This window comes from Clarias gariepinus, chromosome 24, assembly GCF_024256425.1.
Source record: "Clarias gariepinus isolate MV-2021 ecotype Netherlands chromosome 24, CGAR_prim_01v2, whole genome shotgun sequence".
Lineage (NCBI taxonomy): Eukaryota > Metazoa > Chordata > Actinopteri > Siluriformes > Clariidae > Clarias > Clarias gariepinus.
In genome coordinates, this window is record NC_071123.1 from 9158316 (window position 1) to 9302494 (window position 144179).

Below are 144179 nucleotides of genomic sequence, written 5' to 3' on the forward strand. Positions count from 1 at the left end.
GTGCCGCAGGAAGAAGAGCTGCTGTCTTGCCGCTTTAGTGATCACACCAATGTGGTGTGACCAACTCAGATCCTCGCTGATATTGATGCCCAGGAATCTGACTCTCTTCACCTCTGCTCCCTCGATGTGGATGGGGGTGTGGCTTCCACCCTGCAGTCTCCTGTAGCCCACGATGAGCTCCTTAGTCTTGCTGACATTAAGCAGCAGGTTGTACCATGATGTCAGGGCTCTCACTTCTGCCCTGTATGCCGACTCAGCTCCATCAGAAGTGCAGCCGATGATGGTGGTGTCGTCTGCAAATTTGATGATGGTGTTGGAGCTATGTGTTGCTGTGCAGTCGTGGGTGAACAGGGTGTACAGTAGGGGGCTGAGCACACATCCCTGAGGGACACCGGTGCTGAGTGTCCGTGAGGATGAAGTATTGTTGCCAATCCGAACCACCCGAGGTCTGTCTGTCAGGAAGTCTAGGATGCAGCTGCACAGGGAGGAACTGATGCTCAGGTCGCGGAGTTTCATGACCAGTCTGGGTGGTATGATGGTGTTGAAAGCGGAGCTGTAATCAATGACTCTGACACCCATGACTCTGTCACCAGTTCACTGATTGTCCTTTCTTGCACTGCTTGGGAGGTACAAACCATTGTTTACCAGGAACACCCCAGAAGACCTGTCGTTTTGGGGATGCTTAAATCCAGCTTTTTAGCCCTCATAACATTGTTTTGTAATACAATGTATGCATCAATTGGTCCCATTTTTGGTTAAGTCAGGCTTTGCCATTAGTACATTAATAATGCGTTGTTAACTTTACTTTTACAGCTTTATAAGCAACTCACCTACACATAGAACAAGGAGGTAGTTGAGAACAACAGCATGAAGTTGTAACTAAATGGATGTTTTACTATTTTATTTAAAACTTGCCTATAGTTTTCTTAATGGTTTTCTAGTTCAGACTGACTGACAACCCAGTCTTTTTGAAAATCTTAAGTTCCTTTGGAATTTTCACTATTCTAGACATGTCTTAGCTGACTGTAGTTTCAGTAGACATTAGAAGGCATGAACTCAGTCTAAAGAAAAGTTTTTAGGTAAGTTTAGCTAACAATAACTCTACCTACTGTAGATTGACCTAAGTCATTAGGTGTTTGTTGTAATTGTCCTTGCTAATGCAAGGTTAGACTAACATTAATTCAACTAGCTAAGCAATTGAATTTCTAGCTAATAGTAGGTATTGCAAATAAAAATGATTCAATGTTTTAAGGCAAATACATTTTTATACAGTTTTATATAACTATTAAAAGGTTTAGCTATACATTCAGTAATTTCTCACTAAATTGTACATCCCTAAAAATTCATTTTTAATTCTACTGATAATAAGTGTCATAATACACTTGACTTCATACAACACCCATGTACACCAGTATACCTGTATCTAATAAGTCAATCTACAGTAGGTACAGTTACAGCTTCAGTTAACTTTTACTTCGAATCAAAGTGAGAAAAATAAATCTTTTTAGTGACTTTGATCACGGCATGTTCGTTGTTGTCAGACAGGCTGGTTTGAATTTTTAGAAACGCTTCTTTTGGAATGTAGCCTCAGAGTCTTGTTCTTGGCTCACAGAAGTGGAACTTCTGCTGTAGCAGATCCTCTACCTTAAGGTTTGATCAGCTCTGACCATCTTTCTTTGATCTATCTTCACAAGAAGGCATTTCTGCCACTCACTAAATGTTTCTTGTTTTTCACACTATTTCCCTGCAATGAACCTTGATGCTGTTGTTATGTGGCACTATTTCAAATCCCCCCATCTATTCCACAAAGCAAGAATGCAGTTTGTCTGTTGCTGGGAACAGGTTGAACTAGCCCAATTAATTAGCTGGAACACATAACAGACAATAAGCCGGCACATCGGCTTAGTGGTTAGACCTCCAGGGTCCGGGTTTGATTTCCACCTCTGTTCTCCCTGTGACTGTTGGGTTTCATCTGGATACTCTGGTTTCCTCCCACAGTCCAAAGACATGCCGATTAGGCTAATTGGCATTCCCAAATTGGTCATAGTGTGTGAATCTGTGAATGTCTGTTCCCTGTGATGAATTGGCACCCTATCCAGGGTGTACCCCACCACATGCCCTTAGTGTTCTGGGATAGGCTCCACGCCCCCAATGAACCTGTATACAGGATTAAGCGGTAAAAAATAGAATGTGCAAAATTTGGGCTAAAGAAATATCTCAGGCCCTGTGACCCTACATAAGTTAGGCAATATGGAAAATGAATAAAAAAGACAAAATACATCACAGTGCAGCACAAAAACATAGCATTACTTTATTGCTAGCAGTTACATGAAATAAACCAGACTCAAATAACATTGTTACGCGCAACGAGAGAGCGCCAGCGAACATAGCGGAAATGTTGGCCTGAGGCTTTCTGAGTTTTTTTTTTTTTGAGAGCACAAACAGGATATGCTTCCTCACCAGAGACATTATCAGGAGAGGATAAAGACCATGGCTACATAATGCCTCTACCTCACTTGACATTTTTTTTTTTATCCAACTTAATTGGGCCTCCAAGGAGGCATAACATGAGACCGGACATAGTGAGTGGCGCTTTCACTTGCCCCAGTGGCAGCTAATGAATTTACTAAGTTACAACCTAAGCTTATTGGCTTTTGACCAATAACACACACAACATGCAAATTATTAAAATGATTATGCGAGTTGGATTAGAAACAGACAGCGGCTGCCTTGATGCCTCACTGCCTATGCTGACAGTGTGCTCGGAAGCTGATAATGTACCTGTAACATGTAACCAATGACATTGTATCTGAATAAAAATGGATCAATATGGAGTTCGTCCCCCTTTTGCAGCTAGAACGGCTTCCACTCTTCTTGTAAGGCTGTCCACAAGATTTTAAAGTGTTTTTTTTTTTTTTGGAATTCATGTCCATTCATTCTGTAGAGCATTTATGAGGTCAGGCACTGATGCTGGTCGAGAAGGCCTGCCTCGTGACTTCAGTTTCAGTTTATCCCGAAGGTGCTCAATGGGGTTGAGGTCAGGGTTTTGTGTTAGGGCCAGTCAAGTTCTTACACACCAAACTCATCAAACCATGTCTTTATCCATTTGTGCACTGGGGCTCAGTCATACTGGAATAGAAAATGGCTTTTCCCAACTGTTGCAAGTTGGAAGCATAGCATTGTTCAAGATGTCTTAGTTTGCTGAAGTATTATGATTATCCTTCACTGGGGATAAGGGACCTGAATTCAATAATTAACAGGGTGGGCCAAATACTTTTCTCTATATAGTGTATATTAACTGCATCTCACCACACATCTGGGTTAGGTATAAATATTATAAGTAGTTTTATTCTGAATAGCACAGCTTTTTAAAGGCATAGTGTTATACAGTAGGAAAATAATCAGTAGAATGGTGTGATGCAGCTTGACATAAAGTATAGCCACTGCTACAACCCTTAAGTTGATTATATTTCATTAACACCATGCCCCGAAGTGATTTATTCCCCTGATACTACAGCAAATTTGCCAATGATTAAAATTTTTTAAAAAAATCTTAATTAAAAAAATAGCACGTAATATATTTTTAATGAATTTATTTTTTATTACGGAAGATCCCTGAGAAAATGAGGCGCTTTACTGTTATTACTGACATTGTAATAGCTACAATCCTGATCTTCTCCAATAAACTCTCTTTATTTCTCTCTTTCATGAAGACAAAAACACAGCTCATTAAATTACAGAGAGACCGCAAACAGCAAGGCTGTCCATCCTGGAAACATTTTACATCAACACTTACTGAACACTGTGGTATACAGTACATCTAACCGTTCAGAGGGTGTAAAGTCAGACATGCCTTTATTAAATATACACACTGTAAGTGTGCAAGTAAGAATCAGAACAACAAAGCCAATCTAATTTATCTGAAAGGGCACCAAACTGCCCTTATACTACTGAATCTCACATTACCAAATCAGATTATTCACTCCATTACAGTCTCTAGGAGGCCAAAGGTCCGTGCAAGCTTCCGATATCACAGCTGTTAAGTGCTTGATCGTTTGGGATTGACTTTTAATCCATTCATCCACTGATGTTTGTCAAGAGCTGCCGTCTGTGGTGTGACATTAGCATAAGCATATGTGCTCACGAACACACACCCACCCACCTTGTTTTTCTTTTCCTTCACTCTATATCCTGGAAGGTTTTCTGTTTTGCAAGACGGCAAGACAAAAGATGAAGGACATATTCCAGGTGTCTGCGTTGTGACTGTGGTGACGCAGAAGCCTCCTATCCCCACACTGACTCAAGGACATGCAGCCAACATGGTCTGTAATCTGCGGACTGTCACTGGAAATGATGCACGCCGGTACAAACACGTGTCAGGCTCCTAAATTTACGTCAACATGTTCATCTCCATCAGACAGTAATGTGGTAGAGTTGGGAGACTCAGGAGTGGGTCATTGTAATACATAATACAACACATCACAGTGATGTACACCATGTGCTTTGGATAAATAGAGTAGTCATGCTTCATGTCTGATTTACTTGTACACAAGAGATCTGCATTGCAGAGAATGAGTGCAGGCAGAATGTCATTAGCATACTGGAAATGATGACACGTGGTGTCGATCTGTCCAGCTTTAATGCATTTCCTGGTATTACAGTACTGTGCAAAAGTCTTGAGGTTTATATTAAATTACATTAAATGATGTAGATTGAAAGAAATCAAATAAATGGGAACAAATGTTTTACTGCGACAGGCTGCAAAGATCCAACTAAAAAACTGGTCGTTTATGTACTGTGACAACCACAGCAGCAACCTCATTTTGCCTCTCGTCTGATCCAACCACTAAGCATTCAGCATCACCATTATACTAATCACCGGCCTGTTTATCTGTCATCATCTGCACCTATTTCTCACTGGTTCATGGCTAAAGTTAGATGTGTTTTATGATTGAATGGTTCATAGATCACTGTGTGGCTTAACAAACAAAAAACATTTCTCTAAAACTGATCTGGTCTTGTACAAGGACAAGCGAGGAGAAGATAAAGACCTATAATAATAGGCCGATAATGCCTCTAACCTCTGTTTCAGTTCATCACAAAGGTGCTCTATGGAGTTGCTCAGGGCTCTGTGTTAGGGCCAATCAAGTTCTTACACACCTAACTCATTACTGAGGCACAGTTATATTGGAATAGAAAAGGTTCTTACCCAAACAAAACATAGCAATGTCCAAGATGTCTTGGTATACTGAAGTATTAAGATTGCCCTTCACTGGGGATAAGGGACCTGAAGATGAGAGCCATTAAAGTCCTTGAAGAAGGATTCCATATAATGTAGACCAAGAAGGTGTAGCTACTGTAGATCTTTGGAAGCAAGATATGAAGAAATAAGACTTTTGAACAGTTCTGCCAGGGATATGAAAATAGACAAGGTCAGATGATGTATAAGGGTTTTTCGAGCAATAACAAACGACTAATGTAATTAATGTGCAACAGTAAGATCATGAAAAAGAAATGACTGATTCTATATTATTGATGGGCGAATACACAGAATGGATAAATCAACAACTCTTTAAATCGAGTACAGAGTTATGAAGAAAAGGCTTCTGGGTACTGACACTGACTGTGTCGCACATTGCACCTTTGATTGGATCTCATGAGAACAATCAGTCAGCTTTACATTTCCTACTTTCCCTGTAGTCATGCGTTGGGAGGAAAAGCACAGCCAGACGAAATAACGATCCCTCAATGGCACTAACGAGAATCTACCTTCTGCTGTCCTCCCCATGGGAGCGTATCCCAGCAGGCTCTGCAGAAACCTCCTGGGTGGAGGGTGCATGTGTATTTGTGTGTGTGTTAGAGAGAAAGGAAGAGAGAGAGAAAAGGAGAAATGATGATACTGCTGACTCGGCATGACACTATAAAACATTCACATTCAGCACTCAAAGCTCTGTGTTTTGTTGGTATTGTGCTAATATCTAATACTGACTTCTTCATAGTACTTTAGCATAGCAACATTAGAAGCGTGATAGTAGGAGGTTTTGTTATGTCCTATGTTCAGGTGAAAGATTTGGGTTGGAAGAATATTCCAAATCCAATCAGATTCTAATTTAGAATTTCAGCTAAGCCCCAATTAGTCCCAATATTACTATCTAAGGAAGCCTTAAGAGGCTAGATAACTATATTCCACCACCTCTCTGTTATTTGTGTGTGGGGGTAACAGGTGCATGGAGCCAATCTCAGGGAACTTAGGGCACATGGCAGGGTACACCCTTGATGGGTGAGCTGCACACTCACACATCAAATCATTTGCCAAAGGCAGTTTGGAAACACCATAATTCTATACTAGTCATCATTGGACTGTGGGAAGAAACTAGAACATCTCACAAGAACTCCTTTAATGGCCCAAACTTGTGGAAATGGCTTGGACCGAGGTCAGGACTCCACTGGGGTTGTGGCAATAACTCCCAGCTGAATTTCAGTAATGTTCAAGTGGTGCAGTGGGCAGTATGAGGTCGTGCCTTTGCTGATCATGCTGACGTTCCACTTACTCAATGTTCACAGGAGCGACTCCAGTGGGATCTGAGCCACCTCAGCTATGATCGTCATTCACAGACGTATGGCCTTCCTTAAAACGTTTACATCATTCAAATATATTACTGTGGCTAAGTGTCTCATTACCGTACTGTGCTCTTGTGTAAATGTCACTTGGCTTCATGCCATCACAAGTCCCATATTGACTCAAACAACTCTCATAAAAAAAGGCTTTCCAAGACAATGCTTGTTTGTGATTACATGTACCTCCTGTCTGTCTGTTTATAGACATGCCACATCCTCCACTCACTCCACCCACACCCCAGGTCTGTTTGACAAGGCAAACATGGTAGAGTCTTCCAACAGCACCCTTAATGACAAGAGACATAGTAAAACTAGAATACATCTTAGTAACACTTGTCCAAGATAAGTTAGCAATGTTCCAGGACATGTATATATCAAAACAGTAATAATAAAAGATGGCCATTCGAGAAACTCATTGGAGTTATTTTATTTTATTTAAATAAACAGGACATCAAATGTACTATTGCTTTCTTGAGGAACCAAATAACTATGCAAAAACACATGCACAGCTAAAGCGATACCATCAGTCAAGCTCAGCTGGTCATTTCATTTACATTTACACCAATTGGCAGATGGCCTTGTCCAGAGTGACTTACAGAAGCGCTCCATCAATAAATATATATTTATACCGGTTCACTTGGTTACTGACCATCAGTACCATCAGTCTAAAGCATGTACAGAAATTACTGGTACAATTGGTTGATATAGCCACCCCTAAAAGAAAGGTTTTTAAGGGAACATCTGATACCTCTTTTTCCTCCAAGGCAGTTCCAGAGCTAGTTCAGAGCCCAATTTCGACCAGTTCTTTGTTTTCAGACAGAACAAAGAATGTCAGGGCTGGGACAAGATTATCACAACCAACTACAAGTTTGTGACTGCTATCTTTAAAGGAGGGACTCACACGCAATGGGCAGCTCAAATGCTTTCTAGTAATGATAAAGCCAGGAGAACTACTCTCCTGTTGTTGTACTTGCTGCTAGCGTTTTTGCTTGCACTAGAATTCCCACTATCATTGCCGCTAGCACTAGCATTCTCACTATTATTCCTGGTAGCTTTGCCGTCAACATTGCTGGGAAAGTACAGACGTACACAGACATATACAGTGACGTAATAATATGCTTTCTAACCCGTGAAAAAACAAAGCCAGTTCTAAGAAGGTTCGCTTTTGAACTGGTTCTAAACCAGCACTAGCACTAGACATGAACTAGCACCTGGTTCCCTTCGGTGGAAAATGTCTTGATAATTAACAGCTGCTAGCTTGTGAAAAGTGGTTCTGCTTGGAAGCAGATTGATCTGACCAGTGGATCCAGAGTCTATCCAAGGAACACAAGGTCTAAGGGAGGAATAGACCTGGGATCAGACAAAAGTCCATCGCATAACACCATCCACAAGGACATTATCAATTACATAGCTTCAGTAATTTTACATGGGACACTTTCTTACTCAGACTCAAGTCATTATATTGATGACATCGTATGACACAGTGAATAACCTGTACAGGATTACTTTGGGTAACAGCACCTTTTAGTGGGATTCCAGTCTTCCCTTTTCCACCCTGTGATCAAAACCTGGTCGTGTCATTATGAAGCCTGACTTGAGAAAAGCTGAAATAGGCCACAACACTGTGAACACAAGGCTACTTTTAAAATCAGAGACGGTGATGAGTCACCCTTCCACATGACTATTATTATGGGGTTTAAATTTATTATTATTATATATTTTTTTTACAGCTTATCCATTAGAGTAATGCAGAAAGTATGGATCGTTGCTATGAGATAAGAATTGCTCCCTCAACTATCAAACTGTAACTAATTAATTGGCACTGAGCACCGGCACACAGATCCTGCAAAAAGAGAGAAAGGAAATTGATGTTTTTCAATCCAGCAAAGGCTCTATATTAAGTAATAGTGATTCAGTGCATGCCCACTTCCAGCTCTGCATGACTCAGTTGAAGTTTGATGGGCACTGCATCATACTTCTGAGTTGTGTTCCACCAGAAGTTAGCAACTTTTCAACTTTCAAACAAATCCAATCAAAAGATGTGCATAATAAGTGAAACTTGGGTTTTTTCTCTCTTGGACGAGATCAACTGGCGGCTTGTCCATAGGGAAGGTGAACCAAAGCCCCATCGAATAAATATACTGTAACATACAATTGAATATAGTCATTGTCCCGTACAAATACTTATATTTTAAATTCCGATAAATAATGATGACCCCTTTTGAGTGACCATTTTTTTTTAATTGTCAGGAATTTTGTGATCACTTGAACTTTCTAAATGTTATGAATGCTCTGTCCAGTTTGGCTCCATGTTGCTTTACTACACATAGGTGGTTACCATTTCCAAACAATTTGGAGTTCAACAGTAAGAAAGATTATTCACAAGTGGAATGCATTCAAGACGGTTCTCAGGAGTGGACGTCGCAGAACATCCACCCTAAGATCAGACCATGCAATGCTCAGACATTCTCAGACCCTAGAGTTAAATGTTAAAGTGCATGACGGCACATTTAGAAAAAGACTCGACTGAAGTATGATTGGTTTGGAAGGGTTTCCAGGAGAAAGGCTCTTCTGTCCAAAAAGAACATAAAAGCATGACTGAGGTTTGCAAAACAGCAGTTGTGGCAAAAACCATACAGCATTACAGCAGAAATAGCTCTGTCAAGCATGGTGGTGGAGGGGTGATTCGGGCTTGCAGTCATTGAATTGACCATGAAATCCTTGGTATACCAGATTGTTCTAGAGGCAATGATGGCCTTTTTCACTTGCATAAACGCCTCTTTGGTTGAGAATTGAGAATACCAGTGGACAGCTACCAAATGCAACACTCAGAACCACCTCCAGGCTTGATTAGTCATGGAGCACCGAAGAAACTGCTAGCTCATTGACTAATCAAGCAGATAAGAGCCTTGGAGGTGGTTCTGAGTCTTGCATTTGGTAGCTGTCCACACGCAGCTGCTTGTCAGCCATTTGTGTTAGTATTAATGAGTTCACTTAAATGTGTGTGAGTGTATAAAAATGGCTGTTATTCTTGAACACCTTGTTGATGTAAGAGGTCAGAGTAGAATGATCAGATGGGGATCGTCTGTAGGAAGGCTACAGGAACTCAACTCAGCTTTTGCAACCCGTGCTGTGCAGAAAAGGATCGCAATACAAGGATTGTACCCCGCCTCGTGCTGGGGTCTTCTGGTATACTGTAGGCTCCAGGCCCCATGCGATCCTGACCACAGGACATAACGAAATAGACGATGAGTGAGTGAATGAGTTATGTTTCGTGTTTTCACACACATTATAAGATTGCACCATTTTCTGAGGTCGCTCTCTCCAAATTGGTAACAACACTGCGTCGAAAGATGAATATAAGAAAAATAACAGAAAAGATGATGCTTGAAATACCAAAAAGCATGGCATTCGTTTGCTTTCCTGGCAGTTATTTACAGTGGAATAATCAAGGCATTTTTCTAATCTAACAAGGGTGTAGAGAAGGTTCCTAAATCATATAAAAGACTTGCTACCATTTTACATCACCACCTACTCACAAATGTCTGTGAAGATTCTCAGTCCTCCAGGTCATGGTTCATTGGCAAAGGTGCTGTTCGGTGGCAAGTTGACTTGCCCACATACACACAGATTAGTATTTAGTCTTTGACTCTCACCATCCCAGCACAAACTGGGAGCGATCAGAACTCTACACCATCAGGATAAGAGCGTGTCTGCGAGGGGTGGAGGAAAGGAAAAGAAACGCATACACTTCAAGGGATCTCCCAAAAGCCAACTGGGCATTTATTAAATATACATAATACACATTATATACTATAGTGGTGAATCAGACATCACCAAGGTGGGCTCTATAGGACCACCAGAGGAGGTACTATGGTAGAACTATGGTTGTATCTATACTGGGTAACATCTTGTAATCTTGAGTACTTCCACTGCGGACTGAGAAAAAACCCACAAAAAGAACATTATTGTCAATGCTGAAGTATCTGAGAAACTCAACAAGCATATAATGAGGCAACACTGAGACAGAAGCTTGTCCACTGCTAAGACAAAACCCCCAGACACAAGCGAAGATGTGTGCAAATGACTAGTGAAACCAAACCACTTCACAAACACGTGGAGAGCCAGCGCCACAGGACAAGACCCTCAGCATCTGAATTTTTCTAAAGGGTCACTCTATCAAGACTGCATTGATACATTCTAGAGAAAGAAGACCGGTGGTTCAAATTGGAACTAAATTATATCTCTAAACAGATGGGGTGTCGGGCCACAACTTATTACTCAGTTACAATCCTTTCATCGCTCCCAAATCAGCTTCCAGCTCACTTTTTTAATCTATGACAGAGAAAGCTGTTCAGTAAAATAACTGAAATGGTTTTGAATTCTAATCTCTCTCTATAATATTAATATTTTATACATAAATATGTTAAACATTAAACTAAAACAGCACCACCCTGCCATCTGGTGGTAACTAATAGTTATAGCAAAATCCATAACATCTTTAAAACTTTTATTATCAATAATAATAATAATCAGTAAAAAAATTCAACATCACAAAACAGACATCTCAAATAAATAACAAGATAAATAATCTTTATTATTTCCATGTTGTTGCTTTTTTCATATATATATATATAAAATTATGTATGCACAATCAATATAACCAATGCAATGCAGAAATTCTGTGCTCAGTAGTGGGTACAAGGCTCCAGATGCTGCTGAATAAAATCTACACACATAAATCAGGGTTGAAATGTTAAAGCTTGACAACTGATCAGTTAACACGTAAATAGACATCTGGCCTATATGATGTCTTTATGTCTTTACTACAGCAGGAAATAATAATAATAATAATAATAATAATAATAATAATAATAATCATCATCATCATTATCATTTTTAAAAAGCTGAGAACTGTCACTATTAACAGCAGGAAATCCGCCGAATTCATAATTAGTCAACGTCGACTGACGAATAAAATATTAATAAATTAGATGCTGTTGTGTCGCTCTGACAAACACGTGCACAGATGCACGATGACACTCCTGGGCCTCTGGAGCCGCTGTACCCACCACACCCAAGACCTTCAGAATGTACACACGTTAAAAACTTCATTACCCAGCATTCAACATTGGCTTGTGTAAACTGGAATCTAAACTCAAATCAGCCCCTGCTCATGCCTCCCTGTGTATACATCTTTACTCGAGTGGTTCTTTATAGTAATCCTGCATCAAGGTGCGTTGCTTGATCTTACATTAGATTTTAAATTAGACATTTTAGTTCAAATACAAATCAGTTTTTTGTCTGTTTTTCAGAGGTGAAGTGAACAGGGGCTGAACAGATCTGGGGGGAGGGGGAACTATTCTCAGCAAACAAATAAACAAAAAAAATCCTCAAATATTACTATCATGATTCTTAGCTTTATTTTACAACATTTCAAGCACAAATTAAGTAAATAAAAGCTCTCCATCAACCTTTAAAAGCAAAGAATTAATAAGCATAAACTAACAAAACAGATCCCCTGATGCCATGTCCTTGGAAAAAAAAATTATTCCTTTCTTTATTCTGCTGGTAAATAGGTTAAGTATTTTTTTTTCTTTTTTGAAAAAAAACTAAACAAAACAAAAAAAAAACCTTAAATATTACATACTGTATAGGTTATTAATTACAGTAACAAGGTTCCATGCAATCTTTTTTTTTAATCTTCTCCTGTACAAATTGTTAAGAGATCAGTAGTAATTAGCGAGGCTGTACAAGCCCACAGTTTCTGTTGCTTGGACTGCCAGTGGTTTGTGTGGCCACAGTGAGGGGACAAGGCCTTATTGTCGTCACATCAGTATGTTGGGCTTCGACGTCTACAGTCCGTTAATTCCGAATCGATCGGGTGTAAAACACAAACCGACCTCTCTGTAGACGACGCCCGATGTTTCTATTAAAGTTCTGCCGCGGCAGCTCCAAACGGTGTGATCGTCCATGTATTGTACATAGAGCTAAAAAGACTGCATTTATTTATTTATTTTATTTATAAAATGGCCGCCGACACACTGTAGGCTATACGTTTCACATAAGCACATCTGTCACGATGAGAAGTGCATTAAGACTTGGACAGATATTACATTACATCTCCCAATATCTAGATTATCAAGGTCAACATAGTGGCACATAGGCAATGGAAGTAGCTGCTCTGCTAAATCCCTGCACTTGCAAACACACACACACACACACACACAAACACATACAAACATACGCACACTGGCCTATAATCAACAGATAGTGAGAGCATTACACCTTGCAACGGCAAAAATAAACCACCTGGGTTCTTTCAGTCAAAGCCATAGGTATTAATATTATTATTTGTTAATAAAAAAAAAAAAAAAAACATATCTAGTTAGGAGTCGCATTGGAAGAGGTGGCGAGTCTGTTAACAATAAAACTCCAGAGGTTTTTAGACGATGGAATGAATTGTCTGAAAAAAACTTGAGGTTAAAATGGGAACGAAAAGAACAAGAGTAGAAGAAAAGCATTTTCTTAAACAAAAAAACCCAAAAACAAATAAAGCAGTTTCGCATTCGTAAGGAAGTGAACATACATTCATAAGACCTTGCTCTGTAATATCTAAATGTGTTTCTTTCTGTGTGTGTGTGTGTGTGTGTGTACTGTATATTAATAGCAAAGAGGCACTCTCTCCTCCTGTGTGTGTGTGTGTGTGTGTGTGTATCCTCATCCTAGCATAAAAAGACTTCAGGTATGTTTATACATGCCAAGGCTTCCTGCAGATTACATTTCACACACACTATTTTCTGAAATCACTTTAAAGCTCTTCGTCCACTTTCGCTCGCTTGCTAACAGGAGTAAACAATCATTTTTTTATTGTTTGGAAAAGGGTTTGCTAGCAGCTCCTGGTGACTAGTGTTCCTGTGAAATTCATAGAAAATGTGAAACGAGAGAAGGAGTCTGTTGAAAAGCTTGCTTGCTTCAGAGGCAGATGACTTAAAGAGCTGTGCGAATCAGCCAAACAAGTCCTCGGCAGGTTTCTCATTAAAATGCAGACGAGACGATACGATACGTCGATCGGGACATTTCAGGGGAAGTAAACAAGCGGGTGTGTGTAAACAGCAACAACGCGGGCCAACGGATTCTCTGGAGTCTCTAAACAAAAAAAGTTTCAGAACGGTTTTGAGGCTATTGAGTTATATAAGGCGGATTTCCACCGAAGGAACTTTATCAAATGCTAAGATATGGATGCTTTCAGAGTTCCAGGAACTGATACTGTTCCTGGAAGGCAGATTTGTTTCCATCAGATCCATGAAACTTTTTAACTTTTTCTTGACCTTAAGTGGAGGGGGGGTTTGCCATGCAGAACGCTGCTCACTGGTCAAATACAATCTTCACAGAATGAGAATGTGCGATTATGATACTTTGAAAGCTACATGAAATAATGTCAAATATCAAATAAAATAAGGACAGTGCAGCTGTCAATCATCTCAGAGGCAATCAATATAAAAAAATATTTTGACCTCGGTGGAAATGCGCCTTAAAACAAACAACATGCATGGTGTGAGACTTGTCAATTAAACTGGCCTTGTACCTGTCCCTGCACGCGCACACACTCACATACACACACGGCTCACACAAACGGACACATGGAGCTCTCCAGATGTCGCTTTTCTTCTAGCACCTCTTCCAGACGGAACGGACTCTCCGTTGAACGTGATCCGAAATCCTTTACGCTCTCAGTTCTAGCTCCAGTTATTGCACTAAAATCTACTGCATGGAAGCCAAGAAGCCGGTTCTTAATAAATGTTCACGCAACATTGTGGTATATGGAGGCCATGCTTGTGCTATTACATGACAAAAAGCACACACACATACACACACACTCACTCTCTCACTCACTCTCTCACTCATACACACTCGCACTCAGATTCAGCTGGGATAGTTTCTAGTGGTGACTGGGCCTGCAGGTTGGATAAAGCGGGGGAAAGAGGAGTGTGTGTGAGTGCTGCCTGATGTCTCCTAAAAAGGGAAATGGGGAGAAAACTGACTGAGTGTATGTGCGTATGTCTGAGTGTTTGTGCTAGAGGAGGAGGAGCCGTCCTAGAACTTCAGCTGCCGACTCTTCCTGTACCTCGCCTCCTCTTCACCTAGAGAACAAACACAGCAGAAGAGAAATAATGCGTGAAAATATAATGACACACAAACAGCGGGAGAGTGTAAAAGAGAGAGAGAGAGAGAACAACATTAGAAATAACTAAGAAATAAGATTAATAGTCCTATGTTTGGTTATTAGATTGGTATTTCACACAAAAAAAAAATCACTCCTCAAGACGTCATTTTTTGCAAAGTAAGAGAAATTCATGAAGGAACTGCATAATTACATGTTTGATGTGGTTAAAGCAAGCAAGCTGTCCAATCAGCATGTCAGCCACTTTTCAGAGATAAGACTTATGAACTAGACCGGCGTAAAAAACTAAACATGACTAAACATGATTAATACATTTCTTTGAGGAAAGCACAAATGAATAAAAATACAGACACATACAGAATTATTTTTTTTCAAAATTATTATTATTATTATTATTTTTTTTAATACAAATGTTCATGAACTGGCCACTTTATTTCAACTGCAGCTAATCATACTGTAGCAAAGCATTTTTTTAATTATTATTTTTTTTAATTTAAATTTATGTCTGTGAAACACCGTTTGAAGGTCAGACTGGTCTGAGGTGACAGGAAGTCAGGAAGTAAATCAAATAACAACTCCTTTTCAACCACGGTAAGCAGTCATGGCTCAGCCACAATTGTTAAAAGCTGGTACAATTTCTCCTGTCCAATTTTCCATAATCCTGTCCCCACTAAAGCCTCAAAATGCTGCTCTTGACTGACATGCTTTTCTAAGATGCTTTTCTTCTAATCAAAGTGGTAGTAGTAGCTTTAGCAAACTTTTTTTTTAACTGTAGGATTCCAATTTGATTTCAGTTTTGAGTCCAGTCCATTCTCCATGATTCTCCTTGATGAACCCATCGCGTGGCACAAACACTTTAAAATAGGTCGACGCTGCCATTTAAAAAAAAAAGTTTAGCCTGTATACTCGTTGCTTAGGATTAATGATTTTGTAGAAACTGAAATTAGTTTGCTTGTGTTGGGCGTGCTTAAGCTCGTCCTTCTTTCTTCTGGTTAAATCTAAATCTTGCTAATGCTAAATCCTGTTCTATTTGGCTTCCTTAAAAAGAATTCGAATGATCATCTCTAGCTATGGATTTTTTTAGCGGCAAAAGAGATGGCAGAGATGGTCCAAAACTGGGAGCTCCTTGAGCATGCTCCGGTTTGCTTTTGCACAAACTAAGCCCTGCTAGTGAGTTTATACCACTTCCAAGTGTGCATGATTCTACAGTATCTACAGGAATCCTGGTGTTACTGCATGATTTAATTCAAGGGAACTCTTGTTTGTACCTTCTAAATGGTGCCGGGATAGGTACTTGAGCGCCTCGTCCAAGAGGATGACAGGGAAGGAGATCTTGATGACGACGAACCACTGGGAGCAGCAGAGAGGTGTGACCTGAAATATCAGCTAAGAGAGAAGAGAAGGAAAAAAAGAGGTAAATGATGTTAATTGTACAGCGGACTAAATTAGAACAAGACTAAATGGAAATAAAGAGTTATGACGGAATGAGGGAGTATCTGTGCAGTGCACTTACTGGTAGCGGCTCCACATACAATATGAGGAAATGGAGAGACAGGGAGAGCAGGATGGCTCCCAAAAGCCAGATATTAACCCATGGCGGCATCCTTATAAGAGACTGGTTTTCTGAGAGACTAAAAAAAGGACATACATGTTAACTAGTCTGGTTTTTCACGATAAAACAACGGTAAAAAAAGTAAGTAAATAACAGTTGCGATTCTTCTTTAGACTGTTAAACTGTTTCCTCAGTGTTCCCCACCTGTTCAGTGCGTTAAACATCTCTATGGTGACGAGCACAGAGAGGGCCATGGTGGTGGGATAGCGGGATTCAAACACTTCACAGTCGATACCCTCAAACATAGGATTATCCTCAGTGCACTGCATGAAGTGGCGCTGCACAGGAACACATGCCACAGGAGCAGTTAATTAAAAACAAATCAGAACAAAACACAGGATTAAACTAAATTAGTTCATGATGATAACTGTGATATCACAATTCATGGGTCACAGCTGCAGGAACTGTTCTCTAGACCTACTAGACTTAAGTATACAATACTATGTATATCTATAAACTTTTAACTAAACTGATTTAGGTATTAGAGCAGTCCAAAGTATGCAGCTTGCAGTATTTTTCCCTTTTTCCCCTTTTAAATGAACTTACCAGCTGCTGAAAAGACACCTGTGGACCCTGTTCATCATACAGGTACCACCAGGTGGCAGCACCAACTGTTCCCAGTCCCACATATCCTGGAAAAACATAAACAAAAATTAATATTTGATAAAAACATGGGTGTCTTTTATTGACTAATATGATCGACTTGTCTTATTAAAATAAACTATAAACAGGTATTTGCAAAACATTGCCACACTTGGAATTGGAATTGTTACGGCACCACACCACCATTGTGTGGATCTTTTTTTCTTCTTTTTTTACCACAATAGCAGTTTATTTTGTTTAATTTCATACATACTGTACAACATGGGCAGATGTTTATATTTCAGAACTAAAACAATTAAGTGTCCAAGAAGTATTATTGATATTTGTTGTGTAACAAAAGGCTACAAATTAATATGATTTGGAGATGTTATGTCATAGCAGTTAATTATTTGGCCTACTAACATCTATTTATGTTTAAATTCTACAAGGTTAATCACTGATTGTCTTTCAACATACCTATTGCTATACATTTTAATGTTTCCTAGAATAAACATGAATGATAAACATAAACTCAAAAAATGTGCAGGGTAGAGGGTCCTCATGGGCTGGAAACATGTAACTCCAGCATGTCTTTATGCATGATTGGTTATACACTACAATCTAACTCACCTGATTTCTCTGTCTCAGTGATATTTATAGCCACACCTCATTAAAATATAAACTCCGAGCTCTTAATACCAGCTACAGTACTTAATCATGTACAACATACAGTACAACATGAGAGTATTCATTGTTGAGAACAATGCACACTACAGCACATCTCACCTCCGATGGCGAGGTATCTGAAAAAGAGCCAGCCGGAGATTAGAGGTTCTTTGGGGTTGCGAGGAGGCTTCACCATGATGTCCAGGTCAGGAGGGTTAAAGCCCAGCGCAGTGGCAGGTAGACCGTCTGTTACCAGATTTACCCAAAGCAGCTGCACAGGGATCAGGGCCTCCGGAAGACCCAGAATGGCGGTCAGGAAGATGCTAAAAAAGAGAACAGAGAGAAAGTGAAAAACAAAGTAATGTAGTGTGCACACAAATATTACAATGTATGAATACGTGTATGCAGTTGGTCACATATACAAAACAAACAGGCTGTATCTAAAATGTACACACAATGAGCACTAGATTTATTGTATTTACTGTATAAGTAAGTTCAGCATTCTGACTTCAGTGTTTGTGAAATGCCATTTGTGGGTCAGCACCGCGTTGTGTTTTTTTTTTTTGTGATGTGAATGAAAACTTAACACAAATTACATATTGCAAAAAAAATCCTGAATATAATAAAAAAACAAGTAGCAATAATGTCAACTTGATTATAAATCAATAAATAAAACAAAAAAATGTTGATGTGATTTAAGAAATATATTAAAAGCACATCTCAGAGAAACTGGTTTGTTTATGTGGAATAAAGGCTCTAATCTCTTTCTTTTTGTTTTTTGGATTTTCTACCGGATTTTCTCCCTAATTTAGTTGTGTCTAATTCCTCCCTGTCACTAGGGGGCTCCCTCATTAAGGCTACTACTACCACTCAGTCGGTGGGGTCGAAGACTATCATGTGTTTCCTCTGAACCACGTGACTCCAGCCGAGGGCATATTTTTCGAACTGCTCGATCATGCACCGTTGGGGGCGGCGTAACACACTCGGAGGACAGCGCTATCTGCTCTTTCCGCTTACGTGGACTCACAGATGCCCCTGATTAGCTGTAAAGCCGTGATTAATGGCTACTACTAAGTCATCCCTTCCCTCTGAAAGAGCTTGGCCAAAACCTCCGACTGCGAGAAGTTACAGCATCACCTGGGAATCGAACTCACTATCCCCGGATGATAGGACGAGTACTTTACCACTGCGCCACTCAGAGGCTGGCTCTAATCGCTCTAATAAACAACCACAATGTAAAAGATTTCTTTACACCAAAAAAATGTCTCTGGCTTCAAGACCCATGCATTTATGGCTCAGTCTGATAAATTAACTGATTAAAGAAAGACTTGTTAGATCTGGGTGGTGTAATGTAGTCAGTGTGGATTGACTCACCAGACGACCTCTCCCACGTTTGAGGAGATGAGGTAGCGGATGAACTGTTTCATGTTGTTGTAGATGGCTCGGCCCTCCTCCACGGCGGCGACAATGGTGGAGAAGTTGTCATCGGACAGCACCATTTCAGAGGCGGACTTGGCCACAGCCGTGCCCGAGCCCATGGCGATGCCAATTTCGGCCTTCTTCAGAGCAGGGGCGTCGTTCACTCCATCACCGGTCTGTGAGAGATGGAACGAGTCAGGAAGTGGAGGTTAATTATAGTTTGATAGCTGTTTAGTTCTAACATCTTCGTTATGCATTTATGGCTAAACCCTGATTAGACAGAGGAAAGAACTGCGGACATGGATGGTAAAATTATAATGCATTTATTGTAACTGATTATGCCTTAACCTACAACAACCCTTCAGGTAGTTAGGCTTGTTTTTCTGATCCATTTCTCCATGGCAAGTTAGCTGTCCACTACATGAATAGGATGCTCATGTTCTCTGTCCTTATCTATGTTATAACTAGAGGCCCTGCTGGGAACAGAAAACAGTGTGGAATTCGGAGATAAATAAGCCTCTATGACTTTGTCTTTGAATCAATCTTGGGTTAATTACAGGAAATTCAGAGCTTGCATTTTCTCAGAGAAGTGTATAATGCCGAGCCTGAGAATGGGGCTATGCAAAAAAAAACAAACAAACATAATTTTACACTGCTGTAAGATATGTTTCAAATAACCTTTCGCTTCATAATAACCCTCTATTACTATGAAGCATCTGCAACTATTTTACGTTTATATATAAAACACCAAGTATCAAAAGATTCTAAGGATCAGGAACTACAGGTGGGGCTGGAGGAATTAGTGGACATTGCAAATTGGCCAAATTTCCTTTTTCAAATTAGAGTCATTTACTGGGCTTTAACTAAAGTGCCACCAAAGAGGTGATGTTGTGCTCGTCTTTGCAACTAGGCATAAAGCCATGTTTTTCGATACAGCTCTTTAACACAATGTATAATATTGTGTAATATGGCTGAGTGATAATAATAATAATTATTATTATAACAAATTGATTGACGTGACTATCATCAAAATTGTATACTTCCATTTTTGTTCTACATTTCTAAAAATAAACAATGTGCTATTTCTGTTTTATTATTTATTACAGTTTTTTTTTATAATGCAACATTGCTAAATTATATTCAAGAATTAAAATTATATTTTCTTTGTTTTTAATCAAGAATGTTAATGCTCTCATTTAAAAAATAAGTCTGTAAAAGATTTTTAAACTTATTCTTGAAGCAATATTTTAAAAAATATTTTCATACTAGTATTTTCCTGGTATAAAAATATGATCTCTGTCAGGTCATACTGTACTGCATGTTCCTGGCCAGTTGACTGACTATGTAATAATCCTAACAGCCCTGAATACAGCACACTGGCACAGGTCAAGTCGGATTCTCTCTCTTCCTCACCATGGCTGTGATCTCATCAAAGGACTGCAGATAAGCCACGATCTTGGATTTGTGTGCGGGTTCGACACGAGCGAAGCAGCGTGCACGTTTCACCGCCTCTCGCTGCGACTCGGGGGAGAGGTCGTCGAACTCGCGACCCGTGTATGCCTTGCCCTCCACGTCCTCATCCTCAGAGAAGATTCCGATGCGTCTGCAGATGGCCACGGCAGTGCCCTTGTTGTCTCCTGTGATCATAATGACACGGATGCCGGCCACACCGCACAGCTTCACTGAGCCGATCACCTCTTTCCTTGGTGGGTCCAACATGCCCACGCACCCGACGAAGGTTAGGTCTGACTACAAAATCACACATCATTATGATTTTTTTTTTTTTTTAAACTGCAATCTTTAAAAAATCTTTAAAAATAAGTTTCAAAACAATGAGGTTAAAACATTTGAATTTCATAAAACATTTCCTACACAAAAAAAATGAAAGGCTGCGTAACATTGTGCACACACACCCATTAACAAACACACTTTCCCTTTTCCTGACCTCATACTCTGAGAACCTGGCAGAGTTCTCCAGGTCCATCTGCTCCTTCCGAAGGGGTGTGTCCCGTGTGGCCAGTGCCAGACAGCGCAGAGTGTCCTTGCCCGTGCCCCACTCTCTGATAGTCCCTAACAGCTCTTCCTTCACAGCCATGCTCAGCTCCACCTTTCCGGTGCCCACTCGTACATGACTACACCGCTCAATCACACTCTCCGGGGCTCCCTAGCAGACAGAGAAGAAATGATGAGGGAGGGAGGGAGGGAGGAGGGGGGGGATGTCATAACAAGTGCACATCTCCATGAAAAAGACAGAATGAAATGCATTATATCTAACCTAAATTTAGTTATAAAGTATATTAGCTCAGGACTATGCATCATATGAAATGTTTTGTAAAATATTTTGAAAATCTAGAATTTAGAAACTAACAAAATGCTTAATAAGAATAAATAGATACATGCTGTGCACTGGATCCTGTTTTCTAACAGGATATATAAAAACATGGCTACTATAGATTTTGCTGTAATGATCAACAACTGCTTCACAAAAAGTGAAAGTGGAAAACATTCTGAGGCCCAGATTATTATTGTATTCATTTTAATTTCTCCACTGTCTCTGTTTATTACCACTGTTATTATTACTGTTTATCAAAATACTGAAAAAAGAATATGTTTGAGTCCTCACATGATATTGCAACATTATACTTATACCAGAGGTTAAAGTTAATAGAATTCCTAAGGACTAAGAGGTAAATAAATAAACAAATAAATAAATAAACAAGAATGACAATTTCTATTGATTTATAATATTCCTTGCTAATATGTTTCTTTCTTTGGTAGGACCATTAAAACGAGCTAAACATTAACATATGTAATTCTTATTGTATATAATTTTAATATTAACCTTTTTATAGACATTTTTATCCTTGTGTAAAAATCATGTCTTTCTTCATGCTTTTATTCCTCTATAAACCCCCCCCATCACCCAGCTCTTCTGTATCATGTGACGTGTGAATCTAATTCTTTTTGTTTTTTGAAGGGCTGCTGCTCATGCTGCATCACAGTGCAGTGTATGACACTGAGGAAAAAGCATGCATGACCTCAAAAGATACCCATGACTGGTTGTTGTTGCTGTAACTGACAGGTGAGAGAGAGATTAGACCATCTGTAGCATTGCCGGGATTCAAAATTGCACCATATTGCACCACCCACTCTGGACCCCCATGACCTATTCTTATCCATGTAATCAGGAGATGCTGAATGCAGTAAACAACCATGACAGAATTGTGTATATATTTATTATTTGTGTCTTGGTAGTGAGGCAGACCAGCTGGTTTTGGAAATGAAAAGGTTCCATACCTTAACAAACATCTTGCTCTGGGAGCCGACCTTGAGGGGCGTGCAGTACACGGACATGGACTTCCTGTCCCGGGAGAACTCCAGAGTGAACTCCTTCTTCATCAGCTTCCTGATTACCTGAGAAAGTCAAAAGAACAGTCAGCTGCGTGTGTCTCTCTGTTTGTGTGTTTAAAGCCGCTGTCATTTTCAGCTGTACTCTCGGGTGGGGTGTGAACATGCTTGCTTGTTGATGCCTGCCAAGACCAGACGCTGAGTTATTTTTTTTTTTGCATACGCACAGCTACAAAAAAAGAATAATAATTAAAATAATAATAAAATAATAATAATAATAAAAATCTATACACTGGTTATTTGAGATCATGTTATGTTTTTAGACTTAATTCACCCATGTTTGAAATTATTCACTTTGTTTACAATATCACTTTCCACCACTAGGGGGCAAGCCGACCTAACATGTTGTGCTGACACATTTCATATGAGAGCAGATGACCTCGTGCCAAAAGGCCAAGGAACTGCAAAGCTGCTTGACCCTTCACTATTTTAGAATACATAATCCTGCCTTTGACGTCAGAAAGGTTCACATATTCTTTTTAAAAGCATCCATCCATCCATCTCATGCTCTCAGAGCACTAAGAAAGCACTTTATAAGAACAACACAGGATGAAGGGAAAGCCATTCTCCCCTGTCTGTGTGTGTCTGTAAGCTGGCAGGCCGAGTAGGGAGTTTAGCGAACCTCTTCATAAACTAGCCGGCTTGTCTAAATATTATGCTTTTCCTCAGCGAGCCGGTGACACTGCAGGCTTTTTTTCTTGACGTTTCTTGTTTCTTTTTAAGACAGGGGATTAACTTGGCCTTCATTTGGAGGGGACAGTGGAAAAAACAACAGCTTTAATGGTCAGTCACTCCTTCTCAGGAATGTGCTCCCTTGTTCACCCAAGAGAGAACAGAGTCGAAGTTTGTGTGTTTAATGAAAGGGATGGATTTGAGGCTGATAAGGACCAATGTTCTAACAGGGTCTTTAAGCATGCTTTTAGACAGCTGGAATAAAACCCAGGTGCGTTTTCTTTAACGATGTAGTATCAATTTCGCTCTGATGCGACAAACAAGGCTAAAAGGTGCGAAAATGCCTTAAGTCTGTTTGAATCGGACCATTGTTCGCTTTCCTTCATGGTATGGTGCGCTTGTGCAGGTGAGAGGACTGCAATAACACTTACAGTACAGACTAAAACTGAGAAAGCATTAAACATTAAAACAACAAATTTCTGTACAAACAGGTTGTTTCTGGATCGTGGCATCATTTTTCCATAGATTAGAGGTCACAAATTGAGCCAAAGGAGGGTGCTATAGAGCTGCAAAAATGCAATGAATGACATTTGGATTGAAATAAACAAAACCATAAAATATTAGAAAAACTTTAAAATACAAGAGAAAATTCTGACTCGTTTCCTATCAGTATAATCTACAGATATGGAAGATCCCCCCCCAAAAAAAAAGTATACATGGGAATTTTTTTTTCTTTCAAAAACAGCCTCGGTTGTCTTGAAAATCTAGTTTTATGACAGCACCAAGGGCCAGATACTTACTTGAAAACTGTAATTTAATTAAAGAAATGATCTTTTCTACAACTAAACATTTCTGACTCTTACCCCATTACAGATTCCAGCCCTTTCCACTTTGCTGACACTGGACAAGTCGGTCTTGAAGACGTTCATCTTTTCGACCAGGGTGGTGAGCGCAGTTTCTGTTGCCTCTCCCACCTTCTCATAGACTCCTTTGCTCTGTAAAAGATTCAGAACGGACACAGTTTAGGTGTGTTTGCGCAAAGACGTACATGCCTTGACATACACACACTAGCCACCAGGGATGCCAGCGAGTAAGTAAGCCAAACCAAATTTCCACAGAAAGCAGGATGTGGGAGCTCGTCCTCTAGATGAGAAAGCAGACGTGCTCAGATATCCTAGATGGAAACGAAACTCGAGGATGGGAAAATCGAGCTGAGAGAACTGGAAGATGATGTAATCTTTTTTAGGGTTCTGAGTGGTTGAGGATTTAGAGCTGTTTCTGAATCGGATTTGTGAAATGGAACTGGTTGTGATGAAATTGCGCTCTAACACTGAAATGGTAAGTGGAAATGGGAGCAGGGTGCGTTTCGGCTGCCAGCACAGTGACAATTATCTCAAACAGGCTTCAAACCGAGGACAAGATGTTCCACTGATTTGTAGGGAGATGTAGGCCTTATTACAACTTATAAATCTCTTGTCTCAGTTTATAGACTACTGTGTTCCAGGTTAGAGACCACCTAGTTACACACAGTTACTTCTAGTTTATAGTTTTATCCAGTTTCATATTTGCTGTATACTTTTTATATGTTTCTTCTGAAACAAAAACGACTTAACTTGTTGGCAGCGAAGGCATCCCTGTTGATGATCGAGCGAGATTATAAAGAGCTGACTACATGATGCTGAATGTCTTCTAGATCTCCCTGGCCGCTCCTTAACTGCACTGTCGGTAGCTCTTAAATACAAAACACACACTATTGCATAACATGGTCATGTTGATGCCATGGTGACAACAGCGAGGTGAGAAGCCAAACAGGCAAAACGAGTGTACGGAGCGGTGCTCAAGGGCCAGTGGATGCAGCGAGTGGGTGTTTACGAGTGGGTAGAAGTTCATAGATATTAGCACCTTCACTACGTGGGAAGGAGTCACTTTGCTTTGTAATGCATGATGCAGGAGCTCTCGCTTTATTCATCATAAGCAACAGGGCAGAGTTTTTTTGTTTTTTTTTTGCTCGAGGTGTTTATATTAAAAGAGATGGATCTGTTGGTTATGACTGTCAGGAACACAAACATAAACAAACACACACTGCTGACCTCATTGTAGTCCAGAGAGGAGTCATTACACATGGAGCAGATTGTGGCCAGTTCAATGAGGCCATCATAATCGCCGCACTTTACAGGTTTATCACCTTTCAGCCTGTGAGACACGGAGACAGAAATACAGAGTTATAAGATCAAGCAAAAGTACTTATCTGTGAACTAGATTTGAGAAAAAGAAAAGTATGAACGGGACAAGGCTTGGGTGATATAATAACTTAAGTTATAGAAACAATATCATGCTGCGTTTTGAGTAGGAGCTTCTCAATCAAATGGCAAGACAGCTGCATATTTTTTTCCCCTCAATAAAGCTACTAGACATCGAACTCTCAGATGCCCCGCCTCCTTTCTCCACGTGGCTTCCAAAACGCACAATAAAAAAAAAATGTAATGAATACTAATATCTAAACACAAAATACTAACATTAAATCAGCAGCATCCAGTTAGTTTTTCAACTAATCATGTAAAAGTAGGTGGATAGCCCTCCTAAAATTGCATAAGCAAAGGGATTAAGCGGTGCTTTTTTCCTGCGCTGGTTACTGCTGCTACTTAGAAAGAAAATGTCACAACATCGGACAACTGATTTGTAAAAGAATTATGTCCTTTTTCTTTGCTAAGTTATTATAATAACTCACTAACCAACTAACATTTATCGATTGCCGCAGCCAAGCCAAGCAGTTCCCGACGATGCAGGTTTGTAATATTGTCACACATTTCCCTACTCTGTCTCTTCCTTTACACAGTCAGTTTGGACAATTCATGCCTTTATCATGATTTTGTAAATGCATACAAGCTAGGAAAAATTAATAACACACAATCCTGAATAGAATCTTATTAGCATAACTGGGTCATGTTATTATGAGCAAGTGTTCTGTGCCTGTCTGTGTGTGTGTGTGTGTGTGTGTGTATGTGTGTGCGCGCGCGTTTATTTACGTATACATACACTTGTCCGTCTGGAGCATAGGTCGATCCTGTGATGCTGAATTCATGGAGAGAACATCTGGAACTGTCTGCTTTATCCAACACAAACATCTGATATGAGAGAGAGAGAGAGAGAGAGAGAGAGAGAAATAAATAATTTATGCTTGATTTTGATACATACTGAAATAATAATTCGCTTTTAAAAGTTGTTAAACCATTCTAAATAAACACCTGTCTCATGTTTTATTAATTATTCTTAATATTAATGACATTATTACAATTTATTTTCGCAGACAGGAATTATTCGAATATAAAACTCATTAAACAAATGTTTAGGCATATTTATCTCTATTTGAACACCCAAACCGATTCCCATTTTATTTCCATTCAAAAGGAACAAGGAAGTAAAAAATTACAATGAAAAAAAAAAGAGAGAGAGGACAACGAGTTTCTACACCCAGGCTCCACCCACTTAGAGCAGGGGTTTCCCACACACACACACACAGAGTTACTTGTTTGGGCAGATTGTATGTAAACACTGATGAAAGGAAAAGGCGTGGAAATGAGTAGAGAAGTGTGGCAAGTTTTCCGACACAGTTTTCTTCAACTTAGTATTAATTCTTGTCTGTGTTTTTCCCAAAATCTATTTTAGCTTCCATTAAAGACAAAGTAGCTTGTTAAATACAAATTTAACAGATTTTAATAAAAAAAAAAAAATCAATAATTCTATAAAGCACAGTAAACAATTTTTATTATAATTAATTAAACAAAATCCTTGGGCAAAATGTGTGCAGCTCTATAAAGAAATTAGCCACTTAGTTTTACTGAGCATCCTGCAAAACCACAAACACTTCTCCTGAGGACTCTGACTGTTATACCTGCTTCTTTTTTGCATGCAAAACCCATGCAAATCTTCCATTTTGTTTTGCTTTTTTTTTTTTTTGGCTGAAAAGTGGTTGCTTGTAAGTATAAATACTTATAAAGTATATATAAAGCTTATAAATTGGTGCTGCTTTCTCTTTTGACATACACATATTTTTTAGTAACTTTTAATTTTGTGTTGGAATGCTGATGTTTAAAAATCAGAAATGTATAAATCTGTAACGAAGTTTGTACTAAAATCATATGGCGCTTACTTGATGGGAATCGAACTCTCGCCCCCTAGTGGTGTGAGGCCACGGTGCTAATTAAGTTACTTATTTACTAATAAAAATGTCTAATTCGAATTGGAGGTGGAGAATTCTTTCACTGGCTATAACCTTCAGTCACATAAATGCGTATGCATGAGTAACAGCATGAAAGAAAATGACTATATTATTTTCAATAGATGAAATATGCTGTAATTAGGCACCCAAACGCACACACATACTGTACACACTCTACAATTAAGTTGAGCTTATCCACCTCTACTCTATAAATGATAGCGTTGCTGAGACGACTACTGCACTTACTTGAAAAATGTAATGATGTGACAGTATTTATGAGTGATTTGGGAGGGAATATATAGCAGAACTTCAATTTTTTTATACATTGTGCTTGTGTTTATCTACATGAAGCCCATCAGCAGCCCCACTATCCCTGTCAGACGAGCGCTCACAATCTGGCTAACGTTGCTGCTGCTGCTTGGTGGCCTTCATCACTGCAAGCTGACTCAGCATTTTATGTTTGCTGATAGATCTTTCTGTGCATGTGTGTGTATGTGTGTGTGGGGGTATACAGTATGTGTGGGGCGCCAGTTATAACACAACATATAATATTCATACATTACTTTTAAAATTAGATGCTGTTGTCTAAAAGCAAACATCAGTGTTGAATCATGGTGATGCTACAGTACAGTGCTCGTGTTTGGGTAAAAAGGAGTCTGTGTGATGAACTGCAGCATTGATACTGCGCCAGATGATGGGGGGGGGACTCACTGAATGAGCTCGTCTGGTGTAAAGATTTGTATTTTTATGCTCCATCACACAGATGGAGGGATTAGAGTGCTTTTTCATTTCTGAAGTCGCACAATTGTTTTTAAAAGATGCTTTTCTTGAGAAGGAGTGCAAGACAAGATGATTTTAGCCATCACACCAATTCATACACGCAGAGAGAGAAAGAGAGAATCATATTCCTCTTTAGCTTCTCTTCACTCAAAGCTCAATTAACATTTTTAACATTTTCAATTAAAATTTTAATGATGCAATCGGGCAGTAAAACTTTTTGTCCCTCAGTGCACATGGTCCACACAGACACACACATTCATGTTTTGCTATCCTTGCAAGGACTTTCCATTAACAAAAAATATTAATTAATCTAATAAATAAATAATAACCATAGCCCTAATCTCAGTAACCAAAATAGATCTTACATGGAGGGGAGGGTTCTCTAAGGGCCAGTCAAAGGTCTTCTCAAGGTCAATACTGTCATACATTTCTATTTTTGTGTGGGAAACGTTCCATCCCCTTAATAAAAAATATAAAGCAAAACACACACACAGACACACACACAGCTAATTTAAAACATGCCTCATGTTATACTATTTGTGGCCACATAATAATTGATTTGTGGCTTTGAAGTAACTAAACCTTACCTCAATTACAGTACGAAGAAATATTAAGTTGTGGCTATACAGTATCTTATGGAAAATACAAAACTCTTTCTGCACTTTTAAACTTTTAAAAGATTATCATGGGCAAGTATTTACTGAAAAAACTTGTGAGATCAAGAATATTATAACTATACTCAGCAAAAAAAGAAACGTCCCTTTTTCAGGACTGTGTATTTTAACAATAATGTTGTAAAAATCCAAATAACTTTACCGATCTTCATTGTAAAGGGTTTAAACAATGTTTTCTATGCATGTTTAATTAACCATAATCAATTAATTAACATGCACCTGTGGAATGGTCGTTAAGACCTTAACAGCTTACAGAAAGTAGGCATTTAAGGTCACAGTTTTAAAAACGCAGGACACTAAAGAGACTTGTCTACCGACTGTGAAAAACACCCAAAGAAAGATGCCCAGGGTCCCTGCTCATCTGTGTGAACGTGCATTAGGCATGCTGCAGGGAGACATGAGGACTGCTGATGTGGCTAGGGCGATAAATCGCCATGTCCTCACTGTGAGACGCCTAAGACAGCGCTACAGGGAGACAGGAAGGACAGCTGATCATCCTCGCAGTGGAAGACCACGTATAACAACACCTGCACAGGATCGGTACATCCGAATATCACACCTGCGTGACAGGTACAGGATGGCCACAACAACTGCCCGAGTCACACCAGGAACACACAATCCCTCCATCAGTGCTCAGACTGTCCGCAATAGGCAGTCCATGAGGAGGAGATGCACTGCAGTACTTCAAGCAGCTGGTGGCCACACCAGATACTGACTGGTACTTTAGATTTTGAGCCTCCCTTCATTCAGGGACACATTGTGAAACATTTTTAGTTTATGTCTTATGGTGTTGATTCTTTTAGTGTTCATACAAATATTTACACATTAAGTTTACTGAAAGTAAAAACAGTTGAAAGTCAGAGGACGTTTCTTTTTTTGCTGAGTATATTATACCTCAGCTCATACACTACGTTTGGGGTTCGTAGAAAAATGCAGTGTTTTTTTTGGGCCTGCTAAATGTAATGATTATTAAAAAGAAAAGAAAAAGAAAAATATAATCCATACGCTTGGAAAACATGGGCAGTAAACACATACAGCTACTGAACAGAGAAACATCAAAGTTACTCTGATCTGCTATTCATCATGCTGATGTTCAGGTATCGATTTCTCCATTTTAAAGAAATCATACACACAGCCTTATTTGTGCGGGCACTGTGCCTCGAGTGATCTGTGGCTGGTTGCTGTAGCGGTCGGCTTGTGTGCTGAATGGCGTGCGGTGATCTGTAATGATTAGCTGACAGATACGGGCTTGATGAAAACGAGAGAGAGAGAGAGAGAGAGAGAGAGAGAGAGAGAGAGAGACACTAGGTGAGATCTACACCCCTGTATTCCCTACAGAGACGTAATGATGAAAGTTAATGGAGAAAAAAAAAAGAAAGAGGAGAGCCAGGCAGTGAGGTGTGACAGGGATGAATAGTCCCTCTTGCACACTGGTCCCATAAAGATTTGTATTTTGGCTTACTTCCTTTTGAATCAGCAACTTTCAGTGACATGGTAATGCTTTTAAGTTCTCTGATAGTCAATAATGATCATGATATGCCTCACATCTAATCGAAACAAACTTTGTTAGCTAGCTAAATACTGATCCGCAGAGTTCATCTAGACCATTCGTGTTTAACCGTGCAGCATTTTTGACCTCTTGCCTTTACCCAAACCTGTCTGTTTAACTGGAAACTTGTCTTGTTATGACACAGGGTCGTTCGTGGGTGGTGCAAATGGTGACGAGGCTTCTGATTACACAAGGGGGTAAAAATCGATTTAGTTACGCATCACAATTCCTTAATAATCCTACAGGTAGCGCTTTCTAGACTAATCACACTGGCAGGCAGCACCTGTCTAAGAGCGAGTTGTTTCTAGGCTTGTTTAGAAATAATTACGGTGTATGACACTAGAGATACAGGCTGCTCTTTCACATTTTAAATCAAATGAAGGCAGGCACCTTGGTCTCCTTTAATAATAATTTAAGTGGGGTTGAATATGCGCCATGCTGTTTGCAAATAGTGCTATAGTTAAGTACTGTGGTAATACAAGTAGCACATGGGACCAGCACTAAAGCTAAACAATTTGCTAGCAACCAAAAATGAAAGCTTCCTAGCTTTCATTATTCAACTTTCTTACACATTGGTCATAGATTAAATACTGAATCGGGATACCTACAGATTTACAATACAAATCAAATTAACACCTAGATATAATGATAATATCATATTGGGTGATCCTTTTGTTTTGTTTGTTCATAAACTGCCAGTAGTGCTTAACTATAGGGTGTGGCAACTGGGCATGACAAGACTAGGGAGGAAATTGTTTCTAATATCTTATATCTCTTATATCACAAGGATATTTTCTAATACAAGTATCTTATAAAAACATGTTATATATTAATCTATTGCTATGATACTGTCTGGGCCCAATGGTAATAGTGTGCAGTAGCTAAAAACCATGCCTGCTGCTAACAATCTGCTACTGGAGGGCAATCCCTGCCCGCTGAGGGTGGAACATCCTGGAAAACATTTGAGCATAGAAGTACAGGATGAGTTTTTAAAAATGCCAATTATTTGTGGCGTATTATACATTTAAAATGACAATAATTCACATTACCATCCTGAAGTGAATAAGACACTTATCAGATTTTTTTTTTTTAGTGATGCATACATCAGACAGATCTGAGACAATGTTGTATGTTGCCCTAGATTGGATACATATCTCATACGTGATCATGTGAGTTAAATGCACCAGCAGCACAGGGATTTCATAGCAGTGCAAGACAGAGCTGATAAAACAGCTAAAGTGAGGCATCTGGCCTTTTTTCTTTAATTTGACCTCGAAAATACAGTCAACTGACATATTTTTGCTAAAATTACATCCAATGTTTGAAATTAATGAATGGGTGCACAAACTCATGACGTGTCTTAACCCAGATAGCGTATCAATGGACGCATGGGGACAGACATATACCCAATAACATTAGATCTTACCTACAAATGTGAAACAAAAGCACTGAACTTAAAAAAATACTATAGCCTGTCTGATGTATGCAAAGACAGAGAGCACTGGAGGGACACTTCTAAAAACACTCTTGCATTTGAAAGAATGATCATACTTTTACCGTATGTGTAATTTTACAGGAAAATAATCAACGACAGCACATCATGTCGTGTTGTATTTCCTTGTATATAAAGTTAGTTAAAAAGTTGGTCCATGTTTTAACCTCCCTTATATCATTACTCCTTTACCAGCGTCTCTTTTTAAATTATAAACTCCTGTGTCAAGAAGAGTTTTTCAACAGTGAAAAACTTAAGCCTGGATTAATTTTGTTTTAAACTATGCACACACATACATTAAATGATTGCAAGATGCCTTCTATTACAGAATGTTGTGTTTCTTTTGCATTTTACTTGTGCACACCGTCAGAACACTTCACATCCACATGGTGCGTTACTGGAGTAATGTATACTACCATGACTAAGCAAGGACGCATCTCAGATCACAAAATACTTATCAAATACCAAGACTAACTAAATTTCTGATTACAGTTAGTTTTAACCATTTACACCTGTGGAAAAGTCTGTTGTCAGGTATAAACCAGGTCATGCTGACTATTACAAAGTCGTGGCACTGAAGACTCATATAAAGAGTCTTATACTTATATAAAATAGTTTTCAAGATACATATCGTTAAAATATTTAGCAAAATTATGTTGCTAATGTATCTTAATTGCTCACACTGATTCTGGCGTTATTCCATCACAATACTTTTACGTGGCTAAAAGTACCAGACTCAATGTTTTAGCTTTGAAAATCTTAATTTAAACATGTGGTCTAATGAATAATGTAAAGTTATAACTTAAAAAAAATACTAATTCACTGTTTATATATATTTTGGGTCATGGATTGTTCGTTCAAAGTGATCCCATGAGTCAATATTACTGAAAATAAAGAAATAAAATCTATTTTCTTTTGATCTTTAGTTCAGTGAGATGATTGAACTTGCATATTTAACAAAAGAATTCTGGAATATTCCAAACACTTCACAGGGGTGACGACTGTATTCAGGTAACATTCATTTAAAAAATGTCATTGTTGCCTGCTACTTTGGATTGATTTAGAATAATTTGATCTATTTGAATTATTATTCTTTTGTCCTGTAGATACAGTAAGTTGTTAATGTTTTTTAAAAACATTTAGATATCAATTTAAAATGCCTAATCCTACTAAGGCTGTTGGGATATTAAGACACATTTCCTACGTTTACATGTAAGAATTTGACAGATGCTCTCATCTAGAGCTCTTATCATTAAATACAGTATGTCCTTATGCTGGTTTATTAGGTTACTAGCCAGAAGTACCATCAATCAAACACTGTTGAAAAAAATTATTTACATTCAAACCATGTTCTTTTTCTTTTACTTTGCTTACTTTTGTAAATGCAGAGATTACAATGTAATATCAGAGACGCCCAACTGGAGCGCTTTCATCTTAAATAATAATAAGGGTACACAAACTTTTGCTCTGAATGTGCAGGTTGAAGGGATAAAGTTACAATAGATGTCCTAATACAACCGGGATGGTGTATTTTAGAAACAAAAACATGCAAGTGTTGATTATAATGTGTGTACTGAAAGGCTCTGTGTGTGTGTAGGTGTGTGTGTGTGTGTGTGTGTGTGTGTGTGTGTTTGTGTGATCACGAGGCTGTGTTTAAGACCTAGGCTGTCTGAGTATCACAGTGAGGCGGAGGTGAGTAAATATTTACAGCTGTGTGGCAGGACACTTGACGGAAGGTTCCCAGGACTGCAGGACGTTAAACAAGTTAAACACACTAGGAACTCCCTGCTTATAAACAGATAGCAAGGCCTACAGTACTCCCTCTCTCACACGCACGCATGCACACACACACACACACACACACACCTCAAGGCATTACGACATGCAGACAGCATTCCCTCTTGCATGAATAAGCACAATGCATGAACACACCTGCAAATCTCACATACACACACACACATACACATATATAGACACACACCTTTTTTCCAAAACAGCAAAGAAAGAAAGAAAGAAAAAAAGAAAGGCAGCAAGCTAGAAAGGCGACTCTAAAGTCAGCATTCATCCAGCTGGAAATAGTGACGAGGAACCAAAAAAAAAAAAAGGATTCAAATCGGAGTTTTCCGATTGAAATCATAAAGGTCATGTTGGGACTGATATGAGGGTGTGTGTGTGTGTGGGGGGGGGGGGGGTGCTGATAAATGAGGGAAAAGGGAGGGGAGAAGGAAAGAAAACAATGTACTCATTCTCAGAACTTTTTTTTTCTCAATTCTGCCTCTCAGATAAAAATCAGAAAGAAGAAAAATAATGAATTTCGCTTTTAAAAAATGTGTTTATGAAGGATCAGGAGCTGCCAGCACAAAGTCTAAGTGTACCTTTGAAGGTGGAAAAAAAACTGATTTGGTCAATAATTTACATGCACTTTGGATCTGATTGACAGTTAACAGTACGTATACATTTAACCCAATTTTCACTATGAGGTGCAGCATAAATTATAAAAGATTCTTAAGTAATACTGAATAACATGCATATAATCTATACTTTGCGTAATCCTTCTCGCTTGCCTGGATCCTCGCTAGCACTATTGATCTGAGGGTACTGGCCGGGAGTCAGGTGCAGAGTTTTTGTGTTTGCAAACTGTATATAATGCGATCTGTCTTCGAGCTTCGCTTCCAAACACCGATCGTTTTTCCTCAACCTGGATGTATTAAGAAAAATAAGCGATATCGTATGTGCTTAATTGCCTAATTACGTATTATTCGGCTCAAAATGGACTCATAGCGCCACTGATAATGTGTTTACTGACGGTAGCCTTACCTGGGGGTTACGCTGAGGATTAAAAGCAGTTTGTGTCAGCAGGCATAACATACGAGCAAGAGTCTGGCGTTTAAACCATGAAGCTTTGGGTCACGCTGAAGATTAAAATGTCAACATGATTAGAAAATCTTTTTTCTTTACCGTTTTAGAAGGGCAGCGATTTGTACAGAATTTTTTTTTTTTTCTAGGATTTTAATAAACCAATACTTCAGCAGTGGCGTATTGGTTAGCACTGTGGCCTCACACCTCCAGCGTCAAGGGTTCGATTCACAGGTCTGTGTGTGTGGAGTGTACATGTTCTCCCCATCCAGGTATTACATGTAGAGGACATGCAGATTAGGCAAATTGGCATCCCCAAATTGTCTGTAGTGTGCAAATAAGTCTGTGTATATGTGCAAGTGCGCCCTGCAGTGGATTGGCACCCTATCCAGGGTGTACCGCGTCTCATGCAATAAAGTCCCCTGGGATAACTCCAGGCTTCTTGTGACCTTGTACGTGATAAGCCTTATAGAAAATAACTGAATGAATGATTCTTGAGCTCAGTAACTACAACATGACATTATCATAATAGATTATGAATTCATCTGTCACGACTTATTTGTCACCAAATTCTGCTTCAAAAAAGCTTTCAACACCATTTTTTGTTAGTAATTATGTAAATTTTTACATAATTACATAAAAGGCTTGATTTGATTAACTGTAATCAATCCAAATTGAGGGGGGGGGAAGCCAAATAAATATGCATTGGCTGGAACACACTCAAACACACACACTCAGATGCTAAATGCAACATTGATTTGATTGTGTTTGGAATCGACAAAATTTCTAACTTTTTTTTTTTTTTTCAAAATATTTGGAGTCTGGATTAATTTGTTATTCCTGAAATCAGTGAATCAACTCATTTGTGATCACCCTTGAACCAGAAGAAGGATGGTGTACACACAACAAAGATATAAAAAAAACAACAACAACAACAATCTCTTTATAACATAAATAATAATGAAATATGCCATTGCTATTTTATTATTATTGGATTGATTTTGTTTTTATCCATTTTTTTTGTGTGTATCTTCCCTTTTGTCAGCAAGTTGATTTTCCTTTATAAACAGAGACCACAAATAGTGTCGACCCTGAACGCTGTTAGTGTTTCATCATCCAGGTGTACACACAGCGTCTCAGCGACACTGGCAATGCGTCAAAGCCCGTGCAGCCAACATGGCAGCCTGGTTGGGAGTTGCCAAGCCTGTAAGAGCAACCTGTCTGTGCTCCAAAAATAGAGAGCTGATAAAAACACAACTGAGAACAGGGGGAGAGGTCTTAGAGGTGGAATGTCAAACTGGAACAAATACAGCAGCTTGGCCATATAAAGGTGAATTCAGGCAAGAACAGCGGGAAAGAATTGGGCTAAAAACAGACCTAACGATTACAATTTTTCACAGTTACCCCATGCTTTAAAATCATTCCAGACATCATCTTATTGTCCCTTCAACCTTAACAAGAGGTCTTGACTTACCCTACACACGGACATCTGATTGGTCGTAAGGGTTCCTGTTTTGTCAGAGCAAATGACTGAGGTGCACCCCAGGGTCTCGACAGAAGGCAGCGAGCGCACTATGGCGTTCTTCTTGGCCATGCGGCGTGTCCCCAGGGCCAGGCAGGTGGTGATGACGGCGGGAAGACCCTCAGGGATGGCGGCCACGGCCAGGGCCACGGCGATCTTGAAGTAGTAGATGGCGCCGCGGAACCAGGAGCCTCCGTGCACGGGGTCGCTGAAGTGGCCGATGTTGATGAGCCAAACTGCGATGCAGATGAGAGAGATGACTTTGGAGAGCTGCTGGCCAAACTCGTCCAGTTTCTGCTGCAGCGGCGTCCTCTCTTGCTCCGTGCTCACCATCTGGTTACGGATCTTGCCGATCTCAGTGGAGACGCCGGTGCAGACCACGACGCCGATGGCTCGGCCCGCAGCAATGTTGGTGCCCTAAAAAAAAAAATGCAACAGAAAAGAACTGTTTTTTTTTTTTTTCATTCTACTGGACCTACACATACACACTCACACTGCTAAAAAATATCTCTCTCCCAGTTCCCAGCCAGTCTTTATAGGATGGTAGGGAAATGTCAGCCATTTCAAACATACACTCGCATACACTCATTTTACTTCATGCAGCTTGGAAACTCCTTTGGCCGTAATGTCGTTAGACATTTTTTCCCCCAGTGGACCACATTTATTAAAGGAATGATGTGTTGGAAAATGCATAAAAGCCTACTCTGAAAAGCATACACCACAAGTGCAATTTTCTAAACTAAACAGAGGCGTACTCAAAGTGATTCTGCGGCTCTGAGTGATTAAAGCGCTTCAAAAGGTGTGCCCTCAACTATAAATAATCCAAATAGAATGTAAGTGAACTGAGAATGGAAAAATGCAATCCTGGGTCAAGCCTGTGACAGGACCAGCAAAGCGGGACAAGAAGGAACACTTACAGTAAGTCTTGTATTATTATGACATCCTAATGCTTTTTTTTCCCACAAACACAAATGAGATGGAAAAAGAAGGGGAAAGATGGAAAGTGAGTGACTTTGCAGAAAGTGAGTAAAATGCAGTTGTATTGTGCAAGAGATCAAAGTTTTATACTGGAAAAAAAAGTCCTGAACTTGATTCTCACTTAAAAGTGAAAATGAGATGTAAAGTAGAACAAACGTTCTGCCTTTTTTAATGCAATTTATAAATATCAAAACTGTAAGAGAAAATCAGTAAATAGTTCAAGGAAATAGTAATAATGCTGCATCTGAAGACATCTACAAACACAAACATGCGTGCATGTACATGCAACAGGAAGGAAGTACTTACAGAAAATAACATGTTCTTCTTATCTTGATTGACTGCTCGTGGATCAGGCACTGGGTCAGTATGTTTGATGACAGATACCGACTCACCTGTTAGAAACACGCACACATATATACACATACATTAAGCACTGAACATTGGTGCGCGTCCTCAGTATTTAAACGAAACCACACAATAATCTGGTTTGTATGCTGTATATAAGTGGCAGCTAAGTGCGGCTTTTTCGAGTACAGTACCGGTAAGGATGGACTGGTCAACTCGGAGAGTTGTGGATTTTATAGAGACGATTCGGATATCAGCAGGCACCTTGTCTCCAACTGGAAAAGTAATAAATGCATACATATATCACAATGAAGAGGAGTTACTATTCAAGTCACAAAACTGTCAGAGCTACTTAATGGTTCATAGGAAAATAATTGTAAGTATTAAAAACGGTTAAAAATAATTGTGATGCTAAAGTTACCCAATCTTAGTTTTAGGCTAGGACAGCCCATTCCAACGTTTTACTTATTAAATACTATAACAATTTGCAAATAGTTACACATTTTAATTAATTAACTAACTAGAAGTTGTATCTTTTACCAGTTATAGTTGCAGTTAAAAGTGAACCTACCTACTGTTCCCTCACCAATTTTTTTTTATTATTAAGACTTTTTTTTTTTTTTTTTTTAAGCTGGTCATGTTATCAAGAAACTTGACAATGCAAAACCTTCTGTCTTGAAGACAGGGATCCCACAGAGTGATACAGAGTGCAGATAATGTAAATATAATTCTCCTTACAAAAAACTTTCACCACACTTATTATACCGTTTTCTCTGATAATAGGGGCATATTATGTATGTACAATCCACTTTTGAATCAATTTTAGACATTCGGATATATGCAAAAACATCTAAAAAATGTCATTAATGTGACCTCATATAAGAAGAGCCCATCCCAGAGCTAATAAGTATTAGCTTATTTACACAGACAGTGAAACTGCGTTTGTGAAGAAGGAGTGAAATAACGGGACTTTGAGGTACAAAAAAATAAAGAGTATATTTTACAGGTGTTAGTATTTCAGCTGAGACCTGTTTTAGTAATAAAACAGTAAAATATGGGACCTTTAAATAAGCACATAGTTTTGAATCTGTTGATTATTAGCCTTAGATTAAGGTGGAAGACTAATGTGTCTGCTTTACAAGCCTCTAAAGGATCTGTTACTATTGAAAAGCTAACGTTTTACAACAAGCACGTTAATATAAACCTGTATACTGTATACGACCAGAACAATTGCCAGAAAAACCTTCTGATTCAACAGATTTAATAAATAATTACCAGAATTAATCAGCAGCAAAAGGAGAAAGTGTCTTTTGCAACTATTTTTTATATATAAACATTACTGATGTTCTCCAAGAACAGATTTAGTAACAGTAATGCAAAGCAGCGGCTTGTGTAAAACACGACGGGAACCAAACACCACTCTAGACATGTACCCAACATGCCCTTAGCTGTTCAATTTCAAGCTGATATGAACTGAGACACTTTATAGGATCAATAATATGCCCAAGCACTACATCAAGAAGGACAAAAAGGGTATCCAGTTTTCAAACGAGGAAAACAGGCGATAAAGGTAATTAACAATGCTGTCTGGAACACAAACACGGTCAATACCTTTTTCAAACAGACCTACACTATCAAGTTTATTAAAATCAGAGGGTCCTACATCAGTTTCAAAAACTACTACCGACTCCCTAGTGTACGTCTACAAAGTGTCCCCTGGTACAAATGTTGACTAAGGCTAGGTTTTCTTTATGTGCAATAATATCTGTCAAGATAAGCCCTCTTATCTTACATCCTGCTTCAGCACCCTTCCGGTAACAAGTTTTTTTTTTTTTACATTTAATCCCTCATGCTGAAAAACAACACGGAATCCATAAACAGCAAATTAACCTCTTGATAACCTGTCCTTACAAGTTAGAGAGTCGGCTCGTTAAAAGCATTTTCTCTGATATATTTGGAAACATTTTAATGATGCGTAGCCTTGTGACTAGGCGTGTCAAATGTGTGTTCATTACCAGCCTTCTGATCTTGTGCTGACGTTGGGTCGGCAAAACAATGTTTTAGATGCTTCAGGACGAATAAGGTGGACTGAGACGTGTGATGGTGCAAGCCTGAACAGATTTTTTTGTTTTTGCTCTCCTACTGTATTTTGGGCAAATATGCCAAAAAATAATAATTTGAGGAATCATGCATCATTGATGCCAACTAGTAAGCGGGAATTCCAGGGAAGCCTGGGACGCATGCCAGGAGGGGTGGTATTCCATGTGGTCGGTGAAGGATGGATTCCTTAACTACTCTTAAAGTAATAGCAAAGTGAGAATTAAATGCTTGGATGAAAGAATTGACGTGAATGCCAGCGCTTCACAAAGACACAGCTTAACATGCCTGACGCGACCTCCTCTCCCACTCGAAACATCTCACTCCTACTCGTAATGCTCCATGTCGAAGACTTGTGTAATGCCACTGTTACACAAACCACCCATCTCTTCAAATGGAATCTATTCACCCTCCTCTCCGTTTCTCGGTCCTCACCCACATATGTCAATCACCCCTTCTCTGTCATGTTCTGGTTGCATTTATTGGCTGGTCTAGGTGGGTGTAGTAAGCAGAATGGGTGAGAACTCAGGCCTAGTCCATCCCTCAAATAATCTTGCATGTTTTCTCAGTCATTCCAGTCTCTGTAAATGCATACTGTACTTCTTCATCTTGTGTTATGTCATCTTGCCACATTTTCATTTTAGACTGCCCCTGTCTTTCTTCCCACCACGGATGGCTTCAAAACCATCATCTAAATGCTAGGATGACCAGCTCCACTTAGACGACTTTCGCATATGCAGTACAGTAGTAAAAAAACAACACAAAACTGAGCCAAGCAAGCACAGTCACAATGCTACTTCATGAGAAAGTTTATATTGAGAAGGCAAGATGTCAAATGCAGAAGTTGAGAAAACTTCTTGCAAGAAAACAATGTTTTTCTTCTATTATCGACCATCTTGGCTTGGTACCCAAATATAGCATCCTGTTCTTGGCTAAAAAGAGTGAAATTCAATTCTAGTCTCACACACTCTAACATGTTGTCTGACCATCTTTGATCATGTGGTGGCAAATTAATGTGTGAAAATCCTTAGAGGACCACTCTTTCACAATTTAAGTCCTGGAAAATTTCCATACCATTAGCGAAGTAAAGTTTATTGATGTGATATACTCAATACATTCAGTACAATCAGGTCATCAGCTGACTTTACTGTATGCCATCTTCACATTATCTTGTTGAACCGAGCAAGATCACAACACTTCTCCAGAAGCTTGTACAGTGGCCAATATGTACAATTGCTATGTCGCTAATGTAAGTACATATGACGCACTTCCCTTCAAAGCACTTGCTCCAAAGTCCAATCTCCATGTTCCTCAGCAAATAGTCCACGACAAGTGGTTTTATTATGGACACACAGATGTGTAGTCTCATTACTGTAATTGTGTGTGAAATCTGTTAAACATGGCTGTAATTTTTACTGTGGAATTTTTGCATTGCATGTCACTTAAATGCTTGATTAAGGCTTTGTTAGATGCAGCTCAATCATTTGAGCTAGTGGCATACTGTAGTTTCCGAAATGCATGGCTGTTAATCATCAATTTCAGTCAAATGGCCTCTGTGTATTAAAGTTAATAGGCCCTCACATAGTGACAAAAAAAAAAAAAAAAAAACAGCTGATGGTCAGTTAGACAAGCATGACCCCTGTTCTCCAGGGAATCTTGTATAATTTGACTAGTAGGACTATACTCATCTATACACACAAACCTTATAAAGAGTAACCAAACCTCTGAACGCTCATAAAACAACCAAACAACTGTTCCAAAGGAGTGAAAATGACAGAAAACATTTCTCCAAGCTTTCCATGTCTGCTGGACCAACAGAAATCCCCCAGCTTCTTCTTGAGGCCTGTAATGGACAAGTTTTCCATGTGAGAAAGAGCCAGGGGAAAGTTCCACTCTGGACTTCCACTGTTACCCCAACGCGAGGGCCGGTTGGAAACTAACGTGCAAATTGATTTATGCTCACCAAGTTGCGCTTTTCAAAAATAGCCGTGGCGGTTTCCAGTACCCCCTGCTTAGACCGAGACCCACGTGTGCCAAAGGTTCCGTTGAAAGTGGCGCATGCCTGCAAATTATCCTGAGCAGAAACGCAGGAGGTGGGCAACGGACAAATCAGGGAGACATAAATGTGTACGTGAGGCTTGATTTTTTCCACCCAGTCGCCATTTGTTTTGCCATTCGATTCCTCCTTCTTGTTTTAGTAACCCATTTGTATTGGTGCTGCCTTTTGGAACTTCCACAACTATTTTTTTTCCCCTTTTCCACATCTATTTTTTATTCAAAATCTTTGTTTTTGTACTCCCTGGGATGCAAAATGTGGTATTCTTCGCTTTTGTTTTAGTGCCTGGTTAGTGACTGTACTGTATATTTGTGTATTTTTCTTTTAATGGCTGCTAAGCAACAACATTATGTCAGGGTTTGATAAAGAGACAGAGGCATTTAAGCTGACAGTCCTGGCAACACCTTCATCTCTGGCAGCTCCCACACAACCGTACCCCACCACGCCACCCAAACACACTCACTGTTGTTTCAGTACATGTGTAAGGTGCTTTCATGGACATAACAGTTACTTGCATTAATATTTATGCCATACTAGAATTTAATCCCTTATTTTAATCTCAGTTTATTATAGTTATTTGTCTTGTCCTTACAAGGTCAAAACATATTCCTCACTCACTCACTCACTCACTCAATGACCTTCTGATCTATTACACAACATGAGGCTTACCCACTTGCTGCCTACTATACTCAGAATAAGCTCATCTGAAGCTATGACATGATCTTCAGAACCCTTGTCTGCACAAACACCAAGTAAAAAGATGTATAATGGCTGGAGAACCCTTGAGGACGATATAACAAGCATTTGGGGCATCAGTGATGAGGAGTATATGTGTGTGTATATTTGTGTGGGAGCTCAGCCTATGGAATGCAGACTTGTCTCAGCAGGGACCTGAGGACAAAGAGCGGCTTGTTCCCGCCTCACTGGGACAGGTAACATAATCCATTTTCACTTTCGCTCCCTCTTTACTTATCCCATCGTTCATTCTCTCCTCACTATTAGCTGTGCTTTTTGCTCCTCTCTCCTTCCCAGTCTACAATCTCTCTTTCTCTCCCTCTCTCACATCAGTCTGGCTCAGATGTCACATCAGTATCCTAACTTGCCCCCTCTCCGCTTTTTATTTTCCCTACATACTCATTCATTCCACCCACCTCAGGCTTGGTGCTCTCGGTTTATCTCATATTCTCAGTCACAAGAAGAGCAGTTAGGTTTGGATAACGCTAAATATTGTGCCAGTGCCAGCATTAGCCTTACTGAATTTCATTATGTTAGAAAATGCATGCAATATGCCATGGAGTAATACTATTTTTTTCTGGTTAAACAGTAATTTCGCCTTACAAAATTTAAATTTTTTCAAATAATCACTTTGAATCAAGTAGAAACAAAATCAAAAAGACTGTTGAGCACCATGTAAAATATAATTTCCTATAATCTTGAACACAGGTTCCCAAGTCTGAAGTAACAAAGAGGACCTGTGAGAAAGGTATTTTTAATCAGAATGAGAGGGGTGTAAACCTTTGATAATCTATTCAACAGGAAATTATGAACACTCGAGCTGATCGTGTCTCTCCTGTTAGAATAAATTTATTTTTTTTGCGCATGTGTGCGAGTTTACAGGAGGGTGAATGAAGAGGTTTAGTGTTCTTGATGAGGTTTTAAGGTCCTCTTGGACTCTCCTCCTGTTTAAAAATGGCAAGTGCAGTATGTGCTTCAGAGATGGTTGCTTAATTAGAAAGAACAGCAGAAATGCTGAACAAATACTCTATTGGGATACAAATATTAGGAACAAACATTGTTCCTATGACGCGATAGGGATTCGTCTTGGACAGTTTTCTTTATAGGATGAATTGAATTTGCCTTAAAGTTGGATAAAAACCTGGACAAGGTGGATGGAATCATTTCCTTTTACATGAAAATTATGAATATAAAATAGATGGATGGAATAAAATGTCAAAAAAGTTATGTCCTAATAAAAACTTGTACGTGTGTTAAAGCACATCTTATTGGATCAGTGTTCATGTGATCAGTCAAGCTGGAATCTCTAGTCATAAGGATTTCCACTGGACTGGAGGAACACTGTCAAAGTAACTAAAGCTAGTGATCATATTTTTTCCCCATTCTAATGACTGATGAAACTAGAGCTCTTCACCAGCATGTACATGATGTTATGCATTGTGCTGCTGCCACATGATTGGCTAATTGGATCCCTGCATTAATGAGCCGTATGCTGTAGTGTACAGGTCACATCTGTAGGGTTGCTCATTCGAATCTCGTCCCCAAGTTGAATGCATGACGTTAACGTTTTCTTTCCATGCTTAGACGGTTTCCTCTGGGTAGTTTGGTTTCCTCCATTTAAAGATTGGAAGACTGTAATGTCCTGGGCTCATCATGCCCCTCCCCATGGCCATATACATGATCAACAATCTAGACAATAGGTGGACAGACATAGTAAATGACTTTCTAAATGAGAGATCTCTTATTTTAATGATATGTCTATTATGTCCAAGTGGTGAGTTATAAAACCAAGAAGAGTGGTGAGAAAATGGTCACAAACCAAACTCGACAGTCTAAAATAATAAACAGTGTTGAAACACAGGAGGAAGTAATGAGAAGTAGTGTGACAGAAGAATCACAGAAAACCTACTGCAACTCCTCTGCAAAATCCAAAAGCAAATGTTCCCTGTTTAACTGATGCCTATTGTGTGCTTAAGGAGACACTTGGGTGTCCCACTGTATAATATACCCATCCTGTACATGGTGCCCATTCACTGAAAAGCACACAAATTTTTTTTTCAGCTTCATTCAGCAGACAACTGTTGTTGCTATGAATGAGAGCCAGAAACCCTGCGCAATCTCTCTCTTTCACCCCCCTCCCGATGTTGGATTCATTCCGTCTCCCCTGTTCTCTCACTCCTCTCCTCTCCTTTCCTCGCCCACGCGAACTGAACATCATTAGCAAGTCAGGATTACAGAAACAGACACTAATTATTTTAATGACAAGACCCGGTATATACTGTACATGATTTGTGTGCATATGTGAACGTGGGGCATCAGTGATGAGGAGTGTATGTGTGTTGTGTGCGCAGGTCTATTTTATTTTTAGATAAAAAATTTTAAATGGTGTGTTGTGTATGTGTTTGTTTGTGTGTGTGCATGTGTGCATGTCAATAGGGACTTTTTCTGAAGCCTGGGTGGCAAACAGCTTGTGGCATCCAGGTGGTAGTTATTACGACGTGACCATATGGGGAAAACAGGAGGGTGCAGGCTGGACATACAGTACACACACACACACACACACACACACACTTGTCTTACTACACTGCAGCTGATATTATAATCAGCGCACCTAATGACTTCAATGCTATACCAAAACCAGTTAAGATTACCAGTTAAATTACAAGGGCAAAAAAAGCTAGCACATCTCAGCCCTCTAACACCATGGAGCTCAAAATGTTGAGTTGGCAAAATAAAGTCAATAAAAAAAAACAAATGCAACAAATGCATAAAAAAAAACACTTAAATACCGTGCCTATTTATTATTTGTTTGTGATGGGGTCTGTGATTTCCTTTTTTTTTTGAGGACTGTAAACATTCCGATTGGATGCTTACCTGCCACCTCCACGATGTCCCCTGGCACAATTTCCCGAGCCTTGATTCTCTGCACGGCCTTGCGGTTCATGCGGTACACTTTGCCCATTTCTGGCTCGTACTCTTTTAGAGCTTCGATTGCATTCTCCGCATTACGTTCCTGCAATGGCATATAACGCCCCAACACACCCACACAGACACACACAGACACACACACACAGACACCCACACACATTAAGCTCAGCCTCTTCATGCTGAGCTTCACTATCAACACATCTTACAGTTCTGGTGTAACATTAACATTAAGCTCAACACCTCTCAGCTGCCTTGTAAACACACAGGCAACAGGATAACATGGAAGGATCTATAATGTGGAACTTCTTGAGCATAAGGAGAAAAAACATCAATGAATTTTGGAGAGAAATAAAGGACCTATGTAATAAAATAAGACCATTTAACTATTTGCTGATTTATCTAACCGTAAAAGACTCATCTGCCGGTGATCAGAGTGAAATACTCTGTACGACAATATCTTAATTTTCAACTAATACAGTACTTGTAATTTTTCTGTGAAACTTCAACATCGCATTACTTTCAAACTAGTCTCCATGCATCGACTTTACACCTCAACTTTGGATGAATTATTACCACAATCCACTTGTACAGTATATCAGGCTGCAGGTCTGTATCCACCTCCATGAGCATATTTATGCTTAGTGAAATGAAAAGTGCCTGCATAATGATGCTCAGTTTTATTGTACGCTGACATTTAAACTCGCACAAGAGAAGGACGGCCCTTATTTATTAGCTCAGTTTCCTTTGTCCAGGAGTTCATCACTAACAAACAGTCTCGATTATTCATTCACAAACACACACACACACACACACAGTATATACACACACCTGCCAAACTCCAATGACTGCATTGGCAACCAGGATGAGCAGGATGACTATAGGCTCCACAAAGGCTGTAGTGGACTCCTCGCCATCCTCGAACAGTGCCAGCACCTAAAGAGAGAAAGAACAATTCATACATCAAACTCATCCAGGCAGCAATCCATGTTTCATAATATATTTTATCCTGCCTTTTAGACTGTGTATCTCAAAGAGAGTGTCTTGAGTGATAGTAAGTAATATCTTCCTCTTTTAAGGCAAAACAGCAAATGTATTTACATAGTAGCATTTATAAGCATTAAAGATGGACAACTGATACAGCTCATTAGCATATAGGTCTGATTTTATGATAGGCGTGATAATTTGCACGCAGTCAGCACAAACACACATGTGCAAATGAAGCCTGTCAGAGTTATACTGTACCACCTCCTGGTTAATGTGATCAACCCTTAGTCTGGATTAAGCACTAACAGTTGAAAAAAGCACTGATACATGACAGTTGTATAGCCATTGGTGCCATAAAATTGTATTTATTTATTTATCCATTCATTTATTTATTGCTTCAGTATATCATGGCACTTTTTTTGACATCTTTATTGTTTAGATTGTTCAACATTTTCGGTGGTGTTCAACTTGTTTTTATTATAAAAGTGCTACAACATTTTTTTAAAAAAGGACAACAGTTTCTACTATACAATGTAGCTCTGTTTATTTAAGAGTTATTTATTTATCTATTTATTTATGTTAAGTATTTTTCCTTGATGAAACAAAGTTTCCTTAATGAGGTAAGGTTTTACTTTAATGACTAACTAAAAGTTTAACTTCAATTATATAACTATTATATGACAGTATTTGTTATATAATACCATATATTATGTAGTATTTGTTTAGTATCTAATATATTATTAAAATGTCTATTTAAGGAGTGATGCTGGAGCCTCCCGCAGCCGGGGGCCTGGACAGAACTGATTAGCCCAGCTCTTTTACAGGGGTGGAAGGCAAGCTCACGCAAGTGGAATGAGTGGATAGCGCAGTCCTCTGAGTGTGTAACGCCACTTCCCCAACGGTGCATGAGCCAGCAGTTTAAAAAGATGTGGTTGGCTGGAAACAAGACTTGGGCCATCCTTAATGTGGAAGCCCCCTAGTGACGGGTGGAAATCGTAAATGACAAAAAAATAATAATATATTTAAAAAAATAATAATCTATCTAAGAAATATAGGTCAACTTTTATCCTCCTTATTTGAACACAATGCAAAGTTAAACATTAATGATGTTATAAAAATTACATTTAAATCACATGCAATTTTTACTATAGTAATATAATGTTTAAAATAAAGTTTAAATAAAGTTTAACTTAAATCCTGTATGTTTATCTCTACCAAAACAAGGTAAAGTTTAGGTTGATGTAACAAAATTTTACTTTAATGAAGTAAAGCTTTACTTTAATTATATACTGTAAAGTTATTTGATGATGTAATGTAAGGGTAAATGTTCAATTATCATTAATGATGTGATGTAATGTGTAACTTTAAGTATGTAATATAAAAAGTTTAATAGTTTATCCTGGATATAAAGTTAAATTTACCCTAATAAAGTAAGGTTTCACTTTAATTATTTACTGTACCATAAACTTCATATCATATTATGAAATTAAAACAGTAAAGTTTAACTTTAATGTTATAATGTAAAGGTGAAAGTTTATCTTTAATAAAACGATGTGAAGTTAAACCTTAATGATGTCATAAAGTTGAACTTTACATTTTATTATTGAAGAAAAATGTTGTTAAAGATAAACTTTAATGATGTAATATAAGAGTCAAGGTTTATCTTAAATTATACCTTATCATGATATCTTAAATGTAAAATGAAACAGTAATTATTTTATATTCTTCTAATGTAAAACAATGATCTTTAATAAAGATACATTTTAACAAGACAATGTGTTTATATTTAATGAACAATATAACGTTTACTTCTAATTATATAACAAAGTGTAACTATTATAAGGCCATCTTGTTGTTTTTAACTAATAAAAGATAAACATTAAAATGAGGGATCCTAAAAAGTACTGGTTAAAATACTCTAACAAAATTTCTTCACATGCTTGGGCACACACATTAAAAAACTGCAATATTTTCTTTTGCTATGATATTATTTCAGTACCAGTATCAATATAGTTAATGTGGTTTCTGTATCAATGCCAAACTTTGGTATAATGACTGTAACACTGGATTTCTGTAGTCTGAAGTCTGTAATTTACTGTACTGAATCAACGTCTATTATACAGCTGCTATGAAGGACTGCGTGAATGTCCGCACCTAGAGAGAATACGCATTCACTTTCTAAGAGTTACTTTCAACACATGGTACCCGTGACAGTGTACTCAGGTGCTGTGGGACACAACAAAAGCCTGTTCATTTCACACCTCCAAAAATACAGTACACCTCCCAGTACAGGAAACAGGAAAGCTGTCGTTTGCGAAACCCAGCTACATCCCGAATAACTAGAAGGTTACAAGCAACTGTGAGGATATGCTCTAATAGGGGAAATATGTAAGGGTTTGAATTGCCTTTTTGTATATCTGTTCTGACCTGTTTAGCTCTAGACTGAAGTAGCAAGCATGGGAAGACTCACAACACTATAGTTAGTTCATTACAGACCTGTGGTTTAAGCAGTCTAAGCTCAGTGTGGAATTGTGAACTGGGCTGTGAATCACATGCACGACTAAAAATGGTTTTTATTGCCTTCTGAAAATAAATGAGGATTTATTTAGTACTGAAATTCTGAGTTAATTTTTTTCTGTTTATGCTTCTTTTTAGGAACATGTTGGTCTATTTTCACTTTGGGTATTGGGTTCCTACCAATCCACAATGCATTTTACTACCAACTGATAATGATGCCAAGTATTGTCTTCTCCGCTATTTCTAATTTGAATTTCACATGAATCTGATTGCATTTTAGATTGAATAAACTGAAACAAAATTTATATTAATTATTATGTCTTGTTACAAAGAAAAACTTAATGCATAATCTAGCTTTATTAAAGCCTGGTGTCCGTGAATGCAGTTCTCATTATCTGCTAACATTTTTTATATTCATCTAAAGTTTTATTACTCCATTAAAACTTTTCATAAAAAAAGAATATTCAAGATAGATACCAGATAAAATAATGCTTTTCAGTTTTTTCCAAATTAAAATGCATGCACTCTCCATGCACATGACAATGTGATTCTTATTTGCAAAAATATCACTTTTTAAAGAAAAATCAATATCTGAACAACAGCAAAAAACATAAGGCATGATCATTTTGGCATAATACATTCTCAGTTGCAAGCAGAGTAGGCTAGCTCCTCTCAGCCTCTGCAGCACATGTCTCCGCTACGCCAGTATACTGTGTTGCTTCTCGCGTAATGACTCCTTTTATTAAAGAAGTATCATTGAAACCAAAATTTCACCAGAATCACCCCAATGCTGAGTTTTTTATCAGCTCATATTGAAATCTACCGCTTATCCTTTACAACACTTAAGATCGTTAATTTTTTTGCTCCTATTAAAACCCCATAGTAACTGCACTAGCAATTCTGTCCTGTGATCACGTCACCAGACAACCACAAACTTCTCCTAGGAATAACAAAATGCTTCAATTAGCACCAGGATCATTAAACAATCCACACTATATTTCAATATAAACACATTTAATGTGTTTCAGGTGGATTTTTTTTTCCTTTAAATGATAATTCTGCTATGCTTATTAAGGTAGTGAAAAACCACAAGTATGGGTTTGGTGTCATAAATTTATTTGTTTTTGTTTAGGGATTTATTTTTTACATTCTACAACAATACTTGGGATTTCAAAACTATTAAATAACACAAATGGAATGAAGTAATTACTTAACAACAAATCATTTGTTATTTAACAAATCTACATTTGCAAAACAACTCAAGCACCATGATGAAACTGGCTCTTATGAAAACCATACCAGAAAGTCAAGACCAAAACTTATCTCTGCTGCAGAGGAGAAGTTCATTTAGAGTTACCAGCCTCAGAAATCACCAATTAACAAACAGCACCTCAGATTAGAGCCCAACAGATCATGAGTATCAGCTGCATCTCAAAATCACCTGTTTAAAGAAGATTTTGGATGCCTTCAGCATTGCTTTACAATATAGAAAGCATTAAAAATCATGAGAAACCATGACGTTAGAAAGTGATCCCAAACTTTTGAGTGGCCAAGTTTCTTCAGAATTGTAACATAATCTAAAAACAAAATAATATCAAGTTAGAATATATCTAAAATCATGATACTAACAGAATTTAACAGAATAATAATACTCATTATAGAAGTAGGTGAAAATTACTTTTATTTCTGCCCTTCATCCTTTACCATAATCATTTATTTTCTTCTCTTTAGAATCACTAAATGCAAAGAAGCCATGTCTAAAATGCACTTTGATCAATATACTGTATGATCAATGTGTACGCAACCTCAAAATAATTCAGCTTTTCTTAAACTTAAGTAAATCCATCAGATAAAGTATGTTCAGTTCGCCCAAGGCTAGCATTTTTAAAACTTTAAAATTATTAATAAAAATCACCATCCTCGTACGAACGTAGAAGGCTATTTATACAGTATCCTTTATTAGTAAAGCTTAGAGTGTAGAGGAGCTTAGAAAGGTTCTACATGGATGCTAATTTGTTGGTTGTGCTGCATTTCCATTACTTCTTTGCTGTCACTGTCAAACACTGCTGGCACAATTACAATGGTGTTTAATAAAGTATAACTAGATATATTTTGCTGCTACTTGTACTTCCTAAAATCCAAAGATTAAGAACTTTTTCTCCCTCACTCAGCTTTTTCAAGCAGTGTTCAAATTGTGAAATTAAAGTGAAATCCAAAGCAGGAGTATTAGACACAGTAACGGTTGGAATCAAAGTTGTCAGGTCAACTAGTTAGCAACTTACAAGATGATGAGAAGCATGAAACTGGTCTGAGATGAAAAGCTAGACAGACTAAAGCACTAAAGCACTGCTGCATCACTTCTTTTAAGTTTCGCACTCAGAATTACATTAGAAAATCATATCTACAGTATTGCAAAACCTTTAAAGTTTCTAAAAGTCTTAGTGTTCTCCAAGGTAATCTGCTGAAGCTACTCAGCTGTTTTCTGCAGACTCCAAAGAGGTATAAACTAAGCTACAAACCTTTTTTGTTGGAAACATTTAGATGGTATTTTTAGGCTGAGAAACGCAGACTGCAGCAATCAGCTTTTTCACTATGCATACATTTATTCTCTCTGTTACTCTTTTCTTCTCATCCTTCTAACCTTCTAAAACCATTTATCCACAGTGGATTCAAAGCTCAGCCTCCCTTCGTTATTTCATTACACCCTGACTAAAAAGGTGCCGGAGATTAAACATGGCCATGAAATATGATAAGCATTGAAGACAGAGAGGAGAAAGAATGGGGTAAAATTAAATGCACAAAGGAGGCACAGAAGTTAAACAATCACAAACAGAGCTTGTAAAAAAATGGTCAGAAAGATAAAGAGAAGGAGAAACAGGCGTGGGAATGAGGTGGCAAGATAAAGACAAAAGAAAAAGACATATTGATCACCTGATTACTAAAAGAAGGTGTTAAGTTAAAAAAAAAAAAAAAAAAAAAAATACTTTTTTAGAAATACTGTCGTTCCCAATCAATTCCCTTCTGACAGCGTGGAGGTTTATGGGCTGAATACAATACTGAAACACCGACACTAACTCTGTCCTGCTTACAGACTAAAGATTTAAACTTTGTCTTTTATTCTTAATCGGTATTTGAACATAAAGAAACTGTTGCTTCCTGTGAGCTGTTTTTTTATTTACTCCTGCTCACGAACCAAGCGAAGAAGAAAGCAAATTTCTAACCTTTTACTGCGTTTTCCAGATATTACCTACACACTCCTTTTTTCAGAGGTGACATTTGGTTCTCCTTATACAATAAATCACTTGGTTCAGTGATCAGATCTTCTGGCTTTTCCTACCCTTTATTTTTTTTTTTTTTTAAGTCTCTGTATACAATATTTGCAGTGTGTGCCATACTGATAACAAGGAAAAAAAAAAAACTTATTTACTCAAAACTCTCATGAAGGAATTCGCAAGAAGGTTAATGAATTCCATCAATAACCATCGTGAATGTGTGAAAAACACCTTTTGAAAATGGCTGTTAAATCTTTTGGGTTAAACGTGTTTGCGATTTGTGTCAGAAATCTGTTTCATTTGTTCGTTTTAAAGATTGCACTTTTTCAGTCGAGAAGGATGTGTGTTTGTGTTAACAACACACATGGATACCAGAAATCCTTCAGGAAAGCATAAATAACTGGAGTTACTGTTCTAGTTTTGGAAAGTTGGATAAAACTCCATAGAACATCTTTGTTAAGACCTTCATTTATAGCTGGCTTGTCCTAAGACCTGAACTTTTTAAGACCAAGCTTCATACTATGGGAGATCGGGCTTTATGCTCAGCTGCACCTAGACTATGGAGTGCCCTCCCAGAGTATCTGAGGACGCCACACAATGCTGATGATTTTAAATCCGGTCATAAAACGTATCTTTTTATCAGAGCTTTTGGGTTAAAATAATTTGTAGCACTTTGAAATTATTATTACTTTTACATTCGAAGCTTGAATTTGCATTTTATATTAGATTTTACACATTTACTGACCAAACTCAACACCTATTCATTAAAGGGGACTTTAAAATGGACTTTAGACAGTGAGATGGGTTGTTTGTGTGTGTGCCAGCCATAAACCTTTTTTCATTTTTCAATTAGCTAGGATTTTCCCCTAATGTGACTTCATATGAGTATACCTCCCCCAGCTTTATAGCTTACACACACACACACACACACACACACACACACACACACAGGACACACACACAGGACACAAACTTTGGGGCAACTGACACCCAAAACAAACTCAAACATTTATTAAAAAAAAAAAAAAAAAAAAAAAAAGGAATATATCAGGCATTCAAGACTCCCACTCAATTTCTACTTCTACTTTTAACTACAGAAAAACATTAGTGCTTCCCATTAAAGACGACTTCAAACCATGTGATTGTTTGGTTTTAAAGTACTACTGAAGACAGACATCTTTGTCATGTCATGACACCAAGGTTCTATGGGTCTGATTTTTTTTTTTATTGCACACGGGGTAACTCAAAACTTAAAGAAGAACTACAAGTATGGCCGTAAAGTAATAGCAGACCCTGAATGACTCATGTTAATGCGTCATGTAAATCCCTTGTAAAATTTTCGAATCTGTTGGCAGGCTAAAACTCTCAATGTTTTGCAGTGTGTTACATTTTTCTGTATGTTATTCCTCAAAGTCAGCAACCAATGGGAATACGTTGAGCAAGAGCCACAAAAATGACAGCTGATACAACAGCTGAAAAAACAGAAGGAGTGTAAGCGTGATGTTGAACCACATTATCCAAGTTATCACTTTTCTTTTTAAATGCAGGAAGCGTGTCCATTGTTGAGGTGACCTTAAAGTGTACGACGTGCTCGGCTCAGTGCACACGGTTTTACCTTAATGCGCTGTTGTGGTGTGGTATCACCCTGTTATATTTAATTACTAAGTGTTATAATAATAACACCAGGTCTGTAATGAGAAAAAAAAAAGGTTTTTCTGCTTATGATGTGCCTTGACAGCTCTAGTTTAAGAAACCATAAAATCAATATATGTTTTAAAAGCAAGCTGGTCTTCTAGGAGTACAACATAATCGTAATTAAGGTAAAATGTTCAATAAATCACCCAGCAGTAGATTGTAGACATAATTTGCTTGCCTAAGAATACTCAGCAAGACATTCGCCAGACTACATGCTCAGCTCATGTTTTTTGTGGGGGGGAGTTTGGGGGAAAGCAGCAGGCAAATTTGAAGACACCCAGAACATTTGGACTGCTCCTGTACTCAGAATAAATCGTGTCGTTACGGCTCATCACATCCATGACCATTTTCTGGAAAGAAAATAACACTGTGGTGGCGTTTTTTTATAAACTAGTTTCCACTGGCTGTTGTTTTTTGCAACATGCAAAAACGTCAGGACAGCAGAATGCTAAACATTTTAATATATTCAAAATGGCACACAAATAAGTCTGGCAAATGGGCCAGAGTCCTCCGACTCTTTCCATCATGTGGTCATGTGCACGCTTTTGCAGAACACACTGTGTATGCACGGACGAAAAACATGCAAATGCACTATATCGGCACAAACACAGGTGCTTTTATGTAACACGCAGAAGTGCTCTGTGGGAGGCTCAAAACCATTTGCGTTGGACACGTTTATTGCAGCGTAAAGAGATTGATGGGAGTCTTGCGGTCTGTAACACTGAACCTGACTTGAAAAGTTATACCCTGTTTAAGACTACAGCAGTGGAATGACCAGGTGTAGAGCATAGAGTACCGGGTGCGTGTCTCTTTTTGCACGTGTGCGTCGTAACGCGATAATGCCAGGAACATTATGACGACTTTCTTTTATAAATAGCCGAAGTCAGATGGAAAGTTCATAAAAAGGTAAATCCGTAAACCTGGATTAGAAAAACAGACCCTGCTTTTGGGTTTAACAAGCCCGTGCTTCGTGTTTAAGCCAAAAGTGCACCAGAAATTATTAACATAACATGTAAAACTGGCCATGCGACACATGGAAAGCCAATTAGTTCCAAGCTCCTGAATAGAAACAGAACTTCAAGACTGCAACTTTAAGGCATGACACTACAGAGTTCAACTTTTAATTAGTCCAAACACCTAGTTCAGTGCGAGTTAAATTTCATACATCTACACCGATTATACAGCATCCACCCTCCAAAGCTTAATTTCAGACATTTAAACTTTCTTAAAATGTTATGGAGTAAAAAAAATTTTTATAAATAATAAATTCTGCTCAACTTACTCCTCTTTCAGTATAGACGAAGCCTCTACACTCACTGCACAAAAGAAATGCAATGGTAAAATCTATTTGTCTTATAATATTTGTTGTACTGCAGCAGGGCACAGTGTTGTGACCAGCGCCGTGTGAAGGAGAGGTTACAATAAATAATGTAATATCGTGCATGCACTGCTTTATTTTTGGGGATTTCGTTACAGAAATTCATTTTCTTTCTCTCAGAATTCCTAACAGTGAAGCTGGGCATGCAATTTGTAGCCTGTACATGGCTGATAATTCAAGTACACGGGGCAGTGGGTAGCTCAGTGGTTAAGGCATTTGGCTTTTAATTGGTTTAAAGGCACTTACTCCTCAATTCAGCAAAGCACTGACACCTTAACTGTACAGCTGTATAATGAAGATAAATGTAAGTTGCTCTGGAAAAGGGCATCTGTCAAATGCTCTCTGCTCTGTAAAGCCTTCATAACGGCTTTATTTGAAGATGCTGGTTGTTAATTGGTCATTTCTAAGGCTGGTGACTTTAAATGAACTTCTCCTCTCTAGCAGAGGTAAGTTTTGGTCTTGCTTTCCTGGGATGGTCTTCATGAGAGACAGTTTCATCATGAGTTTTGCAAATGCACTTGACAATACTGTTAAAATATAATTGTGAATTCAATCCTACAGTACATGGTAATTCGTCAGTCAGAATTACAGTATATCCTTCCGACATTGGTGCGTTTGCCAATAGTGCACATAATTTTTAAATCATTTGTTTTTCTGTAGATAGTGCTGTTACTATTCTTAAACAAATTAACACCTCGGTTCCTGAACACCACTTATTAAAAGGTTGTTTAGGTATGTGCCTTTACTCTGTATGTGTATTCTTTATGTATTTAGGAAATTTGCCACTATTTGCACAAGTTTGTACAAGTTTGTATAAATAAACTTGTTTGTACAAGTTTATAATGTTTACAAGTGAAATTCATATTAAATTAAAGGAAATAAAAAAAAAATTCACTTTACTGTATTGAAAATGTCCATAAGCATGACTTCAAAACTGTTGGTATGTACTGTATGTGTCTTTTGCTTATCATTATAGTACCTCTAGATTTGATGCATTTTTCTGCTTTACTAATATACTGCCTCAGCAAAAAAAAAAAAAGAAACAAAGAAAAAGCATTATTTCAGAAGAGCCAAATTATTGGCCTGCATCAGGTACCGAAAACAATTAAATTTGAAATTACTGGAATTGAGGTACAAACTGTCCAACACATTATAAAAACCTGTTAGGATTCTGCTAAACCTTCAATTTTGTTAACAAAATGAAAAAAAAAAAAATCATGAATGGGGTTCACTTAAAGCTAAGTAGTGAAAGTAGGAGCATTTCCATACACACAACGTGATGAGTACTCACAGGATTAGGACTAAACAGCTATGTGGCCAAAAGAAAACCACTTAAAGATTGGAATTTGGAGCAATCGAAAAAGGTCATGTGGTCCGTGGACGAGTTCAAATTGACCCTATTCCAGAGCGATCAGCGTAAAAAGGGAAGCGCATGAAAACCCACCCCCATCATGCATAGTTGTATGCAGTGTTATGATCTGGGTTGCTTCATTTGGTCAGGTCTAGACTCAGCAGCATTATGTGGCAATAAAATGAAGTCACCTGATGACCCGATGAGTTTTTCTTCCCTGCTAAAAAAGGCATATTCCAGGACTCAAATTGTGAAAGAGTGCTTGAGGAATCAATTTCACACATGAACTGGCCACCAAAATGGTCTGTAATCAAGGCTAAAGGTGGTCAATGGAATCTTGGTGTGTGAGACTTCTACAATATGTAAATACTCTAAAATAGACTGAAACTGTTCAAAAAAGATGAATTACTGATTAACTGAAACATGTTTTTGATTGTTTCGTAATTACGTAACATATAGCAAAAGACCAAAGCTAGAAATCTACAACGTTAAGAAAATTGTAAATGCTGTGTCATCATTAATAAAGAACTGTGGACTTCATGCTCTGTATGCATCTCTGCCTAGTAACCTAAGCAACATGACACTGTTCATGCACCTTTCAACTTTGAAGCAGTCAGATTCTTAGCACTGTTTCTTTTTACAGTCGTATTCTCCTCCATGCCTGAAATTTACACAGTACCCTGTGGTATATAACGCACGTTCAAGAGAAAGGTGTTAACTTTGACAGCCTTAATAAATGAGTGTTATTGCACCGTGTAGATTGGTGTGATTGTGTAACAGGCAATGTACTGTAAAACAGTGATAGCTGATCCCAGATCAGGTTTATTACTTACTTTTATCTGTGTATACCTGCAATATTTGTCTAGTTATTATTATTTAAATCATTCTTAAATGTGTCCATAAAAAAAGTCCAGTTCACTAGTTTACTAGTAAATCTTCCAGCAAATGAAGTTAATAAATTAAGAGAGCCACTGAAAAAAGACTTACGAATGACACACAGGCAGCGAGCAGCAGAATTCTGACCAGGAGGTCCTCGAACTGCTCCACCACCAGCTCCCAGAGAGACTTCCCTGTGGACAAAAAAAAAAAAAAGTCATGCACTTTCACATGAGCGCCACTTCGTCTGTGCTTGGAAACATATTGCTAACATTTATTCGGTGCTCAGTGAATGAACACGGGGATTGAACAAACTAATTACAGGCTGATGAGATATTAAGATGGAAGATGGATCAGTGGGACGCGGTGGTGGCACTGTGCTAGACGGAGGCGCGGGAGATGAACGGAGACAGAAAGGCAGGGAGAATTACATAAGTAAGAAGTAACAAGATGGTTACGCTTTATTTAAACATGTGATTCAGAGTTTGACGTGTCATTTAGAGAAATCTATTTAAACAACGAGCTTCATTACTCCCAACATCTGTTAGCTTATTGTAACAACGATATTTCACCTTGACGTGCATGGCTTGGCAATGTAAATACATTAAAACTCTGTTTGTTTTTCATTTGTTTTTTTTTGTTTTTTTGTCTGTAATGGTGGACATAACCCAGCAGGTATTTGTATATCAATATCAATACAGTAGCCTGAGCTGGACTCGATCTCCGGTCTCTGCCCTGAGAAGAGCGCATGCTTATTACTGGACCACTCGAGACCATGGTGTTAATGCTAGTATACTCATGTACATGAGTCACAAGTGCCACCAACACCCTATTACAGTACAGTAGCTTAAAATATTTCTGAAAGGAAAAGGAAACAGAGAGATAACTTTACAACACCAAGAGATGCATGGCGGGTGTGCGGGAAGCTGTTGTGTCCGTCCCAGTCCCTGACCGCGATTCTAAACCCTGTTAAAAAACCAGAAACTGGGTCTCGCAGGTGAAGTTGCGTAGGGGGCAGGAGGGTGAAGTGCATGTGTATGTATGTATGCTTGTGTGTACACTCTCAGATAGTGTGCATCTTTTTTTTTTTCTATTAAAACGAATAGAGATCCTGGCCTGACACGAACAGTGCCTTTCATAAAAACAGAGCAGTAATAAAAGAATGGAAAGATCAATATTTACCTTCCTCCGCAGGGAGTTCTGTCCATCCAGCGAGTCCATGTCATCCGTTGAGGAATGAAAAAGAGAAAGAGAGAGAGAGAGAGGGAGAGAGAGAGAGGGAGAGAAAGAGAGAGATGTTAGCCAAGCCTCATTGCAAATGCTTTTTTTAAACAGTACTGTTTTTTTTTTTTGTTCTTGTCATGTCGGCTCTGCGCCGAGCTGCTTTATCCTCCGACTTAAAGTTAATTACACAGTGACACAGTGCAATGATCTGCTGTAAGATGCAGGGATTACTGCAGGGATTCGGGCCGGTGGAATCACACATGGTAAACACTGTCTTCTGCTAATAGCAGACGATATAGACAGGGCAAAATACGACTCGAACAAAACGCTGGTAATTTGCGACCTGTGTCATAGCGTTTGAAAGATGCACTATGTAACACAAAAAAGTTGTTAAACTGCAGAAAATAATTTTTATTCCATTATTTCCTTCAACCTTTGCTTTTGTCAACTAAATAATAGAATTTACAAATTAACCAACAAACCTAAATTAACCTGTAAAAACAGGCAAACTTTAAATATATTGTATGAATGGTATGAATAAAAAAATAAATATATGAATCAATAGTTACATGTAAGGATACTAGCGTTATACGAAAATTAAGAAAAAAAGCTTAGAAGTGTGTAGTTGTTTTGTGATTTGCGACTGCAATGTAAATCATTTTTATGCATCAGCCCCCAAACACAGTTTCCCATCATGTTTTTATTATACACCCCTTGGTAGCGATGTTCAAAGCCTGGGATAACAAAAAATATGCCTTGTTGGCTAAACACTTCTTAGCAGATTCTATCACAGATTATTTTTTTCACTCTTGTGCTGATAAATTGTCCAAAGACACAGCAGCATATTTGTGTTCACTTAGGTTAGTGGTAAACCCATTGAAAATTTAGATTCAGCTACTCAGGACTAAATCTATGTGGAATGGTAAATTAAAATATATTTTTTAAAAAAGACAAATTTTAATATTTAATAATTACATTATACAGATCACATGAGTAAAATTTGAAGCAGAGTAATTTAAAGCACCGAAAAACACATTTTTATTTAAAGTTGTGTGAATTCATAAAAAGGTTATAAAATATTCTATACAGTAAATTACATCACAATACACTTTTCTAAGCACATCAGCAGTAAAGATGTTTTTAACTAAAACCCAAACAGCCGGAATAATACATGTGTTCCTGAAGGTGTCCTTTGATGTTGTTGGACTGAATTCATTTTATGGATGATAACAGATCATAACACCGCCCCCAGAGTGTGCACTGTGCATGATCGCTCAGAAATAGGGTCAATCTGACCTTATCAGACCCACTCGAAAAGTTCAGTCCTTATTCCCCCAAGGCAAATTGAAGCATCTCTTTATGATTAGTCTCCCTAAGGCCTTGTTCACACGGGCGTTAAAATCGAGCATTTCTCTTGCGTTCGTAGCGTCCGATGAGCGCGGATCAAGCGTAGAGTGTTTTCTACACATAGGAGTCAATGAGAGTGTTCACACGGGCTTTGGTGACGTGTGTTTGTCCGGCTGCGCGTTTATACGGCATTAAAAAAACGTTGCATGCAGCTTTTTCTTGGCATTCAAAACCCAACGAACGCAATGAAACCGCTTCTAGTGCGTTTTCTTCACGTTCATTTTACGCTTCGGAGGACCAGATATATCCCATGATCCTACATGCTATACATAGGGAAATGCGGAAAAAGGCAAAATAAAATAAAATAATTGTTTAAAAAAAACTTACGCGGAAATTTTCGCTTTTTTTTTTAAACCACAAAAAAAAATTCCTTTAATCCGACGTTGTGCAGTCAGAGAGTGAACCAGGTAGCGGCGGGCTTTCATATCCAGTTCCCGACACACTGCCCCCACAGGTTAACACACAAACTACAGTTTGGGCTGCAGGCTGACGTTAGACAGAGACAAACCAACGCCGGTGTAGAAGTCAATCAAGCGCCACTACAAAACGCAACATAAACGTCTAGGACGTTCAGAGCACGTTCGTTTATCCAAAAACTTAACGCCCGTGTGAACAAGGCCTAACAAGTGCCTTTTTTGTACAGCTGTTAAGTACCAATCCTGTAAGTTCTTATTACTGTGTGTGTGTGTAAGTGTGTGTCCACTATTAAACATAGCTTTTATTTTTAGCACTGTCCATTTTTTATTGGATTTTTTTTTTTAAACATTTATGAGTATTTTTCTTTCTTCTGACCACATTTTCTCTGTGAAGCAGGTTTTTATAATGTGTGACTCAATTCCAGCTATTTCAATGCTATCTATCCCTAGTTGTTTTCCTTGCTTGACAGTTTCCAGGCAAATAATTTGACCCCTCTGAAACAGAGTAACATCATTTCTAGAAATGTGAGAAACATTTTCTGACATGGGTGTTTAAGAAATGAGAAGCTGTTCTCTTAGAAGGACAGTTGCAAGCTGAAAATGCAGAATTAGACCAAGTAAAGTGTATTGTACATAGACCTTATAAAATCAAGACACTTGAAAAAAAATTTTTTTGGGTGGAAACAAAGGCAGAACTAATACTGAAACAAGAGAAAGAAAGAAAAAGAAAGAAAGATCACTCAGTATTGTATCATTCATATAAAATCCTGGTACTTTAGACAGTTTCGAATGAAAAACTATATAGAGTGAAATAATGCTGCATTGAAGTAAGAGTTTTTGGACAGAGTTCTGACACCCCTAAGAATGATTTTCTACGCCCCTGTGTGCTGTTGGAATTGCCCAGCTTGTGAGAGCAGGGTTCTCTGGCTGCTGTGTAAACGCTGGTGCGGTGTGTGAGAGGCAGGACTCTCAGATCTCTATGTGGCCTACACACTGCTGTTGAGTCATTTCTAGAAGCTTCTCACTGAAGAGTGTGTAGGAGCAGTCGAGCATGTGGAGAGTGGGAAGGAGCGAGTGAGGAGTATGATGGAGCATCTCTCTCTTTCTCTCTCCCTCTCTTACATGCGCACGCACACACACACACACTCATTACAAAACCATTAGTCTCTGTGCTCTCCATCATGAGTGCCACAGAGATGTCTCGCTCACGCTTAACAACTGAATGAGGACTAATCAGATTCAGGATTTAAATACCTGTGTAGCTGTTTGGTAAAATCGCATTAAACGTCTGTCTGCTGGTTTTTTTTTTTTTTTTTTACTTTTGAATAAATTAGGCACATTATTCCTTGTCGGTATTAGCCATAAACGCCACGAGGAAAGAACAAAACGAAAGGCGCGCACTAAAACTGTGATTGCTGTTATTCATTTCGGGGTTTGAAACACTGAATATTTTATCTCTCGCATAAATATTTCAAATAAAAGTCGGCCTGTGTTTCACTCACACATCCAAAGGATAGTTAAAAGCTTAAACTTAAAAAAAAAATAATAATAATTATGAATAAATAAATAATTGTATGGGGGAGTGCATAAGCAATTCTATTCTATTTCTATTCTATTTCTAGAGAGAGAGTTTGACAAGGGAAAAAAAAAGAAAAAGCAATCTGAATATTTCTATTATATTAAGCTTCTCCATCACAAAAACACGTTTGATTCGATTTGTTCTTAAACTTGTTTTAAAGAAAAAGGAAAAACTGCAATACTTGGGAAATGAAACTGCGCATCAGATAACAGTGCATCACCTCACTAAATTTATTTTTAATGGCAGAATAATCACAAATCCTCACACATGCTCTCCCAAAATAATAAAAAAAAATCTAGTAGAATGCCTTCCCAAAAGAGTAGAAGCTATTGTAAGAGGGACGAAGGGGTCGATGACGTGGTTTTGGAGACTAGTGGCCAAAACAAGATGTGATTAGAAGGCATTCATTTAAACTTTGGGAATTATTTTGGCATGGTCGATCCAATATGAACACCACTGCTGCACAGTCACTGTGCAAAACACTGCTATGGTATATGAAACATATATTCTGGATGAGTGTTGGGTAAAACACCTGAACGAGGATTTTGAACCACTCACTAACATATTTTAGCAAAGGTTCAAACATGAAATCACCTCAGGCTAAAACTGTATGTGTGCCACAAACATCCGGGTTCGTAGGAAAAACAAGCCTGGGGAAAACTCGCTAGTCTTGCAACTCGCAGAAGAGAGACGCATGAAACCGTTACAACACTGTGTAGCGCCAGGAGAAACTAATCCCGTCTTGATGAGGCTTAGAAAATCTTCTCTGTTGCAAGATAGCTGAGATCAAGTCTTTACGTTTGTTTTTGTTTGTTTTTCGGACACGTTGCACAATACACCTACAGTACAATCCTACTTCTTTACCAACTCGGTTCTAGGTTGAACATTTGGACTCTATTAAAGTGCAGAAGTGTGTGTGTATGTGTAAAGCTCTGTCCATTACGATGCCTATTACAGCTAGCGCTGTGGCCAGGCAACAGGATCTGACCCAAACACAGACTGTAAAAAGATAAATGAAATGAATGAAAATAAAAGCAAGTCGAGGTGAAGGACTCGAGTACAGGGTTGAATTGGCTGTAGGTTTCTGCGCATGAATGAACCGGGGTAAACTTTTCTGAGGAAAAACCCTGGAGGTCAGCCTAAAGATAGCGAGTAAAAATACACAGTGTCAAAACATTCCTCTGTGTGTGGGTGTGTACACATGTGTGTGTGTGAGTGTGTGCACTCTGGTCTAGTTAATTCTTCTTTGGAATTAAATACAAACTGACGGTGTTTCCTTTCTCTTATCCAAATGGAAAAGCTTATCAAGTATGCTCTGATAAAAAAAAAAAAAAAAAAAGTAGAGACTTTCCTTTTTAGTCGAATAATCAAAATGAAAACATGGAAAGCTGGAGGAGTTCCATGGCATGATGTTTAGAATCCAGACGCTTGCACAAGTGAACAGCGGTCTGGACTCCGGGCTGCGGAACATGTGCGCTGGAAAGCGACGCGCACAAGACGGCCTGCACCGTTGGGGCAAGATATCAAACACGCCGCCTTGGGAAGATGGAAAAAAAAAAAAAACATGATGGATGAGGGGTGAGCTCGCTGTAATGAGGTTTTACTTTCAGCGTATTCATTCCTCTTTGATTTGGTTCGGTCTGTGAAATTGGCTTGCACTGACAGACAGGGAGGGAGTGAATGAACTGCAAGGGAGTCGCGTTAGCATGAAAGAGCGAGAGCCGAGGGCTCGTCTTTGAACAACACACGGCAGAGGCTTCTTTTCATCCGGGGAGACAGGAGAGACGTCTGAATGGAGAGGTTTGTGAATTTGAAGGATGGTCTACGCGTGCTTGGATAAACATGAGACGTGACATGCTCGTAAAAATCCGAGCCGTCTTGGCCTGGCTTTGTCTGGCAGCCCCTCAATCTAATGAATGAATGAATAGACGTTTATCAACAGAGTTTGTGAGTGATCGTTTTGTTTGGCAGCCTCTCGTTTAGAATTATGTAACCGGCCTAGTGGAAAGAAACTGTACATCTAACACTAATGCTCTCGGAGACATGTGGAAAAACCTGGCTGTCGGGACCTGCAGTGTTGGTGTGGTGGGGGGTGGGGGGTGTTGGGGTGTTTAATGACTCCAACAGTCCCACTGACCAGGTGCACATGTGTCTTTACATGCACACAAGGGCAACTTCTGTCAGCGTCCTGTTACTGTACCGCCCTGGCACTGCTGCTTCTTTTTTCCAACGCCAGTTTCCTCTATCTGTAACCGTCATACACCAAGTAAGCTCTTAATGGTTTTAATGGAAGACAGACATGCTTTGGAAATGTGCTGAGAGACAAAGAAGGCATTGGTAAAGAAGAGCGGGAGGAAAAAAAGGAAAACACAGAGGGAGAAAGAGAACGGAGGACTGAGTGGGGTTTCCCAGCCCTACAGTGCCAAGGATTCCCTCCGTGTCATCTGGGCTGCGCTGGCCTCGATCTGCCCAGGCGCATTCCAACATACTGACTTCAGCCAGCACACAAGCGCACACACACACATACACACACACATAAACACTCTCTCTCTCTCTCTCTCCCGCCCTCCCGCTCATGAAAACAAATGCCAGCCTGTTTACACACCAGGCAGAGGCAAGGGGGGAAACACTTCCTGGAAACGGTTGTTAACAACACGGTGCTCAGAACGCATGTGTCGAGGGAAGCGGGAGGAAATCTGCTGGGTTTCGAGAGCCAAACAATAATGAAAATACACTAAACTAGTGTCCCACTTTTAGAGTTTTCAGAGACGTCGCGTCTTCCCACATCTATCACGGTCATACCCTTCCTCCTACATGACAGGGCAGACGCATAACATACAAGAAAAAAACTACAATAAAAACCACATTGAAGTATTGTTTGTGCACGTGCTTGAACAAAAATACATGGAGTTTCTCAAAAACAGTCGCCATGCCAACCCGAGCTTGTGGGCACAAATTCCCCTGGCTGCTACTGGTCAACTTTTTTTTTTTTTTTTGCCCAAAATAAACCTTACGCAACATGACTGCAATCCTTTCGTACACGTCTGAACCTTTTGCTCTTCACAAACGCAAGTGGCTTGTGAATTGTGTATGTTGCATCATTTTAAGCTTTAATAATTGCAGCTAAGAGATAAGCACTACATCTAACTTGTGTGCTCGGCCACGCGAGCCAGATGGCAGAAACTAAAATATCTCCCTTGGCATCTTAAAATAACAAGAAGCGCACTGGAAAAACGGTTGCGAGACTCGTGTTTTTTGGCCGACATGCAGCAGACCAGCATGAGCGTTCGAGTACTAATCCTATTCCACTGCAAACTGTGTGATAAGAACGTTTGTATACGGTATACACAGAGTCTTGGGTTGAGATGTTTTTCTTGAGAGCTAGTCACTAGAAAAACAGTCACTAAAATTTTTAAAAGTTTACTTTCTTACATTCGTCCCTGTTAATTAATAAGAAAGGATCAATGAAACTGTTTCTAGCGCCTCCATAAAAATCTAAAATGAATAAATCCCCCCCCCCCCCCAAACCATCTGGTGGCTTATAGTAAACCTTGTACATACATTGTGTGCATTTTGGTTTTAACCACACTGCAGGAGCAGAAGAGCAAACATCCTTCCCACTAACATTATTTATACAGTGTCAGAGTTGATACCTCTTCGCAGGTATAATCTAATGCCTCTTTAGAAGGACCAATTTTTTTGGTGGTATCCTTAATAAATATACTTAACCATGTGAGATGTTAAACTAATGTTAGTTAAGTCAATGAGAGATTGCAGATATTCAACATTTAAAAGAATGATCCCCTTACTGTACCCTAACGGAAAACCAAAGTAAGGCGGTAGAGCTTTTGGTTTTTAGTCATATTAAATAGTGTGAAAACCTGTCAGTGTTCTATTGTTTCTATAAAACAAATTTCATTTATTCGAAACAGATTAGGATCTGTTCATTTATTTAACCAGTTATTTTGCTTTGCCAACACGTATCCTTGCGCGAATGGCAAGACTAAATAACCACAACTGCCAGAGCAGGCGACTGACAGCTAGTGAAGGAGAGTTAGTGTAATTATACAGGGGCGAGAGTAGTTTTGAATTCTTACTGGTACTATGAAACCATAAGTTGAGAAGAAACTAAACAGAACAAAACCTAGTGGTGGCGGATTGTTTGGTAAATCCCTCAAGTTACTTTTTATAAGGGCACTTATTCGGATTTATGATATTAGCTCTGTTAAAATCCGAGTTCTGGGGTTAATCACAAATAGCATTAAATGAAAAGCTAGTGCACTAGAAGTTGACTGATTAAATTTATAGCTCAGATTAGGCTTAAATAAAACAACATTAAGGCAATTCATAATGGTTTTTAAACAATAATTAAGTGGACAAAGTGTTATTTAAAATGACATTACATCATTAGATGTGTCTTCTTGCTAAAAGGCATCAATAACTTGTACAGACCCACTTTCACCCGTCCTGCTATCATCAGTAAGTGCAAATAAACGACTGTAGAACACCTGCGATGCAGAGTGATCCATATACTGTAGGCAAACATTCCAGTGCTAAAACATTTACATTTGGACATTTGGCAGACGCTCTTATCCAGAGCGACTTACATTTGTTTAATCTCATTATACATCTGAGCAGTTGAGGGTTAAGGGCCTTGCTCAAGGGCCCAACAGTGGCAAATTGGTGGTTGTGGGGTTTGAACCTGGGATCTTACGAACTGTAGTCCAATGCCTTATCCACTGAGCTACCCCTGACCCCCTATCACTGACCAATATCATCACTGTCCATTGTCCGTTATTATGGGTGTAGGGTTAAAGTTCTTCCCTAATGAACCAGCAGTGGCAACCTGGTGGCGGGCCTCAAACCTCAGACTCTCTGATCAGAAACCGAGAGCCTCAAAACCCTGAACCACAACTGGCCCAGGTATGAATAAATATTATTCATGATTTTGTTTTGAATTCTCTGACTTATTAAAGAAAACAGGCTCTAAAACTGACACAAGTTGAACAGCTAGGACGAGCTGTTTGATAAGGACTTACTTCTTTTTTCCATGGCAAGCTCAACTTAATCATGAGGTTCCTGAATTTCTTGTTACGAGTCCAAATTTCCTGTTGGACATTTGGTTTTCCCATTGGATTTTTTTTTTCTATTTTGCTGTTCCAGGTTTGTTAGGTTCAGCCTTTCAAACTTATGGGTCAGCAGAAATCTAATCAAAAGTTCATTGTTTTAAATCCACGGTTTCATGTTTGAATTTCTTAGGCATGGAGCCTAGAGACATGACCTAAGTGTAATGAGCAGTTTTCATTATGGATTTTGCTTCCATTAAGAGGTAAGAGAATGGTAAAGCTTTTTAATCATTACAGACTTTTGTTTGTCAGATAAATAATAAGTTAGGGTGATGAGGCAAACTCTGGGCTCACATGTTTGCTCCAATTCGTCTATATTCTGTAACATAGTAACATAGTCCTTCCGAGTGTAATTATGATTGACTATACATGTCCTACAGAAATAAAAACCAGAGAGGTTAGGAGTTGAGACAAGGTGCTAAAGATGAATCAACCTCTCACTCAGACTTCAGTAAAACGTGGATAGAGGATATTAATGAGGAATGACTGCTTTTACAACATCGTCTGTCGACTCTCAACAAAAGCATTCCTTTAAAAAAAGTAGCAGAGGTTTTTTTTTGCATTACTTACTTTTGAGAGGTAAGTTTTACTGTGTCATTAAATTTCAGGCTTTACTCTATCTATCTATCTATCTATCTATCTATCTATATATACATACAGAGTATACTGTATACAGTAGGCTTTCCCAGTGTGAGGTAATAAGAGGCCATGTTTAGTGTTGGAGGTGTTTCTAAACAGCTTTTTTTTTTTTTTAAGCTGGATTTCTTAATGGGGGTAAATGTTTAGGCTTGTTTCTGTGCTTTGTTTTGTCGTCTACTGATGTCAGATTGGAAAATTTTGTTTTTCAAAACGAGTTCGGGATGACGAATATTGTGCCGTGATGTGTTTTCTGTAGAAGCTGCTGGCCCATACCAGGAATCACCTGTTCCTCTGCACTCAGACATGCCTGTACCTGGCTCGCTCTCCAAGAGAAAACAACTAAACGGACAGGAACGTGCGGGCACACGTGCATGTACGTAGATGCACAGACATGCATGGAGTCATACATGTGCACCGTTAAGAGTCTCTGGCAGAAAGCCAGGTTTACTGCAGCAAGTTTATTAGAATAAAATTCAAAAGGGTAAAAAAAAAAAAGAATAATAATAATAAATAAAAAGAATAAATAAATAAAAAGTAAAATCATAAAATGTAATGGTGTAGAGTATGTTTTAGTTTGTATCCTTCCTCAAAGGAACGAAGAATGCTGGGTGGGCAGTAAAAACACACAAGAAGCGACAGTTGCGCCTGTTACACACCCGCAAGAGGCAAACTGCAAGCCACACCAGTAAAATTGTTGCTTGCTAGCGTCAGCGCAGGGCGTGTCTTCAATTACACAAATAAGACTGCATAATACTGTGATAAATAACACCTTGATGATTTCTTTTTTTTTTGTCCAAGGATGATGTTAGTACTTCTAAGATTTCCAAATAAAAGAACAGTGATTGAGGTAAATTACAATAAGGTTTGTGAGTAATTTGTGGAAATAAAGGGCATAATTATGCTTGTCTCCTCAAATAAAAGCAGCAGTCACGGGTCAAAAGGAAAGACGCTTAGCGATCCTCTGCAGGAGCTGCACACTTCATCAGTTCAGCTATACAGAGAGGGAGTCGGCCCAAGTTTGGAGGAGTTGCCGCTTTCTTATTGTAAGGTGTAAACAATTAAATATATTAAATGTTCAGAAAGGGCATGTCTAGTTTCTATGTCTCCTTCAGAAGCAGAGTCTTTTTATCCTAAAGCAAGTTTCCGCACAGGAACACTTAGTTGATAGAATAATAGAAACAAAATAGTGATTGAGGAGATAACACAGAGGAGCAATATTCCCCAAAGAATATGAATGGGCTTATTCACAAAATGTTCTTTACACAAGGTATGCACAAAAATCCAGTCGGTTTTAAAATCTGCCCTTAAATCAGAAGTGCTGGAACACTTGCATTCAACAAAATCGTGATTGCAAATACGATATGACACCTATCTGCAGTAAACAATGACTCATAAGGTATGAGGGACGTTTAAGTCAAACCAGGACTTTTGCTGATGCAGAATAACAGAACACAAGTATGAGTGAATTTTACTCTATACTCCATTGCTACAAATGCACTTAATCCCAGTGTTTCACTAGTGCTTGGATAACATCAAGGTAGAAGGTTTTCTCAGTACAACGGAGCCTTGATCGAATTTTTTGTAAATGTCGACTGGTTTTACGCCTTTATTTATGAGAAATTCCATCACAAGTCCTGGTTTAAGCAGACAAGCAGATGTGATTCTGATTGATTAGATGTTTGTAATGTTATATACAGATGGTGGTAGCTCATTAATTTCACAAATTTAATTGTGCACAAACATAATATAAAAATTCTGGCATTATATGACAATAAATAAATGTATAATTAAAAAAAAATTCAAAACAAATCCATAATTTAAGAAAAATTTGACTAGACTTTTCAGCTGAGGTCAAAAGTAATGGCACCCTATAAAAGGGAAACAGTTTGTGTCTATGGAGGATTTAGCAAACGTTGCACTTAAGATGCGCTTTTTCACCACTGTATCGTCGTTTTGTCCGTTTTCTGCAAACTTTGTCTTTTATGGAGTTTTTTGTAGGCGTGGCTAAAATGCAAAAGCATCTGAACCGTGAACGTGATTTATGCTTTATTGACGATTTATCATCACGCACACACACACACACACACACATGCAAATGTGTATAAAGAAACTTTTGTGGTAGCCATTGTTAGTTTCTTGAAGAATTACTGAATTTAAGATTAAAACAAAGCCAAGATTATTGAGAATATTTCTAGACAGATTTTATGCATTTTAATTTTATAAACATGAACTTTTAAGCACATCTTTGAGGAAAAAAAGTCTTAAAACCAGCAAAACCATTTTAAAACCGAATGAGAATTCTGCGCTTAAGACATCAGTAAAGTTTGTTTAAAATTGGGCTTAATCATCTTATATTAGCTTTGTTGTAATTTCATATAAAGGAGCTTATAGATTAATTTGAGCAGATTCAGGATATCATGTTTGCTCAGTGTGCAGTTAATCATGTCTATGTTATTTTTTTCCTCTCCTGTCCCTTTTAGAAAACTTCACTCATTTTAATATGTCTGGATGCAATCATCTTTAAATAAACACAGTGATACATATTAGGCATATATATATTTTTAAAAAATCATCTTCCAGTATTGCAACATATTATTTCTGCTACATCACACTCACATTACACACAACTTCTTCTGCTGTGAAAGTGCGATGCATCTCTTACACACCACCATACTGCAGCCTTGCTCATCCTCGGCGGCAGAAACCCAGGCAGATTAAGTTAACAGTCTGCCAGGGGGAGGTGTTGATGACTGCCAAGGTGGGAGGTGAGAAGCAGAAATGAGTGACAAGTGAGCACACATACGCGTCCAAATTAAAACAGGGAAACAAATGGACAAAAGAAAGAAGAAAAAGAAGAGAGAAAAAAACTCAAAATAATCTTATAAACACAGCCGGTTCCTGTTCAAGCTTAGTGAAGCAGAACAGAGCGAGAGAATGATTAGTGCTTTGTTGAACTTGTCTAATAAAGAGTTGGAACTGAAATGAGTTGCCGACCACGAAGGCAACACGACGCACCGCAAGCCTCTGCACAACTTCCGTCTTCCCTCCTCGAACGCTCCTTATCGCTAAGCAGCAGTTACACAGATGTGGTCGCACGGTGCACTGCAGCGAGGCGGCACTAATAAAGTGAGACGATGCTTAGAGTAGTAGATCTGCAGTATACTGTGTCGAAATTCATAATACGTCAAAATGATGCGGAACATTTATGCAAAGTCTTTAGAAAGCATCGGGGTATGAAGTGGAGAACTTCTACTTCCTTCATCGCTCACTTCACGCTATGTGTCTCGGCAGCACGAGAATAGACAGAGGTGTAAAACTCTGAAGTGGCATCGTACTTGTGCCCTTTCGCGCTACCTCCTTTTAGATGAAAGAATGTCATACAGCACATGGTAACAGAATCACAGCTCTGTTTAGTCGTGCGTTTCTGATGCTTGAGGAAAGTTAGCTTAGTTGAAATTACTATAAAAAAAAACAAAATTCTGTTTGTTTAAATGTACAAGAGAGCGTATAGAGGGCTTGACATGGTGTTACTGCCACTATTGATCTGACCACAACAGACTAATATAAAATAATTTATTTATTTGTTTTTTAGGACGACATGCACTAAGGCATCTTAAGGAATGGAACTACAAACAAATTCCATGGTAAAAGCCCCCTAACAGGGAGTGAGGACATATTTGAGACATATGTCTCATATACTTTACATATAGTCACAGTGCTTGTCATGCATGTTATTTAGCAACATGAGCTGCATTTTTTTTTTAAACAAACAAACTTGGAACTCATTGCCACCATGACAGGGCTACTGAAAACAGGAAGTGAGGCAATAGCTCAAGTAAGGGCTTGATGTTTTGCTTTTAAATTAATACTAGTGCTGATGGTCTGAGTGGATTCTGGCCCTTTCTACATCACATAGGGTTGGAGCCTCTTAATTGCTGTTTGCCGGTATAAATACTGTTTCTTTTCGATTACAAGACAAATTTGAATACATCAGTAATTATTGTAAAAATGAGGCGGTCCTTATTACCTTCCTCAGGAAATTGGTCGCCCAATTGTGTGGAAATCGCAAGTTCAAATCCTGATGATCCCTGACTAGGAGGGAGTGCAAGAGAGCAAAACTCACCGTGCTCTCAGGTAAGGAGAGAGGGAAGGGAGGGGTGGCATTCTTTTGCTTCCTTGTTAATACTCCCCAATCAATATACTTATGCGTGTCCTGGAGTTGCATGCACAACTGGGTGGATAGCTCTTTCCTCTGGGTGTGCCTGAGACAAAGCATGTGATGAATCTGATTGATGCTTCTGCGTCAAGTCTATGTAGAGCCTATGCTGGAGGATAAGCGAGTGGCGTATGCCCTTATAAGCATTTATACTGGTGAACAATAGTTACATTGCTTTTATTGAAATTAATGCAATAGAGAAATTAACAAAAAAGAAAAGAACAAACTTCCTCGATTTCTGTCTTCTCGATTTGGTTCATGTTTTTTCAGATTTCAACTCGGGTTCAAAAACAGAGAAGAAGCTGGAAAGACGGTGCTACCGTGTGGGCCGAGCATTTGTTGTGGTCTGCGTCACCATGACGTGTAGTTATATTTCTTGGGAGGTGCACATCAGGCTACGGCATACTGTATGGCGGATAGCTAAGTGCAACCTATGACACAGACGTTGAAATCAGCCTATAGCCTTCGAAGGAGAGAATCAGCATTGGGAACCGAACCTTTTATTTCATAATAAACTGATCGAGTTAAAAAATTGTGTGCATACGTACAGATTTTTTTTTTTTTAATTCTGTTAAGTTTGTCACATAAAATTCTTTGATTTAAAACAACTACGATTGGATGCACGGAAAGAAACAACAAAGGCGAAGAGCTAGTGAAGCACAGTGAAGAGCTAGTGGAGTGTAATGGAGTGTAATGGGGCTATTGGATCAGGGCTTCATATCACAAAGTACAAGAGGGAAGAGGTAAAGTGAAGGCAGAGCGCAGACACAGGGAATTCAGGACAACAATCCAAAGAAGTCTGACCTTTCACAGAGCTGTTAGATACTCAATCCCTGTCTGCCCGGATGCGTTTGGTAAATATAGAGCGTTTTCAGTCAGGATGTCGAAAGGAAACACAGATGAAGCCTTGTACAGCAATGCGAGTACAGTTGAAGTCAGAAACACCAAAAACCACTAACGTTGGGCTGTTCTGCTTCTGCCTGACGCTATTGTCTGAAATGGAGAACACAGCCGACGCTTTATACAACGCAGCTATGAAAACTACATGTCCTGACACATGACACACACACAACCATACACAACCCTGTCCAGGGTGTACTCCGCCCCGTGTCCAGAGTCTCCTGGGATACAGTCCAGGACCTCGCAACCCTGTACACCAGATAAGCAATATGGAAGATTAAGATGAAAAAAAAAAAGAAGACAACCATCAATAGTATGATATGCAATGAAATGCTTATACGCCTGACCTTAAAACAAAGCTTTGAAGTAAACTGCACTAGAAAGTACATTTAAATAAAACAGAATTTTATATTTTAATAAAAGAAAAATAAGAAATTAAATTACTTTAAAATTTTGACCGAATATGTACAATATTTACAAATTATTTATTATATCATTACAGCTTGAGGTTATTTAGTTCATACCGGAGAAAAATGAAATATTTTTACTCCAGTAAATATGATGTTTTCAAAATCGCTAACCGCTTATGCACAACATTTCACTATTTGTTCTACATCTGATTCAACTTGTTTTACTGCACATGTTTACAGTATTTACTGTAGAATAGAACATAAGTAGTGTATGTCAATTGCAAACCAGTTTAGGGTGTGAACATTTCACATTGAGTTCATGAGGTTGGCAAAACCTGCAGATACAGTACGTAGAGATGATTAATAGACAGATGGCCATTATGCCAACATAAAAAAATAATAAAAATAAATGATTAATGGTAAACAGAACAGTCACGGTTTTAATGATGTGTCAGACTGTTAAAGAGTAATTACTGAAGGGTTTGGGGATGAACTGTTTCCCTCCCTCTCTCCCTCCCTCCCTCCCTCCCTCCCACACACACACACACACACACACACACACACACACACACATCTCCCTTTTCTTTCACTGTCTAACCCCGAGCACTCAGGGATTCAAACCACATTTATATAAACAAGTCCTGACGGCAGAAAAAAAAAAAGATAATAAAAACGAGTGCTAGATGCAAACAGGCTAATTATTCAAACACAACAGTAATCAAAAAGCCATGCCCGTGTGGTACAAACCAACCGCATAGTAAGGTAATGAGATAATGCATGTAAGGTTAAAATGCAAGAAAAAAAATAACATTGGTGCAAAAGTTGTATGTTGTTAATGAGTTCTAGTTAACAACTTGAGTTATAAACTCTGCTGGTGGTTTCTTAAGTGAGTTGAAAAAGGGCTGAGGGTATTCCCTGTGGCTTTCTGCTGCAACGCACCAGGCAGGAAGCTGACAGCTCAGAGTGAAAGCGACACTATCAGCTACGAGATGTCGTTTTTTTTTTTTTTTTTCGCTTTTTTTCCATGAAGTCATCAGCGGTTGAATGGCCGGCGAGACGCTCGAAGACGATCTATCAAAAATGATTGTTCATTCAGTCTGAGCTGGTCAGAAGCAACACGCTGATCTAGCGGCCTTAGTTGCGCCTCTGACCCTGACAATGGAGACGAATAGCACCGCTGATGTCAGATCAGATTTCTCAGAGGCCACTGTGTTGACTCGGAGTTAATTAGTGCACTGCTTTACAGGGAAAGAGAAAAAGAGAGAAGCACGTACAGTACCGTGCAAAAGTCTTATGCACATGCAAATACAGTAAATGAGTAGAGTAAGGAGCAAACTACAAAGCCTAGTTAAACACATTCATATGTGGTGAGACAAATTTGTGAAGTTTATGATATGAAGTTTTGTGTGCTGATGCATGAATTTTCACACTGACTTCAAAATCGATACTAAATTATTTATAGCTTTTATATTTATGGAGATAAACCAGGCGAAAATTGTGGAGCTTGACTGGTTTTCAGCTTGATTAGCCATGACCGAACAGCCTCGGATATACTGTAACTGATACTGTGAGCTTCACTGTGAGTGGTGCAACAGAAACACCAATTTTTATGATCTTACATTATCAAAAGTTGCATGCGTTAAAAAGTAAAAACTCTGTGAGCGAATCAATTTCAAAATCAACTCATTACACGCTCTTGCACCGGCTCAAAACACCCGCGAGCGCTAATTAATCTCGAAACATGCATTAGAAGCCACGCAAGCCCACGTTAGAGGTTGTTTGCGCCAGCATTCTCACAACACACACTTAAGTCTTTAGAGGTATTTGAGACGGTTAAACGTTGTCTTTTCTTTATAATCTTGCAGGTGGTACACTCAAACCTATTCCCACAGTGACATCCCGTGCTTTCTTAGTTTGTTTAAAAATAATACTCATTATTTAAAAAAAATAAATAAATAAAACAAAACACCCAGACTTGTCTATTTTACTACACAAACACACCTACAAATACCTCGACACTCCCTCTCACCTTCTCGGAAGGGAGAAAAGAAAAAACACTCATGGTCCTTATAACACTTTTTATTTCTGGCTGCAGCATCACACCCACAGCTGTATTCGCACTCACACTTTCTCAAAGCTCTGACACTATTCGCCCCCCTCCACACACACACACACACATCCCACTGTCTGTCTGAACCTTCACTACTGTACCGATTCACATTACACAGCCGTTGTTTTTACTCATTAGCCATACTAATGTTAAACATAAACATTCTTCCCAGTGAGCTTGAGGTAATGACAAGCTCTGTCTGTGGCGATGTTTCGTTTGCTTTCCTCCACTAACATGCTTGAGTTTAATCCCGTCCTCCTACTGGTACTGTAGCTTTTAGACGAGGGTCACTATTTGAATATTTAAATATTTCTGACACTCCAAGAACTTTGTCGTCACCACCTTTTTGGTTGCAAATGAAATTAATTAACGCTCCAACCATTAGAGCTGTGAAAAGCTGATCATACCCGAACTGTTGATTAGTTTCAATTAAATGTTTAAGCATTGCGGCTTTCAAATAAATTCTATTCAATAGCACTAAAACTTATTATCTGATTTGTCTCAACTTTAATTGTTATGGATTGTTTATTTTTTGCTTTTTTATTGACACTCCAGTCCCTTGGGTGGCAGTGTTGCAACAAACTTAAAAGAAGAAAAAGTGATACTCATCAAAAAAAAAAAAAACAGTATTTATTTATAAGTAAGGGTGTTTAAGTCAACTGGGACTCCTTATGACTGAAGGTATAAAACTGTTTCACATTTACAGAAGACTGTAAGATGGCTCGGAGCCCATCAACTTGGGGAAGAGATACTTCTATCTGCAGGAACTGTACACACAATCATTTACCAACACCACATGCACATTACAGGAACTTAAGTGGGAGTAACTGCAAAATCCCCTATACAGTCCTGACCATCAAGCCATTTCCACATGTTTGGGGCATTAAAGGTGATCCTGGGAGGCCAGTGTTTAAGACATGAAGACCGATCATGGCTCAGGCATACTGAGAAAAATTTCTATCTTGATGGTATCCAAGCCCTAGTGGAACGCTGGGATAAGTGCATTAGCGTATCAGGGTGATTATATAAAGTAATAAAGGTAGTTTTTAATCTTGTAACTATGTTCTGTTATTCTTTACAATCAGTAGTCTCGATTTGACACTCCTTGTACTTTGCAGAAATTGCAGGTGGTATCTATTTTCAAATTTTTAATGGTTGAAAGTTCACCCAAGCGATTTAAAAAGTGTGAATCAATTGAAAACCGGCTGTTTGATTCAGTTAGTCAAAGTAGCCAACAAAAGATGGATTAAACTTCACAATTCGATTTAATCAAACTTAAACATTAAATTAATGATTTTATTAATTTTTTAATAAAAAAATATATTTTACAATGTGCATTTTATCAGTGATAGCTTGTATGTGTAGTATGTGTCAAGCTTGTTTTATTCGCCAGCTACAAAGGCAGCCAGTGTAAATGAAATAAAAAATTATAAACTGCATTGCTACACAAGCACTTCATCCAAGTCCAGGTTTACAACAGCTGCTTTTAAAGCCGGCTCTATGATGCGAGTCAGAAATACGCCAACACGCGATTATAGTGAAACTGCAGATGTGAAACTGAACGATGCCGGCGAACTGTACTTCACCGTGACGGTGAAGAGGGCCGCCTATGTAATCTGAAACACGATGTTTCTCCACGGCGTGTTTTATGTCTCTCTTGAGGAAGTGGAAAACGGGTTGCTCAAGTTTTCGCCTGCGGCACTGGTTGCAGGTGTGTTATCCAGTGTGCTAAAACATTCTTGCTGTCTCTGGACCTACGAGCCGTCACAGGTCTTCTCCGTGTTGGCTGCTTGGGGCCGAGGGGTTGTGGCTTTGCGGTGCGTGCTTGACCTGCATTTATAAGAGCTAGGGAGGATTACTCAATACTGATGCATTAAAGTATTGCGACAGCACACTTTCCACTGAAGCAGCCACCGTCTTTACGCCAAGTAGATCGTCTGCTTTGAAATTACTCGTCGTAAAACAGGAAAACCACTAACCTTACTGTCCTACCATAACACACAACTACTTCCTCCCTCTGGCTGCATATGTAGTTTAATTGCTTTTTTTATTTATTTATTTTAAAAAGACATGTACTTGTAAACTACATTACAGATCCAAAAGAAAAATCTCGTCACCCAGGGACAGTATAAATGAAACTGTGCCTGCGATGAATAGTGTTTGAAATCCTGATCTGAATTTTGCCTGAAGCCTCAGTGACACTCCGAAGAATAAAAGAACTTAGCACACATTCGAGAAACACAAGAGTTGGCCAAAGCTCAGACTAAAGCAATTTTTAAACACACACCAGCCTGTCAGACATCCTGAGAGTGAATCGTGAGATGTACTCGCTGTCAAATTTACACAGGCATCACTGACAGCACGGCTCACCGTAACTATCACTTGCGTGTGTCGTTATAGGTTTGCCGAAAGTAATGAAACGTAGATGCCGTGTTGGAATTCTCGCTGTGCGATCTTTACAAATTGGGCCAAAATATGAAGACATGAAAACATTTCTCAGTATATTTATTAGCACTGAGCAACATTAATGTTAGCAAATTACACAAAAAAGGCATTTTATAACAATGTATTCGCACCAAATAATTTATTAACCCCTATTCCATTTGATAGAATTTTCTTTATGCAGCTCTACTGTTTCTGTAAGGTAAAAAAAAAAAAATATGAAGTATCTTCCAAAATTTTTGCCTAAATGTAAATTTATTCACAAAACAAAACATCCTCTACATAATCGTAAACACATACAGTCATCTCTCACACTCATGATGACCTCGTGCCAACCCATCTGGTTACACATCTCCGAATGTGTTCCTTTAACACGCATTCATCTGGATTTGGCTGCATGATTTTGGCTGCATGTTTTTTCCCTGGTACACACCGGCCTAAAAAAAAACCAACCTGGCTCAGATCTGGGGTGATCTCACGGGGTGACGGTGACCAATGCAAAAACAATCCACAAGAGTACGGAGACTATCAGGACACTCTGTACAGCACAAAAGTCTTCAGATAATGTTGAACGTTTGTTCCCTTTTTTTAAAAAACATAGCCACAATTGCAAATCACAATACATACAGAGGGGTCCAAAAATAGATACACACTTCAACAGTTGCTATATATGCCCTTCTTTTAACTCATATTGAATTATGTGCAGTATTATGTTCCCTCTAAAGATGTCAGTAGTCGCATCATGGTTGATATCACATAAAACATATGTTTTTCATGTTAAAGTGTTTTGGCCCCTGCTTATATGTACTTGCAGCTGATTTATTTATGCATTATGCTTTATCCTAGTCAAGGTCACAGCGTATACAGAGCCTGTCTGAGGAAAACCATGAATGAGGAAGAAGGTGAATTAAGTTAGACTAGCCATTTTTAACAAACGCATGTTTGTGGAAGGGAAGAGGAAACTGGAGAGATGCAGAGAAATCCTGGGAAAATGTAAGAAGACGGCAAACAGAGGATAAACCCGAAGAACCCTGTGATGTGTCAGCACTCCAAAAACAAACAAACAAACAAGCAAACTCACTCACTTATAGACTATACTGCTTTATCCTGTATTGAGACTTAGAGCATGAGGCAGAGTACACTCTGGACGGGACACACACACATACATACACAAAACACATGGATTTGGAAATGTCGATTAGCATAATCTGCATGTTTTTGCTGTGGGAGGAAACCAGAGCACGAGGAGGAAACCCGTCATGCACACAGACCACAAAGCGGGAATCAACCCCTTTAACCCAAGGAAACTATAGAAAAAAAAATTCTAAGTGAAATTAAACAAGATCAATTCCAAACTACTTAAACAAAGTATATGTTTAGGTATTAAACTTCATGTTGGTCCATATGCAAGTGTGTAGATGGCTTTAAGAGACTGAAGAGGCGGAGCTAATGCCTAAAGTTTTATACAAGCAGGTAGTGTATGTATAGGTAACAGGTAAAGCAGCAGAGTGTGTAAACCGAACATCACACACATCATTCATAATAGTGTCGAATTAAAGAGTTTGACATTTCTATCTTCTTATATTCCCTTTTGACAGTCCATACCTGCACAGCAGTTCTAACCTCCTGCAGTGAGTCTCATAAACAGTGAGAAGAGAGAGAGACAGACAGGCAGAGAGACAGAGAGAGACTGCACAGCGCACAACTTCCTTCAATTCAAAACTTCTTGTAAGATAAAAAAAAAAAAAAAAAAAAACTCGACCAGAGCTAGAATGTTTCAGAGAAACGCGGAGGATAAATGATCGAGTCCCCGGTGTCCTGCAGCATGCGGCAGGTTCGAGGTTACACTAAAACTCACCGTTCGGTCCGTATCTCTCCAGGTTGGTCCGGACTTGTTCCGGTGTCAGTCCGGTGTTCTCGTTCACCTCGAACTGGCTTAAAACTTCGGTCGCGGATTTAGTGTGAGCGTTTTCCATGTTTCTTCTTGGCTTGGAAGAGGGATGACTTCCTACAGACAGCCGAAATGCATGTAGTTTTCTGTTTCTTTCTTTCTCTCTCTCTCTCTCTCTCTCTCTCTTTTGTTGTGGTGTGCTTTAAAAATATATGATTAATATTGTTATTATTATTCTAATATGAATTAAGCCGGTTTTCTACCGAGGTCCGTTCGAGACCGCCAAGCGGAGGTGGGTCGATGTTGACTTCCACCTGCCCCTTCTGCGAGCCGTTCGCTTTCAAACCGTCCTCCTCCTCCTCCTCCTGCTCTCTCCTCCTCTTTCTTTGAGCTGGAGCTCTTCACTTAGCAGGAAGGTGTGCTTCGGTACTGGGGTTCCGCCTCTCTTTCTCTCTCACTCTCTCTTTCTTTCTCTCACTCTTTTTCTGTGTCTCGTAAAGAGCGGATGTATATGAAACCGCATACTAGCATACTACTCTACTATACTACACTAAATACACAAATATGCCAGCGCGTGCGCTTATACTCTACAGTATTTGTAGAATTAATTTACCTTAGAATTAATGTTAAATGTTATCTGAACGACAAATCAACCTTTACAACGTTTCAAACAATAATTTACAATAAATTTTCTTTCTTTTTTGTGTGTGTGTGTGTATAATTCATCTCTAACGTGTTTGACATCGGAAGCCGTTGACTTTGACAAGGCTCGCGCGCAACGGAGCGCGTGCGTCTTCAGTTGGGTCGAATCCTAAACTCAGGCGTTCCTCCCTACATACGCGCACTAGACGCTGCTATGACGTAGCCGCTGTGTAGTGCACTGCGTGCGAAACAGTGAGGCGTTTAGGATTCGCTCAGAAGATGAGCTCTGACTGTCATCTTCTACTTACTTCTTCATCGAACACTACAGTGCATCTCCCCAAAATCTCTTACATTGGTTTTATGTGTACAGGTTTGCAATATAAACGAACAGAATTCAATGAAAATATAGTTTTTGATAGTCTGTAAAATAAAATCGGCCCTAAATTGGAGTATTTCTTTTTTTAAAGAAACATTCCTCTCAGTGAATTCCAGTAGAATCCTCACTCTCTCATTCACTCACTCATCATTTATACCACTTTATCCTGTGTGCAGGGTCACAGGGGGTCTGGAGGGTATCCAAGGGGACTTAAGGCTCAAAGCTGGGTACAACAGGCACATGGTGCCACACGCACACACGCACACACCCTCATTCATACACAGCGGACAATTTGGGAATGCCGGTTAACCTAGTCTGCATGTCTTTGGACTGTGGGAGGAAACCGGAGTACCTGGAGGAACCCACCAAGTACGGGGAGACCAAGCACTCTATGTACACAGACCAGAGGTGAGAATCAAACCCTAGATCCTGAAGGTGGAAGGCGGCAGCGTAACCACTAAACCACTGTGCCACCTCCAGTAGAAGCCGCAAAGTAAAAATACTAATACTTCAAGTAGAACTGGAAATTTTCAGTGTAACTAATAGTTCTGAGAGGGAACCAGGGATCGACAGTTAGCACTGCACTTCCAATCTTACTGCCAGTTTGTGTCCATGGTCTCCTGCGCTTTTTATGTTTTCTCTCATAGTACACAGACATCCAATGTAAGTTGAACATCATTTCCAAATTTCTATGTATTTATTGCATCTTCTATACTTGTTATCCTGTACACGGTCACAGGAGGCATGGAGCTTATCGTATCCCAGGAGAAAGGCCAAAAAGCATGTCTTTGGACACACAAAGCATGTCTTTGGACTGTTGGAGGAAACCCATAAAGCAAGAGAACATGCTACCACACCACCATGCTTAATTTACCTTGTAAGTGTAAATTAAATCATTTTAAAGGGTATAGTACATTTGTTACACACTCACTATTATAGTATAGTGACCATGAATATAAAAGGCCTTTATTTCTCCAAGAAAAATAACTAGTACCATTCAGTGTGTGTTATTTTATTAAATGTATTGTAATAAAACTATGATTAACATTTTAGATATAATAGCCATACCTTTTGTTTTTAAGTGTTTGTCCTGTCTCACATTTTTAAACCATCTCTTTAAATCTTGTTTGTCACAACAAAATGGTATCTTTTAATTCTGGCAACAAGGCATAAAATATTAAAGCATTTCTCACTCTTTATCCTGCTTATCCTATTCAGGATGGCAGGAAGTCTGGAGCATATTCGGAGATTCAGGGCACATGATGGGGTACACCCTGGATGTGGTGCCAATCCATCGCAGGATACACAATCACATGCCCACACAGTCTGGGAAATTTGAAAACACTAATTAACCTACCTTACATGCCTTTCAACTGTGGGAGGAAACCACAATACTCAGAGAAAACCCACCAAGCACAGGAAGAACATGCAAATTAAATGAACACTGACCCAAAGCAGGAATTGACCCTCTGAGGTGCAGGCCACAGTGCTAACCACTACCCTCATAAAGCATCTATCTAGGATAATTAATAATAAAAAATACATTAAAAAAATCAAGTGTACATGATAGTTAACAATAGCCTGGCCTGGAGTAATACATTTTACCATGTTGATATAAAAGCATTGAATATCCATTGTTTGAGTAATCATTATTATTATTACTCGTATGGAATTTATATCAGATTACAGTACTGAAGCTTTGTCAAGGTAGTGTTATGTAACAGGTTCAAACCCCAACACCACCAAGTTACTGCCGCTGGGCCTTTGAGCAAAGCCCTCAACTCTCAACTGCTCAGATGTATAATGAGATAAATGTAATTCATAAGAGCATCTCTTCCAAATGCCAAAAGAACTAGAGAAATCTCAGAAATTCTGAATTCTCAATTCTAAAATTAAGTTAAGAACTGTCCAGTACATTTTTAAAACCTGGAAGGTCAATGCTGAACCATCAACTTTTCTGAAAAAAATTTGGTCAGAAAAAATTGTACTAATAAATATATATATATATATATATATATATATATATATATATATATATATATATATATATATATATATATATATATAAAATATGTACTATAATACTATTTAATAGTAAAAATTAATGATGCACATTAATGATGAGTATTCGCTTGACTGGGACTAAACAGCTCTGTGTCCTTAAGACGTTAAGTGAGACTAAAAAAGGAAAATAAGTCTTCAATTTGCTAGTGAGCATCAAAATTAGACTTTAGAGAAATAAAAAATGTGGTCATTTGGTCTAATGAGTCCAGATTGACACTGTTTTAGAGCGATGGGTTCATCAAGGTTAAGAGAAGAAGCATGTGAAGTGACACACCCATCATGCAAAGTGGCCACTGCACAAGCCGTTTGTCTTTTTTTCCCCATAAATGTGCAAAAGGAGTGTATTGCAGCAACTTCTGACATTATTATTGATGTATGATGTCATTAGGTCTTTCAAAACGTGACACACCTGGTTATGTTTTAAAGAGTAAAATGACATAATAAGGCTAAACTGAAGTTCTAACACATCTGCAGTGAAGTAGCCAGGTAGCAGGCCACCGCATAGCTGGTCACTGTAGAGAGGAAAAAGTGGATTAGGAACAAGGTGCTCTAGTTTTCTTCTTCATCACAGTTTGTCCTCTTATCTTCTGCAATGTCTATAAATAACCAGAGTATACGAAACCTCTGGATAATATACAAAAGTCCTAATGAAGAGCTAAGTTCATTCTGTATGAGAGAAGAACAATATTACTGCTCCGATATTATAACTCTAGCAAAGCAAACCAGCTAAACACATCTGCAGGCCCTGCATAGAAGATAAAAGTTCATTGTAGTTTTTATTTTGCAAAAGACATTTCACCAAACTTTGTGCACATTAGTATTTCTCAGTTCACTAATTTAATCATCTGCGTTATGAAATCTGCTGTTTTTAAACCAGATATATGCACTCTATCCTTAATTTGCTGTGATGGCCCCAATATATGCGTATCCTACTTTAACTTGTTCCCCCAACTTTTTCTGCTTGCTCACACTTTGCGTACTATATTTATCGCAGAATGTCAGAAATATGAACAAGTTCTCCTTCTTATATTCAGGCCATTAAAAATTTCCACTCTATGTAAGTCACCCCTCTCGTCTTTGCTTGATCCTGCCCTAGCTTTGTCTCGGCGAAAAAGAAAAAGAAAGAAAAAGGGGGAAAAACATAGTCGTATAGTCATTTCACTGTATTTTGGGTAGCCTTGCTTTACAGGCAAATGTATTACCTTAGTGCACAGATAAACCTTAAGTCAGCCTTCTCCTTTTCACCTAGGTTACATTCAAATCACTCTTTGGGGACAAGCAAATGAAGATCCCACAGGTCCAACTTGGGTCTCAATTGACTCTTCACAGCGTCCAGGAGAACAAAGCTGGCGTGCCTCGCCAAGCGGCGTTAAAATCGAGGAGTCCCTGTAACAGCGCATACCTTCAATACAATAATGCAAAGAATATCTCCATCACGCTTCAGTGTCTGTTACTATTACTATCCTGAGCATCTAATCAATTGACTCTGAGCTATTGACCCTAATCCAAGTACAGTAGTAAGTAATCCAAGTATTGCAAACCGACAGACAACCTTATGTTCCTGGATATTAGTCCAGGAACATAAGGTTCCTGCGATATATAATATTATCAGCACTGTTTGGTAATTTCCCATTAGTTATACACGGATTTATGATCTGCATACTGTAGAGTGTGCTTTACTGTATGTTTAGAGTACAGTAGATATCCGTAATGCAGAGATGTTCCAGACAAATATAAATAATAAAAATGAAAAAAACCTTAGGTTTCATCACTGTGAGTGAAATAAGTACTGGCACCCTGGCTTGGCTCTAAATATTGCCCCTAGTTTCTGATTCCGAAATACCTCACCAGAACAAAAACCAAAATCAATCGCTAAATGTACTTGCAAAAAGGAAAATTCTTCCCTTTTACATGGCGATCCACTGTATGTAAGTGTGTGTGTGTGTGTGTGTGTGTGTGTGTGTGTGTGTGTGTGTTGTTTTACCTCACTGGCACACAATATCTGTCTGTCTGATTCCAGACACAGAGTTTCCATTCTGTCTTGAGTGCATCCTGGCTACATTTGCCTTCACCTCAGGTCTCTCTCTCACTTTGCATTATGGAAATCAGTCCAGGTCCTCTGAAAGTATAATAGCGCATTCTCCTATTTGTATATTCTGCCATTTGGATTCTCTGCAAATGGGGTACTAGGGTCAAACAGAGGTTTTGTCTCTTTCTCCCTCATTCTTCTTTTCACATATGCCAAAAAAATATAAAAAAAACCTTCGGTTTGCTAATTATACGGTCGACTTACAGGCACTTATTCGGAAAATGGACTGCATTTCTGATCATTTCTGTGTTTACTGCGTAGGACAAAAATCTTTTATTCTGCATCTGCCTCGTATAGCCCCCGTATCTGCCCGAATCTCTAGTCGTCTGTTCTAAATGTTCCATGCTGCGTTTCTGCCATTGACTTTGACTCAAGGAGATTTGGAGTGCGAGCAGCCGTCAGACTGCAGCAGCTGAACCTGACATATCAGAGAGAGAGAGTGAGAAAGAGCGAGAGGGGTAGGGGTCCACGCTTAGTGATTAGAGGAGAATCAAAATAGAATTTATGCTTAGAGGGTGTTAGAACAAAGGCAGTGTTTTTGTCTCTTACACTCCTTCTCTCAACCACACACACACACACACACATACACGCATTCTTGAGAAACTGCACCCGTGACGCAGCAATTTCACAGGATGGTACCAAGAGATGCCAGTGTGCTGTCTGCTAGTCTACCTGACAAGAATAGAAGATGAGAAGAGAGAGAGAGAGAAAGAGAGAGAATGAAAGGGAGATGGCATGAACAGATTGGTTGGGGGGGTGTGGGGGGGGGGGAACTGGGTAATGTATCCAATCATCTTTCAGCATGACGCCCAATCAGGTTTCACATAACCAACTGCTTTTTATTGATTGAGCACCACATCATCTTCGTTCTAATATCAAGAAATGAAAACATAAAGCAAAAAAAGAGAAAGACAGAGCAAGCTATATCGCTCCAGCAAAAAATGATGTGACAATGGATCATATTCATCATTGATAAATCACATCGCAGTGCAATTCTACCTTTCATTCAGCAAGATGTGGAAATACATACACCAGCCTGTGGTAATAGGTAACTCCAAGTGCTTGTTGTGATATGATGCAGGAGTATCACGAGTACCCAACTGCAAAACACCTGCGAGTCTGAGTGAAATGTGACAGAAATTTTAATTCGTGAGGATGACTCACACGTTTATCATTGCCAGTCTTTTTCTGCTAGTAATTGCCTAATGAAATCAAACAGTCCACAATTATCATGCTCTAAAACATGTTGTCTTTGAAAGCCTGCCAGTCACTTTGTCCAATTGAGTTACATCTCAGGCATGTTGCCTAGAGTTATTGAGTGTACTGGATCTCTTGAGCAATAAAGAATATAGGTTCGTATATCACTGTGTTGCCACTGACAAAAACAAATCTCACACTGCTACTGCAGCTCGAGGTATTCCCCATATTCCACAGGGAGTCATCGGATATGTCTTACACAATCTATGACATCTTTGCCATTACTGTATAATGTTTCTTTATATGACATGTAACAAACTTCTATTTTTTATAGTTTAGTGGTTAAGGCATCGGTATATTGTTCGGAGGGTCCCAGGTTCAAATCCAACGATTGCCAAGTTATCCATGTTGGGCAATTGAGCAAGGCCCTCAACTCAACTGCTTATATGTATAATGAAATATAAATGTAAGTAGCTCTGGATAAGGGTGTCTGGCAAATGTAAATGATTGAAACGGCATCAGTGTGGAATTCTTAAATGTCATTGGTCGAAATGTATTTATTCATCTTTTATAAGAGAAGCCATAACAATAAATCCAGCTTCCAACAATCAGACATAACACCTAGTCACAACACTCAGTAGTCTATCCCTGAAGACTTAGGGCACAAGGCGGAGTACACCATGGACAGGGTGCCAATCCATCCCTGGATCACACACTCATTTACACAATTTGGGGAACGGTAGTTAGCATAATCTGCATGTCTTTGGGAGGAAACCAGAGTACTCGGAGGAAACCCACCTCTATGTGCATAAAGTTTTCGAACTCACAAAATCCATGCACATACAGTAGAGGCAGGAATCACACCTGGCCGGGAATCAAACTCGGACCCCACAGATGCAAGGCAACAGCGCTAACCTCTAAGCCACAGGTTTCTGGGTGTGGCTCCGCAAGGTCTCTGGCGATGTGCTGTGGTGTCTGGCACCAGGAGTATTGGCAGACGATCCTTTGGGTGCTATGGGTTGCAGGGTAGGTCCTCTGTGGATCAGACCATTGTTGCTTGTTTGAATTGGGGTCTGCCAGGGGCTCTTTGCCTGCTGGACCCCATGTGTGATTGGCTGTGATGCACTCGGTGTTCTGGTGCTTTTCTATCATGGCCAGCAAGAGTTTGGCTTTATTAGCTTTTCTGTGGGATTGGACCAGAGAGGCTAGCCTTTGCTCCCTACTAATCTGTATATACTAATACTCGGTTAAATATATCATTGTTTCTAAAGCTACAACTCATTCGCATGGACTTGTATGGCTAACATTGTGCAAAATCTATCCCTAATAATTTACGCAAAAATACTTACATAATCTTTGATATGATGAAGCTTTGTGTTAGATGTGTAAATTCACTCTTGAGAACTGAATGTCCTCATATAAGGACATGACATTTTCTGCTTGTGATCATAGGCAAATTTGGTGTGGTGAAAGCGGAACGAGAAATATGGTGTAAAAGAATAACATGATGTTATTAGAAAAATAATCAACTTTTGTGTTGTAAAGGCATCGCATTTCCCTATAAGAGTATAAACTGAAGTGTTTTATTTACTACTTCGTTGCTAGATAGTCAGACCTTGCCATAACAGGCAAACTTTTTAAAGTACACTATATGGACAGAAGTATTTGGCCAAACCTGTTAATTATTGAATGGGGGTGTTTTAGTCAGACTCCTTATCCCCAGTGAAGGGCAATCTTAATGCTTCTGCATACCAAGACTTCTATGCTATACTGCTTCTATGCTATATGCTTTCAACTTTGTGCCAACAGTCTGGTGAAGGCCCTTTTCTATTCCAACATGACTGAGCCCCAGTGCACAAAGCAACGACTAGAAAGACATGGTTTGATGAGTTCTGTGTGGAGGAACTTGACTGTCCCACGCAGAGCCCCAGTGCCTGACCTCATAAATACTCTACAGACTGAATGGGCACGAATTCCCACATGAACACTCCAAAAGCTTGTGGACAGCTTTTCAAGAAGAGTGGAGGCTGTTTTAGTTGCAAAAAGGGGACCAACTCCAAATTGAAGTGTATGTACAGTATTTGGAAACGACGTCATTGCAGTTTTGGTAAATACCTTTTCCCGTATAGTGTATCTGCACTGCAAAAAGTTATTTCTGAGCAAGTAGAAATATTTTACATCTAGTCAAATATGTTTCTTAACATAAGATTACCACTAATTATAAGATTACGAATTATAAGATTATTAGTTATTGTTGTAAGCATTTTGTTTCCTGAAAGATGCAAAATGATCTGCCAATAAAACAAGAAAGTTATGCTAAAAATGTGTAAAATTGTCTAGAAATGAGCCTAATAATCGTACAATTAGTTAGGTTTGGACGGCGTGGTGGTGTAGTGGTTTGGTCACTTTCCACCTCCAGGGTCTGGGTTCGATTCCCAGCCAGGCTCGATTCCCGTCTGTGCATCAGGTTTGCATGTTCTCCCCCTGCTTGGTGGGTTTCCTCCAGGTACTCCGGTTTCCTCCCACAGTCCAAAGACCTGCAGGTTAGGCTAACTGGCGTTTCCAAATTGCCCATAGTGTGCGAATGAGTGTGTGAGTTTGCTCTGCTCTCCAGGATGTACCCTGCCTCGTGCCCTAAGCCACCTGGGATAGGCTCCAGGCCCCCCGCGACCCTGAACACAGGATAAAGCGGTACAGAAGATGAGAGAGTGAGTCGTTAGGTTAGTGGTAATCCCCCCCCACACACACACACACAAATTTTAATCAAACTTTTTGAAATCTGTGAAAGAAGACTCACTGTTGCATGGCAGCTTCGCTCTTTAGGGAATGCAATTTCACTTGGTGTCTAAAGGAATTACCTAGAAGGCAGTAAAGCCCTGAAAAATTGACATACTACTACAGTGTAGCACAGTGCCACCTTAGAGAGTATGTAATTTTCCAGTTATCCTTTACTCAGCATGAGAGAAAGAGAGACGATCTATCACTGTACAGGTCGAACCAAAGGATTGTCTTGTAATTCACCCTGATCTGTGGATATGGGTAGTCCTGGGTTAAGAAACAGGAATAAGCAGTTCGACAGTAGGTTGTCGTTACTTCCTTGTCATGACTCTATTCTAAAGACAATTATATGAATGGCCCTTTGGATTATTTAGAAATTATGAATAATTGTCATGATTGTAGTAAATGATTTTGGTGTTCATGTTGTTATATCCTGTTATATAAATAAACATCCTGAATCGCCTTCATTTGTTCATGTGCCGGATGCCCGTTACGGCACATTCACATTTATTTTCATTTCTGACTGACTGTGAAACCAAGAAGGTCTGGATCAATGCAGCTCTAATGCAGCTGATCTGGAAGTCTTTGCAGCTGATCTTGTGCACTGAATCGAAACAAAGTCCTACTTTAAGTGCATTCGAGTTTTCTCTAAAATGATGCAAAGCAAATTAAGTAATAATAAAAAAAAAAACAGGTACCAAGACAACACAAAAGGCGCCCGTATTGAAAGAGGGAGAAAGTGTAGCCGAAAGAAAGAGAAGAGAAAAAAAACCTGAATGGTACTGAAAAACACTCAGAGGCTGAATGAAAAAGAGAACATTAGCCAGAGCCGAGGAAGATAAACAAAAGCGATGGTGTCAGGGGGGAAAAACGATGCAGGCAATGAAATGGATTCAGAGAAGGAAAGTGTGTTTGAATGAGAGAAAGAGTGAGGGATTGAAGGATTGCAGGTGTCATTGATGGCTCGGCTTTACACTGACGGCAAGGGGGAGGAAAAAAAAGAAAGAAAGTAAGAAGAAAGAAAAAGAGGGCTGGGGTAAATATCGATTTTGAAAGTCAGCCAGTCTTGATTTACAGGCATCGGCTGGTTAAGCTGGCAGAAGCTTCGCTCCAGCATCAGCAGCAGGAAAGCGGCTCACAATAAAAAAGGAATGGAGGAAGGCCAAGAGATTCAGCACAAGGTCTCCTTAAAGGCACACGCTCTTTCCTTGAATTCTAGCTCATTACATTTTCTTTAGTTCCTTAGATAATCATATTCACAACATTCACAAGATTATATTTGGAAGTTAAGCATTATAATCATACACTGATAAGCCTTAACATTACCACCACAGAATATTAACATTAACATTAACATTGATTGGCATTTATAGACCAGTAAACTGATGCCAGGATCATGGGCACCCAAGGCTCATTGCCTGTGGGCAGAAAAGTCTAGCTTGTTTTGCCTGATCCCACAGAAAGGCCAATGCAGCAAAACTTGGCGGAAAAAATAATCAATGCCGTTCACAACAGAAAAGGACACCCAGTGAACCACAGCCCCTCGTGCATGGAGCTCAGCAGAAAGTCCAAGGCTGCTGACAAGGACTTGAAACTTTCCAGATCCCAATCTGATCAAGCACCCATGGGATGTACCAGACAAACACACTCCCCCCCCCCCAAAGGTCCTTTAAAGTCTTAGCAGGGTTGCAGGGTAACCTACACAATACTTGGCATAATGCTTTGTGGTATAATGTCATGTCTGATCGGTATACTGTATACTGTTCTACCATTCAAAGATCAGATGTTTGAATCTGGCGCGGGAGAACTTGAACTCTGGATCTCCTGCTGATGAGTAAAACCCAAGTAACACCCTTATGGCTATCAGATGTATTGCAGCAACAGTTGTTTATGTAAAATCTGGCATCACTGCAAGGATTACAAGAGGTCTGCGGAGGTGTGCGTGTGCTTCAAAGTAAAATCTCGCATGAAACTAGATGAATAATCCCTTATTACATTCAGCAATAAGGTTTACTTTGTATTTAGAGATGGCAGAAGCCTTGGACGTAATATTTAAGTTAAAACTATCCCATTGCAAACACATTTGGTACAGCTGGATTTTATCAAACAAAGTTTTTTTTTAATTATTATTATATAATATACAAATATTTCCATATTTTTTCAGGTGCATTTGGCACAAGCCTTTATCCAGAGTGACTAACAGATGTGCTTCATAGCCCTTATGACGATTATATCAGAAAAGAATGCAACAAGTACAGCAAGAAAACATGCCTTTGTTTTTTTTTTTTTAATTAGTGCTCATTAAGTGTTTGATGAAGAGGTATGTCTTCAGTCTCCGTATGGAAACAGTCGGTGACTCAGTAGTTTAGTTCAATACATCACCTGGGTGCAGGATAGAGAAGAAGATGATGATGATGATGATGCATGTCTTTCTTGTATCTTGAGGGACATTTACACCCTTTTCCACATTTTATCTCATTTTACTGTACATCTGAGCAGTTATACAGTAGTTTAGGCAGGTTAAGGGCCTCACTGCGGCAGCTTGGTAGGGCCGGGGTTTAAACCTGGGATCTCCTGATGAATAGACCAAAGCCTTGAGCTCTGAGCTACCCCTGCACCATGGTGAGACCCCAAGATGTGCCTGGCTAAAGGCTTGGAAAGAGTATCGTTCAGAGTTGTGAAAAGTAACCATAGGTAGGTGTAGATCTGTTTCTGAGCCTCTGTAATTAAGTAGTAGGAGCCAGTCAAGGTAGTGATGTTGGAGAACTAGTCTTGCAACTGCATTCTGGATCTGATGGCACAAGGGAAGAACTGCTGGAAGCGATTCGCAGAAGTCCGATCCTATTTTGTCTCATTTTGGATACAGAATAGCTTTTAGGATCCCATAATTGAGTCATAAAAGAAACATTTTATTGCAAAAAGCACAGTTTGGTGGTGAAAAATTATATTAAACTTGCAGAGGAAATCTTCGAAAAAAAAATGTTATGCAAAATCAGGCAAAAAAAGGCTTTGTCCAAGTAGTTTTATATAGAATTAGCCTTAAGGGACTTGGATTAACTTGTAGCTTAACAGCGACATTAATTAGGTTTTCCATTCGAGATGAAATTGAGGGGGACACTTTGCTGACGAATCATACAGGCATTCGGTGTTAATCGAAAAGTTCAAAAGCCTCAAGTCATACTTTTCAATTAATGTTCCCCATTAGATGGAGTAATTAGCTGCAAAAACAGCAGCGGCCTCGTCTCAGCTGAAATGCCACCACTTTATGGAAACAGACAACAATAAAACATGCGCTCCTGCTGGTCTCCTAAGGCTTTATGAGTTCCACTCAGCACTTCAAGGAGCAGTTCTTAAGAAGTACTTTCAGACGTTATCTTATAACATATAATCGGCTGTGCTGGATATAAATAAGGCCATTTTAGTATCCTGTGTTGGATGGCAGTACAGCTGTTTCATCAAAGATGTTTATAAATACACATTTTATCAGCTTCTAGTCTTCCTAGCTTGATTAAGTCCACTGCTCATCAACAATAGCATTATTGATCATCTAAGAGTATATCAGGTTGACTAATAACATTTATTTTGACTATAACAATAAAGGTTTTATATGGACATACTGTACAACCAAGATGAATAAAGTCTAGTTTATGTACTAGTAGTACGTACTGTAAATGAATAAGGGAGGTCTTTACTGTTATTACTGTTTATATGCATGGGTGTGGACACGTCAAGCCTAAGCGAACATGACAATATGTTTAGTCAGCAAAGGAATTATATGTCTTTTACTAGGCATGTTTAGCAACGATGTTTAACCTACTACTACTACTACAGTGTTGGCCAAAAGTATTGAGACCAAACTGGTTTTAATGATGTTTTCACATTTTAAAACAATGACAATCAAGACATTAAGAATAATTCCATTTGTTATATATTATATTCTTTGTGCAGAAGTGACACCCTGGCAGCAAAAGGTAAAAATCCTGTCACATACATAGACCGCCTTGAAAAAGTATTTGACCCTTTCTGATTTTTTTTTTTTATATTTGACATATTTGTCACACTTAAATGATTCGGATCATCTAACATTTTTTATATTATACAATATTAAGTTAGATAAGTTATTATTTTACGTATTAAGGGATAAAATCTGTCTCAACCTGCCCGGCCTTATGCAAAAAGGTAACTGACCCATCCAGGATCCCATAAAAGATTAACATCTAAAGAACTGCAGGCCACACTTAGCTCAGTGTTTACAATTCAACAGTATGAAAGAGACTGGGCAGAGATGGTATCCATGGGGGAGTTCCAAGGCAAAAAGCACTGCTGACCAAAAAGAACACAAAGACTTGTCTCATATTTGGCAAAATATCTTATTATTATTATTTTAATTATTTTAATTATTATTATTATTATTACTATTATTATTATTATTATTTTTATTATTATTATTATTATTATTATTTTATTTTTTTATTATTATTATTATTATCATTATTATTATTATTCCCATGTCTTTTGGGCAAATATTCTGTGGACTGATTAGATACAACTTGAAGTGTCTCTCCGGGACACAGCATTTCATAAACAGAACATCATACCAACAGTCAAACATGGTGGTGGTAGGGGCTGCTTTGTAGCTTGCCATAGACTTGCCATAATTGATGGAACTATGAGTTTTTCACTTTACCAAAAAATCTGCAAAGAAGAATGGGTCAAAATTTTTCCACAGCGATGTGAAAGACTCATTGCCAGTTATCGTAAACTCGATTGCAGTTGTTGCTGCCAAGGGAGAAAAACCAGTTACTGTATTAGGTTTTGGGAGCAATTACTTTTTCACATAGAGCCAGACAGGTTTGAATAGCTTTTTTCTCCCTTAATAAATCATTTAAAAAATGGATTTTGTATTTATTCGGGTTATCTTCGTGTTATATTAAAAATTTGTTCGATGATCTGAATCATTTAAGTGTAACAAAAAAAAATCTGGAAGGGACATATATTTTTCACAGCACTGTATTTGTTCCATCCCTTAACTAACCTAGCTTATTCTAATTTGCATAACTCCTCAGGCTAGAACTAATTAGTGACATCATGATGTTCTGTGTACAGGATGAGCTATACCCTATGACGTGAAGAATGAATCATGGTATTTGGTCACGGTTCCTAAGATTATGGGAAAACCAGAACATGTTTTCTTCAGGCAATAAAACTTAATCCTTTGCTATCGAGCCTGCAGTGCACAACAGAATCACATTACTGAGCCTGGGCTCTACCACAGACTAGCAGGGTCAGTAATTACCCTCATTGTCCTTCTGATTATTTGCACTACCAGGACAAAGTAGTCTATTGACTGTCTGACCCTTATTAGCCCTGTCCATAATCAAGTGCCCTATGAAAGAAGCATGCTTGGCAAATACATATCCCACAGTGAACATTTAAGCAGACACCTCTAAAGACCACGGCAGAGTACTCTCTTTGTGCTTCCCCACAATCATTTATAGAGGGAGTCTTGCTGACAGTGGTTTGTAATATTTGTTGCTATGTTTTTTATTATGGCAGCCTTCAGGGCAGAGGTTTCTCAGTAACATGATACAAGCAATAAAACACTCCCGGGCATGCTGTTATAAAATAATAATCAACTCTTGGGTGGTAATGACATTTTTAAAAAGGAAACCTTTTCCGGATGTAGCTGATCATCAACAAACAATTGTAATGAAAGACTTTGTAACTGTTATCACAAAAAGTCAGTTAAATATAAATAACTGATTCTAGAATTATTGGCACCCATCAGAAAAAAAATACATAAAGTGTATGTGCAGCCATTTTGAGCCAGATCAAACAAACAAGGACTTCTTGTGAGAATTTCTTGTAAGTGAAGATGTAAAACTGATCTGAGTTTTAAAAAAGGCTATACACTGATAAATGATGACACAGTCAATCCCCAGAACACTGAGCGAGTAGAACACCTGATAGTTGAAAATTTAAGGATAATTTGTCGCCAACTTGTGGAAGAGGCACATCTGTCTGTGGGAACTGTACACAAAAATCATTCACAAACACTACTTTTACATTATAGAACCTCTCCTGAGACTTATTGCCACATTAGGTCCCACATATGGTTCACTCCAAGCCATTTCCACATGTTTGGGCCATTAAAGAAGTTCCTGGGAAGCCAGCGTTTTAGACGTGAAGCAGGCTCAGGTGTACTGAGAAATCCTTCTAATTTGATGGTATCCATGCACTAGTAAAACACTGGGATGAGTGTGCATTAGAGAAATAAAAGTAGTTAGCTAACCCTAACTCCCAGAATTGTGTTTTGTCATTCTGCACAATCACAAGTCCCGGTTTGACTCGAACGCCCCAGATATTTTATATTGGTGCAATTTTTTTCCCTGCTTAATTTTTTTTTTTACTTTATAAAGAAGCATCCTTGGACACAATAGAAGATCCTTTTATTGTAATGTAAGAAGGATGATAGACGTAGGTAGATGCTTGAACTTGAATATCACCTCAACCACTTCTTTTTAATTCAGATCTGTGGTTGTTAAAGTTTTTTTCAATAATAATAATAATAATAATAACAACAACAACAACAACAACAACAACAACAATACTACTACTACTACTACTACTAATAATAATAATAATACAATATAAAATAATAATAAATAAAAAAAAATATTAGTATAGTAATAATATTAATATTAATATTAATAATAATAATAGTAAAAAAAGTATCACTGATCCTCTATAATAATTTTCTCTTTGGTCTCATCAGTTCTACAACTATTCCATACCATGAGACACACTGTCTGAACACTGAGTAGTTTAGACGATGTATTTAATATAGGGCGAATTGTCAATCAGTTGACTTTTGGACAAAATTTCGGCCTTTGGGTTTTTCCTTTGTGGTTTAGTTATACAAAAATGCAGTAACACTCAAACTCAAAGAGTTAAATTTAATCTTATGTTTATAATTCTCACTTGCTAGCAGGATCACTTCAACTCGTCTGATATTTACAACAAACCTTTGCGTTTCCAGTGCCTCCTAATAAGGGCCAGATGGCTTCTCTCATTTTGAGAATCTTTTGGTCTCTCCCATCCCTCTCTGTCGGCATAGTAACTGCAGAAAGCAACAGCTCATTAATGACTTGGGAAAACCAACTACACTCCTGAGGACAGAGCCAGTGCAGAGGAGAGGCTTACAGCACTAGAGGAAGCATATTAGCCATGGTTAATCTGTGTCCTGACTTCTCCGACAGAGATTAAGCCTAGTACTGGACTATTACCATGGCAATAAATGATCAATTTTTTGTAGTTCTGTAAACATGACTACACAGCAGCTCAGTGTTTGTCACAACCCAGACTTCCCTTCTGACGCATCTGAGATACTTGGACTGTATAAAAAACTTATATAACTCTTTGCTGAATATTTGTCTGCACGAAAAACAATCATAATATCAAGTCAAAAAGTATCTTATTATAAAGAAAAACAATATAGAAAATGAAACGTCACAATATATCAAAATAACAATAAAATATAATTTCTAAATGTAGTGCCTTAAAATTCTGACTTGATTTTTTATAGAAGGCGATCAAAACAATACCTTAGTAATGTAAAAGTTTATATATAGGCTATATATATTATATATATTAAAAATATTAAATTATATATATTTATATATTATATTATATATTTAAAAAAAAAAAAAAAAAAAATATATATATATATATATATATATATATATATATATATATATATATATATATATATATATAATTACAGTTTGTAACCTCAGTATCACTTAATTGCATTTTCAAAAAAATGTAAATGATCAGCTGTTTTACTCCTCCTCCTTCCATTTTTTTTCAAAGATTAAAAGTACTTGTTATAAATCTCAAAGGCATCTTCTCTGTTCAATCATATATCAGTCTAATGGGCACCTGTGCAGTTGTTAAAACATCAAATCATGCTCATCACTATAGAAAACAATCATCAAGAATCATCCCAATTCTTTCTCTTACATTAATTTAAGTATAATTCTAGTTCTAATTCTTTATTTGGCTCGGCGGCTCGGTGTCGTAATGGTCAGCACTGTGGCTTTGTAACACAAGGGTCCAGGTTTGATTCCCACCTTGGGTTTGCGTGCATGGAGTTTGCATGTTCACCCTGTGCCTGGTGGGTTTCCTCCCACAGTCCAAAGACATGCACATTAGGCTTATTGGTGTTCCCAAATTGCCAGTAGTGTGTGAGTGTGTGCCCAGCCATCCAGGGGGTACCTGTCTCATGTCCTTACTCTCCTGGAAGAGTCTCCAGGCCCCCCACGACCCTGTATACAAGATACAGTGTTATAGACAGTGAGATAAAGTTCAATCACACACTGTTATAATAAGCTCAAATATTTTTCTTTGCTATTAAAAAAAAACATACAGGAAGATATAATTAGGAAACAAAAAGTATTTAATCCTACACAACAATAAGTGTAATAATTGTATTTACCAGGTGTTTTTTTTTTTTTATCCTTTCTTAAAATTTTAACTTTGTAAATTTAAAATAACCTGAGTGCCTTACTGAGCTCTAAATCTAAATTCGTCCAGTTGGATTTCTTTTTAATGTCATATCCCATATCTCAAAATAGCTTTCGCTTAAAGATAACCTTAAGGGTCATGAATTATTATAATATTATTATCAGTAACTCAAAATATTAAGAATTTCTTCCTTGCCCTAGTTTATTGCTGGAGTGCCAGTCATATTACTGGTGTGTACCACCACCTAGTCTAAGAATATCATAAGGGACGTCCATGCAAGCACATTTAAACAAGAGGATAATCAGTCAGTCAGAGAAAATGCCTAAGACACCCTTTTGTCTTGTCTTTAGGGAAACCAAACTGATCAGAATTCAGATGTTCGGATGCTCCACACACTCGAGTCCGTAAATTAGGTTTGGTTTTGCCACAGCAACCTTAACTAGAGCAATGCAGAATTTTCTCGGAAAGCAGAGGAACAAAAACAGCGAATAAAGCATGGTGGGAATCAATGCAGAGAAATATGAACGAAATATACAGCATGTCTGCTTGTGTGAATGTAACAAATAAATCATTTTCTGACTCCTAAAGAAATACCTCCAGAAGACAACTGTTCTGTTCGTTCGTTTAAGATCATTCTGCATGCATGCTCCAGTTGGGACTGAGGATTTCCACTACAGCAATGCTACCTTACTACAAAATGAAGTACATCAGGAGGTCCTGCGTACCATGTTTCTACTCCATTAAACTCAGTCTATACACCGGGGGAGGGGGGGCTTCCAGTTCGAATCCGGGGAAGGGGTTCGAATCCGGGTTTGAGTGCTTTATATACAGTAGCATTTAAATACTTCCTAATCAGACCTATGCTTTAAAGCAATAATTCTGTCATACATGGTTGGAAAACAGACCATCACTGAGCAAATGCGTACTGGAAAACAAGCGTCATTTATATACTCTGGGAGAAAAAATAAATAAATAAAAAGCTCTGTTTGCTTTGTTTTTTGTCTAATGCTGAGTGATACTCTGGATTTATTAAAGATAAAATAATAAATAAAGGCATTTGTTTTTGCTTCGGTTTCCTTTTCACGTGGCCTTTGAACAGCATTTGATCTTATCTAAATTTAGGACTTGGGAATGAATGAGAAAAAAAATGGGAAGAGGATGAAATAGAGGTTTCTAGAAAGCTCAAGGGACTGATGTGAATTCTCCAGGCAGAGAAGGAGAGAGACAGCGAGAGAGAGAGAGAGAGAGAGAGCACACACTCTGGGAATTGTCACTCTTTGGACTGTTTGACTTTAAACATGGATTCTGACTGAGACCTCATTCATCATTCATCGCACCAGCTTGTTTTCTAATAACACTATTATTTTATCAGACCATACCATCTCCGCCCTCAGCCATAACCAGTCTGTCCATCATACAACGAAACCCAGACACCGCTTCGCATGAACTTGTCGCACCGAGGTCAGATCACGAGGGTTCGAGCTGTAGAGTCGCATATGGGAAGCCAGAAGAGGCATGCCTTCATTCATTTATCAGAGTCCTGGCAGGAACTGTGTGTATGCTGCAGAGGGGAAATGTGAAATAAACAGCACTCTGCACACCTCTCCTCTCTGTCAAACAGGAAGCAGAGCGCACATCGCTAACTGCACTATAATGGCGGACGTTCGTTTCATAACAAGTTCTGTTTGTCGCCAGCAGCACTTTCATCTCGCTGCGTGTCAGAGCGGAACTTACAGATACTCATGGAAGGCACCTACGATTATGGTGAAGATGTATCACGAAGCAATGCAGTATTTTTCGAACCCAGATGACCAAGAGATACGATGCAGAGGCAGGACATGAACATATGGAGATGAATGTTATGCATATATGTTTACATTTACACTATAGCTGGTAGGGTGTTAATCCATCACTAGGACTATAGGGGCTCTAGCTGCAACACAAAGCTTTTAGAGAATAGATGAATGTAGGGCGCTGGGACTGGATAAAAAAAATATATATATAATAAATATATATATATATATATATATATATATGTCCGCCATGGGCCAGCCCTCACTCCTCATGTTCATCAGCGTTGCCACGTCACCAATTTCCGTATCCTAAGCACTGCAGCCTAAGAAGCTCCCACAAGAATTAAAGTTTTGGAGTTGCCTTTGAGCCAGTTGTCCAGCCGTCACAATTTGGCCCTTCTCATGTTACTGTACCTACATTGTCTACAGTGGTTGGAAGTGGGTGGGATACATTAGGCAGCAAATAAATGTTTTTTCCTAAAGTTGATGTGTTGGAAGCAAAAATTATTACCGTTCTATAATTACTATTTTACTGGGTGAAAATTATTTTGGTTTTTTTTGCATATAACCCTTAGCACACCTGTTTGCCTCATACCTCCAGGGTAGGGGTTTGAATCTCTTCTCCGGTCTGTGTAGGTGAAGTTTGCATGTTCTCCCCATGTTTGGTGGGTTTCCTCCCACGGTCCAAAGACATTTAGGACAGGTGTAAGCACACAGGAGACTGTATGAGTGGGTTTGCGGCAGTGCCCTGTGATTTAGTGTGTCGCCCGCCCTGTGGTGTCCTGAGCTCTTTGAGACATGAAGCAGGGGACACCCCGGATGGAGTGAATAGTCTGATGATTTTTAATGATTTTAAGAAGTCCCCTTTACATTAAATTCAAAAATTATACGAAAGTGATTGCAAAGTGTTACAGTACATGGAAAATCTTAAACAAATGTTTTTAACCTTCACATACAATAACAAGAACTTGTTTCTCACGATCATTCTAGTTATTCTAGATATTAAAATTAATATCTAACTATGAAGGCCTTTCAAGGCGTTCATAAAGTGAAAAACTAATTTCTCCAAGGGCCTCGGCTCACCCGGACTGACACCCCTGCTGGACATGGACACAAATCCACACAAATGATGTACTCAAGTACGCAAATGTAATCAAACGATCGTCAGGGCAAAAAGAAAGCAATATTCCTGCAATTGTCGTATGGTGTAATCCTCCCCAGGCATCATGAGCTCCTCCCTGAGGGACCCGGAGGAGGATGTCGCCCTCTGCAAACAGGATTTCTGACGGAAAATTAAACAAAGCTTATTCTGTTAAGATGGTCAACACGGACAGCTTGTATAGGATAGCCTATAAAATGTGCTGCATATGGGACATGTAGGTTGTAGGCATGCATTATTTACCATGCGATATGTCATATGAGCAACAAGTCCCAAGTAAATATCAGGTCATATTTTTATGACAATGAACTAGTCCTCTTTAGGAAAAAAAAAAACCAAGATGAACTTCATTAAAACAATGAAGTACAGTTTTCAGGTGAAGACAGGATGATTTAAACAATGCATTTCAGCAGCTACGAGCCTGTTTACCATGCTGCCAAAAGAAGCAACTCAGCACGTGCTGATATGCTGGTGAGGACAGAATTATATTTCTGGCCTTCCAGACAGGAAGCTCTGGAGGAAACTGTCATGAGCTTGATTACTGCGGCTCTGTTTACACTCCCATCTCGAGGCATCAGTTTGAAATGGAGCTGGAGTGCTCTAAGGCCAGGAAGTGCTCAGAGGTGTTATTATAAATGTTGCACGGATTCTGCCTTTCGGCCTCTCATCGTCTCTTTCTTCTCAATCGTGGTTCTACGCTGCTGCTCGATTTCTTTCTACTGCAATTATTGCTCGGTTACAACAAAGTGTTACAACAAAGTGTTAAAAGTTCTTCAGTTTTAAATTTCATGAATATTTTCTCGAATAATTTAAAGTTTTTCTAGTTTTTAGCGTATGAGGGAGCAAAAGCAATTAGAATATTCATTGTGGTTGAACGTTAAATAAATAGCAGACGATAAAATCAAATTCTTCCGTTTTCTATGAAAGTATAAACAGTATAAACACTTAGGATTTGGATTCCACTGGAGCAGCTTTGGACCCTAAAGGTGTGGCTCCCCCAGGCATCATGTTGGCAGCAGATCCTTTGGGTGCTTCTGTAGATCGGATTTGTTTGGACCGGGATCTGGAAAGGTTTGAAGTCCAGGTCAGAGGCCTTGGCCTCTTTACGTTTTGGGCCCAGTGCACAGCAGGCTGTGGTGCACTGGGTGTTGTCTTGCCTTTCTATCACAGCCAGCATTGACTTTCTTCTGCGATTTGTCCTGCATGTTTTTTTTTATCCAACCAACCAGGCTTTTGGCCATCACAGGCATGGGTGAGCCATGTTTGCCCATGATCCTATCACCAGTTTATTGGTGTCAAGCTATTGATCAATGTTGTTCCTGTCATAATGTCACGGATGATCGATAGGCTATATACTGGAATAATTAAAGTTAAAACGATCTCACAGTTCCAGCACTACCAGTTTAATACTGAACTTGTGTTATTGAGTTTTATACGTTATCCCTATGTTTAGGTACAATTCCTTCTGGTTATCTACTATTTTCCCCGACCTCCTAAAAACATGGCAGGAGGTGGATTAACTATGCGCTCTAGATATAAGCAAGGTTAAGAATAATGTTGCATGCATGTGTAATGCCTAACAATGGACTGGCATTGTATTTAGGGTTTATTGAATGAATTAGTGAATGAATGAAAAGTTTTCTTGTGTAACCTTGGGACATTTTATTCCAATATATCTTCATCGGTAGGAGCACAGTAAAAAAAAAAAAAAAACTTTAATTTGACCTCTTCATAAATTATCAATTATTCTGTAATTTAGTAAAAGGGGTTTTTTTTAATTGAGCTTGAGCTGGATGTAAAAAGAGTAGTTGTACAATATGAAAAGATTGATGTCTCTTATTTATTTATTTATTTATTTATTTATTTCAGCTTTTTTATATAGTAAAGGCACAAAAATGCTCTTATAAAATAGATGCATGATTGACTTTTCATGTGAACTGAATGATGCAGTAAGGGTTTTGATAGTACTGAGAGCACTTAGCAAGTCATTTTAGTGTTGTTTAATTTGTTCCTCAGGCGAATGGTGGGAAATCCTAGCTATTTAAACACAGCGAGTAATTCACATCAGGAGACAACATGACTTTATAGTCTGGAGGTGTGAATCGGTAATATAAAGTAAGTAGGTCATAGAGTGTTGCAGACCTTCTCCTCTGCTCACTGATGGTTTGTTCCAGTTTGTCGTAGATGACCTTCCTTTTCTCATGTTCAAATCTGTCTTCTCTGTCCAGAGTGCCAGAAAAGTGTGTTTTAGTCCTGACCTGGAAATTAGCTCTTCTGTATCGGGATGCAATGTTATAAACTTGTGGTTTCGTCTTAAAAATGTATAAATCTCAACATTCCTCACTTCTCTACAACTCAAGTATTATGTTTTGGTGTCTAGTCTTGAAGATGCAATCGTTTCGGCTGGGATTGAACTACATCAGGAACGTGATGTTTACTGAAGCTGTTCCTGTCGTCTGTGCCACACAAGGAGTAGTTTTGCAATAATCTTAATTAGTCTGGAATTTATTCATTCATAGCCAAGGACTGGCTACTGTTACAGGAAGTGGATGCTTATCTGACCTTGCAACAAAACCACCACAGTCCCATGTGCAACAACTTGGAAAGAGTATAGATGATTGTAATTTTGCAAGCCAGACTAATTGGATAAACCAAGGCTGAGAGTGAAACCTTGAACCAAACCAACTGGCCATGTTAGCCTATTTAGGTGTCTTTGTACACCCTTTTGGCCACAAGATTCAGATTTTAAAAAGGTGAAACCTGACTGGCTCTCAATCTTTTTTTGCATAAACTTCTGTCTATGGATTTCCAAAATACCCCCCTTTTGACCACTTTATCAGGTTCACCAATTACATGTTCAAGACCATCTGCTGAAGTTTAAACCGTGCAACAGAACGGGGAGGGAAGGTGATTTAAGTGACTTTTAACGTGGTACGGTTGTTGGAGCCGAACACAATGGTCCAAGTATTTCTAAAACTGATGATTTGCTGGGATTTCCACAAACACAACAATGTTTTGTATTTACAGAGAATGGTCTGAAAAAGAAAAAAATATCCAGTGAATGTTGGTTCTCTGGGCGAAAATGCCTTGTTAATGCCTGAGGTCAGGAAAATGGTTCGAGCTGATAGAAACAGTAACTCAAATAACATTTCGATACAACTGAGGTTTGCTGAAGAGTGTCTTTGAATGCACAACATGTCAAACCTTGAAGCAGATGGGCTACAGCAGCTGAAGACCACACTGTGTAAAACAGGAAACTGAGGCTACAGCATGGGCTGACCAAAATTGGACAACAGAAGTCTGAAAAAACATTGCCTGGTCTGATAAGTCTTGACTGTGACATTCAGAATTTGGTGTAAACAACATTCAAGCATGGATCCATCCTGATTTGTATCAAGGGTTCAGGCCTGTGGAGGTGGTGCAATGGTGTGGAGAATATTTTCTCAGCACACTTTGGGCCCTTTAGTACCAACTGAACATCATTCACTGTACATGTCAACGGAACAGCCTACCTAAGTGTTGTTGTTGATCATGTCCCTCCTTTTATGCTCACAGGATAACACGCCACAAAGATAAAATGATCTGAAATGGGTTCCTTGAACATGACAATGAGTTGACTGTACTCAAAAAGTTTCCACAGTCGCCAGATGTCAGTCCAATAGAGCACCTTTGGCATGTGGTGGAACAGGAGATTTGCATCATGGATGTGCAGCCAAAAAAAAATTTGCAGCAGCTGCGTGATACTATTATGTCAATATGGATCTAACTCTTTGAGGAATATTTCCAGCGTATTGATGAATTCTTGGCATGAGGAATTAAGACGCAAAAACAGGTTCAAACCCAGCACAGGTAAGGTGACAAAATGTGGCAGAATGTTAAAAGTTTACCATCTTTAAAAATTTGGTTTGAAACGTTCTCTGGTGAGCAAACAAAATATCCTTGCTTGTTCGCCAACAGGCTCGGGAGAAGCTCCGTGACTGACTTCTTGCAGTGTTAGTGAGTAGGCAGGTCTAGATTCTAAAAGTCGTGGCCACATATGTTTCTTAATATCCATCAGATGATCTGTTGGTGGATCCGTTGGCTCTGATCCATTCGCCTTCCTCTAGAATCATCATGTCATCCGGCGATAGATTGCGCTTAAATGAATCAGATCTCACACGACAAGCAGAATGCCGAGTTCATGCCAGTTATGCGCGAAACAGGACATACGGTATTATGATTCAGCTGAACAAGCCAGTAGAAGCTTGAGAAAAGATGAAATGAGCCCAGAAAGTTCAGTTCGTGCCCCCAGGTGCTGCTGAAGAATTTCTTCTGCATGCAGAGAAGCAGCTGATGCCTATCTCCGGCAATAACATTGCGCTGGCGTTGTGTGAAGGATTTTCTTATGAGTACTGTAAGTTTGAAATTTAGTCACTCATGAATAGTCACCCACAGACACACAGACACACATACACACACCAACACGCATACATACATATTTACGTCAGGGCTAAGAATGATTAATTAGGATCGTGTTTGTTTGTTGAAGTCAACATCAATGACTGCGTCATTCTCCTGCCTCATTTGAACAGTAGCACAGACCTCATGCAATCCTCAAACAACCCCGGGTTCAATGATTACATCATCCCTCCCTCCCTCCCTCTCTCACTCACTCCCTCCCTCTCGCATGCTATCTCCATCTAGGTCTCTTACTCCCTCCTGCCAGTGCTGCCTATGTGTATGTTCTTGCTGTTGTTTGCGATGATGAGGCAGTGGGTGGGCTTCCCCTTTTCTCCAGCACATTATCAATTCAGCACCAGGAAGTCACATTCTAACACACACACACATGCTCATTTTACTCTCCTTTTAAGGAATGTTCCGTTTTAAGAAAAGCTGTCAGATCTTCTCATTCCTGCGATCCCTTATACGCCCCATCATGATATACAAAACAATCCCACACCCGAAATTCCGCACTCCTCATCCCAACATCTGCAATATGCAAAGCATCCAGACCCGCATCAAAACCTCCATCGCTGTGCACACCAAACCATACAAACTCAATTAGGCCCTCAAACACAGTGCATGCTTCAAAAGGCGCAGTTAGAGATCCTACAGTTCGAAGTATCTTCTGCTGAAATAATGAGGGTTGCAGCTGGGAATAAAAGGCTATTAAGGGTGCGCATTTGCGTCTACAGTCATCATAATTTCTCATTACCCACTGTGTCCAAATGACACTTAGTCAAGCGGCTGATGGGCTGACAGCTTGTCACGACGTCAACTCTGGCTCAGACGCCTCCACATGCGCTCGCTAAAACAAACACTCATCCCGGCACGCGAGCACGCGCAGACAAACATGGGCTAGCTGCAGCATCGCGTCATGCACATAGACATTGAACAACATACCATGCTAAGCTCAGATGTCCAAAGCACATGGTTAGGTTGCTATTTTAAAATCCTGTGTATACAGTAAGCCTACTTTTTGTCAAATATTCAAAAACAGTTTATCTTCAGTTTATCTAGAAAACAAAAACTTGTTAAAAGCGTGCCTCTCTTCTGGCTCACCTCTAAACTGGCTGTGCTTTGCAACAGGGCCTCAGGAGAGCATAGTGCCTGTTCGAGCCTTTAAATAAAACCCTGGCCTGATTCTGTTCCCGAACAAAAGGAAACACAAAGAGAAAGAAGACACAGAGAGCGAGAGAGAGAAGTTAGTCATCCTGAATGACTACATACATGTAAGATTTGCCAAACAAAATAATGATGCTTTCCAAAGTTGATCTGTATAACTTTAAGAGAAGATAAAGTCCAGGATTTAACCCGGCGTTGCCACAAGCCAGTGCATGAGTATTTAAATGGTAGGAGGAAGGAAGAGGTTGCAAAAAAAAAAAAAAGAAAGAAAAAAAAGGAATGACGACATGCTGATTTGCAAAGCAAACAAACTGGGGTTAAGGCAACGATGCAAATATGTCAACCTGATACGAATGAGAAGCCATCCAGCTAATCTATCTTTCATGTGATTAGGAGGTAGACCAAAACCAACAGATGAATCCTGGGAGATGTAGTTAACCTTGCATGTCATACCTTAATCCTATTCAAGTTAGATGGTTAGTATTCATGAGAATCACTACACGCTAAACTTTCAGTCGGTTTAGTTAATCAGAAGACTTTTTTTTATGTTTTATTTATATGGAGTGCGATCCAGTCAAACCAGGTCTTTTGTTTGTGCAGAATAACAGGACACAGTCATGAGATGAAAAACTCCATTTATTACTATTCATTATCCCCTGCTACACTAATGCACTTATCCCAGTGTTGGATACCATCAAGGTAAAAAAGGTTTTCTCAGTACGCCTTCTAGGAACTCCTTTAATGGGATGAACATATGGAAATGACTTGGAAAGAGGTCAGGGCCCGTATTCACAAAGCTTCTTAAACCTAAAAGTTGCTCCTAGTGATGAAATTCTAAGGGAAATTCTTAGAATTATTACAATTTCTTAGAATTTCCCCTTAAATTTAGTACTAAATCTTTAGTAAAGATAAAAATGATTCATGAAACTTTTTAGACCTAAAAACAACACTTTTCCTATTTTAAAAAGTGAGGAGTATGTTAAAAGTAGAGAGGAGGACTTTTAAGGGGCTTAAGAGTTTCTATAGCAGAGGACAAAATGGGGGAAAGAAGAAATATTCTCCAAACACCGCACCCCCTCACTAAGATAAAGGTTTTTGTACTTTCCTTACTCAGAGTTGCTCTGAGAAGTTTCTTAAATCACTTTTAGTCTAGGATTCCCAGCTAGGACTTTTTAAGCTAAGATAGGAGCTCTCTGGGAGAATTCTAAGAAGCATTGTGAATATGGCTCCAGGTCTATACGGGGGATGTGGCAATAACTCCCATTCGACTGTTCCACTGTGACGGTTCACGGGAATAAATGCAATGGGCTCTGAGCCACCTCGGTCGTGATCGAGACATGCGGCGTCCTTAAAATGCTTTACCACGGACAAGAGTCTCATCACCATATTTAACAGTATGTCTTCATTCATGAGAAATATCATCATATCATCCAGGCCCGGTTTGACTTGAACACTTGTCAGGTTAAACATCCATTAATCAGGTTTAGCTCATTTTCTGTTGTTTACTATTCTAATAACACACACACACACACACACACACACACACATCTTATTTTTTTATTTGTATTGCTGTGCCAGTCTTGGTTTTCAAAAATGACATCATAGCAAGTAGAAATATTTTGCATATGGTAAAAATTTTCTCATATTTCACAAGATTACTTGAAATCATTAATTATTAAAAGTAAAATTATTGAACTTATTTTTAGAAATAAAAACAATTGTTTTAAGCTAAAAATTATGCTTGCTCAGTTGGCAGTGCCTGTTTCGTGTGTGTGTGCGTGTGTGTGTGTTCATACAGGTGTTTGTGATAGGTCCTTGACCACAGCAGAAGCAGCTGTTTATGACAGAAAGTAATTAAAAAAGAGCAGAAAGGCGATTTTCATCTCTTCACCTTCTCTATCATGCACACAATATCAACAGATGTTCTAGAGATCTAGCATATTTAGAATTGTTAAGTGTAGTAGAAATAATGTTATAATTTGATATTATTTAGCTCATTAGCGCTATGCACTTTGCTAAGGTTCCATGTGCTCCTGTTCTAACAGAATTAAACATTTACGAAGTTGGCCCGCTCTGCTTCCCTTCAGTGTCAGTCACAAAGAACAGAGAAATTGAGTGTATGAAATATGTAGTGACGCCTTTCATCTTTTCCTATAGTCTCTGGTGAAGTCGATCGTCTTACGATGTCAGATAAATCGAGTGTCAGGTTTCCCGCTCTTTTTCGCTGAATGAAGGCTGCTGTGTACCGGAACGAGCCGAAAGCACACCGGTGTCCATTAACACTGATTCACTGTGGTCCATTTACTGAAACAGATCAATATAACACCGGCTAGTGGGTTTAATTGGGTAAATGAAGGCATTAGTCAGGACAGTTAAGTGGTTCCCTAACCTGTTTTATAGGTAAGTGAAAAGAGAGGCCTTGGCCAAGGTGCCAGGGTCTGTGTAACTAAACCTTTTTTTTTTTTTCAGTCCATTTTTCACTTTAAGACAAAAAAATGCTATGCAGTTACAAAGTAAAAGAATATAAATGCATCTTCAGTTGCGATGTTGCCAGGTTTGTCTGAAAAGCAAGCAAGAAAGAAAAGCAGTCAAAAGCTTTTGAAAAGCAATATCAACCTGTTGGCAATGTCAAAGAAGCCCTAGCCAATTTTTTTTTTTTTTTTTAAAGCAAAACCAATGCTTGTAAAATGCAGATCTAGATCATGTCTTTTTGTACATGTTGATTACTTCAGATTGTAATCAAAGTCTTTAAAGGTGTTATATTATAACAGATAAAAAACAGCAAGAATACCTATAAGGATATAGTATGAACACATTTTTATAAAAAAATATGTAAAAATATACAGTACAGAGATAAATCTACTCACGACTGAATTGACCATTTTCCTCAGAATGCACGTGTGTGGTTGGCACCATGGCTTACTGGTTGGCACTGTGGCCTTGCACCTTCAGGGCTGAGGGTTCCATGGAGTTTGTGTTTGGGTTCCCCCTGTGCTTGGTGGGTTTCCTCCCACAGATTCCTCCCAAAGACATGCAGATAAGTTTATTTAGTGTTCACAAATTGCCTGTAGTGTGTGTGTGTGTGTGTGTGTGTGCCCCACTAAATCTCCTGGGATACTTATTTCTTGGGCTACAGCCCAATGTGACATTTTACAGGATAAGTTATGGGCTTTGCGTCAATTTATTTAATTAAGGGTTAAAAATGAATAGCTTCTATAATAATAATAATAATAATAATAATAATAATGTCCCAGAGTGTTTAATTTCACTTATACCCCAGCATTTTGCTGAAAGAAGAAACCGTATTTAGTTATTTAAGGTAGAAAGTTTTGTCAGTAATCTGCAGCCCTGATCAGACCGCCTACTTTACGTCTGAAACGCTGGCCTCCCAGGAACTCCTTTAGTGGCCCAAACATGTGGAAATAGCTTAAAGCGAGGTCAGGACTGTATGAACTGTGGCAATAACTCCCATCTGAGTTCCTGTAACCTGCAAGTGGTGCTCATGAATGATTGTGTGTACGGTTCCCACAGAGTGGCTCGCTATTGACTCTTAAGTATGATTCTTACATTTAAAGTGCAATCAAGGTACTACAGACTAGAGGTTCCTTATGCTGTAATTACGGACCATGAAGGCATTTTAAAGGTAAGAATCATCCCTAAGAGTCAATAGCTAAAGTGACTAAAGTGATAACCATTTCTTCTTCAAAAATGGTTAAGGCTCTGAAAAGTAGTCAGAAAATGAATCTCTCTACTGTGAAATGGTTATTGCTCAGAGAATGTGTGTGTCTACCTACACTCACGGCATTATGGTGAAGGTCATGACCATAACGCAGAACCAATTACTGCTGCGGGACCCACGACTGGAATTGAATATACCTTAAAACCATGCACGCTGCTTTTATATTCTTCTCACCCTCTTTTAGCCTAGCCCACATTGTGATCATCTCTGTCTATCTTCATTACACAACCTGCTTCGTAGATTTTCTGACCAGCCCACTCTGTTTTATAAGTTTTATAGCACTCTACTCCTGTCCTCACCTTTTGCCCTTTCAAAACACCTTTTGTTATACATTTTATCCCAGTTTCATTTTGGTTTGCCGCAGTGCTGTAGGAACGTAATTGACCTTTGCAGGGGTTTATTGCTACTATGGATGGATTCTGCAACACACACACGCATGCTGCCAGTCTCCTTTCTTACTAGACACTGCAATGTACTTAGGTAGTGGTGCATTAAGGCTGCATTAGCATATGCTGCAGTTTTGTACTTTTGGTACAAAATGCAAATAGCATAATTTCATATAAAAATGTAAATAAGGCTTATAAATATTCAGAAGTCTGGAATCATTTGTATAATATTAGGCATTATGATTTTCATTTATTATTTACAAGATTTTGAAGGAGGTATAACTCTATATAACACTGGCTGACTCAATACACAGCGTGACTCCTCTTGACCCCCATGGTTAAACAAAGTGCCCTAAAGGCGTCCCTAACAAAATAAAATTCTGTCTGGGGTTTGAGAGAATGTTATGAACTACCCTACTGATCTAATGGAAGTCCCCGGGCGTTGTCCAAATACAATACTTGTGCACGGAAAGGTGATGAAGTGCCCTATAGGTGATCCTCTAGTAAAGAATATGGAGAATATGTAATTTGGGTGCCCTATAGGCTTCCTAGGATGCGAGGAAATGAGATGGAGTTCTCTCTAGGGTGTATCTACAGTATAGTAGATGAGTTAATCCCCTCGAGGTGCCCATGTTTTTATCATTGATATCTTAGAGGTGTTATTTTAATTTTTTTTCACCCGTGCCTTTAAGGCACCTAAATGGCTCAAGTGAGAGCTGAAAAGGTAAGAAAATAAGGGGGAAAAATTCTCTAGGAGAAATGTGTACAGTAATTTGAACTCGGGACATTTTTGTCATAATATGTTAAAGAATATTGAAAGGTAGGATGTGGGTAAGCTGAAATCGGCACACGAGCCAGGTTTCTACCCAAAGCCATATGGTTAACAATAATGCCTGCGGTTTATAATGATTATCTTTGGCACAGGAAAGTGAGGACAAACATACGAGCTGCTAATGGAGCAATAACGCACAGAAGATGAATGACTTTAATAAGCCATTGCATCTAATCGACTTCATTAAACAGAAGAAGCAACAGTTTGGTAGCTCGTGAACGAGTACGCTCTCGGCAAAATCATTCAGCTGCCCATGTTTTTTTTTTTTTTCCTGTCTGCTCTGTCAGTTTGTTTCTTGTGTAAGCTGCCATAACAATGCACCGAGTTTATGAGATGTCTAATCACTTTTTAGTCCCTGGTGAATCTGAGGTCCATGAGCGATTGTTTACTGGCAAACGTTACAGCAATTACAATGAAGCATATCACATTAAATTTGGTTTATCCTTGAACAGGTCTAATTACACCATAATAAAATGTTCTTTTTTAACCTCTTATATTATAATCAGGGAATATTGATGGTCCCTTTAGTGGTACAGCTTGCAGGTTGAGAAGCGTTGGTCTGGAGGAGAAGAAATAAGTGTTGTTACATAAAGAAGATGAAAATGAGACCAGGAATAAAATCTTCTTAATCTTTGACTCCCAACTGCCTACTAAAATTCTACAAATAAAAAAAAATAAATAAACGAAAAGACTTTCCCTCCCACTCACTACATCTCCTACAAGTATAAGCATTCTGGAATTCAACAGGTGGCAACATAAATCTTGAACGTGTGAATTATCGTCAATAACCAAAAGCAATGATTTCTGCGGGGGAATTAACATAGTGCGCTACACACTATCGCTATATATATAAAAATAAAACTAATCATTATATGAGTCAGAGCTTGTGATGTTTAGTTTATTACAGGTCCTGTCGAAAACCTATGGGGTTCTTGGGTTTGTCCCTCTGAGGGACGTTTAAACAGAGACATTCATATTAATATTTTTTTCCATGAGAACCCAAATTAAACCACCTTAAAGAAGTTCCCAGTGGGAATTTTTGATTGTCAAACCATTGTGATGTTAACTAGGCAACGTTTTGGACATTGGAACAATGCTGGTGCAGTCCCAAATGCCCCGCCTTGCAAAATTTTGCCTTAAGTATTTGCCTCGATATACAAAGCATTTTAGGCATACGAGCAAGTTCAAAAAAGTGGTTTGTGCCACTGGAAAGCCAAGCGAGGTAGGTTTTGTGCCAGATTTAGTGAAGACATAGCACCATGGGTCCCAAGAATGTAAGCAAGGACTGTAGCAAGAAGAAAAAGGAGCCGCTTTCAGGTTCGTTTTTAAAGCAGGTGGTGCCATAAGAAATCATAATTTAAGGTTAATGTCCATTTAAAATGTTTTTTCCAAATGTTTTAATTCTTTTTATATGCAAATATGAATATAGTGTTGGAAATTGGTGATATTGGTAATATTTTTGGGTGGCTAGAACGGATTATTTGCATTTACATTATTTCCTGTGGCAAAATGCGATAATTTCATCTTAAGAACAGATTAAATGTGTATGCTGAGATACCACTGTATTAGGTTTTTTTAAAAGTTAGAATTATTTTGATGAAATGACGTCTGAACAATGCTGACTACAAGACGATGGGATAACGCAGAACGAATGCCCAGAACACATTGTGGCAAAAAAACGACTTTGCAAAACCAGACATGATATACACACGCTGTGTGTGGGAAGCTGTTGTGTCCAATCGGAGTTCTAAACCCTTTTCGAAACTTGGATTTAGAGAGCTGTTGTGCGAATCGAATAAATGCTTTAAATAAAGGTAAAACTTTTGTACTTTGTGTTTTGGTTATTCATTTAAAGTATTCTCAATGTCATTTTATTAAAATCAGTCTAACTTATAAAAACAATGTTTCTTAACATTAAACATCATCGTAGTGTTGTTGCAACCAAATTACAGTACAATAGTCATCCAGTGATAGATATTCATGTAAAAGAATTAGGTGAAAACCTGAAAAAAACATAAAAGGATCTCACTCACTCATTGTCTATATCGCTTTATCTTGTATACAGGGCCACGGAGGGCCTGCAGCCTATCCCAGGACACTGAGGGTACGAGGTTGGGAAGTCATGGCAGGGCACAACCATACACACTCACACACTATGAGCGATTTGGGAATGCCAATTAGGCCGATCTGTCTTTGGACTGTGGGAGGAAACCCACCAAGCACGGGAAAAACATGCAAACTCCATGCACACAGACCCCAGGTGGGAATCAAACCCAGACCCTGGAGATGCAAGGCGACAGTCCTAACCACTAAGCCACCATTCAACCTACATAAAAGGATTAGACATAAAATTGAAAGGTATTCTGTAAAACTGTAGGGGAAGCCATTAAAACTCATAAAACACTTTTTTAAAAATGCTACTGTATGTAGAATGATGCACATACAGGAAAAAATAAATGAGTCACGAAGTCTAAATCCGTAGGCATTCATCCATGAAATCCTGTGAAGTTTCTTTTCATTTTAGATCCAAGAAACTAACAATACAACACTGAATAAAACATGTTTTGGAAAAGCTGATTGGACGACCCCTCTTTGAAGGGACTTAACTGTAGCGTGTGCAGATCTGTTTTCTCTGGTTATCAGTCGCACCAATTGCCTTTCAACTGTGAGTTTCCGACATGTTCGACTAGGGACTGTTTGTGGTTAGTCGTAACCCAAGCTTAATCACAGAGCACACTGATCAGCAAATTTAAACTTACACACACACACACACACACACACACAAACATACTGTGGGGTCACATTCTTTGACTTATCTTTCTATGCTTCCTTCCTCAGTGCTTGTCTTAAACTTTTAGAACATAACTGAAGTTAGAACAACCTTGTGACACCCCAATGACGGTCATGCAGATTTTTAATGATCATAAATTACTGTCGTTTCTTTTCCACTGATGCATCGGATTCTGACTTTAATATAATGTCAGTATAAAAAAATAGCTAGCTCTGCTCTGTTACACATCAGCTACCAAATTGCAAGGGTGAAGCCTAACAGCAGCTTCCTCGGACACACCTTGACCGCCTGTTGCTGCTAAATCACAGGACACTTTTACAGTACTGCTCTCTTCAGGGGCTCACAGATGCCCTTAATTGTACAAAATTATTCTGAATGTTAGACAAGATAGTAACACGACCCTTCTCAAGCTTGGGAATATGAATTGCTGGGATTCTTTTTTTTTTTTTATGATTATTACAAACTTACAGGCTTACAGCTGACAGCAGTTAAAAAGAGCTTTATTAAAATCACGCGCTTTATGTCTGTTGTGGTTAGAGGTATTACACAGTCCTATGCACATAACCCTTAGGAAAAAGTATTACTAATAATCATCTGGGAGTGTTATTGGTTTTGAGTAGACTTACTGTACCATCTTGGCAGCGAGTTGATCTTTTGGGTATATTGCATCACTGAATAGGAACCATATTTTTAAAGAAAGAAGAAAATCTTTAAGTTCTTCGATCAGTCCGAGTGCCCAACTGTCTCTTATTTCATTAGTTCCAGTGGAAGCATTTGTGACCATCAATAGTAGAGAATGGACAGAGAAATAAGAGCATGACAAGAAGAAGAATGTCTTATTCGTGCCTGTTTTGACTTTCGGGCTCAGCAGAGAGCAGGAAGCGTACCAGACGGGCCATGCTTCTTTCAGACTAATTTAAACTCTTAGTAACGATGTGATCACCGCACGCTTAGAGGTTAGTACCTCTAGAATCCGGGTTCGATTCCCAGCCTTGGACGTGTGTTGCATGTTCTCCCCGTGCTTGGTTGGGTTTCCTCCACGTACTGGGGTTTCCTTTCACAGTCCAAGGACATGCAGGTTAGTTTCCAAATTGCCCATAGTGTGTGAGTGTGAATGTAAGTGTGTCTCCTGGGATAGACTCCAGACCCCCTGTGACCCTGTATACCGGATAAAGCAGTATAGGAGGTATAAGCGAGTGACCGAGGGAGTGATTATCACATGGTCCTTAATACCAAACCAGTTATCAAATAGGATTAAGACAAGAAGACGAATCGGGTTCGGGTGGTTCCTACGCTGCAATCAAACATCTCTTTGTCGTGTTGAAGAATCTGGGTTGAAAGGTCGGACAGAACTCTCACGGCTTATTTAAATAAGCCAATTATCAGGCATGCCTCACAGGAAATGACACCCACCGCCATTAGCGTCTCAGGCGAGAAGCAGGAAGTAGGTCTCATTACTATGATGAATCCATACACTACACGCACAGTGCTCAAGTGTACATGTCAAGTAGGCAGCTATTTTACTTTCTACTTAAGTAGTATAATAGTGTAGTATGATAAATATACTGTGACATAGCCACAAACTATTAAGCACTATTATTTATACTATTTTTAAATTATATATTATAGCTGCTTTAGAGTTTGTGTACTTGGTAAAAGAAAAAAAAAAGTGAATAAAAGTTTGTTCTAAGAGTGGGCGTGTGTGTTGTGTGGGAAAGCGGAGGATGGGCACAGTGATGGCAAATTTGCTGAGGTAACTTTCATCTTGTGTGTGTGTGTGTGTGTGTGTGTGTGAAACAAATTAAGAAAAGGAGAGAAGAGTTGGTGCTGTGAAAGCGCACCTGCTGAAGAGAGATGCTCCAATAACCTCTTTTTAACTCTCTCGAAGGACAAATGATATAACCGCAAAGTTTCATTTTCAGCTCAACTCAAGGGAGGGGAACAGCATAGCGATAAAGACCTTCACCCCACTCGTGAGACAAAACGAAAGACAGGAAGACCGAAAACAGTGAGAAAGAGTGTTGAAAGTAATATATTTGAAATTTTTACTGAGCAGACCACTAATCCATCCATCCATCGTGTGTGTGTATATATATATATATATATAATCACATTTGCCCTTTAAAAAAATTATGAGAAAAAGATGAAAAATTAAATCATATATCATATATATTATGAAATAATATATTTATATATATATATATATATATATATATATATATATATTAGATGAGAAGAGATTTTTAGAAGAGATGAGAACCTTCGTCTCTTCTATAAATGATTGATTTTCATGAGAAGTCATGTTCAGCTACCTACAGTACATCAGATAGCAAAGAAACCGCATTCACTTCCTCTTAAAACTATATCTTGTGAATAAGGTTTTTTTTTTTTTTTTTTAGATATAAAGGTGGAGCTTGGTGTAACTTAGCAGGAAACATAAATCTAAATGAAAGGAACTAGCCAGATCTATTTTCATGGCAGGATTCCAAATTATGTTTTTTTTTTTTTTAGGTTGTTTTTTTTACAAAATAGCAGTGCACAGTCCTACTTTAATTGCCTCAAAGTCGCAGCTTGCTCTGATCAGTGCTTCTTCAAGGGATCACCACAGCGAACCATCCAATCGGCGGCATACATCTTGGCGCAGGTTCTACATGGTTGGATGCTCTTGTAATGGAACCCTCCCATGCTGATCAACGTTTGCATGTTAACCATAGCCACTTTAAATTCTCTCTTTTTAAAAAAAAAAAAAAAAAAAGAGGATTTAGTGTTGCATCATATTAAGATATTCCTCACTCAAATATTTTAATCATAAGATATTTTGCAGTACATCTAAGTTGCTTTAACTGGTCAAGCATGTTCCTCGTGAAGAGTAATAAAAGGTCTTTAATACTATAGGTACAGTACCATAAACCAAAAGCACCTTGACTCGATCCTACTAGCTCTTAGTAAACAAATAAATGTAATAAATCTTTATATGTTTTATAGAGTACATTTACCATATACACTCAATCATCCATAACATTAAAACTACCTGGTTTCCCCCTGTGCCATCACACAGTTCTGACCCATAGAGGTACGAGGGCTCCAAGATGTGTGGGTCCTGCAAAGATTGGACTTTTTTGTCCCACATATCCCACAGATGCTTGACCTGATTGAGATCTGGGGAATTTAGAGGATTTTTATAATGTTCCTCAGACCATTCTTTAACCACTTTTGTGCTGTGAAAAGGCCTGCTGACAGCTGCCACCACCATTAGGCAATACAGTGTTGTTGAGGAAGAGTACTTAGTCAGCAATGAAGTTTAGGTAGGTGGTATGTCCCAAAGTAACGTCAACATGTTTGCCAGAACCCAAGGTTTCCCAATAGAACATTGCCCAAAGGATCACACCACTTTTACTGGCTTGCCTCCATCTCATAAGGCATCCTGATGCCATCTCTTTCCCAGGCAAACGATGCACATACACCCAGTTATCCACACGATGTGAAAGAAAATCTGATTGATTCTGTTTTGATGCTTAGACTCCCATTGTAGGTGCTTTCAGTGATGGACACTATGTAGTATGGGCACCATGACCGGTCTGCAGCTAAACAGCCATATATACAGCAAGCTGCAAGGCAACTTTCTGGAATTTGTGCTACAGTATCTCTTCTGTGGGATTAGTAAAAACCGGATAGCCATTGCTCCCCTGGGAATCAATTAGCCTTGGCTGCCAATCACCCCGTCACTGGTTCACTGCTTGTGCTGCCTTGGGACCACTTTTCGCAGGCACTAAGCACTGCATACCAGGAACACTCAACGACAATTGCTGTTTTGGAGATGCTCTGACCCAGTTGTCTAACAAACAAAATTTGGCCCCTTTGTCAGAGTCATTTAGATATTTACACCTTCGCCATACACCAGTATGTTATTTCACTCAAACAATATGAATGCTCAGTGTTTGTCTTATAGTCATGGACAACTATAGATTACAAATACCCATGCACCAATACGATAGTTCAATCGGATTGAAGAGCATTGTAATTGATCAAAGATGGCGGTTCAGAGCCCATCTTGCCTGCTTAGCTCACGAAATGACCCCCAAACTCACGCAAAAAATGAATAACTCTGAAAAACCACGACTAATCCTGTTCAAAGCTGAATCACTCGTAAACATTTGCATTCCTCCTCCTTTCCCTGGGTGATATTTGTCAAAGTGTTGGTGCTGTAAGCAAGCTTTCACTGTCATAGTGTTATAGGTTATTTCGAATTCATTCAAACCCACCAGCACAGATTCCCTTCTGCTGACAATCACCATCCCCAACCCACTGTATTCTCAAATTCTCATAATGGCCAGGACAGTTAGTAAGTGAAAGGGAGGGAGGGAGAGAGAGAGAGAGAGAGAGCAGCGCTGAGTCAGAGATGTGGAGGCTGTTCGAGTGCAGTACTGCACTGAATCATCAGCATCTTATCCAATATATTCCCCCTCAGCTTTTATCACTCCAAACACCATCCTCATCATCATTGGGTCTGGGCTATACTGTAACATGTCCCCCGTCCACCTTTTATGCATGGATGTAGAGGAAAAAAGTGAGAGAGAGAGAGAGAGAGAAGAGAGTGGGAGACCAGTAGTGAGAGAGAAACCGAGGCATGGGAAGGACGAATGAGATCGGCTGAAGGAAAGATGCACACATTCATTCAGGTGATGAAGAATGCGTTTAATTCTGCAAGAGTGTGGGTGTGTGAACCTCCAGGATATGAAAAAAGAGTGAGAAGGCAAAAACAAAAACAAAAAATAACAAAAACCAAGTGACATGTAATACTATGAAGGATGGAGGGACAACAATAGTAAAAAGCAACAGATGGTTGACATTCTAGGAGGGCACAAATGGTGGCATAGATGATTATTTGCAGTGGATACGAGATGTTGTTTTAAAGGGTGGAACGTGATGTTTGCTTAACTTGAACACACACATCAGTGAGACATGAAGGAAAAACTGAGACGAGAATAAAAACCTTAGCAAATTACCAGTGATCTCTGACAAACAAAATTATAGGGATGCATTAATACTGACACTGGTATCATGTATCAGTCTGATTATACACACTCCTACTCACTAAAATGCTCCAGTTCAGAACCAATACTTGATAACAGGTTAGACCGTGTGTGTGTGCTTCAAACCTATTGCAAGTTGCCGTCCTAAGCAACACCCGACATGAGAACGACAATGATCTGGACGTATTTCTCAAATGTACATACAGTAGAAACATCATTAGGTTAATCAGTGATCATCAAGGTGCATTAAACTGTTCACACACTACAATAAAACATGCTGTGACATCCATGCATATTCGATACTAAAGGTTTAATATCTGTATCCTTATCAAAGGCTAAAGAAAAAAATATACTGTACTCAGTATCGATGCATCCCGACAAACAGAATTCCAATTATTAATGAATATGAATTAATTTACACACAAAAAAAGAAAAACAGAAAGCCATGAAGCATTAACTGCACTTTAATTAAAAACTCATTTTTGTTTTTGTTTTTTTTTTAATCCAAGTGCCATGACATACAAAAATCAAGTTTGAGTTTACATTTTAACCCAGAATATATTAAATAATTTGGATTCATTACGGGGAGTGAGTCGATATGAAATCTCTCTCTTTTTTTTTTTTTTATCCTGTATGTGCAATTACCATTATAATACATAACTATTTACATTCATGTCGATTTTAATTCACATGAAACATCAAGCACATAATGGATAAACCAAACACAAACAAGGATGACATTTGTGAAAATAATAATAATAATTATTATAATAATAATAAAATAAAAAAGAAAAATCAAATGAACCCCATACAATTCTCATTTTTAAAAATATAACGGTTCTTTTACAATGACATGACGAATCAAGATTGCTTCATTTCAAACATAGGCACATAAATTTATTTAGATCTGAGGCTTGGAGAGACTGAACGTCTACTTGGCAGCCATCTTTAAAGTGGAGTTTAGGCACCGAAAGCGGCTAACGCTCTGAGAAAGTTTTTTTTTCTTCTGTATGTGTAAACAAAATTAGCGAGACTAAAGGGTCGGTGTTTAACCTCAACGCCAGTCCTTTAAAATTCCGTAAACTAATCTTTAATCAGCGATGACAAACGCCCTAATGTCTAGTATTGGATCATCCATTATCCTGTTAGAAGACCAGAGCTACTGTACCTTCTGGAAAATCCCTTGTTCGTTAATATGATGTTTTTTTTTGTTTGCTTTTTTTTTTTTTTAGGCAAGAAGTTTCTTTGGTGTCAATGACTTTCTGGTCTTTTTTTCCTAGTTAGGTTAAATGCGGAAAAATAAAATTAACTAAACTTGTACTTGATCGCACATCTGATTTTTTATGTCCTATGCAATGGAAAAACAAACAAACCCCCCCCCCCCAAAAAAAAAAAAAAAACTGTAAACCTTCCTCCACCATGTCACTCTATAAGTTAACAATATCAACTCACCTAATCTCATTCATCTAATTCTTCAAACTAGGAAGAAAACAAAATAAGCAGCTTATTAAAAAACAAGCCAAAAAAAATTTGTAAATTAAAAGATGATTTAATTCCCATGCCTGGAGCAGTCCCTTATTCTAAACCCACCGTTAAACTGATCGCTTTAAGGCTACAGGTGCCTATGGCACACATCAAACCAACATCCCAGTTGTGTAAGAATGTGAGGTTTCAAGTGATGGATATATCAGTGTCATGTATATCAATATATAACAGTATACATGTGATGTGAACATTCACAATATAAAAAAAAACAAAAAAAAAACAAGCTGTGTCCTGTTACAGTCGTTTTAGTCGAGCTGAGAATAAAAGGTTCGAGCGACTCTCGGTGGCGTCTCAGCGGCTCTGAGACCATCGCCGGTTGGGCTGAAGTCTCGGGCCGCTCTGACGGATGAGGCTGTGTGGGCCGTTTGTATTTTTAGGGCCGAAATGGCGAGAGGTGACCTGCTTTCAGGATGATCGATTGTCTCGCCCGAGGTGTGCTTGAAAAAGAGGAGCGTAAGTAAAGGGAGGAAAGAGCGACATTGCTGGGAAAAAACGATGGCGGATTTGGCACGCGGCACCGCTGCCCTGATTTCAGCACTGGAGCTGTTTCAGGTAAGAAATGAAAAAGGGGCCTTAAATAATAATAATAATAATAACAATGATAATAATAATGATAATAATAATAATAAAAAAGGAATAAAGAATGTTCTCAAGGTCTTCGGGTCACTCGAAGCTCTTTGACTAAAATGACATTAAAACAAGAAGAACTCTTCTCGCCGTGTGCCTTCTAAAAGGAGGGCTCGGGTTTCTGGAAGACGCTGCATATGCTGCAGGTGTGTGAACGTGAATGAATGAGAGAGAAAGAGAGAAATAGAGAGAGAGAGAGAGAAAGAGAGAGAGAGACCGGGCTTTCCTGATGCACCTTTTACCTGCCTGCTTTAAGGCAGAGATGAAGAACACACACACTGCACCGCCTTTCCCAGTCTCATGGAGAAACATTCAGCAGTCTAGTGGATTTATTTGGGTAATTGATGGCCAGGCTGATGGCGGCGATGTTCTTCAGGGCCTGCGTGATAAAGAACCAGAGAAAAAGGACATAAGGCAAAAGGCGAGAGAAGCGATAGTTAAAGCGATAATTAAGCAAAGTCTTGCAGGTTATACAGTACATCTGAGTGTTTTAAACACACCTGTGCTCCTGAGAACACCTACGCAGCAATCAGCCGCTCAGTTGTAAATGTGCACTTCAGATTTTTTTTTCTGCCGTAGGAATAAATAAATAAGCCCCGACAAAAACAATTTCACGAGCCAAAACTAAAGTAAGTGCAAGCTGCGGATACCGACCGGTACACTCCGGTGCGTTTGCGCAGCCTACACCACGTTCGCATGCAACAACACAACACGGTCATCTTCCCACCTCCTCTGATCACATCCGTGCAGGATAATTACTAAAAGCATACGAGTTAACCACATCCCACCCACACACACACGAAAACACACACATACACTGGCTCAATGATGCGGGTGTAATTTTAATGGCTAATCCTGAAACGACCCAGAAGTGCCAACATTTCTACAGTATGTACTGAGTTTTCAATCTGAGTTAAAATCAATTTATCAGTCCATAAATAACTAAAAAATATATATATTAAGCTTTAATTTCTACTTTAAAAGTCAGGAAAGTCTTCTCAACCACAATTACAGCAAGTGACATCACACACTCCTTCTCGATTGATCAAAAGGAGGTCATAAAATTCCCCCGCCTCTCTCTTTTTTTCTCTATAAATTGCTCACACGGCAATTCCCAGCCACAAGCCAGCTCTTCCTGGTCACATGACAGTTATCGAGACATACAGTAAGTGTTAAGGCTGACACGTGCTTCCTCAGACACATGAACCCAGCTGAGCACATCATTGTGTACTGCAGCATCACAGGGCAGTTCCGCTTGTGTAAAAAAATAATGATAATAAAAATAAAAATAAAATCTGCCCTTTTATGCAATTTAGAATTCATAAATACTTTTAATCTAGTTTTGCTGTAATTGACAATAGAGAGAGAAAAACAACAAATTCCTCAAATTCTTTACATTCTTACAACTTAAATTCATAATTTCATAGTTTTTACACTTGTAGTTTGAGTATATATACAGGGGGGGTTGGAGAATTCTTCACTCTGGGTGGTACGCTTCTTTGAGGCTTCTCAACACCGTAACTCTCCCGGATATGGGAAGGACAGTGAAGGTGGACTCATCAGAGAACAATACATGTTTCTCATTGTCCACAGCCGGTCATGTACAGTACACTGACGCAGTGGAGATCCCGACGAACAGTTTTGGTGGAAACAGGAAATTTGGGGTGCACATTTAATTCAATATGTGTATATATATATATATATATATATATATATATATATATATATATATAATTTTTTTTTTTTTCCCATAAGCTACTCTATGCGCACTACAGTATATAAATCTGCAGCAGAGTTAAGTTTTGGTCTTCCTTTCCTGGGATTTTCTTCATAAGAGCTAGTTTCATTATGGTGCTTGTTGGGTTTTAGAAATGTACTTGACAATACTGTTCTTGCAAGAACTACTCCAAAACAGATGTTTTAAAAAAAACAACCGACTTCTTGTTGTTATCTAATTACCTAATTCCATATGTTATTTCATAGATTTGAAAAAACTTTGTTCTAAATGATGCACCAAGTTCAGCACAATTAAAATTGGTGAAAAAGATGGTCAAAAGTTTGTTAAAATGTTGAAAGTGATGAACGTTCAGGAAGACACGTGAGAACGTGTCATGTGTACATATTGTAGTGTTACAGTCAATAAACATGGGGGACTGACGGTGCCGAGAACAAGAAGCGTATTCAAGAGTTTGTACATGTAATGCAGTCTTTAAATCGGTGCATACCTTCTGGACAGGCCAAAATAAATAAATAAATAAATTGCTTATGCAATGTTAGAACGTACAGTACAAAAGTCGTAGTCAAAGCAAACGGAGATACAACAAAATAGTAGTGTGCGAAAAATAGTTTTTTGTCCAAGCAGTGTGTATATTTCCACATATCTAGCACTGAACAGTGTTCCCATTTATCAATATATGCTTAAAAGCTTCATCATCTTCCTGTTTCATTGTCAATCTGTTTGGCTTTTGTCTCATTCGTTCCCCCCCTGGGCAGTTCTGAATTTACGCTCACTGCAAACACACACGTTTAACAAAAAACAAAACAAAAACAAGATTACATTTATTTTAATGTCTTCAACCATTTTGAAAGAACCTTTCCAAGCTTGTACCAAGTGCACATTTCAGGAATGACTGTTATTAAGCTTATATCAACAGCACTCTGAAGGAGCATTATTACACTAAAACAAACAAAACACAGTCGTAACCGTCTCATTAAATTTTCAGGATATGTCGCGGCCTACAGCGGTTTTTCGTGCATGTAAACAAGCTCACGCGTGCAATGTTCACAGCTCGAGTTTTCTCATGAATCGTATCATTTACATCAAACTTATGTCAACAGTCCTGAGGAAATGCAGTCACAAATACTCTGGACTGGTTTCTTTTGTTTAAAAGGTTAAAGCAGAAGTACTGTATGCTGTTGGTCTTTCGGCTGCTCCCGTCGACGGGACCATCAATCCGCATCAACAATTTAGCACAGGTTCTACGCCGGATGCCCTTCCCGATGCAACTCTCCCGTTTTAATCTGAGCTTGGGACCGGCACTGCATGCAGTGGCAGGGTAGTATGAGGTATCGCAACCCACAACGGCTGGGCTCGAACCCGGAACCTCAGATCCCCAAACCAACAACTTAGAGCCTTTAGCCAGGGCCACTTTCAGTTTCATTTTTAAAGAAGCTGATGCCACAAGGAATCTTAAATTAGGTTCTTTATCTAGTTATTTTATACTTTTCTCGCCTCCGTAACGGATTTACATTAACCTCATCTAGGATTTGGGTTCCACATGGCAGCTCTGCCTCCTTGGGGCGTGGCTCCAGGTGCCTCTGGGGGTGTGCTGTGGTCTCTGGCACACAGGCATGGCAGCAAGTATCTGGATGCTACGGGTTGTTCACCTGGCAGTGGTGTGGAGCCACGCCCTGAGGAGCCAGTGCTGCCAAGTGGAATCCAAAACTTAGATGGTTTTAATGTCATGGCCGATCAGTGCGTTTGTAAATTTAAAGTTCTGGCTAATGTTTCTGCAGCTGGAACTGCGACTCACACATGACATCATGCTCTAATTTGGACAGCGAGGTTAAACCGCCTTAGCACTATGTCCAACTTGAAAGAACAATTTTTTCCAGGCATCTACAACGATGCGCTACGGAAGTTCTAACACTTCCTGTGATGGACGTTAACTGCAGACTAGAGATGAGGAAGGTCATCTTACCTGAGCTGTACGTGTTACAAGTTGTTCGTTGGTTGTGAGCGCTAACAGATACTCCTGAAGTACGCCTTGCTCCTGAAAAAGAAGAAGAAAGACTTTACCAACAAAACTCCAATCTCAAATAGTGTCAAACATGTAATTATACAGTGTACAAACTGTTTAAGTCCTTGAAAAACATCTATGTGCAGATCACCATGGTAACATCTACTCCCTATCATCCGATGCAATAAACAATATGATCAATGATCGCACCCTTAGCCATCCCTTATCTTCTCCCTTTGCTGGTATTTCATCTATTTGTACCACGACAAATTGATTTTCCAACTGCATTTATTCACTGGCGATGAAGTGCAGGACTTGCAGACAGACCAGCTAGTCTGAGATAGATAAGAAGCTTGCAGTGTTTATAAAGAGAGACTAAAAGTGGGAATTGCGAGAGAAAAATGTCCTGAAGGAGACATCGTCCAGATTCAAGCCAGACTCCTCTTCGTCCCGCTATGAGCTCTGTTTAAACCGCTCGGGTCGCCATGCCATCTATGGAATAAGAAGGTGCACTGTATATGCCTGAACCTTTCCGTGTAATGAACTTTAACGGACCACTGCTGAGTACTGATTAGTGTTGTGGGTTATATTTTCAGCAACCATGTGCTCAACCTTAATGAGATTCATTCTGTCTACACTGTTAATGGTGGAACAACCTGGAGTAACAGAGTCTAACTGAGCTGTCCACTGCATCGATGATGTGGTGTATCTTTAATGACAACATCAGAGTGCCAATAATAATGACACAAAAACACCACATGCTTCCAATACTATACCATGTACGAGTGCAGGTAATGCTAAAGAGCACATTCTTACTGATTTCGATTTCTCCTGCATACAGTACCACAAGCGCAATGTCTGGATAGAAACACTACAAATGCGTGACTTATCCAGGCGAGGTTACTAATCCAAATAACACAAGCTACATCTCAGCCTTTGCCGCAGGTTAAAATCATACTTCTGAACTGCCACTGGAATGAAAACCTCCTCCTAATCGTACCATCACAAAATCAAAATCCCTTACTATGCCATCTCCTTTATGAAGTGACCTTTAAAATATGGAAAAAACGTGTGCGTGCATGTATTGCATAAGAAATCAAAAGGGACCGAGCATGCTGGTAATCACAGACCAGGAGGTATGATGCAGCATGACGCCAAGCGGAGTTACTTTCCCTCTGTAGTTTTAATCCATCTAACGTCATGCATAGAGGGAAAGACATAAGTATTGGTCTTAGAGAATTATTGCTGCACATCAATCTGGAAAATGTGGTAAAATAATTTCCAGACAATTTGGAGTTTAATCAAAAGTGGAAAGCATTCAAGAATCTTCCCTATTTTCCCAGGAGTGGACGTCCCACCACATTCACAACAAGATCAGACTGAGCAACGCTCAGAAAAACAGAAAAAAACAAACAAAAGCGACATCTCAGACCCTTCAGCCCTCACTGACCATGTTTATTATTACACTTCATGGCAGCACAATTAGAAGAAGACTGAAGAAGTACATTTTGTTGAACTGTGCCAGAAGAAAGACTCTGGAGGTTCAAGCTCGCGTGTGAAGCACAAATAAAGTTCACGAAACTGCATCTGAACAAAGCACAAGGCTTCGGGAACAATGTCTTATGGACATATGAGACTAAAAAGCAGTTGTTTGGGCCTTAATTCTCAGTGCAATGTTTGGCAAAACCCAAACAGAGTTTCAGCAGAAACACCTCATACCCACTGTTAGGCACGGTGGTGGAGAGGTGATGATTTGGGCTGGTTTTGCAGGCACAGGACCTGGGCACCTTGCAGTCAAAGTATTCTACAGGCAAAAGTGAGGCCATCTGGGCGACAGCTAAAGCCTGGTCAAAATTGGGTCATGCAACAAATCAATGATCTGAAGGGTCATAAATCTACATCAGAATGGAAAAATAATCAAGGTTTTGAAATAGTCTAGTCAAATTGAAATGCTGTGGTGGGACATTACGGAGCTGTGCATAAGTGAATGCCCAAAAAACCTTAATGAACTGAAGCAATGTTTTAAAAAAAGAACTGGCCAAAGTTCCTCCACAATTATGTGAAAAACTGATAAAGTCATACAAGTAACAATTATGTCAAGTTATTGCTAAAGATGGATCTGGAACCTTTTTTTTTTTGGCTTCATAATTTTGTTAATAAATAATGGCACAATAAAAGAATAGATTTTCTTTTTTTACGTTTTTCACAAAAACATAAAATTAAAGGGAGGTACTTACTTTTGAGCATGACTTTAAATATACTGATCAATGTTATACTGTAGCTACATTTAATCTTACAGTACAAAAGGTTTTTAAATTGTCAGACAAACCACTCTCCAAATGCCTTATGGTGAAAAAGTACTGGTATTGGAGACTCCTTACAGAAAACATTACATTGTTAACAAAAACATGTTTGATAATTGTTTTATTTAGCTGGTGAGAAGTAAACAGCCCTGTGGTGAAATCACTGTTGTTATATAGCAACTGAAGCACCACTGTCCAGCAGTGTATTTCTTTCTTCTCCTTTTTTTTTTTTTTTATAAATAGTGAACTATTTTACAACTTAAAATGTTAGGTCAGTTATTTTGTTGCCACACTTTGATTGACAGGCTTAACATACATGGTTAAAAGTGTGAAACAGTTTTACAAGGGGTGTTCAAGTCTATTCGGGATTTGTGAAGAAACTAGACGTGAGAAAATTCAGTGAGTGGAACGCCTGATCATAGAAAATCGATGGATAACTCGTCACCAACTTGCGGAAGAGACCCATCTGTACGCACAACCAACACCACTTGCGCATTACGGGAACTTGGCTGGGAACTGCCACATCCCCCTTGCTCCCACAAGTTTGGCTTTAAAGGAGGAGTTCCTGGGAGGCCGTAATCCCCATCAGACATGAAGCAGGGAGTTTTGATCACGGTTACCTTGGTATCCAAGCATCATGTGTAGAAATAAAGAAAGCGTTCATTCTCATAACTACAGTATGTTCTATTATTCTGCACAATCAAAAATCCTAGTTTGACTTGAACACCCATCAAGGATTCATCCTATAATTTAATAATGATAATAAATTATAAAAAGGTCCTAGACATGTGACTAGCAATTGTGAGGTAAAATCTGACCCCCTAGAAAATGCTTCTTATTTTACTATGCCTAATCACCCGAAATACTTCATCCTGAAATGTGTTTTTCCCTTAAAAATTCCACTCAAAATAACTGTATTTGTCCTGGGAAGTGTTGTGTGTGTGTTTCATGTGTTAGGTGTGGATATACAGTAGATGCAAGTAGCACTCGCTTTACTCTAAAAACCTGTCAAGACGTGCTACTGCCCTCTAATGGAGTTCCTTTCTTCATCCCCTTTCTGGTTCTTTCGAGCACACACACTTACCCACACAGTTTTTTTTGGTTTTGTTTAGGTGAGCAGGTGGACAGGATTAACACAAAGTGTGTGTTCAAGACTACTCCTAGATCACTTAAACACTGAGAAATGTGATACATGCGAACTCACATGATTCACACTGAATTTTGTGCTGGGGAATTGTAGTGTTATTGTGTGTGTGTGAGGAACGGAGAGTGAGAGAGGAGGAGGGGGGGGGGGGTGGATCTCACCATGGCTTTGGTCTCAGCAATGAAGAAGAGTTCAGTGAGGGCTCGACGAAGAGGCAAAAGGACGGTGATGCTGGTGGGATCCTGATTCAGGCCACTCTCCATGGTGGTGAAGAGCTGCCACAGCGGCCTCAGGAGGGTCAAATCACAGCCCCTACAACACACACACACATATACATGTTGTTCTTACTGTACTTTCTTTGTTAGGATTTTCCACCGACATAAGTATGATGGCTGTACTAAAACTAATGCAAAATCTGCTAGTTGTTTAAATTGCACATGTTGGTGGAGTAACTCTTCCTCTATACAAAGGTCCTCCTTAACATACAGTAGTCTCCATCACGTGATGCATTCTTAAACCCAACACTCAAATCATCTGTGTAGAGCAAGAGTTACTGTACCAACATTTGCAATCTGAACGATCTACAATTTGTCAGTTAAAAAAAAAAAGCTATGCCCACTTATGCATGACTTTTGGTACAGCCCTAGTATTTGTCAGTAATAACAACCACGATAGACCTAGCAATACTCTTGGCCGCAATCAGCCAAAGCAAGCCATTTCGCTCCTTTTATATTTTATTTCTGAATTAAATTCATTTAATCCATGTCCTCAGATACACACTGACATGTTACCATTGCCTTGCATAAATGATTATATTTTACTTATGTAAAAATTTATTAACTGAATATTAAAGAAACTATTATTTTATTCTGCCACACACCAGGACGACATCAGCATTACCGAGACACCTTTTATGTGCTCATTTCATATTAACTACAGAAACCGTAAACCGAAACTGTATTGCTTTCTTAAACAACCCAAATAATGAGGTTTCATAATCATTTCCATAACATTTTAGAGGCATTTCGATTCCTTTACTCGCAGCAATATTTCCTTTCTTTTGATATTTCATTCACGTTTACATTCCTTTGCCTTAAAATCTGATTCCACACAAAGCAAGAACTTCGTTAAACCAGTTAATTTTCTTTTGTGTTTTAATTTAAAAAGTGAAAATCTCATATATTCTAGAGGCATTACAGTACATGCAAAGTGAACTATTTCAAGCCTTTTTGTTTTACGGCTTACATTTCATGAAAATCGAAAATTCAGTATCTCAAAAATATTAGAATATTTCTCAAGTCCAACCAAAAAAGAAATTTACAATACGGAAATTCTGAACAATTATGTACTCAGTGGTTGGTTGGGGCTCCTTTAGCATTACGTACTGCTCAATAGTGGCATGTCATGGAGGTGGTCAGCCTGTGGCACTGCTGAGACGTTATTGAAGACCGGGATGCTTTAATAGCAGCCTTCAGCTCGTCTGTATTGTTGATGTTATGAGCCGTTAGCCATAATCATCAACATAGAAAAAAATGGAAATATTTGACTTTACATGCAAAAAAAATCTAGAATGTGAGAGTTTCACTTTTTAAAATTAAAACCACAAAAGGAAATTATATAAATGATGCTTTTCATTATACTATAATTTTTCGTACATTTCCTAAAATGTGCTGTACAGTAACACACACTACACAGTTAAAATGTCCACATGCATTGTCCATTAAACAGTTTATAACTGTATGAAATTTAGCAGAATGATAAAGGACAGTCTCAGCTACCTACAGAGTAATTTCTATGTACATCCTTTACATGCTCTAATGCCACAACCAGAGCGAATTTGGATACGCATTCGCAATAATTAGATATTAATTTCCACTTTTATTTATTTTCCAAAACAGTTAAATTGCTTTAATTGATTTTGTCCAAAATCTAGATAACGTCCGGACAGTGAGGCCAGTTCTAAGTAATGCTTTTACATATTAAGACTAAACTTGGTGGGTGTTTAGCAGCATGACCTCATGTTAACAAATAAGCTTCGAGTTTGTTTGCAATTTGAGACGGCTACAGAAAACAGTAAGCGAAGCGATCTTTCAGCAGCTTTGTCCACACATACAGGTTGTTTTTTTCCCGTGCAAAATGCTTTTCATCCACATGCAAACTTCGAAGGTAAATACCTTTCACTTGTCGGAGTGTGCTCTGCCTTCTCTGATCTTGAGTGGGGCATAGTGAGAAAACCTTTCAGGTTTCTAATTAGCCGGCATGGCTTTTGGGTTATAGTTATGTTCGTTTGGCATACTCTGTTTAAAAATGCATGTGTATGTTTGGGCTACGCCTTTATTTACTCCTGCTATGTACTACTACAAATTTAAGATATCTCCTTAGGTTCTGGTCTTCATCATCATTAAGCGGAGGAGTGGAAAATGCATGGCACTTAAATTGTTGCTTGCAGCTGTAATTTTTTTTTATCTTTAACAAAAAAACCTTGAAAAAAAAGTATGATACAAACAAACGTATTTTCCTATTGTAGGTCATCTATTTCTAAATTTAAAAATACTTAAATCGTACGTTAGGGGAGTGAAAGTGGGATATGGGATCTCCCGTCAAATACGCAAATAATATGAAAATTTGGATTAGCATTCAAATGGCAAAATCCAACAGCAGGAGAACATAAAAACACACACACACTATGTGGTGTTTGTGCATGAGGTCAGATGGGTACATAGATACGAATATTCTTACACACAACCTCATACACACACATATATACACACACACAGAAAGAGTAAAAAGAATGAGATCATTCTGTCTTTAATAGACAGTCATCCACTGTAATTCAGTGCTCTGGCGGACTGCTGCATCATTTTCAGCCACAGGTGGGCAGGGAGCCATTTGCATGGCCTATTCCTGCAGCCTCTTATTTATCTCACACCACAGACCATAATATTCTCATTTTAGATCAACACGCACTCAAACACACTCTCACACAGTACCCACATAGTATATACACACACACACCGCCTGCTGGGGATGATCGTGTCCTGGAGTCCAGACACCATGGAAAACATGCAAATCGTCTCACTGGCATGTGAACCCATCGTCATGGCAACAATCAAGGGAGGAAGCATGCCAGTGTTTTATGCAAAAGCAAAAGCTTTGTAAATCTAAAAGCACAGGCACATGCACACACACAAAATAAAAAAAAGTCAACTTATTAACTGAGTATTTCACATCTTTCTGGATGGCTATGCACTACATGAGGTGATGATGGAACTCTAGTCTTATAGAGGCACACACACACTTATAGAAGCCAGCTGCTAAATAGGAAAAGGAAAATAATCAATCAGTATCAGATAATCAAATGCAAATATGAGGTGCGTTCAAGTTAAACCGGGACTTGTGATGAAATTTCTGTTGAATGAACGATTGACATTTGCAAGCACAGTATACTGATGAAGACTCAGTAAAACATTTGAATGGTGCAAACGTTTTTTTTTTTAAAGGAGGCTGATCCTGTAAAAGGTGAACTTAAATAGCATGGATAGAGAGATAGATAAATAACTTGTAACCAACTTCCACATGAGACCCATATGTCTGTGGCACGATCATTCCCTGACACCACTTGCACGTTACAGGAACTTCCTGATCTCGCTCCAAAGCTATTTCCACATGTTTGGGCCATTAAAGGAGTTCTTGGGAGGCCGGAGTTTCAGACAGGAGGCAGGCAGTCTGGTCACGACTCTGGTGTACTGAGAAAACGTACTACATTGATGGCATCCAAGTACTAGTGAAACACTGGGATAAGTGCATCAGTGTAGCAGGATATTATATAAAGAAATAGTACTGTTTTTCTTTAATCATTTTTTTAATTATTTAATCTATTGTTTGTGAATTTTGCCCAATTTTTTTTCTTCTTTCAGGATTCCCTTTTCAGGCGCTGGCTGGCATACATTTGAAACGTTCATTTGTCGATCACCTGCAAACTGAAGCGACATAATCTCTAACCTCTAAGCCACGCCCATTTATTGACCCCCGCCTTTCCTTACTCACCATGACCAGAGCAGGAATATCCAGCTTGACTCGAACACGCACCGAACGCCGCAATCACACAATTACTAGAGGAAATGTCTCGAAAATGAAGATGATCGGAGATGTTTTTACCTGTTGTTAACCTTAACTACTTGTCAAACACCGGGTGACGCTGAATGGGTGTGGCTAAAAATTAGAGCATGTGTCACTCAATTGTTCTGGCTGAACAATAAAAATGAAGGGGTTGTCCGAACTTTCAACTTTTTTTATGAGACGTTAAGTGTTAACGTCTCATAAAAAAATATAGTTCAAAGGTCAGATGCCTGGAATACTTCCAGAAGTTAAAAAAAAAAGGCATTTTAAAGAGGGAACATAATAAGGTATATATATATATATATATATATATATATATATATATATGTATATATATATATATATATATATATATATATATTATTAAAATACAATATGATTAAGGATTTATACCTGTATTTACAACAACAACAACCTTAAGATTAATATTTTACAGATTTTTAAAGATTTTACTTTTTACACTTCAAATACAAAGGAGTTGCAAAACGGCGTACATTACAGCTGTTCTAACAGCTTTATTCAAGACTCAATATTAGACTCAAATTGAATGTCTGTACAAATACTATTCAATCTTTCACACCATGTACCTACTTGGTGTTTTAGCTACCATTTTAGCACCATTTTTGCTACATGAGCCTCGCTGATTGATGGAGGAAAAGAAATGTACATACTTATTTGGAATTAGGGGTCAGATGATATCTGTAAAAAAAAAATTCTGCTACAAAAAAATCTGACATTTTCCCGCTTGGTGTCAAGAACATGATGCAACAAATCACACACACACATATATTTATATATATATATATATATATATATACACTATATTTTTTTGCCTGCTTGTTGCTCTTTCCACTTTCGATAGCTTACTGAAACCCCCTTCGACAGATACATCACAAACAGTACTGTGCACAAGTCTTAGGCAAATGCAAAGATCTGATATGCTATCTATATAAATAACAGACATGTTTTTCAGTCAGAACTTACTCCTTTTATGGTATCTTTATGTTTCATACACTGAAGGACCCAAAAACAGTCTCAGTCATTTTCTGTCTGTATCTTTGCATGTCCGTATGTCTGTCCAGCATCATAAAAACTGGCTGAACATCCTAGTACATCCTCTCACCTAATAAAGGTACCACCATAATGAGACAATCAGTGCCATTCACTTCTGCCATCTGTCAGTGGTTTTAATTTTATGGCTGACTAAAGTATGTTGTACGAGTGCATTTGAGCAATGAATCCAGTATGAATGTCCCTCTTAAAGCAATTTATTATGGCACATCAGCTCTAATTTCGGAACTCACAACCATTTAAACGAGCCAGAACTAGCAGATGCAAATCTATCAGGAGCTGTATGGAAATTTCGCCGGCCTCTGTGTAATCTACCCTCATGCTGCAGTGTTGGCAGAGCAGGGCTTCCAGTGATTAAATTACAGAGCAAATACGCGTCACTTTGCAGATTAGTAGGGAACCTAAACCATGTCCTGTGTTCTTTAAAAACATTTATCAATGGTGTTATGACTGAATGAACAGAAGTGAACAAAAGAAAGAGAGAGAGAGAGAAAAAGAGAGAGAGAGAGAGAGGGAGGGAGAGAGCGAGCGAGCTATAACGAACACATACCACCGTGTAGGACACTGCAGTATTCGCAGGAGCAGGTGAATCGCCTTCAGACGCTGACTTCCTGTCTGACGGCAGGCCACGCCCACCTGCCATTCCCAGATGTCTGCCAGCGGCAGATGGGAGAGAGCCTGGTCGTCGGCCAACATCTGCTTCAGGATCTCAAAACCTGCGCTCGGGGGGAAAACAAAGCGTAGACGTCGATTACGAATGTCAAATTAAAATTTTGATATTGACTAATCATGAAGATTTTCATCCATAATGCAATTCCAACCAGACACATCATCAGAGCGATTCTCTTGACTAGTGAGCATGACCTTGACTCACACTGTACTTGGGCAGGATGGAAAGACAAAATAAGCCCTACTTATGATCAGCTTGTTTGGCAATGGAAAAGGAACACAATCAGGGTTAACTTTACAATTATTAAGTGCTTTTAACATCCTCATTTGATATCAGATTTATTTGGAATTTAAAAGAACCAGGAGAACATACAGATTAGGCTAACTGGCGTTTTTGAACGAATTGTGTGATTGTGTGCCCTGCGATGGATTGGAACCCCATTCAGGGTCTACCCTGCCTCATGCCCCGAATCCCCCTTGGATAAGCTCGAGGCTTCCTGTAACTCTGAACAGAATAACCGAAGAAGTATAAGAGAAGGAGTGAGTGAGAGTGCTCCTGGACGGAAACCTGAAATATTTATACTGAGGTCCTTGATGTTTGGATTACACAACCAGCGAAATGGAAAGAAAAAGTTCAGGATGGTAACATTGTTCCCCCTCATCAAAAGAGCTTGCTCTGTTAACAACAGCACTTTCTAAAACCAGAGACATGAACAAGGCACCATCCTGTGCTAGGAACTGTCCTTTTCTGCATCACGACCCATTTTCCACTATTTACCTCAAAGGCGACGGAAAAGTCTGCGTTGCCAAGATTACCTTAATTCTCCTCCTGCCTGAGATAAATGACTTTAGCTTTCCGTATAAACAAAGCATTTACACCGTGCATGAAAAAAAAAGCTACAACTTAGACAAAACCAGAATTCCAGCGATGGGGCACAACGGTGCACCAGTCTATTAGTTTGATAATTAAAAGTGGTGAGGGCGCAGGTGAGGAGCGTGCACCTGCTGCTGGCCCAAAAAATGACTGGAGTAATCAATCTCACACACACACACACACATATATACACACACACACACACACACACACAGGAGGGGAGGCAGAGCTAGTATTGGGTTAAACAACTGTAATGGAAATTGACTGGATCTGGAAGGTTTTTTACTAAAAATAGAAAGAGAGTGAGAGGGAGAGAGAAATAGAAAGGAGATACTGACCAGTTTGGAAACGTCCACGATGTCCACCAGTCACAGTGAATTTGTAGCCCCACTCTGTATTACTCATGTCTGACACGAATCTGTAGTAAAGAGTGTCCCCTGTAGGGATAAAAGAGAACAAGAGAACCATGGAAAATCCAGCAGTTATTTCCCTTCTTTACTTGCGATGGTGTACTGACTGTAAGCATTCACCCTGCATGAACCTTTCTACATTTTATAGTGCTATGATCTTAAACTCAGATGGATTATCTGGGATTTGATGCCATGCATCTGTATTAAAAAGTCCAAAATACTGAGGTGAAGGAAAAATAATCAACAAAACACAATCAACAAAAACAACAACAGAGGAAAAGATTGAAAAAGTGTTTATCCCTATGGCTCTGAAAGCCTTTAATTAGATAAACATCCTAAAGAGCTGTTAGAACAAACCTGGGAGAAAATTTTAATAGCGTCAATCAGTGTTTGGTTTAAAAAAAATAATTACAACTTTGAAAATCCCATCTAGGGTTTATTTTTAAACAAGTGCATTATTTAAAATAATGTAAACATTTGGCACAATCATGCCTTAGATTAAACTAAACTGTCCAACAAATGTTTGCCACAAAAGATTCATTCAGTCTACAAAGCTGTTATTTTTTTACAGAACAGTGCACATTGCATGAAATCCCACTTGCAAGGCAAGCTGGAAAATGCATTGCATCTGGTTGGAAATTTAATCTGGATCATTATAGTAAGAAAATCCCCAGAGTGAAGCATGGTGTTGGTAGCATCCTGTCATGACCATGTTTTTTTTCCATCAGCAAAAACACAGAATTGGGAAAATGGTCAATGCCAAGCGGGATGGAGCCAAATATAAAAAAAAAAAAAGCCTATTCAGTCTTCAAGAGGTTCCAGTTACCAAGTAAGACCGCAGGCCCTAAACGTACTGTACAACTCGGGCTAAATACTCATTCAAAGGACTGTACAAGCGCACAAGCTCAATACCTGGTATCTCCACATCAGCCCATTTGTGGTAGGAGCCGCTAAAGGTGTGCAGGTCCTGCTGGAAGTCGGCGCTGCTTGCCAGCTGCAGCTCGTCGCAGCCCTCCTCAGTCTGGCAGCGAGAGTCAAACTTCACAGACAGATAGAAAGCCCCAGGGATGTGCACCTTGTCCTGAAACAGTAAAGAACAAATTTCTGTTTTAGCATCAGTGTTTCTTACAATCCTGTTATTCATGGCGTTGTGGCAGAATGAGAGTGATACGGAGGAAAAAGGGACAGATTTTTTTTCTGTCACGCTGTGTCAGGATGGGGGCAAAATAGAGCAGTTTTGGAACACTATGGGGCAGAACGGAGACAATCTGATGGAAAAATAAACTGAAAGTAAATGAGGGGCAGAACAGCAGCAGACTGGGCAACAAAGGGGCAGGACAGCACTACGCTGGCAGAACGAGGATGGAATAAGAATAGAAAGGAATCAGAATTGTGCAAAAGAGGCAGTATGAGGGGAGAATTGAGGAAATTTGTAAATGGTATGGTAACCAATAAGGGGCTTTACGGGGCAGAACTCTGACAGAAAAAGAGGAGCATTAAATAGATAGAATGAGGATAAAATTGACAAAGAAGCAGAATGGGACACGATCTGTACAGGGGCAAACTGGAAGCGGAATGGTGGCACTATTGGTTCAGTGGTTGGGACTGAAAGGGGACATACTGGAGGCAGAATAGGGGCAGTATTGGAGCCGTATGAAAAACTATGGATGCACAATAATGTAGAGATGAGCGAGAAGCACATCAATACCTCAAAGTTAGTGTTGTTGTCGTAGGGGTGTTTGGATTCTCGAATCTGCATGGCCATGACAGGCTCCTCCATGAACTGACATGCGGTCAGAGACAGACTGTCCAGCATACCCTGACTGCAACCTTTTATGACTTTCTGTAAGATCTGTATCAGGATAAAAGACAGTCAACATTAGAACCCGGGCCAAATATCTTCAGAAAACTTTGCTGTTCTAATACTTTTGGATGAGACTGCAAGACAGCTCTGAAATTATTTACCAAAATGAATAACTAAAAACCCCAAACCATTCTGTATAATTTTTTTTTTGTTGTTGATTATATATGCTTTCCACACAGATGTACCTTCTCCCACAAGGGTTTCTCCTCCAGCTGCATGAGCATGTCGAGGATGTGCGCCATGTGCGAGGCTCCGCTCAGCTCCAAATCATCCTCCCTGATAGGGCTACGGTCAGGCCAGTGTGCCAGCAGGAGAGCCAGCACGTGCCGAGCGTACAGGATGCTGATGGCTTCGTTGACACGGAACAGGTAGTGACGTACAGCCTTGTTGCTGCGCGCATCCAGTTCCTTGTGCAGCAGCGCTGAGCTCTTGGTGCGTCGCTGCTTGGCATAACTCAGCTGAAGCTCACTTTCCGTAATGGTGATCAACTTCTGCGTCACCGCGTTTGTCTCCTCTGCTGCTGTCTCGCAGCGGCTCGGCTTCAACTGTGAGAGATGAGGAGTGATAACGAGCGAAAATCAGAGTCTTATGAAGCCACTTTTGAAAATTTTTTTAGGGATTTCAGAAGAGAAAGGGTGACTTACATCTAGACAAATTTTTTTTGCGTAAAGTTATAATTTGCCTAGCATTGAATGTTGATAAAAAAATATATATATTCTCAAGATGTCATACATATTTTAATCAAAATTTTAAAATTGTGCATTTATGCAAATTTTCTTTCTTCTCACTTTTGGGTGCAACCTGACATGAGAATTCATGGCAGGAAAACCTACAGCGCAGGGGATGATGACCATGTCTGTGTCCACAGCCTTTGCGTGACGTTCGTCCGTGTGCGTGCGTTTAGCAGGCTGCCATTTCTGTGCCAGCGTCCGGATCGTCTCATCTGTCTTTATTACGTCTCCGTCGAATCTGAGAAACGAAAGTAAAGTAAAAATTAACTTTACTTTAATAAATAAACTTTAAAAATAAAACAAATTAACATGCACTTTAGCTTTGAAAAGTGTTGTGGCTGAATGAAATGGAACTTTAACAAGGGACCTATCCAGTGACACTTGCTTTTTCCCTTCTTTTGAGGATTTTGCGGAAATGTTATGTTGCATTGTCATTAAACAGAATAATTTCCCATACTGCTATGGACTTTTTAACCTTTTTCTTCCTGGAGGCCGTTGCTCAAAGACAGTCACTACACATGGACACATTTATTTATTTATTTTTACTTTACAGTTTTTTTTTTTACTCAGCTTTATTAAAAACTTCAATGAAAAGACAGCTTACCGTTTCTGCACTTCCCGGAAAAAGGAGTCCGTCCTCTTCATCTGGAGCTCATATAAGGCTCTTAGAATGTGTAGAGGAGCGTTTAGAGCATCGTGTGTAAGCTGGAAGCACAGACAGCAAGTATAAATCGTTTTAGTGTCTTAACTTTATGTTCATGTAAGATTTAATGTATCCCATATGACACATCAAAAGAATAGTTATCACATTATAGTCTACAGTGTACGCTGTGTATTTGTGTGACCTGTACAGGAATCCTGATATTGGTATCACTATTGGCTCATTCCTGAATTTTAAACATTAAACTCCCCAATGAGTTCATTACTAGCACACAAGCAATGGCTAGAGTGGTAAGAAAAATAACAGCTCTTTGTCGATACGTCACTCTTGACATCCGGTCACGGACAGCCAGGTTTTCCGAAGCAGTGAAAAACAACAAAATGAAATGTGCATACAGCTGTACAAAAGGTGCTTCGAGAGTGCAACAAGAGCCAAAATTCACCACAGCATCACTTAAGGCATGAAGCAGTGAGAAACAGTTGCAGATGATGACAGATGATCAGGCCAGTGATTATGGACACAATAATATGCTAAATGCTGAGTGGTTGAAACAGATGAGAGGGGAAATGAGGCTGCTGCTGAGGTTGTTGCATAAACAACCAATTTTTAAATTGTATCTTTAGACATTTTAAAGCCTGACAAGTTCACAAGGATTTCTTTTATGAAGAACCCGTGTTGGTCCATGTACTTTGTGTCCATCAATCTTACCTGGAAGCATGCCTTGGTCTCTTCATCCAGCCCCTCAAGTGGGTCGACATCTTCGGCGCAGCAGCTGGAAAGGTCCGAATCGTGCTCTTTCTCCCTCTCTCGGTCCTCCTCTCTCTCGCCGCTCTCACTCTCCTCGGCCATGGAGTGGATCTCACGTTTTGAGGAGTACAGCATGATGGAGAGGATCTCCAAGTCACGCAGCAGCCACGTCTTGCTGAAACCGGTTCCTTTACTGCATTTGCGGACCAGAAGCTGCATAAGGCTGGCGCTGTGCATGGCCTCTTGGGTCTGCTCGCTGCCATGCTTCTGACCCCACACACACACACACACGCACACACACACACACAGTTTACTGTCTTTTAATCATAAGACTTATATACTTATAGACTTATAATCTTATATTTAGAACTTATATTAAGAACAGCTGTTGAATTCCTGCACTAGTTGACAAATCTGGTTCATTGTATTTCCAAATGAAGCTCTAAATCTGATAATCATATTCAAACTAATACAGAACATGTGGTAGTGCTTTACTAACTGGGGCATATAAACACAAAAACAACTCCAAAAACATTTAGGAAGATGGACTGTCTTATAAAGAACTTTTCTTTTTATATAGAACTTGTAACAAGAAAATGTATTAAGAGGTTTTCCTATGAAATTAAAGAAATAATACAGTTTCCATTTTTGTTACTACACCAAAGTTTACATAGATAGAAACTGACAGACCTGAATACTACAGCGTTATCTTTTTTCAGAGACATATGGAACCCAAGTAACCACCCATAAACAGAGATAAGCAAAGTAAAAGTAAAAGGCAAATATTACTCAAGTAAAAGTAGAAGTCCACCAATCACTTGTGCACCCGAGTATAAGTGCATAAATACTCACCTTCAAAATTTACTTAAGTATAAAAGGAACACAGCTGGTATTCGCTCACAGTAGCCTTTTTAACAATACAAAATGTATTAAGGTACCCGAGAAAGACGTTGCCAGATTAATCAAAACTAATCAAGATTTAAGATCTCTTAATCTTTAGAGATTTAAAAACATACTCTATATGGGTAAATGATTGTCAATCACACCTGAATGTCATTCTTCCACAAACTCTTCCAAGGCTGAAAGCACACAACTGTACATGATGTCTTTGTATGCGTTAGTGTTAAAGTTTCCCTTAGGTTCTCTGAAGATATAGTGTGCCAAGGTTGGGGAAGAAGAATTTGATTGACCTGTACAACCCCTTTGGGATGCATCCCAATTGTCAAAATCTTGACTTTTCATTCAAAAACAGCATCATTCTGACAGTCATTGTAATCACGTTTAAAGTAAAGTCACATCCAGGTACGCCTGCCTTTGTAACAACAGCACATATGAGACAATAAGCAAGTATCACCTTAAGGATGCTGTAAAGGCCTTTGAGAGCGAGTGAGAGCACCCAGGTGGCTTCCACTGCCTCCGGTGAGCTGCTCTCCACTCCGGTCTGCAGCAGCTGGCTCACGATGGAGATCAGGTTCTTCAGGTAGTGGCTAGAAAGAGTCAGGCTCTCGTCAGCCTGCATCAGCTGGTAATCCTTTACTGTGAGGGAAATGAGTAATACTGTCATAAACAACTACATACAGTGCACTCAGTCTGAAAACAAATCAATAATCAATGATATAGTACGTTGTGTAGTGTGGTGTGGTAAATGCAAAAAATTAGCGAAATATTTAATAGGGTCAGCGTTAAAATCTTAATGTGCACGAGGTTCTATTTGGTTATTTAGAGTATAGGAAGTTCCTTCTTACAATTACAGAACATAATAGACTTATGTACCATTGCGTTTTATTTTATTAGGGCATATGAGGTATAAATATCAATAAACTGTAGTTAATTAAACAAAGTCAATATTTGGTGGGACGACCCTTTAGGCTGAGGTACAGTCTGTGCAGTTTTATAAGAAAATTAGCTATTAAGTTTTACTCAGCATCCCTAAGAGCCAGCCATGTTTCTTTAGATGACCTTAGACTGTTTGATCTTGTTTGTGATATTTTAATTGTATATTTACAAAATGCAGAGCGAGCAAACAAAATAAAATCAATATTGATGTGACTACCCTTTGGCTTCAAACCAGCATCAGTTCTTACACTTGCACACTTGAATAAAATCAGGGATTTTGCAGGATCAGTCTCAGATGTAAAATTAACCAATTATACCAAGCAGGTGCTAATGATCAATAAATAGTGTACATATGAAATTAATTAAGAAAGAAACAGCTGTGTAGGAGTCCTAAAACTAGGTGAGTTGGCCAAGTGTACCAAATGCAGCAGGTGAAAGATGTATCATGCTCACTTCTTTACGACACAGGAAGATTTTCAGTAGGGCCATCAACCAAGAAATCACTGAGACCCATTTACTGTCTGGAGAAGTCTGGCCAAAAGTGGGCATCATGGGAGAATTACAGCCCAAAAGGTATATCTCAGATGTGGAAACAAGGCTAAGTGATGCAACTATGAATAAAAACATAGGAACTGTTGCAGAAATATCCCAGAAGGATTTGAGGCAGCCTATATCTAACAATGATGTGCGGTTAGCTCTCCCAGATGTGTGGAAAAACCTACCTGTCCAGTTCTTGCAAAAAAAAAATATATGCAAGCTTACCTAGAATGCCACTTCTTCTAGGTAAACTCTAAGCAAAGAGTGGTCACACCAAATACTGATTTGATTGAGATTTCTCTTTTGTTCATTTACTTTTCATTATATTAACTGATAAAAAATTTCTTGCGTACTTCTATTTTTCAAAGCATGTTTAGTTTACAACATTCTTCCTGCGTTTCTGAAAAAAAAAAACCTTGCTGAAAATAATTTTCTACATACAATTATGATCAGAGAGAGTTTAAATGCCATGTTATGACAACCATGTTTCGACTGTATCTTTCCCTCACCCGTCCTCCTTTTCCGCGTCTTGACGTCGACGACGGCGGCTCGGTTCTTCTCGGTGAAATGTTTCAGCAGGATGATGTTGTGCTGCTCGTTAGCATTGTCTATGAACACCGACTGAGTTCCCATACACAGCACCTGAAACCACAGCCATTCATTTAGATATATTTGGATGATGGTAATTTATGGTTATACCTTGTTGCCACACAAGCCTTTCAAACTTGAACGCTTGTTTAACATAAATCATTTTAATGACACGGATCAGGTGTACACACACAGCGCTCGCAGCTGGGACCTGACAGCTCCTTTTACACCAGACGTGCGATGGAATCTGTCGGCTCCTTTTTAAAGCACGCTGTTTACCATGATCTGTGTTGCCCGTCAGCTATTTAGTTTTAAAATAGACTGCTTTTAAGGTGTGAATTAAAACCTTGACATTCTTATACAGATATTAAACTTGAATTTAAAGGCATCGATGGTGCTCGGTCTGTGCGAGGATGCACGGTCATACCTCGGGGAAGATGACCAGGACATGCAGAGTAAAGATGTTGGTGCGTTTCAGTTGGTGCGGTAACTGCTGAATGCAATAGTCGGTAAAGCTTGCGATTACGTCGTGCCACTGAAGACACGTGTTCAGGTTTCTCAGGATGTCCGCCACTGAGCTCGCCCAGTCCAAACCTATGCGGCTGCAATGACACAAGGGTGCAGGAATATAATTTTATTATTTATTACTGACACAAACCTTGGGCTCACACATATGAAACATTCACCTGTGTGTTTACAGAGTCTGTCTACAGAGGACCCAACCATTGGTAATTATAACGTCCTCCCAAATGGCAAATATTGGTTTAACAAGTGCTTACGAATGTATGTAAAGCAGGATCGAGTGATAACCAGGCTGTGCAGCAATAAAAAAATTATGTGATGCTCAAAACTAGTATAATGAAATTTAAGGTGATTTAAATCATTTTAAAATCAGCTTGCAACTGGAATAAAATCAACATGAGAAGTGAAACCAGACTGACTCCTTTGCTTTTTTCAATAACATTAAAGAGAATCTCTGACCTGTCTAGGCACACAGCCCCGAGGCTGAACATAAGCTGGGTGGTTTTCCAGCCTTGTGTGTCGTTAATCGCTCCATTGGCCGACGCCAGCAGCTCGTATTTCTCAGAAAGAGCCTCGGTAACGGCCGCGTCTGCCTCAGCCGGTGAGATGCGCAAGAGCAGCTGCCCAAGAAGCCCGAGAGTCAGGTGGTACGCCTCGTTTAGACACCCCGCGTTGGAGATAACAACACGGAAGAGCAGGGGCAGGATAGGGCTCAGACCGGAGAGGGAAATCGTAGTGCCCTGTGGAGTCAAAGGTCAAACATGTGACCAAGGTTTTAATTTTGACCAGTTAAGTCCAAAATTTGCATTTATTCTTGACATGAAGACAGAAAAGAAATTTAATAAGATGACATTTGGTGCGTTACTGCCGGGTATGGGGAGGTCGGTTTTTGCCTTCAACTTTAAGGTATTGTACAAAAGTTAGCAAAAATGTTCTTCAATGTTACCGGTTTGGCTGGAGGCAACATGGCTGCCAGCAATCCCAGAATCCTCTCCCTGGAACACTCTGCGAACACCTGCTCCTGCAGAGGCCCTTTCGGCGTCCCGTCTTCCTGTTCCTTGTTTACATCCAGGTGTTCGGAAGTGGGAGATGTGATGGTGTCACCGCTGGAATCAGCTGCTGAGAAAGGAAGTGATGGAATTAGAATTTTACAGATTTTTCTTCAGTCAAAAACTGTATTTCAGACTGATATATTCCAGCCTTTTTTTGCCAATGTCCTCTCACACCACCATACTCTCACATGATCAATCACATTTTATCACCTTTCTACTCTCATACACAAACCTCTATACACACACTACTATACACTTAGAGATTCTTAAATACCTTCATACTCCCTCACTATAAGCTCTCGCA

The 144179-nt window shown here is 39.0% G+C and overlaps 2 protein-coding genes across 5 annotated transcripts in view; both read right to left on the reverse strand.

Moving 5' to 3' along the window:
* Nucleotides 1-11111: 11111 nt before the first annotated feature.
* atp2a3 (ATPase sarcoplasmic/endoplasmic reticulum Ca2+ transporting 3) lies at nucleotides 11112-80350 on the reverse strand. The gene is made up of 21 exons (XM_053484825.1): nucleotides 79794-80350; nucleotides 58649-58666; nucleotides 57578-57660; nucleotides 46222-46326; nucleotides 45340-45478; nucleotides 37772-37852; nucleotides 37539-37624; nucleotides 36207-36671; nucleotides 26199-26287; nucleotides 25253-25355; nucleotides 24026-24157; nucleotides 22380-22496; nucleotides 21028-21246; nucleotides 20496-20831; nucleotides 19038-19258; nucleotides 17784-17986; nucleotides 16962-17047; nucleotides 16560-16693; nucleotides 16317-16434; nucleotides 16072-16189; nucleotides 11112-14762 (listed from the first exon to the last, which is right to left on the reverse strand). Exons 1-21 carry the CDS (start codon nucleotides 79909-79911, stop codon nucleotides 14716-14718), a joined length of 3018 nt encoding a protein of 1005 aa, XP_053340800.1. The 5' UTR covers nucleotides 79912-80350; the 3' UTR covers nucleotides 11112-14715.
* Nucleotides 80351-119283: 38933 nt separating this feature from the next.
* Nucleotides 119284-144179, reverse strand: part of zzef1 (zinc finger, ZZ-type with EF hand domain 1) — a 60202-nt gene continuing 35306 nt past the window's right edge. The window contains exons 38-53 of one of the 4 annotated variants that reach the window (XM_053484908.1): nucleotides 143770-143939; nucleotides 143283-143563; nucleotides 142729-142903; nucleotides 142223-142355; nucleotides 140695-140876; nucleotides 139302-139607; nucleotides 138537-138637; nucleotides 137990-138170; nucleotides 137387-137746; nucleotides 137046-137189; nucleotides 136250-136418; nucleotides 135266-135364; nucleotides 133935-134100; nucleotides 128356-128506; nucleotides 124709-124780; nucleotides 119284-121386 (exon numbers count right to left, since the gene is read on the reverse strand). In XM_053484908.1, coding sequence (XP_053340883.1) covers nucleotides 121306-121386; nucleotides 124709-124780; nucleotides 128356-128506; nucleotides 133935-134100; nucleotides 135266-135364; nucleotides 136250-136418; nucleotides 137046-137189; nucleotides 137387-137746; nucleotides 137990-138170; nucleotides 138537-138637; nucleotides 139302-139607; nucleotides 140695-140876; nucleotides 142223-142355; nucleotides 142729-142903; nucleotides 143283-143563; nucleotides 143770-143939 — 2771 coding nt within the window. In that variant the 3' untranslated portion in view covers nucleotides 119284-121305. Of the gene's footprint in view, nucleotides 121387-124708; nucleotides 124781-128355; nucleotides 128507-133934; nucleotides 134101-135265; nucleotides 135365-136249; nucleotides 136419-137045; nucleotides 137190-137386; nucleotides 137747-137989; nucleotides 138171-138536; nucleotides 138638-139301; nucleotides 139608-140694; nucleotides 140877-142222; nucleotides 142356-142728; nucleotides 142904-143282; nucleotides 143564-143769; nucleotides 143943-144179 lie in introns of all 4 variants that reach the window. The other 3 variants (XM_053484909.1, XM_053484907.1, XM_053484910.1) reach the window with 3 other exon arrangements.

Excerpts from the sequence above, each read along its gene's own strand:
- atp2a3 (XM_053484825.1), bottom strand. The coding sequence starts at position 79,911 with ATGGAAAACGCTCACACTAAATCCGCGACCGAAGTTTTAAGCCAGTTC. Across the intron at positions 19,259-20,495 it reads TTGATGAGATCACAGCCATG|ACCGGTGATGGAGTGAACGA; the intron begins GTGAGGAAGAGA and ends CATCTCTCACAG. Across the intron at positions 17,987-19,037 it reads AACGTGGGAGAGGTCGTCTG|CATCTTCCTGACCGCCATTC; the intron begins GTGAGTCAATCC and ends TCTCTTTTTTAG.